This window comes from Amblyraja radiata, chromosome 12 (assembly GCF_010909765.2).
Source record: "Amblyraja radiata isolate CabotCenter1 chromosome 12, sAmbRad1.1.pri, whole genome shotgun sequence".
Lineage (NCBI taxonomy): Eukaryota > Metazoa > Chordata > Chondrichthyes > Rajiformes > Rajidae > Amblyraja > Amblyraja radiata.
In genome coordinates, this window is record NC_045967.1 from 34,071,753 (window position 1) to 34,188,273 (window position 116,521).

At 43.0% G+C, this 116,521-nt stretch overlaps 2 protein-coding genes and 4 non-coding genes across 6 annotated transcripts; 1 reads left to right on the top strand and 5 right to left on the bottom strand.

The window, feature by feature from the left end:
* Window positions 1–4,274: 4,274 nt before the first annotated feature.
* On the top strand, window positions 4,275–67,828 carry mpp1 (membrane palmitoylated protein 1). Its single transcript, XM_033030464.1, has 12 exons — window positions 4,275–4,729; window positions 38,384–38,542; window positions 41,168–41,246; window positions 43,663–43,748; window positions 44,610–44,678; window positions 48,986–49,179; window positions 54,554–54,663; window positions 58,665–58,745; window positions 59,077–59,157; window positions 63,455–63,660; window positions 65,598–65,681; window positions 67,219–67,828. The coding sequence occupies exons 1-12, from the start codon at window positions 4,601–4,603 to the stop codon at window positions 67,393–67,395; spliced, it is 1,455 nt and encodes a 484-aa protein (XP_032886355.1). The 5' UTR covers window positions 4,275–4,600; the 3' UTR covers window positions 67,396–67,828.
* A 9,192-nt stretch (window positions 67,829–77,020) lies between these two features.
* dkc1 (dyskerin pseudouridine synthase 1) lies at window positions 77,021–112,864 on the bottom strand. Its single transcript, XM_033030463.1, has 16 exons — window positions 112,760–112,864; window positions 111,113–111,156; window positions 107,532–107,618; window positions 107,194–107,285; window positions 105,462–105,646; window positions 105,169–105,233; window positions 104,203–104,329; window positions 89,945–90,075; window positions 89,497–89,640; window positions 88,776–88,896; window positions 87,841–87,959; window positions 83,375–83,478; window positions 82,767–82,815; window positions 81,116–81,253; window positions 79,851–79,970; window positions 77,021–78,446 (listed from the first exon to the last, which is right to left on the bottom strand). Exons 1-16 carry the CDS (start codon window positions 112,773–112,775, stop codon window positions 78,381–78,383), a joined length of 1,608 nt encoding a protein of 535 aa, XP_032886354.1. The 5' UTR covers window positions 112,776–112,864; the 3' UTR covers window positions 77,021–78,380.
* Window positions 87,720–87,795, bottom strand: LOC116979447. The gene has a single exon (XR_004413730.1). It is a non-coding gene; the product is annotated as a small nucleolar RNA SNORD83 (small nucleolar RNA).
* LOC116979449 lies at window positions 89,702–89,839 on the bottom strand. Its single transcript, XR_004413732.1, has one exon. It is a non-coding gene; the product is annotated as a small nucleolar RNA SNORA36 family (small nucleolar RNA).
* Window positions 100,888–100,963, bottom strand: LOC116979446. The gene has a single exon (XR_004413729.1). It is a non-coding gene; the product is annotated as a small nucleolar RNA SNORD83 (small nucleolar RNA).
* LOC116979450 lies at window positions 104,599–104,834 on the bottom strand. The gene has a single exon (XR_004413733.1). It is a non-coding gene; the product is annotated as a small nucleolar RNA SNORD17 (small nucleolar RNA).
* Window positions 112,865–116,521: the final 3,657 nt, after the last annotated feature.

Here is a 116,521-nt window from a genome sequence, read left to right on the forward strand (position 1 = left end):
TTTACAAGGTTAATTCCCGGGATGGCGGGATTGTCATATGCTGAGAGAATGGAGCAGCTGGGCTTGTACACTCTGGAGTTTAGAAGGATGAGAGGGTATCTCATTGAAACATATAAGATTGTTAAGGGCTTGGACACACTAGAGGCAGGAAACATGTTCCCGATGTTGGGGGAGTCCAGAACCAGGGCCCACAGTTTAAGAATAAGGAGTAAGCCATTTAGAACGGAGAAGAGGAAACACTTTTTCTCAGTGGTGAGTCTGTGGAATTCTCTGCCCCAGAGGGCAGTGGAGGCAGGTTCTCTGGATGCTTTCAAGAGAGAGCTAGATAGGGCTCTTAAAAATAGCGGAGTCAGGGGATATGGGGAGAAGGCAGGAACGGGGTACTGATTGGGGATGATCAGCCATGATCACATTGAATGGCGGTGCTGGCTCGAAGGGCCAAATGGCCTACTCCTGCCCCTATTGTCTATTGTCTATTGAAATTCAATGTCTGTTGTGGGACAATGTGTGTGGCGATAGATTATCGATCCTTCTTACAATCTGTTGGGTTTTCCATGCCATTTACTTGACAATACTGACTTAGGACATTACAGTTGCCCTCTCTCAGACCTCTCTAGGTTCCTGACTAAAACATTAACGTCTTTTGATTTGAAACTCCAGTTAGTCTCGGCCGGACCTTTGAAATGACATCATGAGCGGTTCAGTTTTGTAAAGAAAAGCAATCGCAGTTCCTCATTCGTGATTATTCCATTTTAAGAATGTTCACTCCTTATTTGGCATTATGGATTCAAGTTTCTGGATCATTGGGACCTCTTTTGGATGGATTCAAGTTTCTGGATCATTGGGACCTCTTTTGGGGAAGGTGTGACCTGTACAGAAAGGACGGGTTGCACTTGAACTCGAGGGGGACCAATATCCTGGCGGGGAGATTTGCAAAGGCTACTGGGGAGACTTTAAACTAGTATGGTTGGGGGGAGGGACTCAAATTGGGAAAGCTAGCAGTCAGTGTGTGAGGCAGAGAATGGTAGCACTCTGACTCAAAATGTAGGGGAGAGAGAAGAAAAAGACAATAAACAGAGAATAAGAGAGGGTGGGTTTCTTAAATGTGTATATTTTAATGCTAGGAGCATTGTAAGAAAGGTGGATGAACTCAGAGCCTGGATTGACACCTGGAAGTATGATGTTGTGGCGATCAGTGAAACATGGTTGAGGAGGGCTGTGATTGGAAACTAAATATTCCAGGATTTCGGTGCTTCAGGTGTGATAGAATTGGAGGGGCAAGAGGTGGAGGTGTTGCATTGCTTATCAGGGAAGATATTACAGCAGTGCTTTGGCAGGATAGATTAGAGGGCTCGTCTAGGGAGGCTATTTGGGTGGAACTGAGAAATGGGAAAGGGGTAGCAACACTTATAGGGGTGTATTATAGACCGCCAAATGGGGAGCGAGAATTGGAAGAGCAAATATGTAAGGAGATTGCAGATATTAGTAGTAAGCACAAGGTAGTGATTGTGGGAGATTTCAATTTTCCACACATAGACTGGGAAACACATTCTGTAAATGGGCTGGATGGGTTGGATTTTGTAAAATGTGTGCAGGATAGTTTTTTGCAGCAATACATAGAAGTACCTACTAGAGAAGGAGCGGTGCTGGACCTCCTGTTAGGAAATGAGACGGGTCAGGTGGCAGAGGTATGCGTTGGGGAACAGTTCGGGACCAGTGATCACAATACCATTAGTTTCAATATAATTATGGAGAGGGGCAGAACCGGACCTAGGGTTGTGATTTTTGATTGGAGAAAGGCTAACTTTGAGGAGATGCGAAAGGATTTAAAAGGAGTAAATTGGGACATTTTGTTTTATGGGAAAGATGTGGAAGAGAAATGGAGTACATTTAAAGGTGAAATTTTAAGAGTACAGAATCTTTATGTCCCTGTTCGGTTGAAAGGAAATAGTAAAAATCGGAAAGAGCCATGGTTTTCAAGGGAAATTGGACACTTGGTTCGGAAAAAGAGGGAGATCTACAATAATTATAGGCAGCATGGAGTAAATGAGGTGCTTGAGGAGTATAAAGAATGTAAAAAGAATCTTAAGAAAGAAATTAGAAAAGCTAAAAGAAGATATGAGGTTGCTTTGGCAAGTAAGGTGAAAGTAAACCCAAAGGGTTTCTACAGCTATATTAATAGCAAAAGGATAACGAGGAATAAAATTGGTCCATTAGAGAGTCAGAGTGGACAGCTATCTGCAGAGCCAAAAGAGATGGGGGAGATATTGAACAATTTCTTTTCTTCGGTATTCACCAAGGAGAAGGATATTGAATTATGCGAGGTAAGGGAAACAAGCAGAGTAGCTATGGAAACTATGAGATTCAAAGAAGAGGAAGTACTGACACTTTTGAGAAATATAAAAGTGGACAAGTCTCCAGGTCCGGACAGGATATTCCCTAGGACATTGAGGGAAGTTAGTGTAGAAATAGCAGGGGCTATGACAGAAATATTTCAAATGTCATTAGAAACGGGAATAGTGCCGGAGGATTGGCGTGCTGCGCATGTTGTTCCATTGTTTAAAAAGGGGTCTAAGAGTAAACCTAGGAATTATAGACCTGTTAGTTTGACGTCAGTGGTGGGCAAATTAATGGAAAGGATACTTAGAGATAATATATATAAGCATCTGGATAAACAGGGTCTGATTAGGAACAGTCAACATGGATTTGTGCCTGGAAGGTCATGTTTGACTAATCTTCTTGAATTTTTTGAAGAGGTTACTCGGGAAATTGATGAGGGTAAAGCAGTGGATGTTGTATATATGGACTTCAGTAAGGCCTTTGACAAGGTTCCTCATGGAAGGTTGGTTAAGAAGGTTCAATGGTTGGGTATTAATGGTGGAGTAGCAAGATGGATTCAACAGTGGCTGAATGGGAGATGCCAGAGAGTAATGGTGGATGGTTGTTTGTCAGGTTGGAGGCCAGTGACTAGTGGGGTGCCACAGGGATCTGTGTTGGGTCCACTGTTGTTTGTCATGTACATCATTGATCTGGATGATGGTGTGGTAAATTGGATTAGTAAGTATGCAGATGATACTAAGATAGGCGGGGTTGTGGATAATGAAGTAGATTTTCAAAGTCTACAGAGAGATTTATGCCAGTTGGAAGAGTGGACTGAAAGATGGCAGATGGAGTTTAATGCTGATAAGTGTGAGGTGCTACATCTTGGCAGGACAAATCAAAATAGGACGTACATGGTAAATGGTAGGGAATTGAAGAATGCAGGTGAACAGAGGGATCTGGGAATAACTGTGCACAGTTCCCTGAAAGTGGAATCTCATGTAGATAGGGTGGTAAAGAAAGCTTTTGGTGTGCTGGCCTTTATAAATCAGAGCATTGAGTATAGAAGTTGGGATGTAATGTTAAAATTGTACAAGGCATTGGTGAGGCCAATTCTGGAGTATGGGGTACAATTTTGGTCGCCTAATTATAGGAAGGATGTCAACAAAATAAAGAGAGTACAGAGGAGATTTACTAGAATGTTGCCTGGGTTTCAGCAACTAAGTTACAGAGAAAGGTTAAACAAGTTAGGGCTTTATTCTTTGGAGCGCAGAAGGTTAAGGGGGGACTTGATAGAGGTCTTTAAAATGATGAGAGGGATAGACAGAGTTGACGTGGATAAGCTTTTCCCACTGAGAGTAGGGAAGATTCAAACAAGGGGACATGACTTGAGAATTAAGGGACAGAAGTTTAGGGGTAACATGAGGGGGAACTTTACTCCGAGAGTGGTGGCTGTGTGGAATGAGCTTCCAGGGAAGGTGGTGGAGGCAGGTTCGATTTTATCATTTAAAAATAAATTGGATAGTTATATGGACGGGAAAGGAATGGAGGGTTATGGTCTGAGCGCAGGTATATGGGACTAGGGGAGAATACGTGTTCGGCACGGACTAGAAGGGTCGAGATGGCCTGTTTCCGTGCTGTAATTGTTATATGGTTATATGGTTAACTCAATCCATTTGGCAACCTTCTTATTTCTGTAGATCTGATAAGACACTTGTGCCAGTACTTGGATTGCTTGCGAGTCTCTTATACCTGTAACTTAATTTGTTCCAGGTGGTCTGTTGCTTTATGAAGGCAGCAGTGTCGCCACGGTGTTAGGCTGCCTGGCGTCTTCCATGATCAGATGCTGACGGAAACCTCCCGGTACTCCATCACAATTCAATTCAAATAAATCCTTAATCTGCTCGTGTTTCGTCAAATCGTTCCCTATTCAGGAGGTTGGTACAATCCGGAGCATGCTAGGAGCGTGCGTACACACACACACACACATACACACAGTCATATCACACTGACCAAGAGGAACCGGCAATAATCACTCACAGATGCTCATGACTAGATCAGGCGTGACTGAGGATTTATTGTGCCTATCGCGTTCCCTCCAGTCTGTCATCTGAGCTGCACTTTAGACTCCTGTGTTTTCAGGAAGGGATTTATCTCCCAGCTCCACACGCCCGGCTCTCTTTCCTCCTGCCAGCCCGGCGCCGCAACAGGGTTCAGCGCTGCTCCAGTCTTAACAGAGGATTCCTTCCAAATACCAACGAAGACTGACAGCTTAATCACCATGACCCTAAAGTCCAACAAGAGCGAGCCCCTTGGACCCTTTGCTGTCTTCGAGAGTATTAACAGTTGCCGGACCCCACTGTCTGATCTGTATCTGGAGCAGCTACTGCAGACCAAAGGCAAGCCGGAGGTGAGTGGAATCGGGCTCGCAGCCCTTGTATTCATCCCCCTCCCCCAACAGCTCCCAGTCCCACTGTCGTGTCCTATTGTTCGCCACGGTGAATAGAGAAGGGTTATAAACCTGCTGCGGTGTGTAGAGTTTAGTGTGCGCACAACTCCTGCCTGCATCTGACCACGGCAGCTGCACCCTGCACATCATTCCCAAAGGCCACGCTCACCTCCTCACGCCTATTAATAGATTTCATCATCAAAATATTGTGGAGGTGTCGCTTACGGCAGGCAGCCTGTGAAGTGATCAACAGAAAGCAGTTTGTATTGTGGGAAAGAGCCCGGCAGGAAATATCAAATCAATTCCTCCTGTGATCGGGACCAACTCGGTCATTCCTGCTTCTACCCATTATGTTTCAGAGGCAGTCAGTATCAGTAGGATTGGCTACACACACGTAGGGCGATAGTTGCTGTTTGTTTCTGTTTGGTGAAGGATATTTATTCACTTCAAAGGAAACTTTCAAGAATGTTCTCTCTTCCCAGATAGCAGTCAGTATTTGTACTGAAAATTGTTGGGAGGGCAGAATTGATGTTGTTGTATTGCCCCCGACTCAACCACCTCCTCACCCCAGCCCTGGTAGATCAGCATATGAGCTGGAAATTTGGCTGTAGTGGCATAGTTTGTATGAATGTGGTACAGTGATGGTTGTGAAGCTGAGAATTGATTGTGAATCGTGAGGGGCTATGGTACTAAAGGGAAACACACGTTGTGAACCTATCATGTTGCACTCCATGCACCCGAACAGAGAACGCGAGGCACACAGAGTGCAAGGTACAGCAATGCTGATGCTGTGTTGGTGAATTGTACGTATATGTACTGAAGAAAATACGTGGGCCTTCAATGGAAAGGCAGGCTGTAAACAGAAGGAAGTAGGTGGACCCAATGACCAGTTAAAGGACTGTTCAGTTCCTACCTGAGCCACCGTTGAGAGGTCCAACACTGGCTCTTAAAGAATATGCAAACTTTGGAGTTCACAAACTCTCCCTGTGACTGCATGGGTTTCTGCCAGTGTCATCCTACATTGATAGACATGTGAGTTGGTTGGTCAATTGGCCAATGTAAGTTGCTGGAGATGGGTGACAGCATTTTGGGGCATGTTGATGGGTATGGGAGCGGAATAAAATAAATTAGGGTCAGAATGGTGTGAATACAGATGCTTGATGGTTGGTGTGGACTTGGTCAGCTGGAATGCCAGTTTCTTTGCCGTCCTCTCCAGGACTCTTATGGATTGTTGACAACTGGTGTTCTGAGAGCTCCCACCACAGTAAGAGATCACACTTCTACATAATCAAGAGAATTTTAGGACTAGAATCCGATTAACATATTTTTAAATTCCTTAAAGCAAAGTTTGGATTTGGGGCAACAAGGTAAATTTTTTTTTTAGTTACAAAATTAAGTGCTTGTTGTATGGAAAATATAGTTGTCCATAGACCTAGCAGAATGTAATGTTTCTTGGGTTGTATCGGTCTTGTTGAAATAAAATGGCCCAGAATTTCCTGATATTGATGAGCCACCGATGTTTGCTGCTGACCTACCCACTGTGTCTGTACTTTTGTAAACCTTTCCGATGTTACAAGCTCGTTGGCAAAGGGTCATCCATTCGTGATTCTCAATCAAGCACTTAAACATGGCAGGAAAGTCTTTGAAAGCCAACAAATATTGGGGAAACAATGAAGAGTGATTACAAATTCAGGGCATTAAAACATTTTTAGTTAAAAAATATATAAAATACCTAAAAACTTGATTGTAAAAACATTAAAAATATACATTTGTCACTTATTGTTGTACTTACTTTAGGTCCTTCCCAGAATTCTGTTAAATTTTGTTATCAAAAAATAAAATTATTCCTCTTATTTCTTAACTGCAATCTGAATTATTTGCAGTATTCTACAACTTTCTTTATCCCTTCCAAAATTGAATATTTGTATGCAGGGCTCTGTACTCCCGGTATAATTAAGTAATTGTTATATATAACCTTGTTGGCTGTATATTGCTTAGAGACAGTAGGGGATAACCTGATGAGGCCAGCAGAGTAAAGTGTGGCTAAGAGTGCTGAATTTTATTGAACCTTCCAAGTTGAAAGTTCCAGATGCGCAAATGATTACTGGCACAATTGGCAGGTTGAGCCTGTTTCCATGCTCTATGACTCCTTGACAATTAACTTGGCAGATTAGTTTATATGATTGTGATGTATTGCCTTTGCAAATTCAAAGACTTGAAAGTAAAGACTACTGCAGTCATTGTATGTGGAGGCCAATTCACTGGATGTTTTCAAGTGAGAGTTAGATTTAGCTCTTAGGGCCAAAGGAATTAAGGGATAAGGGAGAAAAAGCAGGAACGGGGTACTGATTTTAGATGATCAGCCATGATCATATTGAATGGCGGTGCAGGCTCGAAGGGCCGAAAGGCCTACTCCTGCACCTATTTTCTATGTTTCTAACTTTAAACTTCTGGCACAACTTTTGCAGGTATGTGATGTTCTTTTATTTAGCCATGACAAAGGCCCAGGATTTGCAATGATTGGAGCTGATATTCTTACAGGTCATGTGTTTAAGAGAATCTCTCACCTGCACCTCCTCAAGGGACCGGTGTTGATGACCCTTACAGCACCAATTCAGAACATACTTCTATGCAATTTAGAATTTGAAGATCTATGTTTTTAACTATGTATGACATTAGTAAGAATTCAATGCAGCAAGATGTTTTTGGAAGCACTGCGTTGAAATGAAAGAATGGCAATAGCCCACACGCATTGATAGAATGGTCACCTTTGTATCAGGAGGTCACAGAGTTCAGTTCCACTCCAGAGAACTGCACAAAATTGTGTTTGATACTATAATGCATGACAGAAAGTTATCGTTTGCATGGGTCATTAAACTAATGATCATAGGTGATTATAAAAGATCCCCTGACACCACTCAATCTAACGTGATATTCTTTCCAGTGGCCTGGTTGATATATATGAATCAACATCACTGTAAAAAAAAAAAAAAATTAAATGGCTATTTTCCCTTTTACTGTTTGTGGGATCTTGCTGTGTACACATCAGCTGCTGTGGTTAACACCATAACAGTACTGCTTTCCTAAGTGCTTCACTGGCAATGACATTCTTTAGGGTGTTCTGATGTGCAAGTTTTCTCTAACAGTTTCTCCTCCAGGGTAGAGCTGAATATGGTGAAAGGAACCACACTGTAGTATTCTGCTGACTCTAATTGAAATGTTTGCATATAGAGCCTGCAGAACCATCGCTGATAAAGCAGATACAATAAACAGAGAATCCAAATCAACAGTTACCAGAGAGTAAAAAATGGTTGGGGTGTGATTGATCGATATGAACCAATATGAAAAAGCATTGTGCTGGAGTAACTCAGTGGACCAGGCAGCATCCCTGGATGACATGGATGGGTGATATTTCAAGTTGAGGACTCTTCTTCTGTCCGAATGTAGTCGAGGCAAGGTTGCTGGAAAAGAGGTAGGGGTGGGACAAAGCCTGTCAAGTGAAAGTGGATACAAGTGGTGGTGGTGGGGGGTTATTGCCAGATGGGTGGACAAAAGCCAGACATCAAAAGAAGACAAAAGAGGGGTGAAATGTCAAGCCAGTGAAAAGGATATGGGGATTAAGGAATGGGGGATAGTGGGAGAAATAGGGTGCGTATCTGGGAGGGGCACAGGAGAGAGAAGGGGGGGGGGGGGGGGGAGGAGTGGAGCCAGGGTGTGTGTTACCTAAAATTGGGGAATTCAATGTTCAGATCGATGCTCAAATTCTCAACTTGCTCAATACTCAACGATGTTTCAAAGTATTTAAACTTTAAAAAAAGATGAACATATGTAGTCGCTTTTACTGAGGCAATACAGTAAACCTGCATATCCTTTTGCTATTGAATTTGATTATCCTGGGGTTTACATAAGATCTGTGAAATATTATTTTGCAAAAATTGGTGTGTTTAAACATTCAGAAAAGTGCAGTTGAAGCATCTGAGCAGTATATATTCATATATCCATAGGCTTGCACTGCCTCTTCTCTGTGATCTCATTCGGCCCTTTAATTTCACGAGTTATCTGAAGGGATTAGAATTCCAGGAGAAAATTGAAACTGGTAATGTTTACCCACAAACCAGCCATGGATAGCCCACTGTTTATCCCAGTGTCCTCTACTAAGATGTTGAGCTAACGGGTGTCTATGGACTTCTTGCTCTGGAATCATCATTATTCCAGTGGCCCTTTCCTTAGCCTGACAGCCACATGAGTCACCTTTCAGCACAGGTGACTGGGCAGAAATCTGAAGCAAGGATTCTTCCTGTTTTCTGCTCCATTCCCATCCCCAAACATATCTCACTTTAAATACTAAACCTTTGGCTAAACCATTGGTCAGTCGTGCTATTTCACCTGTGCATTGGTGTTGTTTCTTTGTTTATGACTCGTGTGAAGAGTCATGGGACAGTGTTTGTTGTGTTACCATTGTCAGAGTAAAGTCATTATTGTGGAAACACCAATAAAGGTCACATTGTTTTTTTATTTTTTTTTAATAATTTTATTTATTAGAAGTAAAGTGCATTACAATAATACAAGCCAAATATAACATTACAATTCTAGTACTACTTCATTTTTTAAGCTTTAAAAAGAGAAAAAAGTAAAGAAAGTGAGAAAGAGACGTGATTGTGTGAAAAAGTGATCAAGAAAAAAGACCCATTACGCGAAGAGTTAGAGAAAAAAGTTAAGAAATAGGCCGTAGAAAAGAAAAAAGAGAAAAAGAAACAAAAGGTCACATTGTTAAATCAAAATTTGGATTGTTATTGTCAATCTATGTTGCTGAGCAGATTAGTACAGGACCTCCACCATGTATTACAATATATCACTACAGATCTATGTGGTGCCAATGTAGCTGCACTGTACAAGAAGTAGTAGTATTGTTGTGTTTGTTTTCCCTAATGTTTCATGACGTTTCTTTTAATTCTTTGTTGTTGCCTTTTTTTTAAATCAATTACCTCTCCTGGCTGAGGATAAGTACCCACCCACTAATGTGTACGAAAAGGAAACCATTCGTACACAGCTACTAGAGGTTCGCTCTGTCCACAAGATTTCCTCACTGCCATGCAATGCAATGCCTATTGACAGGTATTAATGTTGGAAAATCCATGCCAAGATCCCGTTCATCTGGGGAATGCCCAGAATTATTTAATGTTTCGATTGCCTTGGATCAATATTGCCCTGAAGATACAGATCAATCAAATTGAGTCCTGCTAAAGGTTGAGTGAGCCAGAAGCCTGAGTTCCAGGCATAAGCAGTAGTAGGTAGTGAAATGCTGAGGTTCCAATGTAGCCAGAGATGTTACTGCAGGTGTAAGTGTTGATGTGTGAGGATTTGATGCAGAATCCCGTCTGCACTCATCCATTCATCCATTGTCTCCAGCTGCAAGATATAAATCACTGTCAGTCTTGGCCATTCGCTGGTTTGGGGCTTGGGCCAACTCCAGGAGTTGTGTTGCTATAATCAGCGTCTATCCACTGCCCATTCTGCTGACAACATAGAGGTAAATTTGTAAGCGTATACAGCCAATTAATGCATATCAGTCTTCTCTTTATCGAGTCCAAAGAAACAGCAAACTTAAAAACATTTCAGATCTTGATAGATAGCTGATTTCACTCCCATGTTTATCTACATCAAACCCTTCACCTGTTTATCCTAATGATAACACATCAAGGATGTCAATGAGGTTAAATTCAAAACTGATCCTATTATGTGTAGAGATGTAGATATCCAATATCTATCTGATATTCTAGCTTTATTGAATTAGGTTGTGTATCAGTGCTGATGTAAACTAGACCAGTCGTGAGCTGGCCATGAGCTGGGTTAATTTAGTTTAGCAACACAATAGAGAAACAGTCCCTTCAGTCCACCGGGTCCGTGCCGACCCGCGATCCCCATACACTACCAGCACTATCCCTCACACTAGGGATAATTTACAATTTTTACAGAAGTCAAATTCACCTACAAACCTGCACGTCTTTGGAGTGTGGGAGGAAACCGGAGCTCCTGGAGAAAAACCACGCTGTCATGGGAAGAACATACAAACTCCGTTTCGACAGCACCCGTAGTCAGGATCGAACCCGGGACAACTCTACCGCTGCGCCACTGTGCCGTGCCCTTCTGGTTCAGAAGGAATCGGAGATGCTCTGGTGATTGGGCCATTAACGGCAATTGTGTCTGGACTTAGCTCCGGGGTCAATGAGTTGAGATCGCTTCTGATGAAACCTAAACTCTAAACCTCGGTTCACAGTCCAAAACCCGTCTTTTGCTTTGAGGTTTTAATGGATTTATATGTTCAATACCTATCATGAAAGGCATGGAAGCATGTAATTAACATATTTTTGTGGAGTCATGACATCACAGAATTCTACAGTACTGGAGTCTATTTAGCCCATTGTTTGTTGGTCTTTGAAGTTTAACCCAGTTCGATCCACTCCCATGTTTCTCTTTCATGTTCCTACAAATCTTCCTCCTTCAAGTATTTGAAAGCTAAGACTGCATCTCGATCCATCACCTTATCAGGTGCATTCAGAATCTAACCACTCAATGCATAAAAAATATATTTTTACGATGCTTCTTTCCTTTAACAATCATCGTAAATCAGTATTCTCTGGTATCGACCCTTCAGCCCCACAGGACAATTGCTCTTTATTTATCTATCCAGACTACAACTGATTTTAAACACCTCCATCAAATCTCATCTTGCTTTGCAATCCTCTAAGGGATTCATATCTGTCCAAAATGATTAGATTGAAGAACGCCCATCTAAATTTCAGTTAATTTGCAGTTTCGGCAATGAACGGACGTACTTCCACTATGTTTTGATGGCAGCAGAAAAAGATGGGAATGGCATTTGATTATGACGAATAATCCTACGAGAGGTGGAGAATGTCAAATTCACGACAGACCCTTCTCAAAACATCTTTTTACTCATATGCTGGAGACAGGGAGACTGTGCTGTCTCTGCACAGGCAGTCTGTTATACCAGCAGTTGGTTTAATTATGGATTTAATTAGCCGTTAGACACAAAAGGTCCTCATGTGGTAGGCAAGTGAAGGGAATGACAGTTCACTTTATGCTCTTCTACTTAATCCTTCTCTGCATTGAGAATAATTAGTTTCCACTCTGGTTTTATGGGTTCTCAGGTAGCTGATGAACCTGCTATGGGAACCAGGGATACTTCTAGAGATAGCACAGTGTTGTCCAAAGGGGCAGGTAGTTCCTGAGATGGTGCATCTTTCCTTTTATTTATGCTTATAGTTCTGACACTTAAGTTCCTGACACTTAAGTTTATTTATGCTTATGTTTCTGACACTTAAGTTCCTGACACTTAAATTCAAGGTTTACAGTGCAATCTTGAATGCTCCTTCTCAAATGCCCACAAGAATTATCGCTCTTACTCGCCCAATGGTTCAGTGAACTTATCCAATGTAAAGCTGAGTCACAGATTTCAAACGGTTCAAGTTCTGATTTAGCTTATCAGTGCCGAAGATACAGCAAATAAACCCGGTGTCCATTTTGCTTGTGAGAAGGATTTGGTTTCTGTTTACCTTTTACTGACACCCATTAAATGTCACTCTAGATAGACAGCAGATGGGCATTTCTTTGCACTCTGAGGTTTATGTCACAGCTCACACATAGGGCTGGAGAAACTTCAGCAGAAAAGAAGGACTATGGCTCATTGTTTTCCTTATCACAATTAGGTCTTCTTGAATCTAATATTGTCCTGGCAAATCTAGGTGGGATTTTGACTTTTAGTAACGACTGCCCTGGCTGCAAGGAGTTGATTTGTTGTGACGCATAATTCTCCAAAATGTAAAGAAGAACACTGTGAAACTCTATCCCTGTATTGTTATGAAACTGGTTAAAAACAAATAGGCAGCAGCTTTAGTGCGTTTCCCACCTCAGAAGATGTCTTAAATTGTGAGATTAACAGTCCTGAGGAAAGCTCCCCATCGCCACATCTGTGCAGCACTTGAAACCGATTGTCGCCTTTGAAGGTGCAACCCCAGTGACTGCTAGACACCAGTGGGTACACACAGGCTTCATGGAGGAGAGGACATTAACAGTAGTGCTTTTCTATGCCTCCGCCACCTGGGTTCTTAGATTCACCGTGCCACAGCTTGATCACACAGTTACTCCCCAGCTGTTAACAGGCAAGCGGCACTGTGGCGCTGCGGTAGAGTTGCTGTCTTACAGCGCAAGAGACCCAGGTTCGATCCTGACTACGGCTGCTGTTTTACGAAGTTTCCTGTGACCACATGGATATTCTCTGGGTGTTCCAGTTTCCTCCTACTTTCAAAAGACGTGCAGGTTTGGAGGTTAATTGGCTTGTGTAAATTGATCCTGGTGTGTAGGATAGAACTAGCATAGGGGTGATTGTTGGTTGGCACGGACACTGTGGGTTAAAGGGCCTGTTTCTATGCTGCATCTCCAAACTAACTAAACTAAACTGCATGGTCTTCCTATCAACTAGAGTGCAGAGAAGATTTAAAGGGATGAACTCCAGAATTTGTTCATCCCCGTCTTGCAAAAAAATAAAACTGAGAAGGCGGCTCAACCGTGGCTGACAAGGGAAGTCAAGGTTAGTGTTAAAGCCAAGGAAGAGGCATATAAATTGGCCAGAAGAAGTGGCAAACCAGAGGACTGGGAGAAACTTAGGACGCAACAGAGGAGGACAAAGGGGTTAATTAAGAAGGGGAAAAAAGAGCATGAAAGAAAGCTCGCAGGAATATAAAAAACTGACTGTAAAAGTTTCTATCGGCATGTAAAAAAGAAAAGATTCGTGAAGACCAATGTGGGTCCCTTATAATGGGAAACAAGGAAAAGGCAGAACAATTAAACGAGTACTTTGGTTCTGTCTGCACTAAGGAAGACACAAACAATCTCCCTGAAATACTAGGGGACCGAGGATCTAGTGGAAGGGAGGAACTGAAGGGAATCCACATTAGTCAGAAAATGATGTTAGGAAAACTGTTGGGACTGAAAGCAGATAAATCCCCAGGACCTGATAGTCTGCATCCCAGAGTACTCAAGGAGATGGCCCTAGAAATCGTGGATGCATTGGTGATCATTTTCCAATGTTCTCTTGACTCTGGGTCAGTTCCTGTGGACTGGAGGGTAACCAATGTAACTCCACCTTTTAAGAAAGGAGGCAGAGAGAAAAGGGGGAATTATAGACTAGTTAGCCGTACATCGGTAATGGGGAAGGTGCTGGAGCCGATTGTGAAAGATGTTATAGCAGCGCATTTGGAAAGCAGTGACAGGATCGGTCAGTCAGCATGGATTTATGAAGGGGAAAACATGTTTGACTAATCTTTTGGAATTTTTTGAGGATGTAACAAGTAGAATGGATAAGGGAGAGCCAGTGGATGTGGTGTGTCTGGACTTTCAAAAAGCCTTTGACAAGGTCCCACACAAGAGATTAGTGTGCAAAATTAGAGCACATGATATTGGGGGTATGGTATTGACATGGATAGAGAACTGGTTGGCAGACAGGAAGCAAAGAGTAGGAATTAACAGGTCCTTTCAGAATGGCAGGCAGTGGCTAGTGGGGTACCGTAAGGCTCGGTGCTGGGACCCTAGTTGTTTACAATATAAATTAACGATTTAGACGAGGGAATTAAATATAACATCTCTAAGTTTGCGGATGACACAAAGCTGGGTGGCAGTGTGAGCTGCAAGGAGGATGCTATGAGGCAGCAGGGTGATTTGGATAGTGATTTGGGTGAGTGGGCAGAAGCATGGCAGAGCAGGATAAATGTGGATAAATGTGAGGTTATCCACTTTCGTGGCGAACAGAAAGGCAGGTTATTATCTGAATGGTGTTAAATTAGAAGGGCAGGTGCAACGAGACCTGGGTGTGCTTGTACATCAGTCACTGAAAGTAAGCATGCAGGTACAGCAGGCAGTGAAGAAACAGTGAAGAAGTTGGCCTTCATTGTGAGAGGATTTTGAGTTTAGGAGCAAGGAGGTCCCACTGCAGTTGTACAGATCCCTGGTGAGATCTCTACTTAATTAATGCTATTGAGGGAGTGCAGCGTAGGTTCACCAGGTTAATTCCCGGAATGGCGGGACTGACATATGATGAAAGAATGGGTCGACAGGGCTTGTATTCGTTGGAATTTAGAAGGATGAGAGGGATTTTATAGAAACATTAGAGGATTGCACAGTGTAGATGCAGGAAAAATGTTCCCTATGTTGGGGGAGTCCAGAACCAGGGGTCACAGTTTAAGAATAAGGGGTAGGCTATTTGGGACTGAGATGAAGACAAACTTTCTTCACGCAGAGAGTTGTGAATCTGTGGAATTCTCTGCCACAGAAGGCAGTGGAGGCCAATTCACTGGATGTTTTCAAGAGAGAGTTAGATTTAGCTCTTGGGGCTAAGGGATAAGAGGGAAAAGCCGGAACGAGGTACTGATTTTGGATGATCAGCCATGATCATATTGAATGGCATGAATGGCTCGAAGGCACGAATGGCGCGAAGGCACGAATGGCCTACTCCTGCACCTATTTTCAATGTCTCTATGATCTCCCATCTACCTCATAGGAGACCTTGAACTATCTTTAATCAAACTTTATCAGACTTCAATGTACCAATTGATATAATGTCACTGTATATCTTGTACCGAATGTTGTACCTCTTATCTTTTATCTGTGCTCTGTGGACTGCTTGATTATATTCATGTGGAGTGTTTTCTCCGACTGGTTAGCACGCAAACTAAAGTTTTTCTCTGTTCCTCCGTACACATGACAGTAATTTACTGAACTAAAGTGAACTTTGTTTTATTTATTCAATTTTGGGGATCTGCTCACTGCTGGCAAGATCAGCATTTGTTGAACATCTGTAACTGTCCTTGAGAATTGTGTGGTGCGTACCCTTCATGAACCGCTTCAGTCCTTGTGGTGAGAGTGCTCCAACAGTGCTGTTGCAGGGGGAGCTATAAGATTCAGGCCCACATAGATTCAGGCATATTTCCAAACAGAGTGGAAACCTGGAGGGCAACCCGCAGATGGTGGTGTATCTGTATGCCTGTACCCCTTGTCCTCCTTGGTGACCAAGGTCTTAAGTTGGACTGAAGCAGGTGTGGCAAGTGTCTGCTGTACATGTCAGGAGATGGAGATCGTACACGGCTGGGGTTGGGGAATTAAAGTTTAGCATGGTTGAGGGGCTGCCAGTGAAGTTGGCTGCTTTGGTTTAGTTGGTGTTATGCTTCTTACAGCCCCATTATGGACAGTATTCCACCACACCCCTGACTTGTATGTTTGTGGGTAGTCAGAATGGATTTTCAAGACGTAAGTCTGACCTGGTCTTGTAAGCATGGTGTTTATGTGGCTGGCCCAGTTGAGTTTCTGGTCAATGGTGATTTTGATGGAGGATTCAATGATGGTTATGTCATTGAATGGCAAGGGGAGGTGGTTAGACTCCCTCTTGTTGGAGATGTTTATTACCTGGCACTTTCGTGGTGCAAATGTTAGCTTTCCACTTAACAGTCCATGCCTGAATGTTGTCCTGATCTTACTGGATGCAGGCGTGTACTGCTTAATTTTTTGAGAAGTTATGAATGGATTTGAAAATAGTGTAATCACTGATGAACCTCCTACGTCTGAACAAAGAATAGAAGGAAAGTCATTGATGACAAGGCTGAAGATGGTTTGGACCTAGAACACTGTCCTAAGAAACTACAACATTGATTTTGTAGGGACAGGATGATTGACTTCCAGCAACCTCTTTAGTCAGAGAGTAGTTAATCTGTGGAACTCATTGGCACAGAGTGCTGTGGTGGCCAAGTCTGTGGATATTTTTAAGGCAGAGATAGACAAATTCTTGATTTTACTTCGGAGTCACGTGAGTGACTACGTGAAGAACCCCGCCAGGACGCATGCGTGTCATATCGCTACACGCATTGCAACGAGTCACAGCAAGGGGAACAACGTTCCCCTTAGCGGCAGAATTTGAAAGCCGGGAACAGCAGGTAAGGAGACTCTGCGTTCCTTCCACTTACCTTACAGGTGGAGGCATGGACCAGATCCACGAAGGCTGCAAAATAGCTGGCGGGGGGGAACCACGGAGTTGCGGGCAGCCAGCAGCAGCAGCCAACGGCACGCCAATCTCCCGTAATGGGAACAGCTGTGCCCGACTTCGCTCCCGCACCGGCCACGGCCGGGTGGTAGAGCGAAGCAAAAAACTAACAGAGTCGTTGACTCCGATGAGTCCGACTCTGAATAGCCGCGAGCGGCCAGTGCCCGTGAGCATTGGGGCCGGTTGGAGCGGCTTCAGGAGCAGCCGCGAGCGGCCAGTGCCCGAGAGCATTGGAGCTGGTTGGAGCGGCTGTTGGAGCAAATACTCCAAAGTGACAGGCTCCGGGAGATGGAGACTAGTCACAGTGGGCAGCTAGTAAGTCCTACAGCAGTACCTCTTGTAGGGCTGCACAGTGTTTCTCCCTCATCAAAGGGGAGTACAGGGGGTCAATTCTGGGCTGACCCTGAAGAGGGGTGTGCAGAACATACCCCTAGTGCGCATGGGGTGCAAGAAAACCTATTGGATATGGTGTCCCAGTTTATTCAACCTGACCAAACTGGCCAAAACCTGGAACCTGAAATAGCTGCAAGTATCGACTACTTGTCATTCAACCAGCTATAAGGACAGGCATTATTGGACACCACAGCAAGACACTTACCACCAGGGAACTGCAAATCACTGAATGTTCCCAGTGTCAACCAGTGTATTTGAAAACATGTCGGAGCCTCAATCAGAGCCAGAGACTTGAAACTACAGAAAGTTCTGAAAGTCCTATCAGCAGGAATTACGGTTTTCGCCCGCACAATAAACGAAAAAGACATGACACAAGATCACCAGGATGCACTGGCTTTATTTTGCAACTACCAATACGAGTAAACAGCATTAGGAAGAGCGCCATCCAACCGGCTTTAGACCCTAATTTGCAGGCCTATGCAAACCTGGAACCTCCAAACCACCAATATTACTATTTGGAGGCAACTTATCAAAACAGGTAAAAGAACTTGACAAAGAGGGTAAAACCCTGGGGCTCATTAAAGCAATGTCTAAAAACTACTTCGGCCAGAAACAGCACCCCTACGTACCACCAGTCGGCCAAGACAAACTGGTGAAAGCTCAAAGGCCAGGAACACTCAACATCGGTCTTTTTTAGGCCATGGCCCAGACCGGCCTTCCTGGGGAATGCGCTAACCCTCAACACCGACCCAACTACAGATCCAGACACCGGCGCCTCAACGTCCACGGAGGATGCCGAAAAAGTAACAAACCTACCAATAGTAACCATGGAGGTAGGTGGGTCTGGTTCCTTACGAGGTTGGTGGGAAATTACAATTCTATCTGGATGCATGGAATAAATTAACTACCGACACTTATATTTTCAGAAGTATAGGGTTATACCATAGAATTTATACAAAAACATAACCCTCCAGATCAGCATGTACCGAACCGAATGTTCGTGCTTACAGGCAAAGAAAAATCAAAAGCGCATGCTGAACTACAGTGGCCTTATAAAAAAGGAGTAATGGAGGAAACCTAACACGAATCACAGGAATTCGTGTCCAAAATCTTTATCATAAACAAGATGGCGGTTGCCGCATCATCATAGATTTGACTAATTTGAATACGTTCGTACTATATATTCATTACTAGATGGAAACCTTTGTTACTGCTATGCAATTGATTTCCTAAGGTTACTACATGGCAAGCATCGATTTAAAAGATGCTTACTATACAGTACCCATTAGAGGTGACCACAGATGTTATTTAACACAATGGATCATCTGGGGTACACCCTTAACTCAGTTCACATGTCAGTGACTTTGCCGAAAGAAAAGGTTACAGCCTTAATGGAGGCTTGCAGCAAAATCATTGACATCGCAAAACCATCCATCAGACTGGTAGCAAGAATAATTTGCATAATAGTGGCTGCGTTTCCTGTCACACAAATCGGACCTTTACATTATCAAAAATTACAGAGGGCTAAAATACGAGCACTCAAAAATTATGGTGGTCATTTTGACAGACCAATGAAGCTACCAACAGAGGCCATAATGGAACTAAAATGGTGGAAAGATAACATTAGGCATTGTTCCAATCCAAACATTATCAGCAACCCGTCTACGGTACTACAAACTGATGCCAGTGCACTTGGTTAGGGTGCTACCAATTCCATCTCCAGCTGTGGGGGAGATGGAATGCACAGGAGGCATCATTATTACAAACACTGGGCATAAACCACCTGGGAATGTTAAGTGAATTCCATGGCCTTAAGTCATATTGTTCTGGGTTATATCACCAGCATGTTAGACTACAAATTGACAACACCACCGTGGTAGCATATATCAACCATATGGGTGGAAACAAATCAACATCATGTGACAATCTGGCCAACACAATTTGGCAATAGTGTATCCAGAGAGATATTTGGATATCAGCTACCTACTTACCAGGTAAACTAAATTTAGTGGCAGACAACAGGTCACGCAAACTCAATGAAAACACTGAATGGATGTTGGATAAAAATGTATTTGCTGAAATTACAGCACGGTATGGAACACCAGATATCGACTTATTCGCATCCAGGCTCACACCAGTTATCGAATTATGTTCATGGGAACCAGAACCTGGGGCAGCGGCAACAGATGCATTTTCGCTGCATTGGGGGATATTGTTTATTTATGCATTCCCTCCTTTCTGCCTCATCAGTCGGGTATTAAGGAAAATACAGCAAGACTGGTATTTTGATAGTACCCGATTGGCCTACTCAACCATGGGTCCCGGTGACACTCGACATGGTATTAAAACCATGCATCACCATCCATCATAGACTTAATTTACTGGTTCATCCCGCAACAAGGGGAAGTTACCATGTCATAATTATATAAACCTATTAATTTGTAGAGTTTGAAAGCACCTCTACTACACCTGGGACTGACGGACCGAACAGTGGATATTATTTCAGCGGCCCACAGACGTCCACCAAAAAACAGTACTTGGTGTCATCAAGAAATGGGAAAAGTACTGTCACAACAATAACATCACCCACAGATCTATGAACATCCCGTCTGTTCTGGAATTCCTGGCAAGCCCCCATTACGATGAGAGGCTCAGTCATAGTGCCATCAACTGCGCCAGAAGTGCTCTGTCAACATACCTGTGGCAAGGAACAGAGCGGCATTCTGTTGGGACACACACTGGTAACCAAACTCATGAGGTGCATTTTTAATGTTAATCCCCCAAGAACCAGGTACTCCCAAATATGGGATGTGAGCATTGTACTGACCATGTTAAGAAACTGGTCTCCAGCTACAGCTCTGTCCCTACAGAAACTGACTATGAAAACAGTCATGCTGGTGGCCTTGGTCACGGCACAAAGGGTCCAGTCGCTACAGAAACTAAGGCTGGACAACATGACTATTTCATCTGGAAATTTAACTTTTCACATCAATGAATTAGTCAAACAGAACAGACAGGGGTCAGAAGGCCTAAAAACAGAATTCAGGGCCTACCCGACAGATGATCGTCTCTGTATTGTAACACACTTACTATTATATATGGAGTATACTAAGATCATCAGAGGCAAAGAAATGTCACTTTTAATCAGCTACAAACAGCCACTCAAAAAAGTGACAGTCCAGACCATCTCTAGCTGGCTAAAACAGGTCCTAATAAAGGCTGGAGTAGACACTAGCATTTTAAAATCTCACTCCTCCAGGGCTGCCGCTACATCAGCAGCTATGAAGATGGATGTTCCTATGGACCAAATCCTCAAGACAGCAGGATGGTCAACGGAGAAAACTTTCCAACGATTTTATAACAAACCAGTCATTGAACCTGGAACATTTGCAGAAACAATTTTAAGTTCTGTAATATAATTTTACCCCATAAATAGGGGCTATAATTTGGTGTTAATATATTTATCGTTGGGTTTTCAATATCATATTGATGTCTAATGATGTTAACAGTATTCTCCCCATAATCAAGGCAGATGTGATGCATGGACTCGTTTCCACGGCATGATATCACAGAGTTTTAAAATCTTCACGTAGTCACTCACGTGACTCCGAAGTAAAATAGTAAGATTAAACGAGAACTTACCAGTTTGAAGTTTGATCGTTATTTTATGAGGAGTAACGTTGAGGGATTACGTGCCCTCCGCTCCCACCCTTGATCATATACTCAACTGGTATATCTTCTCTAATCTTACTATGTTTAGTCATTACAGTTATCTGTGATTTCACACCGCTGCTTTGAAGAATGACACGCATGCGTCCTGGCGGGGTTCTTCACGTAATCCCTCAACGTTACTCCTCATAAAATAATGATCAAACTTCAAACTGGTAAGTTCTCGTTTAATCTTACTATTAGAATGGGTGTCAAGGGTTGTGGGGAGAATGTAGGAAAATGGGATTAGGAGGAAGAGATCAGCCATGATTGAATGGCGGAGTAGACTTGATGGGCCGAATGGCCAAGTTCTACTCCTTTAACTTGTGAACGTGAACCACATCTACCTTTTCGCAAAGTATGATTCCAACCATTGGAGTGTTTACCACTTGATTCCCATTGACTTTAGTTTCACTATAGCTCCCTGATCTGTTAAATGCGCTTAATGTGGAGGAGCGGCACTCTCACCGCACCACTGGAATTGTATTGTATTACTGAACTTAAATGAACAACGCAGCTCATTGTGCACTGACTTTTGTGGCCATTCAATTACATCATTTTCTGGCAGCTCAAACACAGGCAAAATTGTAGATTGTGGACAATTCACATGATTGGGCGGATGTCTGGCCTGACATTCACTAACACAGATATCCAACCTAAGTGCTGAGTCCAACTTAGTGATTGGTGCATGTCACGTGGAAATATTAGCTAATATGGTCTACTCCAGATATAATTAATTTTAGTTCATATGGTATTTATAATGGCACCACAGCATACATTGACTATAAGTATCCATATGCAACATTAATTTGATTCAACATTTAATTTACAACTTTCTCCCACCCTAAATTAATTCTTGCTCAAATTTCAAATTGATTCACATATATTCTGCCAAAAAGGTGTGGGTTTGAATAACTCACAGTTGTATTCAGTAACAATAATCTGTTGAACGTGACTTTATCTCTCCCCATGGATCCCAGAAATCACCACAACATTCTTTCATCATCTGCATTGATCTCGGCTGAGAGATACACAACTGGCTTTTAAACTCCTTGTGCATTCTGAATGAATTTATAAAAACGGCTGTGAGTCAAAACGAAACATAAATAATCACTTCATTGTCACAAAGGTATCATTGCATGTGCGAGTGCTAACCAAGTTGAGTTGAAGTTGTGTGAGTGTTAACCAAGTGGAGATGGAGATCTGTATCGATCTCAATTGTGAGGACATTTGCTGAAATGGAACTGCCTGTGAGGGAACAAAGAATAGATCATCCCTCAAAATCAGGAATGGCACCATGGTACCACAAGTAGAACTTGAAAGATCCAGTTATCGTGGTCCATGTGGGTACCAATGATGTAGTAGAACGAGGAAAGAGGTTCTGCTAAGGGAATTTGAATAGTGGAGTGCACATGGGCCCTCACAGAAAACTCCAGCCTTTCTGGAGCACTCCAATCTGTAGATAGACCTCCTTCCGATCTCCACCGAGCATTGTTGGTGCAAGAGGGTGACTGAATGGTAAGATGCCTGCGATTGAGTGAGATCCCAGCCTTTCCCAGGGCCTCAGATCCCTGGTTAGGGAGTGACTTTGGTAAACACTGTCCATGTGCTGTTTGTTTGGAGTTTGCACCTTCCCCCTGTGTTCATGTGGACCTCCTCCAAGTGTTCTTATTTCCTCCCAGATCACATAGGACATAGGTTAAATGACTACTGCATATTGTCTCAAACATGTTGATGAGAATGTGGGAGAATAGGTTAACTCGGGAAAATTAGCATTGGAGTGTGATTACTTCTTGAGCTAGCCTAGTCTCAATGGCCAAAATAATCTGCTGTGTCGTAATGAAATCCAAATATAATTGTTTGTTTGGAAGACTAGCCCCCAAAACAGTAATTTGGCCAAACAATTAAATTAAGGCCTCATTTTGTATCTTTTTCTGCTGTTGCAATCTCTCAGGAGACCCATTGGGCTCTTAAAAATGCAGAGTCAGAGGATATGGGGAGAAGGCAGGAACGGAGTACTGATTGGGGATGATCAGCCATGATCACATTGAATGGCGGTGCTGGCTCGAAGGGCTGAATGGCCTACTCCTGCACCTATTGTCTATTGTCTATTGTCTATTGACTCAACCAAAATTATTTCTGAAATATTGGTCATAAATTTGGTGCAAAAATTTTCCAATATAAGGCTCAGAATACACCAGAGAACATCTAAAACCCCAGAGCTTCCAGACCCCGGCCGCGCGGGACTTCGCGCTCGTGATTTGCGCTGCGCGCACATTATTTCACATGAAATTTTTGTAATCCTGTCATGCCACCCCCCTTTTTGAAAAGCCTGCTTTTTATCTGAATACACTTCTGTGAAGTGTTTTGGGAGGTTTTATTGCAGTTAATGGTGATATAAATGGACATGAGAGAAAAAAAAACAGACTGCTGGAGGAACTCAGCAGATCAGGCAGCATCTGTGGAGGGAAGTGGACAGATGACATTCCAGGTTGGAGCCAAGGCTTTACGCTCTTCACCAGTCCTGAAGAAGGGTCCCGACACAAAATATCATCTGTCCATTTCCCTCCACAAATACTGTTGACCCGCTGAGTTTTAGGAGCAGTTTCTCTTTGCTCAAGATTCCAGCATCTGCAGTCACCTGTGTCTCACATAAACACACGTTGTTATATTAAATAAATTGGAAACAGGCTGTGATACAGCAAATAATATATCGCCTGTTAGTTGAAGTGAGAATGTTGCAAGGAATCCTCTATTGTCCCGTATTCATTTAGTTATGAAGTACCCAGTTGTTCTCTACTTTTATCAATGATGTATATTAATGTGTGGCCTTTGGTTAGTGGACAAATAAGCCTCTGTTTGACCACATGTAAATGAATCGGGGTTTGATTGGTCAATAGGGACTACAGGAATGTGTTGCAAACTACCCAGCTTTCTGAAACTACTATTTATTTCTCTTCCATTGTTAACATTCAGCCTTGGAGAATATCAGTTTTCTTCTCCCGGCCAAGCGACTCAGCAGCTCTGACCCAATTAACAATTCAACTTAAACCATTGTTAACCAAGTGTCACAAGCCTTGATCAATTCGCCCTATGCCCCTCCCAGCAACCTGCTCTCAATCCAGAGATCACATCTGTCCCATCACCCTAAAATCAGCCGGGACTCTACCACAGTTCACTGTCAGCTCCATCTTGGCCCCAACCTTGCTTGTAAATCATCCAGCCCGCCTGTAATCTTCCTAAATCCTCTCTCCTCACTGGGCTCATGGACCCACCTCAATCCCAGGCAGCACATGAAAAAATGGAATGCGCCTTGGCCTCTGGTTCTATAAGATTTGCCAAGGTGATGATGGGAGTGAAATGGGTGCACTGGAATTTTTAGACACTTGAATTGGCCCCGATTTTAGCTCAGTGAGATCACAAATTACTGATCTCCTGCACATTCAGCCTCCTCCGCATTCTACCTATAGTTCATTTACATTTTCACTCTTTAATTTGTTCTTCCCCAGTACTGCAGCACTACTGAACTACTCGCCTGATTAATTGGTTCCTGTAAACTCTTTTAACTTCAAATAATTAATGCATTCACTTTTCCTTGATGTATCTTTCATTAACAGGTCAGAAATAGCATTGCAATCGACTGTTACTCATTCAATTTTAATCTGTGTGCTACCCTCTCCAGGTCAGTGCGGATTTCAGTACTTTTATTTGACTTTCTGATTATTATATTGATCACCAGGAAAGATATTTTCTTCATTAATCACATGGTAGAAATACTTCAAACATGTTCTGTGTGCATGACCCGCATCGCCGAGAGCGAGGAGGGACCCTGTGCCGCTGAGAGTTACTTGGCGGTAGGCCATTGAGAGCGAAGGGGGGCTGCTGAGAAAGATGGAGGACCCGGTGGTGGGGCTGCCTGTGGCCACATGTGGTGACGGGTCTGGTTCACCGCTGCGAGTAGAAGATAAAACTGTTTGATGAACGTTTTGTAACATTGCCGCGCCAGAAACATGGCGACTCGTGTACTGCCTATGTGAGGTCTGATTTTACCGGGTTATATACAAAACAAAGCATTTCACTGTACCAAGGTACATGTGACAATAAAATATCATTGAATCATTGAATGAGTGTTCTGACATGGTTTTTATGTCACTGGGAGCTAGTGGGTTTTTTTTTACTAACAGCAATGTTTCCATGACCACATCCTGACTAATCACACTTGAATGGTTAAACTACATTTTAGTTGCACAACTTTAGCTGTGATCCTTAATGCAGTGTGGTTGTGGCAATGAGAAAGGTTTAACTTCAGCACAGGCAAGATGGAACACTCGATAGAGAGGGCATGGCAGAGTGTGCTGTGGGGGGCAAGGGGAAGAGGAGAAAGCATGGGGAAAGTGAGATGTACAATGAAATATTAGATCTTGAAAGCATTGTAACATGAGTCTGCCCAAGACAGACATTTCTTCCAATATCAAACTCCATAATTCTGCAGAGTCTCTATCAAAACCATTGAAAATGTAAGACAAATATCCACAATGGACAAATATTTATTTATTTATTTATTTATTTATTTATTTGTTCCGAACAAATAATGACATTAAAGACATTAATAGTAACAAAATCGAAATTATCAAACAATTGGACATTACAATCAATATTTACAAAGCAATGAAAAGAACAAAAGCAAAGTTCCAATGTGTCTGTACAAGCTCGAAAAGGAGTGAGAAGAAGAATAACTTATTAAATCTCACCCCTTTTCCCCAACACTTCTACCATGTTTAAAAATCAATTAATTAATAATAATAATACTACCCTAGGCAATTTCCCATAATACCTACAGACATATATATACACATACAACTATTATGCACATACAAACTTCATATCTGAAGTACCCAAACATAAGTAAACAATAGTAAAGCAATAGATAAACATTAACCCCCACTTGTCAATCATCCCCTCCATCCCTGTACCCATTGAAAATTATTTTTTTATATATCATTTTTAAATGATTCATGTTTGTGCATTGCTTTAATTCCCCGTTCAATTTATTCCACACTCCTACTCCACAAACCGAAATACAAAAGGTTTTTCTAGTCGTACGGACTCTTTGTTTCTTAAAGTTAAATATTCCTCTTAAATTGTAACCCCCCACACGCTCGTTAAATAATTTTTGAATGTTTCCAGGTAAATTTTTATTTTTGGCCCTAAACATTATCTGAGCTGTTTTGAATGTAACCAAATCTTCTAATTTTAATAATTTTGACTCTAAAAATAATGGATTCGTATGATCCAGATACTTAGCATTATGGATAATACAAATTGCTCTTTTTTGCATCATGGTTAATGAGTGTATCGAATTTTTATAGTTATTACCCCAGACTTCTGCACAATAATTTAAGTAGGGTAAAATTAATGAACAATAAAGAATACGGAGTGATTTGTAATCCAGAGCTTGCTTGGCTTTGTATAATACAGAGATACTTTTTGACAATTTTAATTTTACATGTTTAATATGTGATTACAAATACATGGCATGATTCAGCTGTACTAATGTGGGACCACAACTTGTACATTCAGGCCACTTAATGATTCCTCAGGCATTACAGGTTTTTGTGCTGTAGTGTGCCTTTGTATTTTACATGACCATTGTTTGTTCATTCATATAAAGCACGAAGATTAATTCAGAAATGACCATTGTTATTTGCTGCCATAAGATGCTTATTTGTGAAGATGTTGTTTTGTTTCCTGACAAAACTTTTTGTGCATTACCAGAAAAGAAACAATGGTTGCCCCTGGGACAACGTGAAATACCATCCCCTGTAATGCTCTAAAGTGTTTAAAGAGGGGCCTTAATGTATGGTTCTTTGTGTTCATTGCTAGAGAAAGACTAGAGTAGAGGGCATAACTATAAGGTGAAAGGGGCAGAGTTTAAAGGAGATGTGGGGGACAGTTATTTACACAGAAGGTGGTGGGTGCCTGGAACATTCTGTCCGGAGTGGTGGTGGAGACCGATATGATGGTGGCATTTAAAAGGCTTTTAGATGGATACTAAGTGGGACCCGTTGGGTCCCAGTCACACGGGAGGCCTGGTCCCCCAATGGAACCCATCCCCCAATGCAATATTCCACCACTCACCCATAGCCCCTAACTGCGCAGGTGCTGCTCATTTCCCCTCATTCCCGTGTGGGCGTGGGGGGAGAGGGGTGTGTAGGCGGGGGTGTAAGCCCGGAGAAAAGACGGGGAAGAGAGGGGGGCCAGAAGGGTAATGGAGGGGGGGGGGGGACCAGAGGGGTAGTGGCTGGAATTGGCAGTGCGATGGGGACTCACATCAGGGGCTGGTCGCTGGTCATTCTCCTCTGCCGGGATCAGAGTCTCCTCTTTCCGTTTGGCGACATCTCTGACTCCGGGCTGGGCTGGGTCTCCGACTCTGGGCTGGGCTGGGTCGGGTCTCCGATGCTGTGCTGCTTGGGGTGGTGCTGCTTGGGGTGGGGCTGCTGCTTGGGGCAGGGCTGCTTGGGTTGGGGCTGCTGCTTGGGGTGGGGCTGCTGCTTGGGGCGGGGCTGCTTCGGGCCCCTCCGAAAGTCCGGTTGAAAACCTCCGCCGGCCATCCTCAGCGCCAGTAAAGATGCGATGGCGCAGGAAGGGGCGGACTGTACCGGGGAGTGACAGGGGAAGAGACTAATCTGGAGAAGGCAGGAGAAGAGATCGATCTGCGCATGCGCGGTTTTCAAGATTTTTACACCTGGCTAACATTTACAACATTCAACCGATCGGAACGAAACTTGGTGCAATCGTAGCGTAGGAGAACGGTGAGTGAACTGGTGAAAAATCATAGCGCTATCGCGAACCGTTTATGTGCAAATAGAATGACTACCAAACTGGAAGAAAACAAGATCAAAGTTTTAGTTATGTATAGATGCAGGGAATGGAGAAATATGGATTATGTGCAGGCAGATCAGATCAGTTTATCTTGGCATCATGTTCGGCATGGATATTGTGGGTCTAAGGGCTTGTTTTTCTGCTGCACTTTTCTATGTTCTAATTCTGGAGAGGGAAAATGTGTGGCAAAGTCTAAGGATGTAACTAAGCTCAGTGGTAAGGCGTGACCACAAATCCTTCACCTCTGTACTTGGTACCCCATCGATATTTGTCCTTTAGAAGCACACTTGAAGAAGAAGACTTGTTCAACACAATACAATACAATACAATACAATTTATTGTCATTTGAGCCTCAGTGAGGCTCAAACGAAATTCTGTTTCCACAGCCATACAAACAAAGACAATTTCCTAGACATACACACAATTTAATTCACACAAACATCCATCACAGTGGACCCACATTTGTCTTTTCCACAAAGTCTTTTCTCTCCCCTGTTCTCCATGTCTCTCCCGATATCCAAACTCCAGGCGGGCGATGATAAGTCCCACGGCCATTTTAGGCCGTGCCGGGCGATTTACGGCCCCGCTCCGGGTCGTTCCAACCCCGCGACACGGGCTGGAGAAGTCGCGTTGCGGGAGCTCCGGGAAGCGGTCTCTCTCTCCCCCCGGACCCGCGAGCTCCCGATGTCCCAGTCCACCGGACCTGCGGCTGCGTTGCTGGAGCCTCCGAGCCCCAGGAGTCGAGTCGCAGCAGCGAGTCACCACCGGTCCCCACGCTCCGAGGCCGGCCAGCCCCACGATGGTGAGTAGTCCGCAGCTCCGCAGTCTCCCGAGCTCCCGGGTCGTTCAGGTTGGAGGCCGCTCCACGGTGCTAGGCCCCAACGACAACGGAGACCCGACAGGGAAAAGGTCGGGTCTCCTGGACAGGGAAGAGATTTTAAACGGTTTCCCCCTCCCCCCCCCCCCCCCCGCCCCCCACATATACACATTTAAAACTAGTATTAAAAAAAAACACCAACACTACATTTAACTAGACAAAAAATAAAAAAAGACAGACAGGCTGTAGGGGCCGCTGCAACGGGTGAGTCGCGCCGCCACATTGAAGAGTTGGCCAGGCCGTGGACACGCATAATTAAATTCCTCAGTGAGGACAAATGTTGAGGCGCGTACATGTGAACAAACTTAAAACAAAGGTCATATAATCATGATGCAAATATACAATGTTTTAGATGGGGATATGGGATGTTCACATATACTGCAAGTTTGGACTTTCTTTATCTGAGTCCTTGTTCAAAAAGACTTGAGTTGCAGTTCATGTAATGTATAGTTCAGATATCATAAGTCTCTTTGTGCTGTGATTGCATCCTGCCTTTTTGTCAGCCTAATTAAAATGTTTATTCATTTTTATCAGGCAACTTAATCGAGTATAATGTGAACTTTGCTATTCAGAGTTAAAATGTGCTGACCCATGAATTCTTACAATAATGTAGCTAGGTCGGGTGCTATGAACTTTGTGCCGCTAAGATTCACCTTCTTAATCATTGGTTAGATTCTCAGAAGTAATTTTGTAGTCAGCAGCTACTAAGGTATTTACAACAGTGAGATAAGGGCCTTGATGTGGAGTCAGCAACTGGATGTGTACTTAACATTGTTCCAGCTCAATAACACTCAAGGCAGGGAGAGGACTTTTGCCGTTCCTAGCCGCTCCAATTGCATGTTTAAGCATAACAATCAATATTGCGTAATTGAAAATGCATTGCGGAATATCTGCTTCACACTTAGAGAGGGGGTAGGTTTCGTCCAGTTTGCGTTACATGGTATTGTGTTGCCGGTGCCTCATTGATTTTGATTGTTATAAGGTTGCTTTTCATTGCTCAACCTAAATGTACAACATCCAATTAAAATAAAAACATAAATAAATGCCCATGGTCAAGGCCACTGCCTCAAGATTAAATCCGTGGACCCATCCATTGTCTCTAAATTATCAGCCTACTTGTCCAAAAGTTCAGTTTGGCTTTGTTTAGTTTAAGTTAGCTTTCTCGGTGTCTTCGTTGATGACGTGCTTTCATATTAAGCTTCTTGTGAAGCACCTTGGTGTTTCTTACAAGGAAACAGGCCCTTCGGCCCCCTGAATACATACTTACCACTGATCACCCGTTCCCATTAGTTTTATGTTATCCCACTTTCACATCTACACCTTAGCGGCAATTTCTATACACTAGGGGTAATTTTATAGAAGCCACTTAACCTACAAACCCATGCTTCAGAATCATTCTTCAGACTGATTGTGCTGGTGGTTGTGAGGGCAGGAAAGTTGGAAGAGGGGCAGGACAAAGCTTGGCAAGTCCTGGGTGGATTAAGGTGAGGGGATTTTTAATAGGCAGATGGTTGGACAAAGGCCAGAGATGAAAAGTCAGAAGGTGTGAAATAAAAGGATTGAAGAGATGCAAATTGTGAAGCTAGAAGAAGAAATGTAGGTGGAAGGGAGGGGGAGGAGAGAAATAGGTGCAAGTCTAGGTGGGGCACAGGGATAGATGATGGGGTGGAAATGAAGTGGGGGGGAGAAGCACTGGTAGTTACCTAAAATTGGAGATTTCAACGTTCATTGTAATCAGGATGTTATGTGTTTTTTCTACTGAAAAGCAGCAACTGCAGTTCCTTATTTCTATTTCTTAATCTTGTCATTATTGAAATGCAAGCTCCAAATCTGTAGAATTCCTATGCTTACCCTCGCTGCCTTTCAATATCCTTCCGAATGTCACAGGAATCTTACCTCTTTGAGCAAGCATTTGATCACCTTTCTCAATGTCTTCTTTGATGACATGCTCTCGTATTAAGCTCTGTAAGATTCTTGTGAAGCACCTTGGAATATTTAGAAACCTAACAAACCCATATAATGTTTGTTGCATCAAATTCCTTTTTAATAAAACATGGTATTTTGGTATTTCAGGATCACATTCCACAATTTAATTTTTCCTATGATATATTGCTTATAATTCACTTCCACCCCAGATTATCTCCTCATCATAATTCAGCACCAGCTAAATTGTATGTGTGAATTTAGATGGTTAATGACATCCAGCTGAATTACAGATGGGAGAAAAACAGCACTGCTTGCAGGATTCAACCGTGTGAAACCGTGTAGGAGCCACAGTAACATAGGAGTAAAAAGGTCAATAGGAGTAAAAAATTCTCCTGATGAACATTAATGGCTGCCACATCAGCATGCACAAAGGGACCTTCTCTGGCCAGTATCCAATTGCTTAATAAATCATATGTGATGCATGGGGTTTATAAATAGAGGCAACCTACTGACATTCTGCTATTCTCCAGTAGCAAAAACACATAACTAGACTCGTCACATAACAACATCATGACCAATTGTACAGGATACACTCTCAACGGTCAGGCAGCACGGTGACATAGCGATAGAATTGCTGCCTTACGGCACCAGCGAACCGTGTTCGATCCTGATTACGGGTGCTGTCTGTACGGAGTTTGTACGTTCTCCCCATGACCTGCGCGGGTTTTCTACGGGAGCTCCGGTTTCCTTCCACACTCCAAAGACGTATAGGTTTGTAGGTTAAATGGCTTGGTAAAATTGTAAATTGTCCCTAGTGGGTGTAGTAGGGTGTTAGTGTGCGGGAATCGCTGTTCGGCACGGTCTCGGTGGGCCAAAGGGCCTGTTTGCACGCTGTATTTCTAAACTAAACTAATCTAAACAGTCAGTTCCCAAAATCTTTCTATTGTTTACGGCACAAATCAGAAGTGTATGAAATGTTCACCAATTTTCTGGAGAGGTGCAGATACAATGACACTCAAGAACACCAACACCAATGAGGGCAGATTTTACCTGATGCTCAACTTCCATGACCATCCCTATCAGCTATCTCTGGCTGTAACATGTCGGACCCAGCAGATTCACTCAAACCACATTTTGGCAGTGGACAACATTAACTTGGTAATTTTGTATCATGTTATACTTAAGTTCAATGGGCAGTACCTTTCTGACCTTGTTTTTCTGCTAGCACAAGGTTATCACTGATGTTATTGATGCTAAAGATAATTTCATGCAGGCGCTTTTGATATTTTAATCTCCACATAGAAAACATTTTGAAAATGAATGCCAAAGTTGAAACTGGTATGGCAAGTGCTAAATAAAGGAAGAACAAATCTATAACATTTCTAAAGCCAGATTATGGAATTTATATTAAATCATCTACAATTTAAAGTAAATGTAGCCTATTTTTCTCATATTTTTATACACACAAAAAAAACCTTTTCTGACCCAGTATAAACACGAAGTACACACAAAGTCATTGTTTGTGGTTCCTGGAAAGCGGAAAGATCTTTGACAGTGTAGATATAATGGATTATACACTCCCATTGAACCTTGGGTAACATGGCTGTCTGGTTAGTGACATGTACAATATATAAAGAAGACAAAGCTAAGAACACAATGGTCTGAAAGAGAATTTGTATCAACAGCTCTGAAATCAATCCATTCCAGATCACTTAAATGTTTCAAATATAACAACACGTGGAGAATTGGTAAAGCCCCTGTCCCACTTCCCCGAGTTACTCAGGAATTCTCCCGAGTTTTCCCCTTGATTCAAACTCGGAGAATTACGGTAATAGCCAACCATAGGTACTCGGGGCTATTTTTTTTACTCATGGACATTTTTCAACATGCTGAAAAAACGTCCCGACTTACCTGATGCCCTACGGCTGACATTACGAGCCGCTACGAAATATCTACAGATTCCTACGTCCTCCCACGGATTCGCTACGGACTCGATACGGACATTCTCCGAGTTTGAATCATGGGGAAAACTCGGGAGAATTCGTGCGTAACTCGGGAAAGTGGGACAGGGGCTTAACTGTGCTAAATATTGTTGAAGTTAGGAGATGGTTATAAAATTTGTCACTCTCACCGATAAAGGCTGTGCAATTTAATGTTGTACCTCAACAAAGTCAATCCTGAAGAATGATCAGTTTCTACTGATGGTACTGAAGTTCAGGCAGATACTTTCACAGGAAAATGGGTGGCTAGAGCAGCTGTCTTTTGCTTGTGGTGTCTGGATTCAGTGCCAGCACAAACTGAGATGACCTGTCCTCTAAGCTTATTCTGCTACTGATGGCTACAGTTGGGCGAGCCTTACATGAGAAACGTATTCATAAAAATATGTATTCAGAGCCTTAAATATGAAATGTATTCAGAATATAAAAAAAGAGAGTTTCCTGAAGTTTGGAGCCATCTTTAGCATTTTTTCCATTTCTTGCCTTCTCTTGGTATCCCTGTGGTCACTGGTAGTCATTTAATTTCTCATTCAAATAAGCATAATGAGAATAGACTGAATATTTAGGACAAGAATCATCTTTGCCTCATTCAATGTCCAAACATGCACACTCACAGGGAGAGGAAAGCCAGGTTGGCAATTTACTTGGGGTTAAGGTTACCATTACTAATATTGAGCATTCTCATCCATTTACCTGTTCAAGGAGCTGGGATAAGCATGAGTAACCGAGGATTATTTGAGATCATGGACCTGGGGTTTATACTTTTAATTATTTCTGGTAAATAGCCTGTGTGTGTCCATTAATATCAATTAGGTGCCCTGTGGACTCTGCATGTTGAAGCAGAGTTTTGCTTCCTGCGTGCTGCAGAATGCTGACGTGTTAGATTACAATTTAATACTGCAGTAAACCTCTAAACCAGGTTTCAACTGAGAGTCCCAGCCCAGTTTATTTTGCAATGCAGTCATATCCAGGTGGAATAACTGCTACAGAGTTGCAATTAATAATATTATATCATAAACTAACCTCCAGCTTCTGTTCCTCAGTTGAAATGACAAAATTGGAACGTTGAAACTGTTTTTGACAATTTAAACCATTGGTATGATTGGGTGATATTTGTTTTATTTAACTGTACTAATACCACCTTTTAAAATTCATCTTTGGAATACTTTATTTCAGTTTTTATCATATATCGCAACACCCACATCAAGGTACCGACAACCTCTTCAAACAGGTGTAATAATAGAGGGTGCTTTCTATTAGCTATTCGTTATTTATTTTATTGGAATCAATGTGCCACAATTTTTCCATATATTTTATTCCTCTCCCAGGAAGATATTTTCCTTTTCTTTTAAAGGCATTGATACATTAAATCACATTCTGCCATACTGTACCTCACTACTGTACCTCAACATTATATCATATCCCTTGATACTTGACCAGATACAAGTTTATAGGGCTACCTTGAAAATTTCAAATGACGTTTGACAGATATGATTCCAGATTCCCACTATCCTATTCGTGTGCGTGCACACGCGTGTGTGTGTGTCTAAATCTTTATACTGCATTTCAAATTAATCTGCTGGAGGAAATTCTGTCCAAAACCAGCAATTAGCTTGGTTCTTTTCAGTTATTTGAGAAGATCGACAATACAATGGCATCAAACATCAACCACTTTCTGACTAATGGAGTGCACAATAAAGAGGTTTTTACATTTCACTGGAGCCTATAGCACAGGTGTTTCACACCCAGAGTGTGGATGGTTTGAGGGTGCCGTTACTGCCTTCCTAATGCAGGCTTTCAGACTGTCATGTAAACCACAGGCAGCAAACCAAATCAAAATCAAAAATATTTTTACACTCTAATGGAACTTGATTCTGATCAGTTTACAAATCATGAGTGGTTTACCTGACAATGCCTGGTGTTCTGTCTGCTCAGCACCATTAGTTTGTAGGTTCACAAGCTCTTTGAAATGAGTTGACCCCAGTAGGTGGGCCATAGAAATTGAATTTGGCACCCGTAAGTTAATGAGAGGCAATTTATCCAAGGGTAGGGGCTAACTTTAATCTAACCCGTCAGCCGGGTGAAAGATCAGCCACACATTTTACCACTTTTCCCATTCTATTTTGATGGATTGTAGAATTGAGTACCATGTAAAATGGGTGAGCAATACAACTTCCAAAATGTCCAATGAAGCAAGTTATGTTTAAATTACTGCCCCGGCTTCCACTCCAATCTCTGTTCAGTGTTTGTTGCTGAAAACTGTCAGAAAAGTTTATGCCAAGTGAGTCAACAATAGAGTCAGCTAAAGACGCTCACCTCAAAAAAAAAACTACCTGCAGGCACATTCTGCCTGGCTTACACTAGGAGAACAGGCATGAAATTGGGAGGCAACCTGAGCCTATACAGTGTCCAAGTGTGAATCGATGCTTTCAGGAAAAGAGGGTGAAGAAACAATCCTCTGTACACCCTGTTCCATATGGTGGTGAATTGATAAATATCAGCTACAATGGGTCATATGGAAAGGATTTATGCTGACCTTACATGGTGACAGAGTGAATGGCTTGACTCCTCAGTTGGAACCATATTTTAAGGTGTTTCTTCACGGAAGCCTAAAGCACAGGTGTTTCACACCCAGAGTGTGGATGGTTTGAGGGTGCCGTTACTGCCTTCCTAATGCAGGCTATCAGACTGTCATGTAAACCACAGGCAGCAAACCAAATCAAAATCAAAAATATTTTTACACTCTAATGGAACTTGATTCTGATCAGTTTACAATATTATTGTTACTTGGACACAAAATTTGGAGAAAAAAATCTGACCTGACTAGACAGTGATGGCTTGATAATCAGACTGTTCAGGAAGCCCAGGGAAAACAAGCTCTTTTGTCTGACAAACAAAACTCACTGAAACATACAGGCTTTCGACTAAATATTTGATCTAATTATTTCCACTCGCAAGTAAAGGTAGAATGTTTCCCAATTGTTCTTAAATACCCACTGGCTTATTGGGAAAATGCACAGCTAAATATGTAATGCAAATGTAAGACTGGGCTGGTCTCTGTTCAGACAAAAGCTGGGGCATTTCAGCTGAAAGAGCAATTGGATACTTCAGTTGGCTTAAGTCTTGCTGGGGTGGTGTTGGGAGTAATTGAATGGTTTGGAGGCAGAGGGTGGATAACGGTGTCATCAGCTAATGAATGAAGGCTGCAACACATTTTTAGTTTAGTTTAGAGATACAAAATGAAAACAGGCCCTTTGGCCAACCGAGTCCACGGCGACCATTGATCACCTGTTCACACCCGTTCTATGTTATGCCACTTACTCATCCACTCATTTACACACCAGGGGCAATTTACACAGGGCAATTAACCTGCAAAACCTTCTTTGGGATGTGGGGGGAAACCGGATTACCTGGAGAAAACCCACACAGTCACAGGGAGAACGTGCAAACTCCACACAGACAGCACCGGAGGTCAGGATCGAACCCGGATCTCTGGTGCTGGTGGCACAGCTGCGTCACTGTGCCACCCTTGTACACTAATGGATCTTGGGATTACCTCCAACCCGACACATCTGCCCAAGTAAATCCCCTAGGTATCAAGAAAAAGAATAGAGAAAAAGAGGCTTTTGTAAAAATGAATAATTTGTGGAAAGAAGCGAAAATCTCTTCATTCAATTTAAACCTGAAAACTCATTGCTGTCATTTAACAATGAAGTGCCTGTGATCAAACTTTACTTTGGTACTGGGGCTTCTCTCATTCAGAGATGGTCAGAGTAACGAGCCACCCTGTCAAGTTAACGTTAACAATTACCTGCATGAAGCTCTGATTTTGATGCCCACACTACTTGTTGACTGACTGTTGGCCTGCGGAGTTTGGGAAGTTGTGACAGTACTCTTGTTGTACTTCTGGAGTGCCTTGGCAGCTCATTCGCTGAATCTTTATTATATGCTGATTTGAAAAAGAATGTCAAACAAAAAACATGTGAATTTTTTACTCTTCGAGTAAAGTTTATGAATATCTACAATGCATCAATGTAAAGTGTAATACTTCCTGAAGATGCAGTGATGCCTGGCATGTGAAGCTACAAAATAACTTTGACTCTAATGGGCAGCACTGCTGCTTTGTTACATGCTATCTGCAGTGTTTTATACAACACGCTGAATATAATATTAGAATATTTTCACATCCTGATATTAAAACCAAAGGCTTGACATGTTATTGATATTCCATTGCCAGTGGAAATACCCAACCATGTAAAATAAATGTGTTAATTCTGCTGTAATGCAGAATACCGATGAATGTCACCTGAATACACACAGTTTTTCTACTGATATCCTCGACATTTATTTCTGAAGCTTGATGATTCTTGAAGTAGTTATTTTATGTAATTTGAGTTAAGCAAACAGTGGCTTCAAAATCGTACCCGACTTTGAGATCAAGGTTACCTCACAGGGAAGATCTACAAGGAAGGGGAAGAAGTTCTTGGTTCTGCCTACTCATTTTATCAGAGTGATTTCCAGATCTAGGAGTGATTCCCCAGAATCACTGCACCTGCTGGTCTGTAGGCTGGTCTCAGTCCATATATAAAATTAAATCAGATTGCACCCTTTTAATCAAGGATACCTGAAAAATGTCCTCAAGGTTATATCAATTGCCAAACCATCCTCGTTTGAGCGAGGCTCAAGTATCCAGTATGTAGTAAAGGGCAAGTAATTTGTGAAAAAGTTTGAAGTTGAAAACTTGTTTATAATTCATTTAGATTCCACAGACAATATTTCTCCCATTACAGTACTTTTAAGATCAATAAGTGCAGTTAAGAAGGAATGGGTTTTCACAACATACTTAAAGAGGACAGACCCACAGAATAAAGATGATGCACAATGTAATTTCAGTGATGTATGGTAAATATGAAGTATTGCACGGATTACAAATTGACCAGAATTAGCTGCATCTAATCTGCTAATAAACTCACCATTCTTTTGCATGTCTTATCTTATAGAAACTTACAAAATCTTATAGAAATTTACAAAATCTTATAGAAACTTACAAAATTCTTATAGAAACTTACAAAATTCTTAAGGGGTTGGACAGGGTAGATGCAGGAAGATTGTTCCCGATGTTGGGGAAAGTCCAGAACAAGGGGTCACAGTTTAAGGATAAGGGGGAAATCATTTAGGACCGAGATGAGGAAAACATTTTTCACACAGAGAGTGGTGAATCTCTGGAATTCTCTGCCACAGAAGGTAGTTGAGGCCAGTTAATTGGCTATATTTAAGAGGGAGTTAGATGTGGCCCTTGTGGCTAAAGGGATCAGGGGGTATGGAGAGAAGGCAGGTACAGGATACTGAGTTGGATGATCAGCCATGATCATATTGAATGGCGGTGCAGGCTCGAAGGGCCGAATGGCCTACTCCTGCACCTATTTTCTATGTTTCTATGTTTCTGCCAACATTCAAATTTACAATAACTGAATACAACGATGCAGTCAAGTTACTTGAACCAAAATAAACTGCCCCAGGCACATTTGGAGAGAGGAAGTGTATGCTAGAGAAAGAAATAACCTGTTGTGTTTCAGTGGATTTTGTTCAGGAAAAATAGGTAATACATTTTAGTCTGGTTGACTTCATCATTTTCCTATTTGGGAGAAAATAAAACACCTTTGCCATGTTGGAGCCTAGTTTTGTTGTTGTTTTTGTCTAACTTATTTATGTCTTATTCCTAGGGTTACATGCTGACCCGTGCTGGTGCTGCCCAGGAAGTCTACAGTAATGGCAGTACCAACTCTTCCCCTTACATGAATGGTAACAGTAAAGAACACGAGGTGCAGAACATGAAGAAAATCCAAATGATTACGTTCCAGAAAAGTACAAATGAACCAATGGTATGTCGACTTTCTGGGGAGAAAACTATTTGTGATCCTCTTGCAAATAAAAGCTTCTAAATCTCACCCAGCCTTTTATACAGAAGGGAAATAAACACTCGTTGTGCTTTCAGATTTTGTCTACGTTTATTGTGGATGCTCCAAACTCCTTGCAATTTGCTTCAGAACCAATCTGTTCAACTCCCAACATCTATTCCTGGTTTAGCAGCAGATCCCAACTGCTTCCTGCTTCACCAGATCACTAACTTCTTCCTGCAATGCGTTTTGACTTGTTTGACCAAGGGCTGAGCTTCCCAATTCACATCCCATCTGCCACTGTGATTATCTACCTATCTTCAGTGCAAAAGCATCATTTTCTACAGCATTTACCTCCTCTCCATAGCTGCTAAAAATAACACCCATTCCTTCTTACACTTCCAGTTCCAACTTACACTTATCTGCTGCGTAGCTGGTTCAACTTTTGCCTTCCTCTGAAAATATTTACTTGCAGATCATGATTGTGGGACTGTGCAAGGTGGTTTATATTAATGAATTATTTCTCGCTGTTAACTCTAACACATTCAGAACAAGACATTTGTATTCTCTTCCACTATCCTCCTCGGTAAATTCCATTGATTACTGCTACCCAGCTCATTATTTTCTAAATCCTGCCTCTTCTCATTATTCCTGCCACACAGTTTGCCTTCATAACCTTTGCCATCTCCTTTAGATTACAATTTAGCCATTCCATCTGTTTTTTCAGCTCTAGTCCGATTCTTTCCACTCTGCAATTTACACAATCTTATGCCGATATTCTGGAATTTCCTCCTTAAATTCCTATAATTTCAAAATGTTCCTAAAATATGCTTCTCTGGCATAGCTTTTAACCCCTTCCCTAATCATTGCAACTGTGGTTCATCTTCACTCAAATGTGCTATGTTAGGGGTTTGATGTAAATAGAATTGTTAAGAATTTCAACAAAATAATTGAGATACAAGGAACTGTGGATAACCATATATAACCATATAACAATTACAGCACGGAAACAGGCCATCTCGGCCCTACAAGTCCGTGCCGAACACTTATTTTCCCCTAGTCCCATCTACCTGCACTCAGACCATAACCCTCCATTCCTTTCCCATCCATATACCTATCCAATTTATTTTTAAATGATAAAATCGAACCTGCCTCCACCACTTCCACTGGAAGCTCATTCCACACAGCTACCACTCACTGAGTAAAGAAGTCCCCCCTCATGTTACCCCTAAACATCTGTCCCTTAATTCTGAAGTCATGTCCTCTTGTTTGAATCTTCCCTACTCTCAATGGGAAAAAGCTTATCCACGTCAACTCTGTCTATCCCTCTCATCATTTTAAAGACCTCTATCAAGTCCCCCCTTAACCTTCTGCGCTCCAAAGAATAAAGACCTAACTTATTCAACCTTTCTCTGTAACTTAGTTACTGAAACCCAGGCAACATTCTAGTAAATCTAGTGGATGCAGGAATCCTGAGCAAAGCACAATGTGTTGAAGTAACTCTGTGAGTTAGGCAGCATCTGGAGAGAAAATGGTGGAAGGTGTTTCAGGTTGGGACCCTTCTTCAGGCTCAAAGTAATTGTGATGGTTTTTGCCCGGGGTTGGTGAAAGCATTAGAGAATGCAGTAGTGTACATAATATTCAAATTGTGACAATATGTAACATGATTTGTCATCAGCATTACCAAAATAGTTCTTCAATCAGAGCCTTCATCAATTCTGAACAACTAATATTTATCAGCAACAATCTCACCCAGAGGATTAATACTGGAGAAGAAGGGAGGAGGCGATTTAGTCTCTTTCCCAGATGTCACTAAATTATTCACTTGTTAACAACAGTAATTCTTGTAACCCAGTCACACAACTCCCCCTCTCGCTGTAACTATTGATTTACTTGGCCACTGAGCAGAAAGAAAATACATCAAAAAAAATCCAGTACAAATTTAGATATGGAAACATGCCAATAGCTCATTATCATCAGTGCTGGTTGCAACTCAGTTGGGTACATTTGGTGTATTTGTATCTCTACCATCCTAATAATGGTAAATAATCCATTGTCAATGCAAATGCGAATAATGGCAGCATGTAGGTTCAAACAAGCAGCCACTTCCCATCCCTTCCAGTTAGCAGCCTCCAGCTGCCCCTGCCAATGCTCCCCGTCACCTTGGCAGCGAGACAGAAGTGGTATGTTCTGCAATCAATTGGCAATGTGGCTTTCGTGGCTGACTGGCTGGAAGTGCATCACAAGTTGTGAGATTTGTGCCCGGCCTCAGGGCAATGCCCAGTCTGAAGAAGGGTTTTGGCCCGAAACGTTGCCTATTTCCTTCGCTCCATAGATGCTGCTGCACCTGCTGAGTTTCTCCAGCATTTTTGTGTATTTTCGATTTTCCAGCATCTGCAGTTCCTTCTTAAACACAGTGCCCAGTGTGTGTTGGTGTGGTGAAACCTGTGAATGTAAGATAGGTAGAGTGTGGTGAATTGCGCTGTGTTTGAGCTAGAACTAAGGGGCATTTGATAGAAAATGGAATTGGAAGTTATATTCTATGTTTGAGATCTACATTTTGATGAGATTTTGCTGATTCATACTTGTGTAATCTCTTTGCATCTACAGGGAATTACTCTGAAACTGAATGACCATGGACGTTGTGTCGTTGGAAGGATACTACATGGAGGGATGATTCATAGACAAGGTGTGAAATCCTTAAAGATTCTGCCATTCTCTCATTCTGGTTATATTCATGCCATGCACACGTGTGCGTGCATGCGTGCGTGTTTAAATTACTTGGATGTAAACGTAGACAGGTTGGTTAGTAAGTTTGCAGATGTCACCACCATTGGTGCAGTCGCGGACTGGGAGGAAGTCTATCAAAGTTTGCAGTGGGGTATAGATCAGCTACCAAAATGGGGAGGTGGGGAGGGAGGGAGGGAGAGGGGGAGGGGGAGGGAGAGAGGGAGAGAGGGAGAGGGGGAGAGGCGGAGAGGGGGAGAGGGGGAGAGGGAGAGAGAGAGAGAACCGTGCGTCACGCGTTGAGAATGTTCTGGAAATGCGTGCGTGTCTCATGCACGAAAGCTGTCGGCAGCTCTATGGAATTCAGGGGAGGAGCCTGAAAAACACACACACACACACACACACACACACACAGGAGGCAGGCTGGTGGGGGGGGGGGGCCAGGAGGCAGCCTGGGGGGCGGGGCCGGGCAGGGCCAGGAGTCAGTTGGGCCAGGCATTGTGAGGTCAGCAGCTGGGCAACCTTAATATTTTTTTTAAATGTCAGTTTGGTGATAAATTTTAGTAAATATCTCGGGAAATAATCGACCAAATTTATAGAGGATTGGATTTTTTAAATCATACGGAAATTTTCTACCAGAAGATGTAAACATTTCACTGTTATTGTAACGTCAGCAGCTGGGCAGCAGTCATATTTTTTAAAAAAAGGTTAGATTGGTCAACAATTTTAATAAAAAAGCCAGGAAAATAATGTACCAAAGGTACAGAGGAGTGGATTTCTAAACTCACAAGGAAAATCTCTACTGAAATATGTAAAAATGTCCATGTTTCGGCATCTGGTTTTCGAGGAGATACGTTTCACATGCTAAATGACACACACACACACACAGAGTTTTAAAATATATAGATTATACCATGTTAAGGTCTTTGCGGTCTCTATAGTTCAATTTACTGACGGAATGTACTTGTAAAGTCACTTAAAGATTATTTCTACCAGTGAAACTATATCAATAACCAACTCTCTGCAAGGTTTATGCGAATAGGCTCGATCCTAACTTCAATTGCTTGAACAGGAAAAATCTGCAAGGTTACATGATAGAGCAGTTAATTGTGATTAATTATATTGTTCTATCAGGTACAATGACCTGAGCAGTCTGTTTGCTGTTGATTAGGATGCTGTAATAAGCAGAATTGCAATGAATGCAATAATGTGAAGGAGGAAAAATGAATGTTACAAAGGTGCAGATCGTAAATGCCAGTTTACAGCAAGTCTTTTAATGAAAATATGCATTTTCCAAAGGTTTGTTGGATGAATAATTAAAGGCTGTAATCGGCATGTTTGTGGCAAGAAGCCAATTGTACATCATTGAAACAATTTTAAATTCAGCTCATCTGCTTCACTCAAATCTGGATACGATCGTCATTCATTGTGGAAAGAGGGATTATTCACCACCAACAGATAGACTTGCTCTGTGTGTGTGCTATTGAATGTAGTCCAGCAGTTTTAAAAGTGACAGGAAACCTAAGCAAACCTGTCTCAGTGAAAACAAGACACAAAGTGCTGGAGTAACTCACTGGGTCAGGCAGCAACTCTGGGGGGGAATGGATGGGTGACGTTTCCGGTCGGGACCCTTCTTCAGACTGATTGTAGTGGAGGGGGAAAGAACTGGAGTGACAGGGCAGAGCCTGACAAGTGATAGGTGTGGGGTTTTTGATAGGCAGATGATTGGACAAGGGCCAGAGATGGAAAGACAAAAGAACTGTGATAAGGATGGAAGAAATACAAATTATGAAGCTAGAGAAAGGAATATAGGTGGAAGGGAAAGAGGAGAAATGGGTGCACGCAGGTGAGGCACAGGAGAGGAGGAGGGGGGGTGGGATGGGGTGGGGGTTCTTTGTAGGCTAAGCAAATTCAATGTTTTTACCACTGGGTGGTAAGCTTCCCAAGTGGAATATGAGGTCCTTTCCCTAGTTTGCCTGTGAGGCAATGGAGGAGGCCCAGGACAGAAAGTATGGGAATGAAAAGGGGGGTTAAAAGAGATCCAGCAGGCATTGGCATACTGAGCTGGTGTTCAGCGAAATGGTCGCTGAGTCTACACTTGGTCTTGCCGATGTAAAGGAGGCCCAGTGAAGTGGGGTTTCAGTACTGTTCCCATCACACTAGTAGGAAAATGCAGATCTTGTTATATCAAAGGCTGCATTAAATCCTGCATCTACTGAAGTGAGGGCTGGTGCCCTCTTCACACCTCGGTGAAAATTAGAATCTGCTTTGTCTCCTGCAGTGACAGGAGAGTTCAAGTGTCGATGGTTTACTCGACTATCAAATCTGTTTCCGTTGCCTGGTGAAGTTGCAAACATGTTTTGCTTCTGGATTTACAGGCACACTCCATGTCGGTGATGAAATTCTAGAAATAAATGGCAAAAGTGCTGCAAATCAAACAGTGGAACAACTGCAGTTGCTGCTGGTAAGTACTGTGCTCTCCAAAGTCTAGTCCGGTTCATAAGAAATTGTTAAACATCACCTCACAAGAAAAACTGGAGTGAAAATCTCCTTTTAATCCTTTTAGCCTAACAGTTATGGCAGAATTGAATTTGAACAATCCTGACTAACCTTCTAGAAAGTCTGGATCTACTGTATATGCTTTTGTAGTAGACATCACAACTAAGCAATCAGCAACCCAGGTGCTGGTTACTTTTTTTCTCTGCGACGCGAAATAATACCATCCTACAGAACTCGGGAGTATCTTTACCAGAAGAACTGCAACAGGTGGGAAAAGGTGACTTGACGCCCAAGAGTAATTACAGATGGATAACAAATGCCAGTGAAGCCCATATCCCCCCCAAAATTAAAAAGAATTAATACTAATTACTGACAATGCAAAAGTTATAGCTCTGACTTGTGGAATCTCCCCAGGCTCAATAGGTCTGCAGATATGGGATTTACAAATAGACAAATGCATGGGTTTGATCCTGACTATGGGCGGGGGTGTTGCTGTCTGTAGGGAGTTTGCACGTTCTCCCTGTGACCATGTGGGTTTTTCTTGGGGTGCTCCAATTTCCTCCCATATTCCAAAAAACATGCAGGTTAGTAGGTTAATTGATTTTTGTAAATTGTCCTTAGTGTGTAGGATAGAACTAGTGTATGTGTGATCATTGGTCGGCGCGGACATGGTGGGCTTATTTTTGCACGCTGTATCTCTAAACGAATTAATTGGTAATACAGATGAAACACAACAGGCAAGCATCTGATTACGAGGAAGGTCGTTTTCTCTGCTCAGTTTAAGAGAGTTATTCATTTCTGTAAATTTCTTCTGTTTATATTACAGAAGGAAATGATGGGAACTGTCACTTTACAGGTTCAGTCCAGCTACCATTGCAACCCTCTGTCCTTTGAGGTGAGTGAGATTATCACATGCGGATCTAAAACCCTAACCTCTAATTCCAGATTTAATCCTTTCAAATTTGAACTAACTGTGTTTTATTATTAGTACTGTTACTATATAAGTCACATACATGGAGACCAGGATGTTTGAGTTTGATTACTCTTTTGGTTATGTTAAGTGGCCTGAAAGGAATGGAAAATGAAATCTAGAATTTGGTTTGTGTCATCATCCTGTGCTGAAATTCCCATTGCTTTATTAGGCAGCCTAACTGTCAAAGAAGACACTAATAATACACATGAGTGTAAGCCATCCAGTAAATCAATGCCTTCAAAAATATCCAACTCTAGATCCTTCTCAAAATAATTAACCCCCTGCTTCTTTTCCCAGCCATAAGGACATACTTATCAAAGAAACTAGAGTCCTTGCTTATCCAATTATTACTGTATGCATCAAGAAAATAGACAGTTGCTTTCCTCAGGCTTTATGAAAGCTGGGATAGGTTTCTAATGGTGCATGACTCCCTTCAATATGTCATCTTCATGTCAGCTAAATAACGATTGCCAGCAAATGGTTTTTCGATGTGGGGCACTGTAACTGAGCCTAATATTTGGTCTGCTCACGCATGCTTTCAAGCCACGTCATCAGGTAAGTGATTCAAAACAAACATGCTCGCTAATTTGTTTCTTGTGAGCAAAGAAAACTGTGTTACTCTCTTTACTTGAGCTCAAGCCACCTAATACTGTACAAACCAGGAAAACGATTGACATCTTCCTGATCTATAAAGTTTCGCTTCGACATCATTGACACAATTATTAACTGACCCCACATAACTATCTAAGAAATGGCAACATGTACGCAAGTGAATTTACTGCTGTATTGAGTGCTTCTCATTGGCTTTTGTTTCACAGGAAATGTATTCAAATCAGCCACCACTAAGAAAGGTGAATATTGTTTCAAATCCTCTTCTCCCACTCACTCCATTTCACTGTTTGTCTCCAAACCACATTGACGATACTCAATACAACATGCTGCTCTTATAATTGCCCCTGGGCTCTATTTAAACATTAACAAAGTCTTGTTAATGTTATTTCTCGATGCTTTAGAATAATTGTTTTACCAGTTAGCAATTATGCTTGCAGCATTTTGTGAATAATGGCTCAGACAGATCTTGCTGCAAGAGTTACCAGCATGGGGTAAATCAGGAGTCAATGTTGATGCGCAATCCAAAGCAGAAAGTGCAGCGAATGCTGTCAGAAGAGATAAAAAGAAGATTACATGGAGATACTCCCACAGCCTCTGCCTGTAAATCACAGTGATTGCATGAATATGGAGCATTAATGCATTCATTCCACATTTCATAAAATGGATAGTAATTGAGAGTTTAGCGATCTAATGGCCAATGATTGCAAATGAAGAACTGGTTTTGAAAAAAAATACTTCCAAATATGTTCTCTCAGAGGAAACTAATGTGGAAATGTAGCATTCCTTCCTTTTATATCTCTCCCGAAAGCCCATCTATTTTTCTCCATCTTAATTTCATTTCTTGCACATGATTTAAGTGTGAATCATGTGCAACCCTTTGAGTTCCTCCAGCAGATTATTTGTTGCTCCAGATTCCAGCATCCACAGTCTCTTGTGTCTCCATTGGTTTGTCTAATCACTAACATGAACAGAATTAAAAGTGGTTCAAACAAGCTTGTAAAACTCAATTTGCAACTCTATGGGAGGTGAATGATAGACATTGGTTCCTTACCGCTAATGGTAAAATTTGGGCTTGAGTGAATGGCATTCAGTGGAAGGTTATTGTACCTGAAGTGAAGGCAGCAGGTTATGATAACATCTCACCAGAGTTCATGAAACACCTGGGCCCCCGAGCTCTAACCTGGCTGACCCAACTCTACACTAGGGCCATACAGACTAACTCCATCCCAAAGATATGGCGGACAGCAAAAGTCATTGCTATGCCAAAACCTGGCAAAGACGAAAAACTACCAGCAAGCTACCGCCCAATCTCTCTACTCTGCGTCCCACTCAAAATCTTAGAACGCCTTATACTACAACGTATATATCCAGGAGTAGAAGAGATTCTCAGTGTGGATCAGGCAGGTTTCCGCAAGGACCGCAGCACCGGAGAACAAGTTCTGGCCCTAACCACCTGCATTGAAAACGGCTTCGAGAACAAACTGAAGACCGGGGCAGTGTTCCTTGATCTCACCGCAGCCTATGACACTATGTGGCACAAAGGCCTCCACCTAAAACTCACCAAAGCACTCCCTGCCTGGGCATCAGAAACCATCAAATCTCTGCTCTCCAACCGCAGGTTCAGAGTTCACCTTGGACAGAACAAGAGTGCATGGAGAATGCAGAAGAATGGGCTCCCGCAAGGGTCAGTTTTAGCCCCAACCTTGTTCAACCTTTACACAAATGACCTACCCACCACCAAATCCCGCAAATTCATCTATGCAGATGACATCTGTTTGGCCTTCCAAGCACCAGATTTTGGTACATTGGAACAGGTGCTCAATGAAGACCTTGCTAAACTGGACGAGTACTGCAAAACCTGGCGCCTAAAACCAAGCCCAGCAAAAACGGTCTCCAGTGTGTTCCACCTCCATAATGCAGAAGCCACAAGAGAACCAAACATCTATCTGAGCAGGACCAAACTGAAGTATGCCCCCACTCCAACCTACCTCGGAGTGACCCTTGACAGGACCCTATCCTTCAAGGAACATCTTAAAAGAATAGCAGCTAAGGTGAAGTCCAGAAACAATCTCCTCAGTAAGCTTGCTGGCTCAAAGTGGGGGGCAGCAGCCCCCACACTGCGCATTTCAGCACTAGCCCTTGCATTTTCTTCAGCCGAATATTGTGCCCCTGTTTGGTCCAGGTCATCCCACACACACCATGTGGATACCCAATTGAACTCAACAATGAGGATCATCACAGGAACAATCCGCTCAACACCACTCCCCTGGCTCCCTGTCCTATCCAACATAGCCCCTCCACACATCCGGCGAGTAGTCCTCACTCAAAGGATGCTCCAAAAGACCAAAAACTCCCCTCATCTGCCAATTCACATGGACATCTTCAACCCACCCACTGCTCGACTTCCATCTAGACGACCAATTTGGAAGAACCCACCACCAGCTGATTTCACCATCCAATCAGCTTGGAAAAGGGAATGGGAGTCCAAGGACGTCCCAAATAAACATCTGGTGTCAGACCCCACCCTACCGGTCCCTGGCACCAATCTCCCAAGGAAGCAGTGGACGACGCTGAATAGATTCAGGACTGGACATGGCCCCTGCTTGGCCAGCCTTCACAAATGGGGCAGCAGTCCAACCCCATGGTGTGCTTGTGGAGAGCAGCAAACAATGCAACACATCATTGAAGCATGCCCTCAACAAAGACTCAAAGGAGGACTTGTCACCCTTCATACAGCAGATCAAGAGGCAACTGCTTGGCTAAAGGACTTTGCATTCGCTAAATAAATAAATGGTAAAATTTGGGCTTGAGTGAATGGCATTCAGTGGAAGGTTATTGTACCTGAAGTGAGTTTTGCCTTTCTTGGTCTCCACATGCTGGCCAGAGAGTTAATCAATACCAATACTTTTATTTAATTTGGTAATAGAAATTCAATAAGAAATATTAATATAATTAATGTTATAATGATGTTATAACATTAATGACGCTTGTGATGAAGTACATTCCTTGTATATTTTGTTACTAACTGGTACTTAACCCCAATGGCTTTTCTTCATGTGTTTGCCAAGATTCATCACTTAACAAATGGGATTATTATGTCATGTAATAGGAGCAGAATTAGGCCATTCAGCCCATCAAGTCTACTCCACCATTCAATCATGGCTGATCAATCTCTCCCTCCTAACCCCATCCTTCTGTCTTCTCCCCATAACCCGTGACACCTGTACTAATCAAAAATCTATCTATCTCTGCTTTAAAAATATCTATTGACTTTGCCTCCACAGCCTTATGGTGGAGCTCCCTATAATACACTCATCTAACATGAAGCACGTTCTAACAGAACACACCAGTCTATAATCCAAGGAATGCTGAACTTATTTGTACTACCTCTCCTGTTGGGGTCAACTAAATCTGCACGGACTGAACCTACTCTTTACTGATCTGTGGGGTTCAGCAGCACAGACAAATACTTCAAGTCATGGAGCTATTTGGATAATACTGAGGATCTTGATTTACATCATTGTAAAAAATAGAGAATATGACCAGCATCAGCACTGTTTTAAGGTACATGGAAGATTCATTGAGAATACAGAATAATTATTTTATCTTTTTTTCAGATGTACATGCGAGCTCAGTTTGATTATGACCCAAAGAAGGACGATCTGATCCCCTGCAAGGAAGCTGGATTAAGTTTTGAGACTGGTGACATTATCAAGATAATCAGTAAGGATGATCCCAACTGGTGGCAAGGCACACTGGAAAATACAGGCAAAACCACTGGACTGATTCCCTCTCCCGAGCTGCAGGAATGGTACACTTTGTTCCTACAAAGCTATATAAGAAAAGGAACGTAGATGGAAAAATATGGTGGTAGACCTGGAAAAAATATCCATAAAGGGGCAGTACCTTCTCTATAGGAAGGAACTTTAGTTACTAGTTACAGCGTGTCAGGCAGCATCAGTGGAGAAAAAGAATAGGTGACGTTTTGGGTCGAGACCCTTCTTCAGACATTGACCCTTCTGAAGAAGGGTCTCGACCCCCAAAATGTCACCTATTTCTTTTTCTTCAGCATTACTCCAGCATTTTGTGTCTATATTCAGTATCTTCTGTACTTCTTTGCCACTGCCTTCGCTACCCTGCCTGTCCTTTGCCTTCTCATCTTTTGTTATATCTCCCACATTCCTATTTTGTACCATCATTGAAATCATTACAGCACAGAAGCCCAAGAGTCTTTGTCAGTTCCCTGCATGTGGGTCTATTGTGCTTGCCTCACTCTTTCTCCATGCCCCTGTAAATTAATGTCATAGTGCCTTTTTCTAAGACCTAACTAAATCTGCTTCCAACATCCCAAAAGGCACAGATGCAAATCACCTCTACTCTGCATTAAAAATATCTCTGATCTCATTCTCTATGTTTTACTCTGGACTTTAAATTTGTGCCTTGAATGTCTTTCCTATACTTACCACAACTAAAGTCATCATGAGCTTGTACATCTCCAACATTCATCCAAACCTTCTCTGCTCCAAGACTAAGCAGTGTCTGAACTTATTTCTGATAACCATCATCCTGGAGCTTTTCTTCATCCACCTTTATATCTTCCCCACAGGGTGATAGCCAGGATTGGGCACAATACCCCAGTGGTGTGCTAATCACTCCTTTATCAAACATTCAATGCAATTCCCTGACACCATTTATGAAATCCTGCACCCTGAAACCTCTGTCAATCAGCTACTCAACATATACGGTTCTTTTAAAGGTTTAAGCACACCTGCAGCCAGGTCTCTCTGTTTTTGTGCAATTTTTAGAGTTTTGCCCTTAAGCTTATGTTGTCTCTCCTCATTCTTTCTGCCAAATTGTATTAGTATCTCATATTCTCCTTCATTGTCACTTCAGACTCCTTGTTTTCACTTCTCTCCCTTGCTCCTCTCCCGTTGAATTGGCTACAACATGTGAATGGGTTTCTTATCATTTTATTGTCTATGCTGAACCAGTCGATAAGTTAACCATAAATTAAGCATTGGAAAGTTGGGACTCCTTGAGGGAGAAATTCACCCTCATTGGCTAAGTGTCTAGTGCATTTTATACTGCTTCTGAAGTCAATAGAATTCAATTTTGAAAGTGCAATGTGCTTTGGCTAATGTGTGGTGTACTTGATTCATGTGTCTGATGATGAGGATCAAACTCATTGATAGGCTTCCATTAATAGTTAAAAGAGCTGACAAAATGCTGATATTTATCTTACAGGACTTAGATATAAAGTAAAGCCAGTTGTGTGATATATCTCTGGCAGAAGATTTTAGGCTCAGAAGTACAGTAGAAACATACCAGATTGAAATAAGGGGGTGAATGCAGAATGTATGTATTTAGCTTGTACATGCTCATGTTGATTATGTCAAGGCCAATCACTTAAAAAGGTGCTACCAAGCATGGTGGTGGCAAAAGTTAGAATTACCAGACAAACAGTCCAGCAATGAAATTCAAATCTTATCATGGGAGCTGTGGAATTAAAATACTGAATAACCTAAGCAGCAATGAGTGCAAAACCACTGGATTATTGCAATGGTAACTGATGCCCTTCAAGGGTAATTATCTTATCTGGTCTGGCCTCTGTGTGACTACAGACCCATGGCATGTAGTTGACTCTGTGCTCCTCCATGTTGAACTGGAAGTCACAAACGCATAGAGTATACTCTTGATGGGGGGCATTAATGCCCATCACCAAGAGTGGCTTTGTAGCATCACCAGAGACCGAGCTGCCCGAATCCTGAAGGACACAGCTAACATGCTGAGTGAGTGTGCGCAGGTGAGCCTACATGAAGGATGTACCGTATTTCCCGGCAATGAAGCCGCACCTGCGTCTAAAACGCACACCCCCATTTTAATGCGCAAAATTTTGAAAAATAAAAAACAGACATTGCCGTGGTGGCGGTCATTTTCTTGCGCCGTGGTGGTGGTCATTTCCATTTGCGGCCATTCCAGTGCAAAACACAGATAATGTATACACTGGTGTGGTAATAAAAAATATAGCGTTCGGAATAAAATAACATTTAATTGTTCACGGAACAAAGATTACAGAGATTACAAAGACGAAAAGCATTCTAATCTTCAAATCCGAAAAATTCACTATTGTCATCCGAATCTTCAAAGCATAATACCGGTAATTCGTCATGGTCATCACTGCTGTTCGAAGCATCACTATCATCAAAGAGACAGTCGTCTTAAACAACTTAACAGAATTTACACATCTCCTTCCCTAGACCAGGTGTTTGAAGTGTTTGAAATGGCGAAAATCCCTGCGCGAATGCATGTCCATCCTTATTGGATTACCGTTTCCTATAGGCCAGGGGGTGTCAAACTTGCGGACCGCATCCAATCCGCGAAGGAGTTCGATCTGGCCAGCGGGGTGATTTCCCTGATGCCAGAGCGGGCATGAAGTCGCCTTTTGCCCGCGACCTAAAATGAGGTAAAATTAGTTTGACACACCTGCTATAGGCCTATGAACAGCCTAGACTTCGGCCTCCAAGACGCAGCTAATTTTTCGGGCCTTATGTTAGGGTAAAAAATAGCGTCTTCATTGCCGGGAAATACGGTACCTACGTCTCCCTATCTTCACCAGTCGATGCATCTATCTATGATAACGTTGGTAGCAGTGACTATTGCTTGGTACATGTGGAGCCAAGATCACATCAAGGACATTCTCTATCATGTATTGTGGCACCATTATTGCTTAATAGAGTAAACTCAGATGTGGACCAAAAGCAGGCAGGTGGGACTAGTGGACATGGGACATGTTGGCTGGTGTAGGCAAGTTGGGCCGAAGTGCCAGTTTCCACACTTTAAGACTATGACTATTATATCTGGCAGCTCCAAACTGACATCCATGAGACAATCAGCAACAGCAGCTGAAATCATGGCCTAGCATATGCTGCAACCATTATAATCAAGCCTGAGGATTAATTCCGATTCAGTCAGGAATGCAGAGGGACATGATGGGAGCAGCATATAAAAATAGAAGAAAGGGACCGTGAGTAATTCAGTGGGTCAGGCAACATCTCTGGAGATTATGGAGAGGTGACGTTTCACGTTAGGATGAAACGGCATCTACCAATGTTCTACGGGGATGCTGCCTGACTCACTAAGTTACTCCAGTATTATGCCCTTTTGTGTAAACCAGAATCTGCAGTTCCTTGTTTCTACATAAAGATAGGATGTCAACCTGGTAAAGCTGCTGGCCAGGGCCAGGACGAAAAGTTTGTTAAACAGCAGAAAAAAGTGCAATAGACAATGCATCTTACAACCAACTGATCAGGTCAAATCTCTGTTGTCTACCACAACTAGCTGTGAATGGTGGGGATGAATTAAACTAGCATGAGGAAAAGGCTCCTTGCCCTCCACAACGGCACAGCTGGGCATGGGAGTTCTAAATGTAAACACAAAGCATTTGATGCAATGCTTAAATCGGAAGTAACTATCTCCCAATTAGTCAATAGCAAAGTGGCTAAAGGCATGAAGGACAGTGCTTTCAAGTAGCGCTTACTGACAATAAACTACTCACAGATTCCTGTGTTCAGTTTTGCCAGGATCGTTGGGCTCCTGGTGAAATTTAAACCATGGATTAACAAGATCAACAAGAAGTGGAGTGAGAATGACTGTCCCTGATTACAACATAGCATTTGAGTGAGTGTGAGATCGAGGAGCCCTATGAAACTGAGGTCAATTGCAATCAAGGGTTAAGACCCCGATGATTGGTGCCATACCTTAAACAAAAGATGGTGATTGTGAATGTTGGGCAACTCTTGGATGTTATTGCAGCATTTTGCAAGGTAGTACCTTAGGTCCAACCATCCTCTGGTGTTTCATCAGTGACTTTCCTTCCATTGTAAGCTTACAAGGGTGGAAATTCGCACATTTCCTCCCAGTTACAACTCCTAAACAAAGTTACACGATATTACACGATATGCAGATGCCTCTAATAAAAAATTATTTTAAAAAAGATATTCAGGCATGGGTTGTTAAGTGGCATGTAACTAACATTCATGTAATGAAAGTGCCAAGCAATGACTTTCTCCAACAGTACAGAGTCTAACCCCACACCTTGACATTCCATGCCACTATCATGGCTATAAAAGCACCACAGAGAGTATCTTGCAATAAATGACTCATACTGCACCCCAAAACCTCCCCACCAGCTACATGGCACAAAGTGATGTAAAACTCTATCTGCCTGGACCATGTGGTCTAAACAATTCTTAAGGAGTTCAGCACTAACTATCTATGTCTAAATCCTTCAACAGAAGTGCCACAGTAATTCAACAAATGTGACACTACCTCCTTAGGGACGAGCAACAAAAGCTGGCCTTGCTAGTGACACACAGAGATTGGAAACAAATTAAAGTAAAAATAAATCAACAAAATTCAATGTGTCAATCCAGAGATGCTTTCCTGGTGTGGGAATTGAAAACTAGCGGCAAGATCTAAAAATTATGGAGTTAGTCTTGTCAGGATTGAAAGAGAGGAACAATTCACTCAGAAAAAACGCGGGGATCCAAAATGTTTTCCCTAGCCAGTTGTAGGTGCTGAATCAATTCACACTTTTCCAGAATGCTTTTAACTTCTGTAAAATTAGGTAATGATATCATGTGACTTCATCAATTACAAATGAATGGAGTTGGGTACAGATCGGAGAGGAAATTAAAGCGCTCTATTAATTTACAACCAAGATATCAAGAGAATAAGAATTGTCAGTGTCACGTATAAATTTAATTGCATTCATGAATATTCCTTTTGTTCAGTCACTCTAAGCTCTTACATTGCATATAAGAACCAGACAAATATTTGCCCAGAGTGAAATCAAAGTCAAAAACCAGCTCCCTGCTCCTATCCTTTCAGCTCACACAAGAACCACATTGTGGGAAATTAATAAGAAATGGCCCATAATTTTCTGTTCATTAAAAATAATTGGAGTAATGTTTGAAAGAGCACATTATTGACTCATGATTGTTTTAACTGCAACTCTTGCAGCATATTATTCATGAAACTAAGCAAAGTGACACCAGGGTAGCACATTGATATCATCATAAGAAAGGCCACAGGGCAATCTCTCAGACGTGTACCCATCTTACAGCAGATTCTATTATAACAAATAAAAGCTTAATGTTATTCTTTGCTAATCTGTGTTGTTACAGGCGTGTGGCTAATAGGAATACAGCAAATCAGGATGTGACATCAGGATGTAGTGTATTTGGGAAGAAGAAAAAGCAGTGCAAAGACAAGTATCTGGCCAAGCACAGCGCAAGTATGACTTCTGCCATTTTTTACGTGGCATTGCTCATTAATGTTTGGGATACATGAGGGCTACCAGATGCTTGCTTACCCTTCTGGTCAGAAGATGGGGATATTAATTGCAAAAAATGTAAACTTATCCTGACAATCTCATTTTACTGTGAGGTCTGGAGCCACATGGTCAGTTCCACATCCTAAGGGAAATGATACTGATGAAAAAGATTAAATTTTACACATTTAGCATTATTGTCAAGGCAGGCCATTGTCTGAGGCTCTGCCAGATCACATTTGAGACGTTCCAATTAACTCTGAATTCAGCTATTCCAAATCATCCCCATCACATACGCTGTTTGTTTTAACTACTGAGGAACTGCACATTCCTTTTTACTTTTTAGGTAATTATTCTAATGTTCCTTGGGAAGACCTTCCCTTTTCCATTAACTCAAGCTCATTCAAGACTCCTGATTCAGCAATCTCTCAATTTTAAAACCCTTCAAGGTCTTGACTATCTTTGTAAACCTCCAAGATATATATGCTCTCTGATCCTGGCCTCCTCTGCATCCCCATTATTAAATCAGCCTTCAGCTGCCTCAACTCCAACAATTTTATGTTTCTAAACTTCAACTTTCTACCTCGCTCTTAAAATGTATTTCTTGATGATTTCGGTTACCCGCTCTAATATCTTTCAGTCATATTTTATATGAAATGTTACATCTTGGTAAATCAAAGACACAATATAGTTGTTAAAGGAAAGCTGTGTACTGTGATATCAGAGCTGCCAACTCTCACTCATTGAGTGTGAATCACGCATTTCGCCCAATTCTTACACTGATCACAGAATTTCTCTCGCTCTGTCGTGAGAAATTCTGCGATCAACGAGAATATCAAAACTCATATCAACTGCATGGGCAGCGGGTGTTGGAGAGCCGGGGCGGAGGGAGGGATGGAAGCAGAAGCAGGGGCTGGCGAGTCACTCCGGCCATGGAGCAGCAAGAGTCCCGGGCCGTCAGAGATGTTGCGCTGCTGCTGTGAGAGTCTCTGCACCGAATTCACCCAGGTGACCGGCATGGACCAGGCTGCGGCTCGGTGCATCCTGGAGGACAACCAGTGGCTGCTGGAAGTAGGTTCCAAGCACTGGGTAGAAGCGGTGGAAGATAGTGGCCTTCAAACGGGGGTGGTTGGAGAAAGCATCCTGCTTGCCTGCTAGATTTTCACTTACTGTAACTGCAGGAAATATGTTCCCGATGTTGGGTAAGTTCAGAACCAGAGGTCACAGTTAAAGAATAAGGGGCAGGCCAGTTAGGACTGAGATGAGGACAAACTTTCTTCACCCTGAGAGTTGTGAATCTGTGGAATTCTCTGCCACAGAAGGCAGTGCAGGCCAATTCATTGGATGTTTTCAAGTGAGATTTACATTTAGCTCTTGAGGCTAGCGAAATCAAGGGATATGGGGAAAAAACAGGAAAGAGGTACTGATTTTAGGTGAACAGCCATGATCATATTGAATGGCAGTGCTGGCTTGAAGGGCCGAATGGCCTATTCCTGCACCTATTTTCTATATTTCTATGCTTGAGTATTTGGCAATAAAACTCGACCACTTGATTTTGAAGCATTCCCAGCGACACTACCTGCTTTTGGTCCATATCCCTCCAAACCTGTCCTATCCATGTATCAGTCTAACTGTTTCTTAAGTGTTGGGATAGTCCCTGCCTCAACTACCTCCTCTGGCAGCTTGTTCCATTCACCCACCACACTTTGTGTGGAAAGTTACCCCTTAAAAATACTTCAAACAAAAAACATTGAAATCATACTTCTACAATGCACTAAAACATGATTTTAATACATCAAATTTCAACCCCCACCCTCCACTCGGCTGCTTCACTTGCTCACCGGGTACCCGCAAGGCCAGTGGTCGCTCAGCCCCTCCCACTTTCAAAGATGCTCCGCGGCTCCTGGTTCAGATGGAGAGCACTGCCAGATGTGAGCGGGAAACTGAGGCCAGTTGTCCGTGATGTCTGGATCCCAATGCTCAGCACTTTGTGTTTCAGAGTTGGCTAATGTTATTGATTTGTAATTAGCCTGATTCGTAATTAGTTGACACAACCTTAATTTATTAATCCGGAATATCCAGGGGGATGGGATAAGTGTAATATTAAAATGACATGCAAGGTGTCAGGCTGTCTGTCACAACATACAGCCCCAATAACCCATTATTTCCTTCAGTTAAATATTGGGAAGGTAGCACTATTGTCATTTGCCACTCAACTATTATGTTTGTTTACCTCACTGACTATTTCTAACCCCCACCTCCCCCCCCAAATTCCTTTGACAGGTTGAATAGAAATGTCCACAATCTTGTTGTTTTATTAATTGAACAGATAGATTAACATCCTCAAGGAATGTAATCAGATGGAAACTGATTCAGATGCAATGTTTTAGAGCTTGTTCAAAGAAGGGGCTTATTTTAAAGGAGTGATAGAGATACTTGCAGGGGAATGTGTGAGGAGGTTATTATTTGTCTTTAGTTTTAGCTTGAACCAGGACATCTGAAGATTCAAACATTAATATAGTAATTGTGCTGATACTGATTCCAACCAACCACGTGATGAATTATTTTTCTGATGCCATTTAAACTTCACTTGGATTTCAATCACTTCAATGAAAAAGTAATTGGGAATGGGGAGCATTGGAACAAAAATTTGCCCTCGGTACATATTAACTGTAATATAATAATGTATGCATGTTGGTAGATGCAATCAAAACAATTGTTTTATCATTGTTGTGTTATGAATACCACAGAAAATATTATGTACTCTCAAGATCACATTAAATAGAATATTATTGCTTAAATATATAGTTATTGTACTTTGCATTTGGGAAAAGTCCCAGCTGAGAGGAAGACAGCAAAATACTGAAAATATGGGGGTGAAAATGACTTCAGGACAGTTTGTTAGGAAAATTAAGGAAATGGTAACAGAATACTTATACAGCCGAGTGAGTATAATTTTATGGATGAGAAATTATGTTCAACCAATTGATGACTTCTTTGACAAAGTAACTAGCATGTTAGATAACAAGGAAGCCAAAGGATGTAGCAAATTTTGCTATACAAAATTTGGTCCGTGAAGTGCCCCATAAAGGATTACTGCAGTAGATAAGCACCTGTGGACTTGAATGTAATAGGTTAAGTCCAGGGGGCCAGATATGGGGCCTTTTGTGTGGGCCAGATATATTGTCAGTGCAGAGGGGCTAGGAGCAAGGCCAAGTGTGCATCCAGAGTCAAGGTCTGGAATAGTACTAGGTGTGCAGTCAGAGCTGGGAAAATGGGAGTGTTCAGCACTGGGAACCTAAGCAGCTATGATCAGGGTAGAATAGGGGGCTAAGTGTAAGGCTGGACTCAGGGTCAGGAATGAGAGAAGGTATGCAACTGGAGTCAGGGTCAGGAGTAGTACCAGGTGTGCAGTGAGACCCAGGTTGGTCAACATGGGCCAAGTGCTTGAGTATAATCAGATTTCCATACATGAATACACTAAGATCGTTGATGTGCTGCACCTGTTGATCAGAGCCTGGCTCTACTGTGGAATGTAATTAGGAAAGTAATTTAGCCTAACCTTATTCATAGCTAATCCAATTTAAAGCATAAATATTGCATTCAAGTGTAAGTTAAAAGACACGCTACAATATGCACCAGATTGCACAATTTCAAGCTGGAAATGCAAAAGCTCCGTACCAATAGGAGGTGGGACACCCCCTCCCACCCCGCTCCCTCAGGCTTCGTCTCTCACAATTTCTCACTCCCGACTCTCACCCAATGTTGGCCGCCCTGGTGATATATTGTTGCCATACAGACGGAGAAATGTCCTGCTGTGTCCACAACGATTGTGTTATTAAATACTTTGAACTGCTGTCACTACCTTCCAGTGCTTTAGCAGTTGTTACTGTATGCATCAAAGTGGCAGCAGTCCACTTTATTTTCGTTTAAACTTATAGCTTTTGGCTGTTGTTTCTCCATAGTTTTTGATCGCCTGGATCTGGTCTCATATGAGGAAGTGGTGCAACTCCCTGCATTCAACAGAAAGACTCTGGTGCTTCTTGGTGAGCATTGCTGATTAACTGCAACCGACTGTTTATAATCACATCCCACTGTTTCACGTCTGTTTTGTTAGATTATCAAACTCTTTTCAAATATTAAATGTAGCTTTATCTGATTGGAAATTTAGATTAGCATAGCAGAATCCTTCCATTTAGTGGATGGATGGAAGACATGTGCATTCCCTATACTGTGTGCATTTCACCCAGCATGTACCATGAATAGGTGCTAGGAAACAGAATCTCAGCCTCAACACTAAATAGAACACCCAGCAATGAAATATCATGTTTACTAATGCTCACAAGTGTACTGAAATTCTTTCCTATTCATTTGCAGGGGCCAATGGTGTCGGGCGAAGTCACATCAAAAATGCTCTGATTACTAAACACTCTGACAAGTTTGCATATCCAATTCCACGTAAGTGCCAGCAGAGGACTGCAGAAAAAACAATCATTGTATCATTGTTGTTGGAGTAAATATAACTTCCTGCCATTGTCTTGAGAAATAATATTATTTTTGTCAGTGTGGGTTCCTCTTCCTAAATGATTTACTTCTTACTTCTTAAGCCCTTTGCTCCTCTAGGGAGCATAGGCCATTGACAAATGTCCTCCACCTCACTCGGTTGTTGGCAGTTCTTTCGAGATCACCCCAGTTGAGCCCACTCTCAGACATTTCTGTCTGGACACCTCTTCTCCAGCTGTTCCTGGAGCGGCCTCTTTTCATTTTTCCTTGGAGGTTCCATTTCAGGGCTTGCTGGGTGATGTTTGTGGCAGGTTTCCCGAGGGTGTGTCCAATCCAACTACATTTTCTCCTTCGAATTTGCAAGTCAATGGGCTCCTGGCTTGTTCTTTTCCACAGGTCCACATTGCTTACTTTGTCTCTCCACCAGATGTTAAGTATTCTCCTAAGGCAGGTGTTAATGAATGTTTGCAGCCTGTTTGTAGTGTTTGTTGTTTTCCATGTCTCTGATCCATACAGCATCACCTGTTTCACATTTGAGTTAATGATGCGTATTTTGGTGTTGATTGAGCTCCAGATCTTCCCGAGCATGTTAAACACCTTATTGATTCTCCTTTTTGTCTGTCTCTGCCCTTCCGGTGATGTCCACAACACTGCCTGGGTATGTGAATGTTTCTATCACCTCTAGAGCAGTGCTGTGCATAAGGATAGGGTTGCTGGTTTTAGAGTGAATCCTCATCACCTGTGTCTTTGCTGTATTGGGTGCAAGACCAAGTTTTGTTGCAGCTTGTGAGTCTGTCCATCTTCTTCTGCATTTGTATCTGTGTGTGTGAAAGGAGAGCTATGTCATCTGCAAAGTCAAGATCATCTCGCTGCTCCCACATTGTCCACTGAATTCCATTTCTTTTCCCATCAGTTGTTTCCATCATGATCCAGTCAATTGCCAGAAGGAACAGGAATGATGACAATAGACATCCCTGCTTGATGCCCGTCCTGACACTAAAGCTCTGAGAGAGCTGGCCTGCATGCATAACTTTGCATGAGGTTCCATCATACGAGTTCTTGATTAAGTTTATGATCTTGGTGGGAATTCCATAGTGGTCCATTAAGTGCCATAGTGTTGTCCTGTCTAAGCTGTCAAACACTTTCTCAAAGTCGATGTACAGGGACGTGTTCCATTCAATAGACTGCTCAATGATGATGCGTAATGTTACTAAGTGGTCTGTGCATGAGCGATCCTTCCTGAATCCTGCTTGCTGGTCCCGTAGCCTCTTGTCTACAGCTTCCTCAGCAAGTTTGAGGATAGACAATAGAGGCAGGAGCATAGGTACAGGAGCAGGCCATTTGGCCCTTCGAGCCAGCATCGCCATTCAATGTGATCATGGCTGATCATCCCCAATCAGTACCCCATTCCTGCCTTCTCCCCATATCCCCTGACTCCGCTATTTTTAAGAGCCCTATCTAGCTCTCTCTTGAGAGCATCCAGAGAACCTGCCTCCACCGCCCTCTGAGGTAGAGAATTCCAGACTCACCACTCTCTGTGAGAAAAAGTGTTTCCTCGTTCCATCGAGAGGATGACCCGGTTGAGAATTTTACTGGGTACAGAAAGTAGGATGATCCCTCGGTAGTTGTCACATTTTCTTAGGTCACCTTTATTTGGCAGTATCACGATGTTCCCCTCTGCCCATTCTGTGGGTGGCTATTCCTCTTCCCAAATTCTCCCAAAAAAGCCATGTCTGTTGAGTCTATATCTACTTTCAGGTGGAATATTGTCACGGCCAGCAGCCTTGCCAGTTTTCTGTTGCTTGATTGCAGGCTTTATTTCTGATTTTGTTGGTCCATCACACTTAATTTGTAGTGGCATCCTGGCTTTGGTAATGTTTGTCTGTACAGCTGGTGGTGGCCTGTTTAGGACTTCTTCAAAACGTTCTACCCATCTATCGAGCTGCGCTTCCTGGGTTGAAAGCAGTTGCCTGTTCTTGTCTGTAATTGGTTTATTACTTCCCAAATGATCATTTCCATTCAAATATATTTTATCTCTGCACTGATTTCTTTGCAATACATTTCAATTCTGGAAGGAGATTCAAAGGATATATTTTAATTGACGATAGCTTAACCCAGGGGCCTCCAAACTTTTCAGCATGAGGGCCACATTATATATTTGGCACATTTTAGAGGGCCATAGGAAAAAATAAAAGAGAGAGAGTGAGCAGAGGTAGAGAGAGCGCAGAGGTAGAGAGAGAGGGGGCAGAGAGAGAGAGAGGGCAGGGTGAGAGGGGGCAGAGAGAGAGGGAGAGTGGGCATAGAAGAGAGGCAGAGTGGGGGAGAGGAGAGGAGAGGGGGAGAGAGGGAGAGAGGGGAGAGGGGGAGGGGGAGAGGCAGAGGCAGAGAGAGACAGGCAGCGGCAGAGAGAGGCAGGGGGAGAGAGAGAGGCAGAGAGGAGAGAGGCAGAGAGGAATGATCGCACTTTATAACACGGCGCCGGGCCATTCTGACCGCCGCCGCCGAACAACACCCTCTCCCCCCATTGCACCCTTCTTCACGGCGGCCCTGTGATGTCTCGGCTTGTACAATTCGAGGGAGCTACCCGGTAACAACACTAAGAACAGCTCCAGACCGCCGTGCTCCCCGACTCTAATCGACTCGACGCCTTATGGACACATGCTCCATCCTGCGCTGAGCTTGCTGCGGGCCAGATAAAATCTTGTGGCGGGCCAGGTGTGGCCCGCGGGCCAGAATTTGGAGATCCCTGGCTTAACCCAAAAATATTTGTACTTAAAGGCCTTGGTTATAGCAATTCAATCTGGGGCACTCTTTTTAGAGATTGTTTTAAGATGTCAGCTGAGAGGTTGTGCCTTGACTTGGTCCCCAAAGAATGGTTTTCTTAAGGGCCTGTCCCACTTACGCAACCTCGTGGTCGCTTGAGGCATACGGGCACTGTAAGGCCAGTCCCACTCAGAAGCGCGGAGTTGTGCGGGGCTGGTCCCGACATCGCGCGGGGCTACGAAATTCTTGCAGTGGCTGAAATCTTCGCGCGCCAACGGCCTGTCGCATGCAGTGGCATTGCGGTCGTACGCAGCGTCTTGACTGCGTACGCCTAGCGCGTGGCGTTGCGCGATGACTCCACCGCCCGGCGTGGCGTTGCGCGATGACGTCACCGCCCGGCGTGGCGTTGCGCGATGACGTCACCGCCCGGCGTGGCGTTGTGTGATGAAGTCACCGCCCGACGCCCAAATTCAGCCGGTCTGCCTCCTGCCCAGCTGATTGGTAAGCATGACGCAAATGACTTCACGCGCGAACTTAGCGCGTTCTTAGCGCAAACTTCGCGTGAACTCCGCTTCCGTTTGGTCGCGCCAAACTCACGCAATCGCATGCAAGTGGGACAGGCCCTTAAGTCTCAGGCTCTTCGCCAGGAGAAATCAACCAGGTCTTGCACTGAGAACATCAACAGTGCTCCACAAAGCAACTGTAGGATCTGCAGTGTGCCCAAGCAGAAAATGTTGATAGTTGCTCTTAAATCTACTTCACCAAGGACACCTAATGCAAAATTAATTAAAGTGTGACGAATCATGTATACACCTTTTGTGTATAAAATCATGAGAGGAATAGAGTGGGTAGATGCTCACAGTCTCTTGCCAGAGTAGGTGAGTCAAGGACCAGAGGACATAGGTTTAAGGTGAAGGGGAAAAGATTCAATAGGAATCTGAGGGTGGTGCGTGTATGGAACAAGCTGCCAGAGGAGGTAGTTGAGGCTGGGACCATCCCACCATTTAAGAAAGTTAGACAAGTACATGGATAGGACAGATTTGGAGGGGTATGGACCAAATGTGGGCAGGTGGGACTAGTGTCGCTGGGACATGTTGGCCAGTGGGCATTGGGCTGAAGGGCCTGCTTCCACACTATATCACTATGCCTCTATCACAAAGATTATAAAAGCTGTTTTTATGTGTCATTTTGTGTTATCGTTAAGCTTTTCAATGTCATCCATGTGAGTGTTTACTGAGGAATCAAATCATCTTCAATTTTAGGGAACTTTCAATTCAAATTCCTTTGCAGGCATAAAGGGCTCCAAAGGAAAAATGCAAAATTGTTGGCAAGTTTCCCATATTCCATTACAATATTTTGCTCTGCGCTAATACGTAGAATTATAATCTGATTCGCAGAAACAACAGAAAATCTTGCTTTTCCACTTCATAATCTGCTCCCGTCTCCCCACCTCACAAATATGAACCTTTTACTTATTTTCCGTTACTAGACACTTCAAGGTCACCAAAGAACAATGAAGAAGATGGAAAGAGCTACTACTTTATTTCCAATGATGACATGGTGAAGAACATTACCTCAAATGAATTCCTGGAATATGGAAGCTTCCAAGGGGCCATGTTTGGAACAAAGCTGGAGACGATCCGTAAGATCAACGAAGGACAGGGGAAAATTGCTGTGGTGGACATTGAGCCCCAGGTATGTCCCAAAATTGAACTAACAACTATTAAGATTAGATTAGAGATACAACGTGGAAACAGGCCCTTCGGCCCACTGAGTCCGTACCGACCAGTGATCCCCGCATATTAACACACACTAGGGACAATATACATTTTAGGCCAAGCCAATTAACCTACAAACCTACACTTCTTTGGAGTGTGTGAGGAAACCGAAGATCTCGGAGAAAACCCACGCGGTCATGGGGAAAACGTAAACTCCGTACAGACAGCACCCAGAGTCAGGATCGAACCCTGGTATCTTGCGTTGTAAGACAACAACTCTACTGCTGCACCACCGTGCTGCCCTATTCCAGAGGATTATATTCTAATGTTTTATTATAAAACATAAAGCCTCCCACTGAATACACAGTGTGGGACATGGTTTGTTGGACACCATAGATTAAACTTTTAGTGTATGGGAAAAGATGACTAGAGCATAATAGGGCCATCTCATTCCTTTGGCTACTCTCCCAACAGCTTTTGATCCTGTTGCACTTTCCTTCCTCGCAATCTACTATATGGCCAATTTTGCTGTCTGCAAATCTACTAACAATGTTAACTATATCTATCTATCTATATTTAAAACTCTGTGTGTGTCTGGTTGTGTGGGTTTCTGACTTGTGGCTGCCAGCCTTTGATTCGTTGCTATGCCAACACCCGACCCAGAAATGCCGAGTTTTTTTCCATTTCGGTAGAGATTTCACTTTTCATTCCAAGTAATCCACTCCTCATTAAATTTCGTCGTGTTTATGTACACATTTTTAATAAATTCCTTCTCCCCCCCCCCCCCACTCAAATATTTTGTCGCCTCTTGCTGGCCAGCAACCATAACGGCTGCTGGCTCCCGCATCTCGCCTCAAAGACGCCATTTAAAAACAGCCGCACTGCTGATTCCTGAGCCGCTTGAGTTGGAGGACCACGTCTCCCGTGGGGGCTACGGGTAGGGAACGGCTGCGTTTGGGGAGCAGACACAACGGGTCTGCACTTGGTCTAGTTGTCATCTAAATTGTTCAGATTTAACTAAGAGGCAACAGTGGACCGAGCACCATCCCCTGCAGCGTCTGAAGCCAGGGCTCTAAACAGCTGTGAAGTTGGTGCGAGCTGGGGATGGGTCAGCAAATCATTCCATTCATATTCAGTTTACATTTTATATTTATTCTATTTAAGTTTCAGGCACTCCATGGTGCTTTAGAGATACAGGAGGAGTGCCATCAGCGGGCCAGGGGTGTTTTGTCAATTTATTATCATGTGACCTCTGTTGGCCCAGAAAACTGGATAATCCAGAAAGGCTCTGGAACCAAGAGTGCTGGAAACCTGCAACATAAAATAAACTACTGCCTAAAATTATACCAGATTTTATAGTGATCTTGAGCAATAAGCTATGGCAGAAGACTGTATACATTATTTTGAATAGTAATTCTGGATCTTGTACTTCTACCAGTCACTAATCAAGCCCTCTTCAATATTTCTTCTCAAATAAATCAAATTAATACTCCCTTCGTGTTGCATTGAATCACCGGCCTAAATTTGATTCCCAAAGCTATAGATTAGGGCTTGAACCCATAATCTTCCGATTCCCAGGCAGGTTCAACACCTCTGCTACTTGAGGGTAGAAATTTGTTCATCACAAGTGGGAAGCATGCATTATAGTAGAAACCACATTAGAGCTGAATTTTGGAAGCCAAATATAACACTCAGCTACCTAACGTATTTAGCCTTGACTCAAGGCTGAATTTCAACCCTGTGATCTTCCTGTAAAATGATGTTTACACGATTTTGTTTTGTAATGCTGTAGGTTAAATGCTTTCTAAGCTTTGACATTCTAGGACAAAAATGTTATCTCCGCTCAAAACCAGGCATATTCAGCCATACAGCAATGTACTATCCTTACCCTGCATGTATTCCCTCTATTACCAGGCCCTGAAAGTTCTCAGAACGGCTGAGTTCGCACCATTGGTGGTTTTCATCGCTGCTCCCTCCGCAACTCTGCCAGGCACTCAGGTATAGAGTTTTTTTTTACTGAAGTTAAGTTGAAATCAAATTGTTTCAAGTTCAGAAAAAATGAGTACAAACACATCTGCGGAATGGAGAAAAATAATTTGGATTTACAAGACCTAAATCAGGAAATATGGAAAATAAAATAGTGATCATGGCAGTTTCTACAAATGAAAATACGTGTTGTATCCCCAGTTAAGAAATATCTTGCATTCACACTACCCTCAGTTACAATTAGTCTGTGCAGCTCTAACTGAGAAAAGGGGGGGAAACGCTGTTTGAGAATTAGAGGTTTGTATCAACTCACCCATGAGACGATCTGTAGAAAGGCCGCAGGATAGAATTTTTTTAATAGGCTTTTTTACTCCCCTCCATTGTGTATTGGAACTCAATAGTTAACTGCATCAATTAGATGAAACAGAGCAAGAAGGCTATTTTTAAATAACATTCTGGATTTTAAAATATAGTCATGAGAACAAAGGTTTCAAAATGTGATTAATCTTGGTGCTGTGATTAATAGTCATAACACCTAGAATTATTATCTCATTATAAAGCAATATTAAATAAATGGTAAGATAGGGGATAACTTGCATGCTTCATTCTATTGAAATGTTGACATTTTCAGTAATGGATTGGTATCGATGTCAATCATTATTAATATTCAAGGCGAACAGTTTAGGAAAGTCCCCAAAACCATTCTTCCATAATTTTAGCGTTTGTCTGGATCAGAGCCGCGATCGTACACCGTGCCTGAATTTTCATGTATTTTCATCTTTTGTGAGGAAATATGTTTTTAATATATCAAAAGAGCATACGTAACCGTAACAAAGTGAATTGATGCCAATAAATGGTGGAAAAGGTTCAAAGTGAAACAGCCACCTCAAGTAACACTGGTCATTGACAGAGGCAGGGAACTTGGGTTAATTGAGCAGTGTGAAGCAAAGAAGTAAAATCAAACCCAGGAAAGCAAGGGGCAAAAGCAGAGGAATGTTCATTCAGGGTATTAATTTCTATTGCTTGCATTTAAATCAGCTCAATTTAAATAACATGTTAAGAGGTACAAGGGGACCAATGGCTATATGGGCTGGAAAGTCATTTACAGTAACAGTGAGCAAAAGGGGGTGGGAAGAAGCAAGTCTGATGGAACACACCAGGTCAGCCAATAATTAAGCAGAAACAAAATATGGAGCCCAAACTCAGAAGAGGTGTGAAATCAGCTCTCAAATGCGATGTAAGCGTTATTCATTACAGGTAGAAATAATAATATGGATAATAAAAATAATCCCAATATACATTAACAAAACCCGTAGAGGCAATAACACTTAAACATTAAAATTGACCATCTTGCACATCTATCTATAGCTCCGAATTCCTGGCTGTGGCTTTTACAGGCAAGGCCAGCATTTAATGGATCCATCAACAGTAAAAGATACTCCCTTGGTTTAGAAAACTGGTGATAATTACTGCCACATCCAATTAAGTAACAGACAAGGGATTTTTTTTTTCTGGTCAAAGGCTAATCTAGGTTCTTTTTTCTCCCCAGGCTGAATCTCTCAAGAGGATCCAAAAGGAGTCTGAAATCCTACAGCAAACCTATGGACATTGGTTTGACCTGACACTGGTTAACAATGAACTAGAAGATACAGTGCAAAATCTGGTGGAGGCAATTGAAAGTGCATGCACTACAGCACAATGGGTACCCGTTTCATGGGTCTATTAGTGGACCTTTGGAGAGTGGGTACAGGAAATAAAATGTACTTTTTAGAATTCATTTAATCCCAAATCAGAGTGCAGTTTGGAGCGGTCATTTATACCGAAAAACACCTCCACTAGCTTTTTAAGAGTTCATCCAATTGATTCATCTTTCTCCAGAGCCATCAAATTTTATATACTTTAAAAAAAGTGACTGTTAACTAATGGGATATTTACAATCGTATTACTCAAAATGTCAGCTGTCTTGCCTAGTGCATAACTTGCGTTTGCTTTAAGTAGCTTTCCTACAGCTATTGTATGTGGCCCTTTAATGTACCTGGCCTGCTATTTAACTCCTCCCCATCATTGTAGTGAATGACTCTTTTAGACTATCTTCTATGTTTAATATTGCAGCATTTGCACAAAATAGAGAACAATAAAGCATCACTATTTCACCAGCAGCTTCAAGAATGGGACATACAGGTCATTAAGCTCAATACAGTGCCCTCCAAAGTGTTTGGGACAAAGACCCATCATTATTTTATTTGCTTCTGTACTCCACAATTTGAGATTTGCAGTAGAAAAAAATCACATGTGGTTAAAGTGCACATTGTCAGATTTTAATAAAGGCCATTTTTATACAATTTGGTTTCACCATGTAGAAATTACAGCTGTATTTATACATAGTACTCCTCTCCTTTCAGGGCACCATAATGTTTGGGACACATGGCTTCACAGGTGTCTGTAATTGCTCAGGTGTATTTAATTGCCTTCTTAATGCAGGTATAAGAGAGCTCTCAGCAGAGCGTCTTTCCTCCAGTCTTTCCATCACCTTTGGAAACTTTTATTGCTGTTTATCAACATGAGGACCAAAGTTGCGCCAATGAAAGTCAAAGAAGCCATTATAAGACTGAGTAGCAAGAATAAAATTGTTAGAGACATCAGCCAACCCTGAGGCTTACCAAAATCATCTGTGTGGAACATCATTAAGAAGAAAGGGAGCACTGGTTCACTTACTAATCACAAAGGGACTGACAGGCCAAGGAAGATCTCCACAACTGATGACTGAAGAATTCGTTCTATAATAAAGAAAAAACCCAAACAATTGTCCGACAGATCAGAAACATTCTTCAGGAGTCAGGTGTGGATTTGTCAATGACCACTGTCCACAGAAGACTTCATGAACAGAAATACAGAGGCTACACTGCAAGATGCAAACCATTGGTCAGCTGCAAAAATAGGATGGCCAGGTTACAATTTGCCAAGAAGTACTTAAAAGAGCAACCACAGTTCTGGAAAAAGGTCTTGTGGACAGATGAGATGAAGATTAACATATCAGAATGATGGGAGCAAAGTATGGAGGAGAGTAGGAACTGCCCAAGATCCAAAACACCACCTCATCTGTGAAACACATGTGGTGGGGGTGTTATGGCCTGGGCATGTATGGCTGCTGAAGGTACTGGCTCACTTATCTTCATTGATGAAACAACTGCTGATGGTAGTTGCATAATGAATTCTGGAGTGTATAGACACATCCTATCTGCTCAAGTTCAAACAAATGCCTCAAAACTCATTGGCTGGCGGTTCATTCCACAGCAAGACAATGATCCCAAACATAGCAGCAAAGGAGTTTTGCAAAGCTAAATAAATAGTCAAATCTTGAGTGGCTGTCAATCACCCGATCTGAACCCAATTGAGCATGCCTTTTATATGCTGAAAAGAAAACTGAAGGGGACTAGCCCCCAAAACAAGCATAAGTCTAAAGATGGCTGCAATACATGCCTGGCAGCGCATCAGAGAAGACAACTGGTGATGTCCATGAATCACAGACTTCAAGCAGTCATTGCATGCAAAGGATATGCAACAAAATACCAAACATGACTACTTTCATTTACATGACATGCTGCGTCCCAAACATTTGGTGCTCTGAAATGGGGGGGGGGGGGGGGGGGGGGGGGGGGGGACACTGCTGTAATTTCTACATGGTGAAATCAAAATGCATAAAAATGGCCTTTATTAAAATCTGACGATGTGCACTTTAACCACAAGTGATTTTTTTCTATTACAAATCTCAAATTGTGGAGTAGAGGCAAATAAATAAATGTTTGTCCCAAACATTATGGAGGGCACTATACATACCCTCGAAATGCAAAATGATCTTACAAGTCCACATTTGAACTGCAGTGGGGAATGGTGCAAGATATAGTCAGACATGTCATGTCTTTTCACCACAGTACTGCCAATGTACACACCCAAGGATAAAGTACATGTTCTAAATCCTCTAGTCAACTTGAAATTATGCAAAATATTAGGTGCTAAACATTAACTGCAAGGGTACACCATTTAAATGCTAAATTATGTAATTTTCTCATCCAAATGAAATGCTTATTGAATAAAGGCATTTACCTCTAAATTGCTGGAATAATTAGGTTTTTTGACTGACAACTGAAGCACAGCTCACATCACTGCAATATTTAAATACGTTCAGGATCACATAATTTTGGATTAATGTGTGAAACAGTCAATCAACGAGCAATCATCTTGATTAATCCAATCTTCTTGCAATTAGCCTAAAGCCTTCTACATAGAAACATAGAAAATAGGTGCAGGAGTAGGCCATTCGGCCCTTCGAGCCTGCACCGCCATTCAATATGATCATGGCTGATCATCCAACTCAGTATCCTGTACCTGCCTTCTCTCCATACCCCCTGATCCCTTTAGCCACAAGGGCCACATCTAACTCCCTCTTAAATATAGCCAATTAACTGGCCTCAACAACCTTCTGTGGCAGAGAATTCCACAGATTCACCACTCTGTGTAAAAAAAGCTTTTCTCATTTCGGTCCTAAAAGACTTCCCTCTTATCCTTAAACTGTGACCCCTTGTTCTGGACTTCCCCAACATTGGGAACAATCTTCCTGCATCTAGCCTGTTCTACCCTCTTTGTAAGTTTCTATAAGATCCCCCCTCAATCTTCTAAATTCTAGCGTGTACAAGCCGAGTCTATCCAGTCTTTCTTCAAATGAAAGTCCTGCCATCCCAGGAATCAGTCTGTTGAGCCTTCTCTGTACTCCCTCTAATGGCAAGAATGTCCTTCCTCAGATTAGGAGACCAAAACTGTACGCAATACTCCAGGTGTGGTCCCACCAAGACCCTGTACAACTGCAGTAGAACCTCCCTGCTCTTATACTCAAATCCTTTTGCTATGAATGCTAACATACCATTCGCTTTCTTCACTGCCTGCTGCACCTGCATGCCTACTTTCAATGACTGGTGTACCATGGCACCCAGGTCTCGTTGCATCTCCCCTTTTCCTAATCGGCCACCATTCAGATAATAGTCTACTTTCCTGTTTTTGCCACCAAAGTGGATAACTTCACATTTATCCACATTATACTGCATCTGCCATACATTTGCCCACTCACCCAACCTATCCAAGTCACCTAGCATCCTCCTCACAGCTAACACTGCCCTCCACCTTTGTGTCATCCGCAAACCTGGAGATGTTGCATTCAATTCCCTCATCCAGATCATTAATATATATTGTAAATAGCTGGGGTCCCAGCACTGAGCCTTGCGGTACCCCACTAGTCACTGCCTGCCATTCTAAAAAGGACCCGTTTACTCCTACTCTTTGCTTCCTGTCTGCCAGCCAGTTCTCTATCCACATCAATACTGAACCCCCAATACCATGTGCTTTAAGTTTGTATACTAATCTCTTATGTGCGACCTTGTCGAAAGCCTTCTGAAAGTCCAGATATAACACATCCACTGGTTCTCCCTTATCCACTCTTACTAGTTACATCCTCGAAAAATTCTATAAGATTCGTCAGACGTGATTTACCTTTCATAAATCCATGCTGACTTTGTCCAATGAATTCACCACTTTCATGGCTTGGCAATGTGGATAAATGTGAGGTTATCCACCGGAGGCAATAACGGGAAGAGACGACGTTACATAAAATACATTGCATATAAAAACACCATAAAATACATATAAAAGCTTAGTATATCTATATTTTTTATAAAACTCTGATCTTGGATGTTTATGTACTTGTTTGCTCCCTTGTGTGTTTGATTCTCTTTTTCTGAGATTCACATCTCCTCGAAAACCCGACGCGTTAACGGCGAATTTTTACATATTCCGGTAGAGATTTACCTCATGATCTCAGAAATCGCCTCATCTGAAAATTTGATTCATTATTTCCCGAGTTATTTCTTCAAATTCTTCACCAATCTGATATATTTTTTGAAGTTAACAAGCTGAAGCGAGCTGATGACGTCACGATGGCTCGGCTCCACGCGGCCAGCTGCGCAGAGTTGTCAACGCGCAGCCTGCTGGCCAGTTTTCTATGATCTGCGAGCTATGATGGGCGCAACTAGCACTCGGCTGGCCGCAGCGCCCCGCCCTCGCCCCCCGGGCTCTGGATTGAAGCCGCTGAACACGCAGCAATTTGGTTGGGCTTCCGAGGTCCCGAGAGCTGCCGAGGCCCGCTGAGTTTAAGTCTGCCCACTCCCTCTCTCTTCCCCCCCCCCCCCCCCCCCCCCCACTCCTCTCCCCCTTACCCCCCACTCCTCTCCCCCTACCCCTCCCTCCACCTCCCCTTACTCTAAATCTGGCAGGTTTTAGCTAAATCTAAAATGGGAATGTTTCCTGAAATCTATCCCATTTATAACCCTGGAATCTATACACCTCATTCACATCCCTTCTTTAACCTCGTCTTCCCCAGGGAAAACAGGCCTAGCTACTCCAGTGTTTCCACACAGAAATATTTTACCCCAAATAGCCCAGCAATCCTCCACTGCATCATCTCTTGCTGTGTCATTTTATTTTAGTATGGTGACCAAATCTCAACATAGGCCTGACCAATGCCGTATAATTTTGGAGCAAAACATTCCTGCTCTGGTACTCAATGCCCTGAAGAATGGAAGTCAGTATTCTATATGCCTCCTCAACAACCTGCGCTGACATCTTTACTTATCTTCGGACGAGACACTAATTCAATGGATCCGCAAGCTTTTTCAGATTCAATGACATGCTAACATTTATCTTTCACAGAGCAGATGCAAATTCAGCATGAGAAATATTGCTCAGAATATTTTTTGCAATTACATCAGGTTTCTAGAAGTTGCAGTATTTGCTTTGGGTATTTTGCATGTTGACATCATGCAAATCTCTCCAAAACACGCACTTCAGTTCACCTTTGTACACAAGGCAGTTGATTTTTTTCAGAATTGCAAGCTGCAATTCCCGCAACGTTATTTTATTGACTGCCGCATACGTTTAGAACGGAAAAAATGCAAGTACAGGTGCACAACCTTTTATCCGAAATTCCAAATAACGAAAAGCTCCGAATAGCGGATATTTTTTCGGTCCTTGAAGAAAGGTCCTTGAAGACGTTCACCGAGGGCGGCCCGCAGAGGTGACAGCGGAACCTCCGGTCGGTCCTCGAAGAAAGGGGAACTAAATCCCCATTCATAAAAGAGGTGAGGGTATATTGCGCGGGAGGGTTAATAATTGACAATCTGCTGCTGCCTGCCCGCTGAGTTTAAAAGTTCCCACGGTAGACTCACGATACACAGTGTATCGTGAGTCTTGCGTGGGAACTTTTTAACAGCGGGCAGGCAGCAGCAGATTGTTGCTCCCTTCAGTTTCACCCCACCTACACCCCTCTGCTTCCCGGCCATGTGTGTGACCCCTTCCCTCCCCTCTCCAGCTCCCCGCCCATTGCACCGGCGCGGGGGCTTTGCACTGTCTTCACGTCGGCGATGCCAGCAGGTCAGTGCCAGTCACCGGAGACGTCAGGGCCAACGGGACACCGACCCCCAGGCCCACTGCAAGCACGGAGATCCCAGAGACCCACAGCCAGCAGCAGCCCAGCCCCGTTCCAACTCCAGAGGAAAATGGCAAACTGGCCGGAGACGTCAGGACCACCAGAAGCCGCTCCCCGATGGGCCGCGACGGCGACAAGTGGCAGTTCGCCCACAGCCCGAGCTGCGCCCCCTCATCGGGACACCGACCCCCCAGCAAGCACGGAGATCCCAGATCAGCAACTCCAGCCCAGCCCCGCTCCAACTCCAGAGGAAGACGCAGAAGCTGATGGTGTGCAAGGTACGTCTTGTTCTTGGGGTGGCGCAGCTCGGGCTGTGGGCGAACTGCCACTTGTCGCCGTAGCGGCCCATCGGGGAGCGGATTCCTCTGGAGTTGGAGGGGGAGGGGGGTATTGTGCTGTTTGATCGCCCCCTGCTATCCCAGGGACAGGGAGACACAGCGGGTTTTGAGAATGGTGGGCAATCACTTCCAAAGTTCTGCCCACAGTCAGTACACCTCTCCTACACTTGTCTCCCGCACTAAGATCATCTCGCAGAGAATGATCCCAGCCTAACCCTCCCTATTCTCTCCTATTCTGCAAGAAAAAACTACATTGAAGACTCAAACTCGCGATCGAGTAACTGCCGGGATCGAGGCGCAAACTCGCGACCTTGCGGATATGAGCCGAGCACTCTACCACTGAGCCAGCTATTAAAATCTACGCTAAAAATCTTCCATTCCGAAAGCCGAAAAATTCCGAATTACGAAAAGTGTCTGGTCCCAAGGCTTTCGGATAAAACGTTGTGCACCTGTAGTTCAAACCATCCCATTATATTAATGAAATAAGAATAAGTTAATTTCCGTATCTTCTTATAGCATGGTAATTTCAGCCCATCAAGTTATGACAGATCTCAAAGAATACAATTCCCCACCAAATTTCCTTACAAGCCTATTCGTTCTACTTTCCCCATCAATTTATCCAGGTGGCACCAGTCACCCACTAACCAGGGCCAGTTTAGCAGCCTCTCAACCCACACCATTTGCGATATGGGAAGAAATTGGAGCACCCATGTTAAACCTAAACAGTCAGACCCCACCAGCAGCAGGAATATCACCCTAGAGAATGAAATGTATTCCTTCTGGCCACCTAGATGTCTATTCACTTGCATACTTACGGTATATGGAATTAATTGGTTTAATTAACTTTTAGAGATACAGCGTGGAAACAGGCCCTTCGGCCCACCGAGAGCGTGGAAACAGGCCCTTCGGCCCGAGTCTGCACCGAGCAGCGATCCACGCACATTAACGCTATCCTACAGACACGAGGGACAATTAACACTCATACCAAGTTAAATAAGTGTGGAAGGAAACCAAAGATCTTGGAGAAAACCCACACGCTCAAACTCCATAGACAGCCCGTAGTCGGGATGGAAACCGGGTCACCGGTACTGCAATCACTGTAAAGCTTCAACTTTAGAATCACTAGAATTTAGAAGATTGAGGGGGGATCTTATAGAAACGTACAAAATTCTTAAGGGGTTGGACAGGCTAGATGCAGGAAGATTGTTCCCGATGTTGGGGAAGTCCAGGTCAAGGGGTCACAGTTTAAGGATAAAGGGGAAATCCTTTAGGACCAGATGAGAAAAAAGTTTTTCACACAGAGTGGTGAATCTCTGGAACTCTCTGCCACAGAGGGTACTCGAGGCCAGTTCATTGGCTATATTTAAGAGGGAGTTAGATGTGGCCCTTGTGGCTAAAGGGATCAGGGGGTATGGAGAGAAGGCAGGTACAGGATACTGAGTTGGATGATCAGCCTTGATCATATTGAATGGCGGTACAGGCTCGAAGGGCCGAATGGCCTACTCCTGCACCTATTTTCTATGTTTACAGCTGCGCCACCGTGCTGTCCTGCACTGGTCTGTTACAAAAATATGTGGAGAAAAATATCCTGAGTTTTTTCTCCAAAAGATTGAGGTTGACACAGCTGGTAGAGCTGCTGCCTTATAACAGCAGAGACCCAGGTTCAATCCTGACCTTGAGTGCTGTGTGGAGTTAGCACGTTCTCCCTGTGACTCCATGGGTTTCCTTTGGCGTCTCCAGTTTCCTCTCACCCCAAAGGCATGCGGGTTATGTTAATTTGGCCCCTGCAAATTGCCCCTAGTGTGCAGGGAGTAAACTGGACAATTTAGCACTAGTAAGCGTAGGTAACCGATGGTTGGCGTAACCTTGCGGCCCAAAGGACCAGTTTTTAAGCTGTTTCATTCAATCAAAAACATGCATTTATCGCAAATACCAAATGTAAAGTCATCAGTCCACTTTTCTCCGAAACATTCGTCACCAACAGGATCCCAACACTAGTCACATCTTCCCATCCCTTTCTACCTTCCACAGACCTTTCCCTCTAACACCCTGGTTAACTCATCCCTTTCCACCCAAACCACCCCCTCCCCTGCAACCACATAAGAAGCAACACCTGTCCCGATACCTACTCCCTCGACTCTATTCAGGGACCCCGACAGTCCTTTCAGGTTAGGCAGATGTTCACTTGCACCTCCTCCACTGTATCCGTTGTTCAAGATGAGGACATACATCGGCAAGACCAAACGTAGACTGGGCGATCGTTTCGCTGAACACCTTTGCTCAGTCTGCTTGAATCTACCTGATCTCTTGGTTGCTAAACACTTTAATTCTCCTTCTCATTCCCACAGATGTTTCTGTGGTAGGTCTCCTCCATTGTCAGTGAGGCTAAACACAAATTGGAGGAACAGCATCTCATATTTCGCTTGGGCAGCTTACAGCCCAGTGGTATGAATATTGATTTCTCGAACTTCAGGTAGCCCAGGCATTTCCTCCCTATCCCTCCCCCACCCAAGTCACACTAGGTTCTAGCTTCCACCCAACAAAAAGCTAACAATGGCCTGTGTAAGAAGGAACTGCAGATGCTGGTTTAAACCGTAGACATAAAATGCTGGAGTAACTCAGCATGACAACCAGCATAGGTGAGGGTCTCGACCCAAAACATCACCCATTCCTTCTCTCCAGGGATGCTGCCTGTCCCGCGGAGTTACTCCAGCTTTTTGTGTCTATCTTCAGCTAACAATGGCCTGTTTCCTTTATCATCGTTACGTTTTTGCATATCTTTAATTCATTGTTACATCCATCTCCCACCGGATCACCTACAAAATCCTGGTCCTCACCTACAAAGCCCTCCACCATCTGGCCCCCCCATATCTCACTGACCTCCTCTCCCCCTACCAACCCTCACGGTCCCTCAGATCCACATATGCCGGTCTCCTCTCCATCCACAAGTCCAACCTCCGCAGTTTTGGGGACAGAGCTTTCTCCAGGGCAGCTCCCAGGCTCTGGAACTCCCTCCCCCAACTGATCCGCAATTCCGTGTCCCTCACCATCTTCCAGTCCCGCCTCAAGACCCATCTCTTCACCTCTGCCTATCCTTAGCCCCACGTCCCCCTCCCTTTTCATCTGTGCTTGAATTGCCTCATATTGTGTTTTGAATTGAATTCTGTCTTCATTTGTGTACTAGTCATGTCTCTACTATTTATTTCATTCCGCTTACATGTTTTTCCTCTACTTGCTAAATTTTTGTAAGGTGTCCTTGAGACTCTTGAAAGTCGCCCATAAATAAAATGTATTATTATTGTTCATCTCTCTCATTTCCCTTATCCCTAACCAGTCTGAAGGGTCACGACCCAAAACATCACCATTCCTATCCCTCCAGAGATGCTGCCTGTCCCGCTGAGTTACTACAGCTTTTTGTGTCTAACTTGAGTGGACAAGTTGCATTGGAAGACAAGCTGGCAAACAAAAACATAGACAGTAAGTAGAAAGAAGCCATTTATTTAAAAATGACCAGGCTTGTTACAATAATCAGACTGTACAGTTAAATGTACCATGGGCTCAAAACCAACACAGCACATCTTGAAGGACAAGTTAATTGAATCCCCCAAAATGTTGCATTTAAATTCAGTTTTATTACAATGTTCATAATACAGTAACCTAGATCCCCAATAGAAAAATAGTTAAAATATTTACATTGGTAGCACTTTGCAAATTCATCCCATTATAGGCAACTCATTCCCGAAGTCTCCATGGTGCCGTTTCTAACTTATTTGGTGAACTGAGCCCTGTGAACTAATGTAGGAGGTAGTAGCCTGTTACATTCTCCAATGGATTTAGACCTCACGTAAGCCAAATGCCAATAAAAGAACATAAATAAGCATCACTGGCCCATATTTTTCCAAATTCTTGAACAAAAACAAGCTGATTGGTTCCAGCTCTCTGCAGAAAACAGGTTCCATGCTCTGACTATATTCAATTCACATTGCTGCTTTAGACGAGGAGGATGGGTGTGTGAACAATCTTGATGTATTCAAGAGTTAGATATAGCTCTTAGGGCTAACGGAATCAAGGGATATGGGAAGCAGGGATGGGGTACTGATTTTGGATGATCATATTGAATGTTGGTGCTGGCTTGAAGGGCCGAATGGTCTACTCCTGAACCTACTTTCTATGAAAGAAAGGAGCACCCGGCGAGGGCGAGCAACCAGGATGGAGGAAGAGAGGAAAACAAAGGAGGAGCTGATGTGGGGGAACCACCATGTGTGGGAGGAGGGGTAGAGAGAACAAAGGAGAACCCGGTGCTGCGGGATACGGTATAACTTTGCCAGTGCCCTTGATGTGGCGACCGTTTGCATACCATGGGTATGCAAGAAAAGAATTTCATTGCAGCTCATCACATGCGACAATAAGGTATTACTTCATTCATAAACAAAAAGCTCCTCTTTTGCAAAGGGAATGGAACGATAGAAAATACTCCTGACCAAGAGGGGATGTTGGCTATTCCTGTCACTAGGGGAAAAAATCAGTTATTCTCTCCTGTCCTCAAATATTCTTTCCACAACGTAAAGCACCATTATAACTGAAGTAACCATGAACACACTGCACACAAGTGCATCCACAAATCTTCGACTGTTATCCTTAAAACAGGATATTAAACCAAATGAGGCAAGTCTAGTTACATACAAAATTGCAAAGTTTGAGTATGAAAGCCATTCAAACAGCAAAACTTTAACATTTCTAATTGTCGTGATAGCAATTAGCACAGTACTTGTTCATCGGATTCAGCCCTGCAGAAGCTGCCTTCTCTCCACCGATTCAGAAACCCAGATGCAAGGCACCTCATTACTCGCACGTTTCAGCTTTTTCCTTTTCCTTTTTCTTTTTCTTCTTTTTTGAGCTTTCAGTCTCCTGTAGGCAATCATTCCCATTTAACAAATTAACAGTTACAGGGCAAAAGCCTATTTGGCTTCAGATTTCACATTAAATTACAAGAACCTCAAGTCAGCAGTATAAATATCCTCAAGCATATAAATATCCACAACTTACACTGAGGACAACATTTATTATGTTCAATTACAAAACTATATTCACTGATTTCCATAAAAACAGTAAATGGCCACAAAGAATTACTTCACAGAAGGCAGCCATTGGTCTAAACAAATTCTATTTCCCCCACACATTCCTATAAAAACCCAACAATTTTCAAAACATACCAATTTTCACTTTCAAACCAAAGTGACTACTACCCACTTTTTAAAACTTTCCCTCCTCAAACATCCCCATCTGGTACTTTAACTCTCAACTAACAGGAAGAAATTCTCTCTGGTCATCTCAGCAGTCACTATTTTAAACATCAAATCTCAAACTGCTCTTTCACCCCCAAGAATCACCCCAGCGTCTTGTCTATCTTTAGCACCAGCTGTCGTCCTCCAAAATACATCACAATATCCCACCCCTGAAACATCCTTGGAATACAAACTATGGCATTTTAACTACTGTAGTTTGTTCTTCAGAAATGATTAAGTATCTTGTTACCTGACAGCAAGAAAAGGCTGCCATTCTGCATTAATATAATCAGAGCTGCCAAGTTTTGTCAGAGCATTTCAGTATTCTAGTTCCTGAAAATCAGTATTTTACTGAGGAAATCAGTATTTGTCCATGTTGCTGATTTTTTTTAAATGTGCGTTACATACCCATGTAAGAGTACAAGAATGCATAACTTTGCTTCCAATTGACATGTCTTCGACACACCTTACTCGACAGTGCATTAATTGCCATCTCTTTGTATACTTCTGTTTGAACGGCTGCTTCCTGCTTTTACTACCAGATGATGATGTAGAAGCCATTTTGGAAACATCCCTCCCTCCTTTTTCTCCCTCTTATTCCCTCCCTCCCACTCCCTGAACAGTCTGTGACCCTTAGCGTTATGTGTAAAGGCAAAAGCGCTCCAGCGCTATAATTAGAACCCATAGCACTGTTCGTTTAAATTCCCACGCGCTAAACTGACAGCGCTGTAGTGGGACAGGCAGATCAAAACTTACAAAAATAATCCAGATCTTGAAATTTAAAATACCAATAGATTTAATCTGCTATAATTTTGAGTTACAGTATGTACAGTACAGTATATCCTTGCATTTTTTAAGCAGCAAGATGAAACAGGAAGTCGGGCCAATTTTTAAAAAATCCGTATTTTACAAGGCAAATCCGTACATCCGTATTCTTATCGCATTTCCGTACAAAATACGGGAAATCCGTACTACTTGGCAGCTCTGTATAATACTTCTATGATTAGTGACTTTTAATGGCACTTACTCCAGTTCCAGACTTTCCCATTTCCATCGCTTTTTTCTTTTTCTTTTCTTTCTTGCTGACTTCTGGACTGGATTCCTGTGCGACTGGTGTAGACATTGGTTTAGGACTTTCAATTGTCACCTATGCAAAGGAAAGATCCACTGACAATCTTAAAACATACAAGATGTCATCTTAGCAATGTCTTTATAGAGTGGCTTCTTGAGCATTCCTCACCATTTAATGAGATCAGAGCTATTCTACAACCTACCACCGCTGCCCCCCCCCCCCCCCCCCCCCCCTCCCTCCTCTCATCCATCTCTACACTGTGGTGAAACATCTACAATCTCAGATTGAAAATGGATTGATTTGCACAAGTTACTTATCTAAATTGATCCATCTTTATTTCCTTCAATAAACAGTTCCTTAAATCACAAACAATCCAAATCCCAGGAAACACAAATTTACAAGATGTTATACAAACAGCACATGGGTTGACAGTGAAACCTCTCACCATTTAGTGCTTGCTCTTGGCAAAATCACTTCCAAAGCAAATAACCCGGCACAGAAAACAAAAATGCTTCTCATTGAAGGCCAATGCATTTTCAGCAACATTAACTTGATTTGATACCCCCCCTTCTAAATTTCATACTATAAAACCGTTTACTTTCCGCATATCAGCAGCAGTCCTTTCTGCACATCGACATTCCAACATGCCCAACCTTGTGTTTCTCCCACCATATGCCCATCTGTCAGTTTCCTGCCACATTTACCCAGATCACATTTCTCCACTTTATATCCTCACTGCTCACTTCCTCCTAGCTTTGTATCGCTAAATTTAGATACATCTTTCAGTTATTCATGTAAAATGTGGAGGAATCAATACAAATTTATGGAGTGTTAGGTTGAAATATACCGTTTCCAAAAATATATTCCAAAATACATCCACATGTTCACCACTTGACTTCACGCAGACCACAATGTGTCAAATCCTTTCCAACACTCACCTCCACAGATACAGAATACAGATTAAGCCCTAGACTGGTACATTAACTCGAAAGAAACAAGAGGACAAATTGAGACGAAGTCAGCGTAGTTTATTTTATCTAAAGACCACTAAAGATTTTCTAGCTTTATTTAGCAATCAAACCAATCTTCAATCGGGTCATGACACAAAAAGCTGGAGTAACTCAGCAGGATAGGCAGCATCTCTGGTGAGAAGGAATGGGTGACTTTTCGGGTCCCTTCTGGTTAGGGATCAATTTCCATTTTGCAACATAGACACTCACCGGTGTTTCCTGTAATAACTTTTGCTTCTTTTCTTTCTTCTTTTTCTTTTTCTCTTTCTTAGTTAACTCTGGCTGGGATGTTACCGTTGCAGGGGTGGATGGTACCACAGACTCATCACTCTCGCTTTCTCTCTTTCTCTGAAGAATACAGTGTAGAGTTAGCATTAAAACACCACAATACCTTACACCAAACCCCAATGCACAAATTTTACACACTAGTGTTCAGAACAGCACAGCATAAAAACAGCAATACATCCGTTTCCTCAGTTCCTGCGATTAGTTTTCCCTGTGAATGCATTGGTTTCCCCCCAAATCCTATGGTTATGTTTCTGGGGGGAGTTGATGGGAATAAAATAGAATTGGTGTAAATGAGTGATTGAATGGACCTAAAGCCCTGTATCCACTTTACTTGACCAGAGTAAACCAGAAGCCCCAAATTTAGGAGCACTGCTTTCAAAAGATAGATTAATTCCAATGAGTTTACAAGTACAAATCCTCTATCACTGGAGAGCAACCAAGTGTCCACCACCCCCACCGGTGAATCACCCAATGAGAATGTTCAGGAACACATTACATAATGCATCCAGCATTGGTAGAAGCAGCCATACAAGAACCGACCAGATTAGACCACATCAATATATATATAAAACTCTGATCTTGGATATGGGTGTATTTGTGTGTGCATTTGTGTTTTTCTGTGATTCATATCTCATCGAAAACACGACGCGCCAATGGTGAAATCTTTACATATTTCGAGAGATTTACCTCATGATCTCGAAAAACTTCTCATCTGAAAATTTGATTCATTATTTCTTGAGTTTTTAATTAAAATTGTTCACAAATCTGAGATCTTTTTTGAAGCTAACGAGCTGATGACGTCACAATGGCTCTGCTCGTCGCAGCCAGCTGCGCAGTTTTCAACAAGCAGCCCGCTGGGCATTGTTTTTGCACGAGCTGCGAGTTACGTTAACCCCCGCAACCACACGTTGAGGGGACGGGACACAACGGGTCCCCCTTGGTCTAGTTTCTTATAAATTCCTTTATTACCTACCACCCACACCAGTCAAATAATCAATGATATGTCAGAAGAAAGGTCTCGACCCGAAACTTCGCTCATTTCCTTCGCTCCATAGATGCTGCCTCATCCGCTGAGTTTCTCCAGCTTTTTTTGTCTACCAATGATATGTCAACATCTTTTGCCTTTCTAGATCTACTTTGCATCTATCTTGCCTGGATTGTTGAATGAGTGATCACAATTTGTCTCAAAATGGGGTCTAGCTATAATTTCCGGACACGGTGACGCAGCAGTTGAGCCGCTGCCTTAGAGCGCCGGAGACCCGAGTTGATCCAGACTACGGGTGCTGTCTGTACAGTTTGTACGTTCTCCCCGTGACTGCATGGATTTTTTTCCGGGTGCTCCGGTTTCCTCCAACACTCCAAAGACGTACATGTTTGTAGGTTGACTGGCTTTGGTAAAATTGTAAATGGTCCCTAGTGTGTAGGAGTGCAGGGATTGCTGGTCGGCACGGACTCGGTGGTGTATCTCTAAACTACACTTGCCGTGCTATATCTCTAAATTAAACAATTAAATTGGAATTAGTGACTGAAATAATGCAATACGCTAAAGTTAACTCTAACCCCTCATATTTACCTTCACTGCCTGGATTTGTGCTGTATTGCGAGGTCCTACATTTCCAGGACTAGAAAGAAAGGAAATTGAAAAAAAATAATCAGTGCAGATATGAAAGGTGTTTGAAAGAAAATGGTTGCCGTACCAAACACATTCCAAATGGGCAGCTTTCCGATGCTCAGTGGCAGCCAAAAGTGAAATAAGTACTACTACCACAAGACTTAATATGTTAGGAAATGCTGAAGCCGACAGCCCCACAATGGACTGCAGAAATCTTGCAATTCCAATTCCTTTTGCAGACTGACTCCCTCTGAAGCCACTCCAGGCTGGGAGGGATAACTGTCTGCTGGTCCTCAGCTTTAAAAGATCATTCTTGCACAAGCTGAAGCAAGATATCAATCACATTACACTGGAGTAATTTCAGCAGGGCACTTCATCAAATGGGGCCAGGTGTACATTAGGAGGTGTTAACATAAACATTGCACACAGCAGCTTCAAGAACAAAATCTGTAACTGCACATGATTACAGTGCACCACACAGTGGTTCAACTGCAATATTGCTCATAATGCAGTGGTGATACAAGTGCACCACCAAGTGGCAAAAATCACAACTGTGAGGAAATTCTTACGTGTAATCCACATAGTCCTTCTTCCATGATTCGGGAGTACTTCCATTTGGTCTGCCATGTTTATCTAGCAAGCCCTTCTGGATCATCATTTTCTTTTGACTTGCCTTTCAAGATAATGAAAAAACATTGGTTACTGATCTGAATCTCCAGATGATCAGCAGCGTTTCTCACCTTTTACCCTTGCGGAACCCTTGAAATAATGTTCATGCCTCAGGGAACCCCTGAGTTGGGGGTTGCCGGGCCCGCCACCATTTTGAGACCGTTGGGAGAGGATTGCCATTTTAACATCCAGCAATAGGTAGCAATGTTACAAAATTTTGAGATTTTAAAAATCAAGTCTGCAATTTATCCCATCAGATAAAGCATAAAAATAAGTTTAATTTGACACCTAATTCACTTTCATATCTCAAGTATTTAAAAAGTTATGGCCATTTTCATACTGGGAAATGAGCATCTTGTTCCCTATTGATTTTCTATGGACATAACAAAAAAGCTGTGATCGTGAACAGTCAAAAGCCCATAACTTTCTTAAAAATTAAGAGAACTGAATGAAATTTTCAGTTATCATAGATTGAAGCATTCTGAAACAAATATAAAATAATCTTACTTGGATGACCTGAAATTAAAGCATATAATTAGTTAGTTACCTAATTGTAGCTAATTTCAGACTTCAATTACTAGATCTAAACATCTATCCATTTCTTAATAAATGATTAACATTTTTAAATAGCCTAAATGTCCAAATAATATTCACAAATAATTCACAATAAAATATGATTTTTAAATCTCATTTACATTAATTTATAGGCCAAATGGAAGGAATTTAGTGTTTAATTGCTGTAAATAAATGCCCATTTAAATCAGCTTTCCAGTGGGTCCCTGTGGAACGCGCTGGTTTAGAACGTTCACATTGCGGTAGATTTGTGCCCCAAATGCCGAGAAAAATACTGCGCGATATAATGGGCCCAAAATGAGCTACTCGCAATATTAAACTTTGTATAAAGGGATCTTTAGAAGCCCTTTTTAATGTAAAAATATACAACCTACCTTCTGCTATTTGCTTTATGAGACCCTGCGGTTGCTGGTGTTCGCGGGTTTAGAGGTTGATTTTTAAACTACTATAACTATTTTACGAGGCCTTTAAAACTAATAATAGCTTTTGCGACGGGGTCTTCCAGCGATTTTTCGTTAATAATTAACTAGGCTGAACATTTTCGATTGGAACAGCTTAGAGAAAATCGCGTTTTAAACCCGCCCCCTCTAAACGGCGCCAAAATCGCTCACACCCGCAGCGGCAGATTTTCCACGACGCTTCAGGTACGCTTTGCAACATACCTAGTATAGGTGAGTGCTACTGGGGGAATATTGCATTGGGGAGGGGGACCCAACAGGTCCACACTCAGTCTAGTTCAGATGTGACTTCATGCGGGCCGGATCAGTTGTGCACGTGCACATACTCCCACAGCTTTCGTGGCCTGCGTTTTTTTCAACCTGCTTGCATGCGTCTCACTCTGCTATAACTACAAAGTGTTTCACTTTACGAATTTTTTCTTAAGATTGCCTAGCAAGCATTACTTTTATGATCTTTTATTACTTTTATTACCTTACAGTCATAGACTACAAGAAAGTTGTGATGAGAGAGAGAAAAAATGATGCTATTTTGGCAGATTGTTTTGGGAGCTGCACCCTTTCATAGAAAATAGGTGCTGGAGTAGGCCATTCGGCCCTTCGAGCTTGCACTGCCATTCAATATGATCATGGCTGATCATCCAACACAGTATCCTGTACCTGCCTTCTCTCCATACCCCCTGATCCCTTTAGCCACAAGGGCCACATCTAACTCCCTCTTAAATATAGCCAATGAACTGGCCTCAACTACCTTCTGTGGCAGAGAATTCCAGATTCACCACTCTCTGTGTGAAAAATGTTTTTCTCATCTTGGTCCTAAGATTTCCCCCTTATCCTTAAACTGTGACCCCTTGTTCTGGACTTCCCCAACATCGGGAACAATCTTCCTGCATCTAGCCCACGTTCCCAACGTGGGGCGTACGCCCCACAGGGGGGCAATTTGATTTTTCTTTTTTTTTTTTTACAATTTTTTAGTAATTTCTTGCTCAGAACTTTAACTGTCTTTTGTTTATTTCATTTTTCTTTTTCATGGATGCCATGTTCTTTTGAAGCTTGTTTAAACCAAGGTATTGGCGTTTTAAGCTTCTTCAGCTGAAACGGAGTTCACTTTTTAAATGATAAGAATTATATATCACCACATGGGGGGGGGCATCAGGATTTTAGAGGTGATTAGGTGGGGCATGGCCAAAAAAAGGTTGGGAACCACTAATCTAGCCTGTCCAACCCCTTAAGAATTTTGTACGTTTCTATAAGATCCCCCCTCAATCGTCTAAATTCTAGCGAGTACAAGCCGAGTCTATCGAGTCTTTCTTCATATGAAAGTCCTGAGATTCCAGGAATCAGTCTGGTGAACCTTCTCTGTACTCCCTCTATGGCAAGAACGTCTTTCCTCAGATTAGGAGACCAAAACTGTACGCAATACTCCAGGTGTGGTCTCACCAAGACCCTGTACAACTGCAGTAGAACCTCCCTGCTCCTATACTCAAATCCTTTTGCTATGAATGCTAACATACCATTTGCTTTCTTCACTGCCTGCTGCACCTGCATGCCTACTTTCAATGACTGGTGTACCATGACACCCAGGTCTCGTTGCATCTCCCCTTTTCCTAATCGGCCACCATTCAGATAAAAGTATACTTTTCTGTTTTTGCCACCAAAGTGGATAACCTCACATTTATCCACATTATACTGCATCTGCCATGCTTTTGCCAACTCACCTAGCCTATCCAAGTAACCTTGTAGCCTCCTCACAGCTAACACTGCCCCCTAGCTTCGTGTCATCCGCAAACTTGGAGATGTTGCATTCAATTCCCTCGTCCAAATCATGAATATATATTGTAAATAGCTGGGGTCCCAGCACTGAGTCTTGCGGTACCCCACTAGTCACTGCCTGCCATTGTGAAAAGGACCAGTTTACTCCTACTCTTTGCTTCCTGTCTGCCAGCCAGTTCTCTATCCACATCAATACTGAACCCCCAATACCGTGTGCTTTAAGTTTGTATACTAATCTCTTATGTGGGACCTTGTCGAAAGCCTTCTGAAAGTCCAGATGCAACACATCCACTGGTTCTCCCTTACCCACTCTACTAGTTACATCCTCGAAAAATTCTATAAGATTCGTCAGACATGATTTACCTTTCATAAATCCATGCTGACTTTGCCCAATGATTTCACCACTTTCCAAATGTGCTGCTATCCCATCTTTAATAACTGACTCTAGCAGTTTCCCCACTAACTGGTCTGTGATTCCCCGTTTTCTCTCTCCCTCCCTTTTTAAAAAGTGGGGTTTCCATTAATAAACCATTTGAGAGCGAACATTAACAGACGCAAATGTAGACCTAACGAAACAAATTGTTGTTTTGTTAGGTCTACCATTTTAGCGCTGGCATCCAAGAGACTCCGGGTTGCGGCCTCTCCCGTTCAGTGCGGGTTTCCAGGACGATCGGGAGACTGGGAAGGGCCTAGCACAGCTCAGCCGACCGCAAAGCGTCTCTCTCTCCTCCTCCATGCTGCTCCACACAGCATAAAGAGAAAAGTATCCACCGCGCAGCCCGCACCACAATATTTTTTTCCCTAATGCCCCTGTCCCACGCCATATACGGAGTGCGCGGCTGACTAGGGAGGTGGGTCACGCACACGAGCAGCGGCTCAGGGGGAGCCCGGATGCCCAGCACCAAGGACAGTTGCAGCCCGCTCTGGCATTGGGGAAATCATCCCGTGGGCTGGATTGGCTACAACCGGCCCGCTGGCCGGTAGTTTAGCGACACCCCTGGTCTAGTTTATCACTATCTCTCTCGGAACCCCTAGCGACCTCTTGCGTTTCTCTCGGAACCCCCAGCGAACCCTAGCGTTCCGGAAAACCCCAGTTGAGAAACACTGATCTACAGAGAACACCATTTTTTGCCTTCTAAATCACCTAGGTTTCAAGTAAATTACATGCAGCAAAACTACAATAATCAGCTCTGGAACTATTCTGAAATCCTGACAGTGCAGCACCTAGATTGCCAAGTAGTCGGTTTTTTTCTAGTTTCTAGCGCCCATTTCGATCTTTTTTTGCCATTTTGCATCTTTCAGGTTTAAAGGCAAATAGTAAATCTTGGACTGCTGCAGTGCAGAGAACTGATCCTATCACCTTCTGATGTGCAATTCTGGTTAGACATTAGCCAGCAAAATCACAAAAATAAATGTCTGACATAAAATGCATTATCCAAGTACTAGCCATCAGTTAAGGGTGATAGGTAAAAGTCATCTTTGCACAATGTGCTAATGTTCATTGCAGTTCATCATGTGGCTAGATCACCTGGTTCCCATTCACTGTCCAAACAAACGTGGCTTACCTTCGGCCCCAGGCCCCACTTACGTGGGTAAGTGTCCCGTTCCATGATAACACGTTTGATCTTTGCCACCACACCATGGTCACATGTCGATATTACTGCCGTCGTCATTAATGCAACACCTAATACCAGAGGAAAACCAAAACATTAACATACTTGAGCCTGAAGAATCTCTTTAACCAAAACTAAAAAATGTCAGCCTGTGAGTTACTCGTGCAGACAAACGCTGAAGCATTTGAGCAACAGTTAAGGGACTGACCCACTACGACGACCTAATTGGCGAGTTACGAAGAGTTTGCTCTAGACTCATACTCGCAGTATGGTCAATACGAGGTTCTAGGAGGTCTTTGTAACTCTCCTTCATGCTCGAGAGCAGTCCCCGCGTACTTGAGGCCTCGCGGCGGTTTTTTCAACATGCTGAAAAATACCCGCCAGGTCGTCATGGGGGAAAAAAACAATATTTTTTTACTCGTAGGTCGGCGTTATTCGTAGGTAATCGAGGGTAGTCGAAGATTGGCTTCAACATAGTTGAAGGTGGTCGTCTTCACTTTCCACTATTCGGTGTCCAATTTTCCCGAAGCTATTCTTCAACATAGTCGAAGGAGGTAGAAGGAGGTCTTCTACATAGTCAAAGGAGGTCTTCAACATGACACTTTTTCCAAACTCTCCAATTAGGTCACCGCAATGGGACAGTCTCTTTAATAATGAAAGTCTAAAACAACGAGGAAAGTGATTTCCTAAATACATTAAACGACAATTTTGTAATGATATCCATAGAAAATAGGTGCAGGAGGCCATTCGAGCCATCATTCATTGTGATCATGGCTGATCGTCCGCTATCAATAACCCATGCCTGCCTTCTCCCCATATCCCTTGACTCCACTAGCTCTATTTAACTCACTTAATCCAATGAAATCAATCAATTCAAGTTCTATTACCGATGCAAATTGCTTCTCCCTTTGTTGTAATGACAACGATTTCCTGGTTCACCTCAATCCCATCTTCATAACGGAGCAGGCCAGGGAGCATAATTTTAGCACCATAGCAGATAGCATTTACCTGACGGGGGGAAAGAAATGACACCAATAAGATCACTCAAGATTAGAAACAAGCTTCTGACTTCTTCAAAACATGGTGCTTTCAACTAACAAAATGGTATAAGATAGAGAAATAAGAGTCATGCCATTCATTGTAAATTTCCCCCTCAAATTTGTCCTCCCAAGTGCCATGACCTGCCGTGTACACTGTTCCTAATTAACCCATTCTCTTCCAGATAGTAGTAAATCCTGTCTCAAATACTCCAATAACTTGCCTACTACTGATATGAAGCTCAGTCCTATAATTTCCTGGATTATCTCTGCCTCCCTTCCTAAAAAAAGGGACATTAGCTACTCTTCAGTCCTTGTGGGACCTCCTCTGCGGTTGGAGTAGACGCAAAGATCTTTGTCAAGGCTTCCGCAATCTCATCTCTTGCCATTCTGAATAACATGGAATAGATCCTGAAGCCCTCATGGAAATATCAGCCTTAATGCTCTCAAGAGCCCCACACCACACCTCAATCCAAACTGCCTTTGCTATTAGTATTCTCCACAATGATCTCACTGTCCTCCATATCAGTCTCCTTGGTGAAAATAAACAGGCAGATTCGCCTTTACTTACTGCACTGTCCTTCATAACGATCCGTTTATGGGTTGCCATCAACTTTTCAAGGGGTAAGATGACACGCCGTAGATATGTTTCATCTTTGTTGTGGTCATATTGCCATTGAGCATCCAACACATCATGCATTGTTACCATATTGTCCTGAAGTTATAGAGCAAGAACTTAAGATTACCAACACAAAAATAAACCATTGACCATACACAACTGTTAGCCTGGGGTCTCCTGGTGGGAGCAGACACATACACAGCCACCATGTACAAAAACCCCTGGCCTTTCACTTTCCCAAAGTATAATTACCAGAACAGGAGTAGGACCCTGCACTGAACTCAACACTTTGGGGGTAAAAAAATATTAAAATTAGACACAAGCAAGCTGTAAATCATTTGGGTATCACCTGGCTCATAATTATATCCAAAATCACAGGATTTTAGAGGGATATTCCTACCTTTTCCCCATTCACTCCCGACCGCACCCGCCTCAGCTCCTGCATCTGACCACCTACTCCAAGCAGCAAGCCAATATGTACACATAGTGTTCGGATGTACGTCCCTGCTTCACAGCTCACCCAGAAGACTCCTAAATCAGAAACATTTGTTAATTAGTACAGAAAACATTACAGCATTAAAATGAAATGCTGTAGGAAGGAATCAGGTAAGGAGCCATGTTATGGAGTTTATGTTATGGAGAAAATATTAATCAAAGGGCAGAAAAGCATGACAGTAACTGCCATTTTCAGGCTAGTCTATATATATATATTTTTTTTTTAAACTAGATTGGATATTTAATTAATTACATTTGTAACTGTCCTTTCATTAGAGTACATTACATCTAAGTTCACAAAATATGCAAAAAAATTATACTGGGTAAATATAGAAAAAAATGAAATGAATTATTTTATTTGGGAGAACAAAGACTTTTTAAATGCTATAAAAAGGCCAAATGGTTTTGTACAGTGGGACACTATAATATTTGTATATTAAACAAATGTGCAGGTGCAGCATGAAAGGCATATTAACCTGTTTTGTAAGGGTGGATGAAGCACATGGGTAAAGAGGTTTTGCTGCAACAGCACAAAACGTTAGCAAGACTGATGAAGCTGAATTTTAGTTAAAATATAAGAAGATATTAAATAGGTTTCTGGGCTAGCTTATAGCTTATATTTAGTGTCAAATTAGGCTTGCCTCAGGTTGCAGTGTGTGGGATAATAAACACCATAGCATTGTCTCCCAAGGGACAAGCAGAGAGAAAGAGCTAGTCACATCTTTGAAGTAAGATGCCATAAACCAAATGGCCAATGTTTATGAGGGACCAAATGACAGAGCTAGGGTGATCTCTGTGAAGATAAAATGGCCTTATCCAAATAGCCAATGTTTCAGGGAAGTAGAAAGTAGAAAGCAGGGAAGTAGAAAGATAAAATGTCGTAAACCAAATGGCCAATGTTATCTTGTAACATGTAAACAAAAGGCCTTTGATGTGATGCATTCTGTGGAAACCTTTCTCTGAACCTCTGACCATGACTAATGTCTGAAATGTGCTAAGGGGACAAAAAAACCCTATTTAAGGCAATGTAATTCTGTTGTTCAGAGAGGTGAATGGAGGACGGTCAAGTGTCTGTAATGGTCTGTAATGTTCTCCCTCCCTCCTTCCATCGGCCGATGTTAAGTAAAGTTTTGATCTGGTCTACCAAACAGTTTGTGTGGTGTCTGTTTATTAAGAAGCGAACCTGGTTTAGTAGTTAAGTAAGTAGCTTTTTCATTGGCGTAGTTATGCAGGCCTCGCTGGGACCACATCAACAGCTGACTGTGCAAGAGGTTGCAGAGGTTGCCGGGATTGGAAGGGAGATAACTGAGCTCTATCGGCCCCCTTGTCAGACCGACTCCCTAGAAACTCCCGGGAACATCTGTGATCCTTCATCAGACATTGAATTGGTTCCCTGCCGAGGTTCTTAGAAACAGACAAAGGTAAGACCAGTTGGGCTTTATATGTTTTTTTTAAGAAGGGATTGTGTATGTATTTTTAAGACAGAATGTGCATGTATTTTTAAGAAGGGCTTGGGTATTTTTAAGAAGGACTTGAGCGGTTTCTCTTTCTATCTCTCTTTGTTTTCTGTTTTTTATCTCTATCTCTACTAAGGGCTCATCGGCCTCGTTGAGACATCCGTGATTTGTCGGGTTGAATGGGGGTTGAGGTGTGCGTCTGGTTTATTGAGACATCCGAAGAGATGTCGGATTCAGAAATAAGTGGCGTTGTATATTAAAGAGTTAAGGAGTCTGCCAGGTTGAGAAACGGGGGTCACGGATAGCGGGTCTGCTTCGTTGAGACACTTGGGGCTTATTTTAAGAGTTAAGGAGTCTGCCAGGTTGAGAAACGGGGGTCTTGGTTAGTGGGTCTGCTTCGTTGAGACACTTGGGTCGTATATTAAAGAGTTAAAAAGTCAGCCAAATTGAGAAACTGGGGTCTCGAGTAGTGAGTCGGCCTGGTTGATATATTTGGAACGATTCGGAATTAAGAAGTCTGTTTTCTCTTTCTTTCTATCTATCTATGGGGAATGCTCTGGATAACAGTCCAACATATGTGTTATTTGAATCCTAAGTATAATAAGAAATTTAGAATGTTAAGTTACAAGTTGACCAAACGGTTAGGGGATGAAGCCTGGCCAGTAGGGGGAACATGGAATGTAGAGACATTTATATGGGAAAGGAAGGCGGGAAAGAAATGGAAGAAAGGAATTAAAACATGGGAAGCAGAAGCAGTGGAGAAGCATGAGGAAAGTAGAGTTCGAAGTTAGATGGATACTGTATGTAAGAAGGGTATAGAGTTAAGAAACAAGGAAAGCACTAGGAAAGGATGGAACGTATTGCAACTAGAATGCCAGTGGGCAGAGGAACAAGAGGAAATAATTAAAAGACAGACAGGAGGTGAGAAACAGGTGATGGTTAGTAAAAAAATAAACCCAGTACTGGTAAATCCTCTGGAGGAGACTTCATGTCTGGCACGACGACCCTATTTGGTAATGAAGATGAGGAGTTAGGTAATCTTGGGAGATGTCCACCTCCCTATGCCCTACCAGTAGCAATGGCATCTTTACCTGGGACGGTTCCGTCAGTAACATCCCTATACCTTGAAGTTCTGACCTTACAAAGCTCCCCAGGATTGGGAGCACGGGAATGCCTTTCTGTGCGTAATTTGTTTAACGCATTGATGCTACCATAACAGCTGGTCATTGTTAAATGTACTGCACACACTGGTGCTGGGGACCCTATAGCAAAGGACAATGAATTTGCTGATAGTGTATCCAAACAGGCAGCCTGTACATCCAAATGCGTAGTGCCAGCAGCTACAGATGCTAGCAAATAGAACGGTCCTGCCAAACATGAAGGAGGTGTGTACATTACAGAGGGACGCCTCTCATATATAATAATAACTATGGAAACAAGAGGGCGGTGCCATTGATACAGCACACCCCGCTTGGGCAAGTTTGTGTATCTGATGCATTTTTACCTGTTTTACTAACATATATTCACTCACTTACCCATGCTGGTAAGGAAGGAATGATAGGATAACAAAGGAAACGTGGTGGCAGGCCTCTGAATGTAAAATTTGCCAACAAAGTAATCCAGGCAAACAATTAAGATACCCTCAGCAGGGACGCCAATGCCATTACGATCGTTTGAATGCATACAGATTGATTTTATTGAAATGCTAAGGGCCCAGTGTTATAAATATTGCTTAGTGATTTTAGATTTATTTAGCAGGTGGAGTGAAGCTCTACCAACCACTAATAATACTGCTGAAACTATGGTAACATTGTTGTTAAGAGAAGTTATTCCCAGGTTTGGCCTACCTAATGTCATAAGCTCAGACAATGGTCTTCATTTTATTGCCACTATTAATAAGGAAAAATGTGCACATTTTAATATTCGACAGCAATTTCACTGTGTACACCACCCACAGGCATCTGGGATGGTGGAAAGAGTCAATGGGGATTGCAAAACAAAATTACCCCGGAGGTAAATCCTTTTTCTGACAGGCAACTATGTTATAAAAAAATTGGGGATGAAGGGAAATTTGATGGAGAAATGAGGAAAGAGCTAGGGAGACTGAAAAGTCAAGGGGAGTCTGACTAATCATGATCTGGATCAATGTCCAATTAGGGTTAGGTAACCAGGATTTTGGTAAACAGAAGTCTTGTCAGAAAAAGGGAAAGTAAATTACAAAGAGATGTCTTTGAAGATGAAATATTATATACTGCTGGTAAAACAATGTTTTTGTATATATACTGCTGGTAAAACAATGTTTTTGTATATGTACTGCTTGTAAAACAATGTTTTTTATGTGGAATGTGTGAAATTCGAAGCAATGAGCAAAGTTGTGTGTCGCTTTAAGAAGTTTGTCCTTTAAAATGCAAATGGGACAGACAGTTTATGGTGTGCTCCGTTAAGAAACAGGCATGAATGGGGGGCGGAGCTATACTCGAATGATAAAATGTGTTGGTTGATTATAAATCTTTTGAACCAAGTTTTAAAAAAAGACTCTTCCCGATTAAAGTGTTAAATGAGATTGGAAATGTCAAAATTACAGAGAAAAAGAAAATGTATTATTGATTACTGATTCTGAGTGAGTTCTTTTAGGAAAGATTGTTTTGATATGATAACAGAGGTTGTCTTTTAAAATGCAAATGAAGCAAGATTACTGTTTGCAAGCAAACAAAAAGATTTTGAAGCATGGGCTGTTTGAGGAAAATGAAGGTAGATGAAAAATTGTCTTATGACTTACAAAAGGGGGTTTGAGGGAAGTAGATTGGGGAAGAGAACATATTTGGAGAATTGAATGTTTAGGTGGGGAGAGCCTCTTCGGATATAATTGGATTAAAGAATAAGTTCACAGGGAAGTGTTAAGAAGGAACTGAGATCCGAGGATCAAAGGAAGACAAAAGTGCTGGAGAAACTCAGCTGGGAACAAGATTGATACAGGAGGGGCTGCTGTGTCCACCCCCTGGAGAGTGGGGGGGAAGCCACCTACAGGCCCTGGGCAATTAACTAATTATGTATGGTCGGCAATTAACCCATGTCATGCCAGATCTACATTCTCAGGATGGAGGAGCTTTGCTGGAAGCCATAGGGGCTGTACGATGATGGTGCTGGGACAAGAAGAAATTGAGATGGTGTTGAAAAGAGCGGCCAAGTGTTGCTAACAACATGAACTGCTGTAAAGATTGAGGATCGTCGTCGCTGGATACATTTGATTGACTGTGAACAGTTTGTGGAAACATGGATGATGGGCTATGGATGCTCCCTTTATTCTGGGGTGGCCCAGCCCACATGGACTGAACTTTCTTCAGGCTGGCAAGCTTGTGGACTAACCCACATCTAAAGGATGGTACACACCTCCTTTTAAACAAGATTGAAGTCAAACATGACAAGCGCAGCAAAGATACCTGACTACAGACAGTAAGAGGTCTGCAAAGGCCAGTTAAATCTACCTGTTTTTGCCACAACCAAGGCACTGGTGTATTTTTAGGAAACAGTATATTTGTGACAGGCATTGTTATGTTGCAAATGCAGTGCCACACAAGAGAAGCATGAACCAGTTACACCAGCACACGGGGAATTCCAAGCGAAGCCGAATAAAGGCTGAGCAATTTTAATGATCCTTTTCCTGTCCTATGGTAGTATCTTAGTGTCACGTTCGGGGGAGGTTGGTGGCCATTTAAAATGTTTGGAGGGACGTGGAACGATTGTCCACTATGAAATGATTGTGTTACTAGTGTACTATTAATTTGTCTGATGAGATGCTTATTGTCTTTCGTATGTACTCAGCAAGGACTGTAGTTGTTATCAAAAATTTGATAAAAGGATGGAATGATGAAGCTGAATTTTAGTTAAAATATAAGAAGATATTAAATAGGTTTCTGGGCTAGCTTATAGCTTATATTTAGTGTCAAATTAGGCTTGCCTCAGGTTGCAGTGTGTGGGATAATAAACACCATAGCATTGTCTCCCAAGGGACAAGCAGAGAGAAAGAGCTAGTCACATCTTTGAAGTAAGATGCCATAAACCAAATGGCCAATGTTTATGAGGGACCAAATGACAGAGCTAGGGTGATCTCTGTGAAGATAAAATGGCCTTATCCAAATAGCCAATGTTTCAGGGAAGTAGAAAGTAGAAAGCAGGGAAGTAGAAAGATAAAATGTCGTAAACCAAATGGCCAATGTTATCTTGTAACATGTAAACAAAAGGCCTTTGATGTGATGCATTCTGTGGAAACCTTTCTCTGTACCTCTGACCATGACTAATGTCTGAAATGTGCTAAGGGGACAAAAAAACCCTATTTAAGGCAATGTAATTCTGTTGTTCAGAGAGGTGAACGGAGGACGGTCAAGTGTCTGTAATGGTCACTTGACTTGGAGTTCTCCCTCCCTCCTTCCATCGGCCGATGTTAAGTAAAGTTTTGATCTGGTCTACCAAACAGTTTGTGTGGTGTCTGTTTATTAAGAAGCGAACCTGGTTTAGTAGTTAAGTAAGTAGCTTTTTCAAGACCACACTACCAGTTCGAAGTTTGATCATTATTTTATGAGGAGTACGTTGAGGGAATACGTGAAGAACCCCGCTAGGACGCATGCGTGTCATTCTTCAAAGCAGCGGTGTGAAATCACAGATAACTGTAATGACTTAAACATAGTAAGATTAGAGAAAGAAATACCAGTTGAGTATATGATCATGGGTGGGAGCGGAGGGCACGTATTCCCTCAACGTACTCCTCATAAAATAATGATCAAACTTCGAACTGGTAAGTTCTCGTTTAATCTTACTATTTTACTTCGGAGTCACGTGAGTGACTACGTGAAGATTTCAAAGCTCTGTGATTTCATGCCGTGGAAACGAGTCCATGCATCACATCTGCCTTAACTACTGTAGGAGGAATTGTGTCAACATAATTTAGACATGAATCCGACATTAAAATCCATGAAATTTATTAACACAAATTATAACCCCTATTTATGGGGTAAATTAAATTACAGAACTTAAAATTGTTTCTGCAAACGTTCCAGGTTTCATGACTGGTTTATTATAAAATAGTTGGAATGTTTTTTCCCCTGACCATCCTGCTGCCTTGAGGATTTGGTCCATTGGTACATCCAACTGCATAGCTGCCGATGTAGCTGCAGCCCTGGTGGAATGAGATTTTAAAATAGTAGTATCCACCCCAGCCTGTGTTAGAACCTGTTTCAGCCATCTTGAGATGGTCTGGACCGTCACTCTTTTGTGTGGTTGCTTATGGCTGACTAAAAGTGCCTTCTCATTGCCTCTGATGATTTTTGTTTTCTCCATGTATAACGACAAATGTCTTACTATATAGAGACAATCATCTGTTGGGTAAGACCTAAATTCTATATTGAGGCCCGCTGATCCCCGTCTGTTCTGCTTTACTAATTCATAAATATGAAACGTAATATTTTCAGATGAAGAAGTCATGTTGTCCAGTCTTAATTTATGTAATGACTGTACCCTTTGTGCCGTGACCAATGCCATTAGCATGACTGTTTTTAATGTCAGTCTATGTAGGGACAGAGCTGTTGCTGGAGACCAATTCCTGAGCATCTTCAGGACAATACTCACATCCCATATTTGGGAGTACCTGGTTCTTGGGGGATTTGTATTAAAAATTCCCCTCATAAACTTTGTTACCAGTGGGTGAGTTCCAACAGAGTGACGCTCTGTTCCTTGCCATAGATAAGTTGATAAGGCACTTCTGGCGCAGTTGATGGCACTATAACTGAGCCCCTCATCATAATGGAGGCCTGCCAGGTATTCCAGAACAGACGGGATGTTCATATCTCTGTAGGTGATGCTGTTTTTGTTACAATACATCTCCCACTTCCTGATATAGACCAGATACTGTTTTTTGGTGGACTGTCTTTGGGCCGCCAAAATCATGTTCACTGTTCGGTCCGTCAGTCCCAGCTGTAGTAGAGGTATTTTTAAACTCTACAAATTAATAAATTCAAATAGTTATGGCATGGGTGGCTATCCCTTGTTACGGGATGAACCAACAAGTCTGGTCTATTCGGGATGGTGATACATGATTCTAATACCATGCTCAGTATCACTGGGAACCATGGTTGAGTAGGCCAATCGGGTACTACCAAAATACCAGACGCAGAGTCCTGCTGTATTTTCCTTAATACCCGACTGATGAGGCAGAAAGGAGGGAAAGCATCAACAATTTCCCCCAATGCAGCGAAAATGCATGTCGCCGCTGCCCCAGGGTCTGGTTCCCATGAAACATAATTTGATAACTGGTGATTAAGCCTGGATGCGAATAGATCGATATCTGGTGTTCCATATCGTGCTGTAATATCAGCAAATACTTTTTTATTCAACATCCATTCGGTGTTTTCATTAAATTTGCGTGACCTGGTGTCTGCCACTAAATTTAGTTTACCTGGTAGGTAAGTAGCTGATATCCAAATATCTCTCTGGGTACACCACTGCCAAATTATATTAGCCAGATTGTCACATGATGTCGATTTGTTTCCACCCATGTGGTTGATATATGCTACCACGGTGGTATTGTCAATCTGTAGTCTAACATGCTGGTGATATGACCCAGTACAATATGACTTTAGGCCATAGAATGCACCCAACATTTCCAGGCAGTTTATGCCCAGTGTGAGTGCTTGTATTTTTGCTCTCTGTAAATTTTGGTAATGTAAAGGTCCAAATTGTGTGGCTGGAAAGGCAGCCACCATTTTGCCAATTACTTTTGCTACCAATCTGATGAATGGTTTACTGATGTCAATGAGGTTATTGCAAGCCTCTATTAAGTCTATAGCCTTTCCCTTTGGCAAAGTCACCGACATGTAAACTGAGTCAATGGTGAACCCCAAATAGTCCATTGTAGTAGAAGGTGTTAATTTAGATTTAACTGGATGGATAATAAACCCCAGTTTTTCAAATAACTGTTTTGTGGCTGTTACAGTTTGTTTGGCCAATTCCAAAGTTTTGCCCACAATAAGTATGTCATCTAGATATGCCATGACCATGTGTTTTCGTTTCCGTAGAAACGCTAGAGCTGGTTTCAAAATTTTTTGTGAACAGTCTGGGGGCTGATGTTAAACCATTTGGCAGCGCTCTATACTGCCACAGCTGTCCCATCCAGTTGAATTTTAAGAAACATCTGTGGTCACCTCTTATAGGCACTGAATAGTAAGCATCTTTTAAATCGATGCTAGCCATGAAGTAACCTTTGGAAATCAATTGTTTAGCAGTAACAGAGGTTTCCATTTAAAAATGAATATATTGTACAAATGTATTCAATTTGGTCAGATCTATGATGATGCGCCAACCACCATCTTTTTTGTTTTTGGTAAATATATTGGACACGAATTCCAGCGGTTCATGTTGGGATTTTTCAATTACACCTTTTGCGTAAAGCCTCTCCAGTTCAGCATGCGCTTCTGATTTCTCTTTACCAGAAAGTACGAACATTCGGTTCGGTATATGTTGAACTGGAGGGCTGTACTTGTGCATAAATTCTATTGTATATCCCTGGATACTGCTTAAAATATAAGTATCGGTAGTTAACATGCTCCATGCATCCAGAAAGGAGTGTAATCTCCCCCCAACCTCCATGCTCCCTGTATTTTGTAGGGAACCAGGCCCACCTACCTCCATAGTTACCAGTGGCAGGTCTACTTCTTTTTGTAAATCCTTCGTTGATGTTGAGGCGGTGGTGTCTGGGTTTGTGGTTTGGTTGATGTTGGAGGTTCGCGTATCTTCCAAGAAGGCCGGCCTGGGCCATGGCCTAAAAGACTCATGTTTGGTGTACCAGGCCTTCGAGCTTTCACCAGTCGGTCTTGTTCTGCTGGTGGGTGCGTAGGGATGCTGTCTGTGGCTGTAGTGGGTTTTTGATGAAGTCCCTTTTATGAGTCCCAGGGTTTTTGCTTCCTCATCGAGCTCCTTGACTTGCTTCGATAGATTACCTCCAAATAGTAGTATTGGTGGTTTTATGTTCCCAGGTTTGCACAGACCCGCGAATTTCGGATTTAAAGTGGGTCGGATGGCATTCTTCCTGATGCTATTTATCTCGTATTGAGTGTTGCAAAGCAATGCCAGTGCATCCTGTTGGTCCTGGGACATGTCCTTCTCATCCACTGTGCGGGCGAATGCTGTTATCCCTGCTGTTAGGAGTTTTAATACCTTTTGGAGTTTGACATCCATGCCTCTAACTCCTATTCCAATATGTTTCCATATACAAGTATTGACTACTGGAACATTCAGGGATATACAGTTGCCCGGTGCCAGGTGTCTTGACGTGGTGTCCAATACAGCCTGTTCTTGTAGCTGGTTAAAAGACATATCGTCTATACTGGCAGCAAGCTTTTGCTCCAGGTTTTGGCCAGTCTGGTCTGGCTGTATGAAGTTGGACACCATGTCCAGCAGATTTTCTCGTTCCTGCATCCCCTGCACACTTGATTTTTCTTCTGCGAACCCCTCTTCAGGATCAGCCCAGTACTGACCCCCAATGCTCCCTTCTGATGAGGGAGAAGCACTGTGCAGCCCTACAAGAGGTGCTGCTGTGGGTTTCCCATAGAGCCCACAGTGGCTCGACTCCATCTCCCGGAGCCTGTCACGTTGGAGCAAATGCTCCACACACCGCTCCATCCGGCTCCAGCGCTCACGATCGCTGGCCGCCCGCGGTTGCTCAAAGTCGGACTCCTCTGAGTCCACGACTTTGTTAGTTTTTTGTCTTGCCTTACCGCCCGGCCGCGGAGTGGATCTGGCCGGTGCGGAGGCGACATCGGGTACAGCTGATCCCATTATCGGTGATTCAAGTGCCGCTGCTGGCTGCCCGCTACTCCGCGGTCCTCCCCCACCAGCTTTGTCGCAGCCCTTGTTGCTTTCTTAGACTTGTCCATGCTTCCCACCTGTAAGTTGGTATAGGAAACACACAAAAAGACCGCAGAGTAACTCTTACCTGCTGGTTCTGGCTTATTAAAACTGCCGCTGCGGGGGAACGTCGTTCCACCCCGCCTGACGTTTCGCAATGCGTGTAGCGATATGACACGCATGCGTCCTGGCGGGGTTCTTCACATAGTCACTCACGTGACTCCGAAGTAAAATAGAATACAGCTTGAGTCTCTGCACCAGAAATAGGTATTCTTGCCCTGGAAACAGTAGAGCCCTGATCAGAACAGGTCCTTGAATGAGAACATTGTGTACGCTAGGCCCAAGCTTACTGGTTTTTCCACTTTACCCAATGCAGCCAGTGGAACAAAATTGTACTATGTAGTACTTGAAACTATATAATTATATTTGCATTAACCAAACCAGATACTTCTGAGTTGCTTAAAATCTCCATGTTTAAATATTCACATGGTGCATTGGCCATCAGTCAAGGGTGATAGATACGAGTCATCTTGGCACAGCGTGCTCAATTCATCAACTTAGCATCATGTGGCCAGAAAGCAGCTCAAATCTTTTACATCATTTTTATCAATTGACCTTTGTGACATCAGTCACAAAATAATTCTTATTACTTTCAGATGCAACTATATCTATGCTTTGCTAATCCACCAGTCATGATACAATTGTATGCTCATTCTAAACTAAATCACTTGTGTCTTGGCTCCTACTACCCATTTATCAGTTGTTTCAACTTCCTATCCAGTAAACTAATGGCATTCTATCTAATGGAAGGATCCACGCCTTTATGGAATGGATGGATTAAAGGCCGATAAATCCCCAGGGCCAGATAGGCTGCATCCCAGAGTACTTAAGGAAGTAGCTCCAGAAATAGTGGATGCATTAGTAATAATCTTTCAAAACTCTTTAGATTCTGGAGTAGTTCCTGAGGATTGGCGGGTAGCAAACGTAACCCCACTTTTTAAGAAGGGAGGGAGAGAGAAAACGGGGAATTACAGACCAGTTAGTCTAACATCGGTAGTGGGGAAACTACTAGAGTCAGTTAATAAAGATGGGATAGCAGCACATTTGGAAAGTGGTGAAATCATTGGACAAAGTCAGCATGGATTTACAAAAGGTAAATCATGTCTGACGAATCTTATAGAATTTTTCGAGGATGTAACTAGTAGCGTGGATAGGGGAGAACCAGTGGATGTGGTGTATCTGGACTTCCAGAAGGCTTTCGACAAGGTCCCACATAAGAGAATAGTAAGAGAATAAGTAAGGTCCCACATAAGAATAGTAATAGTAAGAGAAAACTTAAAGCACACGGCATTGGGGGTTCAGTATTGATGTGGATAGAGAACTGGCTGGCAAACAGGAAGCAAAGAGTAGGAGTAAACGGGTCCTTTTCACAATGGCAGGCAGTGACTAGTGGGGTACCGCAAGGCTCAGTGCTGGGACCCCAGCTATTTACAATATATATTAATGATCTGGATGAGGGAATTGAAGGCAATATCTCCAAGTTTGCGGATGACACTAAGCTGGGGGGCAGTGTTAGCTGTGAGGAAGATGCTAGGAGACTGCAAGGTGACTTGGATAGGCTGGGTGAGTGGGCAAATGCAGTATGATGTGGATAAATGTGAGGTTATCCATTTTGGTGGCAAAAACAGGAAAGCAGACTATTATCTAAATGGTGGCCGACTAGGAAAAGGGGAGATGCAGCGAGACCTGGGTGTCATGGTACACCAGTCATTGAAAGTAGGCATGCAGGTGCAGCAGGCAGTGAAGAAAGCGAATGGTATGTTAGCTTTCATAGCAAAAGGATTTGAGTACAGGAGCAGGGAGGTTCTACTGCAGTTGTACAGGGTCTTGGTGAGACCACACCTTGAGTATTGCGTACAGTTTTGGTCTCCAAATCTGAGGAAGGACATTATTGCCCTTGAGGGAGTGCAGAGAAGGTTCACCAGACTGATTCCTGGGATGTCAGGAATGTCTTATGAAGAAAGACTGGATAGACTTGGTTTATACTCTCTAGAATTTAGGATTTTGAGAGGGGATCTGATAGAAACATAAAATTCTTAAGGGGTTGGACAGGCTAGATGCAGGAAGATTGCTCCCGATGTTGGGGAAGTCCAGGACAAGGGGTCACAGCTTAAGGATAAGGGGGAAATCCTTTAAAAACCGAGATGAGAAGAACTTTTTTCACACAGAGAGTGGTGAATCTCTGGAACTCTCTGCCACAGAGGGTAGTCGAGGCCAGTTCATTGGCTATATTTAAGAGGGAGTTAGATGTGGCCCTTGTGGCTAAGGGGATCAGAGGGTATGGAGAGAAGGCAGGTACGGGATACTGAGTTGGATGATCAGCCATGATCATATTGAATGGCGGTGCAGGCTCGAAGGGCCGAATGGCCTACTCCTGCACCTAATTTCTATGTTTAGTGGTCGGATACAAAAAGTGCCCGAGTCATACCATAATTTAAAATGCTTTAAACCACCATATCCACGTCTCTTTGATTTTTTCAAAGTGACAGTGCAGCAGCTAGAATTGCAGCAGAATCTGACCTGGTTGATGGAAATATGAGCAGAATCTACAGGATTTGAATAAATGGGTGTTTTGATGGTTTGCATGTGTTTGGGTTAAAGGCTTTCCCCCCCCCCCCCATGTTGCACAAGTCAGAGAAAAAGTCCTTTCAGCCCACAATGCCCATGCCAACCTTTTTGCCCATTGACACCAAATTGATTTGCCTATATTAGGACAGGATTCAATTTTGCCTTTAAGGATCTATGATTGCTTCATTGCAAGACTTAGGACAGCATGGCAGAAATATTGTGCCTAGAATACAAGGCTTGCAACAATCTCCCTGAACCATGTCCAATTCTAAGACATATCCTAAAATCCGATAGTGCTGAAGGTCAACAGGTGGTTCCACAAAGAAATATATTTATAATTGTATTTGCAAGTGACCAGTAGCCATTCATAACAAATGGCAAGAACAGTCAGAAATTTTCATGACAGCTTGGGAGCAAGGCTAGATTCCTTTGTGTGGTCATTCAGACTGGTTCACTTCATGGGATATCTGCAGCGGTGCTGCCCTCAGGACTACATAGACATTAAAGGTCAGACCATTTCAGTATTCTAGTACCTGAAAAGCAGTCATTTTACACATTGCCATTTTTTTTTAAATGTGCGGTCATGCTCATGTAAGAGTACAAGAATGCATAACTTTGCTACCAATTGACATGTCTTCTTACCACCTAACTTGACAGTGCATTCATTGCCATCTCTTTGTATACTGCCATTTCAAGGGCTGCTTTTAGCACCAGATGATGATGTAGAAGCCATTTTGGAAGCCTCCCTCGCTCTCTCCTTCCTTCCTCTTTCCCTCCCACCCTCCCTCTCTCCTTCCTTTTTTCCTCCCTCCCTCCATCCGCCCCCCAACAGTCTGTGACCTATAGCGCTATGTGTAAAGGCAATAGCACTCCAGTTAAACTGACAGCGCTGTTTAAACCTGGTGGGACAGGCAGATCAAAGCTTACAAAAATAATCTTGAAATTTAAAATATTAATAGTTTTGCTATAATTTACAGTATATCCTTGCATTTTTTAGGCAGCAAGATGAAACAGGAAGTCGGGCCGATTTAAAAAAAAATCCGTATTTTATAACGCAAATCCGTACATCCGTATTCTTATCGCATTTCCGTACAAAATACGGAAAATGCGTACTACTTGGCAGCTGTTAAATGTTTTAAAGACTACTTATCTCCAAATTGGCAATAAAAAAAAATCAACTTACCCAACCTCCTCTCTGGATCATACTCAATTAGTTTGCTTTCATAGATGGTCCGCACTCTTAATTGCCTTTTAACAGCAGCAATCAAGGGAGGTCGTTGGAATAAGGCTCCAGTCAGCATCTCCAAACCCTTTAGCACATAACACAATTCATTTAGTATTGAGCAGAATTAACAATAATTGTACTGTTAACATTTTCATTTTTAACTATTACTGAAGTGGAAATTTTCATGCAAAATTAAAGAACTCGTCTCTGCCCCAAATGTCACAGTATGGGTGGACTTAGAATCAACTACATTGGTTTACGAATAAAGCTACAGCATTAAACATGCATTGTGGAAAAATCAATCAGAAACCTCCTAGTTAACTCAGTTAAACTCATTTAGAAATACTTATGGACGTGATCAGATATATCACTCATCTTTAAGAGTGGGAGCATAAAATGCTGCCAATCCTGACAAACCATCTCGCATTCACATACACCTAATCAGGCACCAGTAACTTCTCAGCAGAACGCCAAGATGATATGGCACAAGATAGATGCAATTCACACTGACCCTAAAACAGGAATCAGCATGCAGTGAAGCAAGTGGTTTGCATTTCTCAGCGAATGGATAAACTTATTCATCATTTCACGTACACAATATCAAAGCCCAATCAATTATTGATATAACATGACAATCATATACAAGATATCAACGATATGGGAAAACTTGAATACTGAGATGTAGGCAAATTGGGAATTTCAATCGTGCTACTGAAGCACATTTACGATACGATAAAACTTTATTCATCCCCGGAGGCCCAATTACTCCCCAACATTATGTTAGAGTAATTTGCTGAAATCAGTTCACAGTAAGCCACACAAAACCTATATATACCCATGTATTATATCGCCAGACAACTTCAGAATCTCAAACAAGCTAGGCTTTTGATCTGCAATTATTTTTTTAAGATTCAAAATACTCACCCGACTAAGCTGAAGTTCACTTTCAATAGCATTGTGCAGCCGAACAATTCCCACATACTCTTTGCCTACAATTAACAGCAAAAGAGTTGTCAGGAGAGGCCACGTCAGTTACTGTATCTCAAATTAAGAGATTGAGAAGGTCATTTATAAGACCCCTTCCCTTTTGTATTAGGTTGAAACTTCAATCAGTATTAGTTGTTCGCAGTATAGAAGCAAATATGAGAAATTAGTAATCCGTAAAACAAACATTAACACAAAGTTTTGCAAACAGACCAGCAAAGAAATCCACTCACCGGCACTCTGTTGGGATTTAACTAGTCGTGTTGCTCGTTCTACGCACACAATTAAACAGCCTGTAACTTTGGGATCCAGTGTTCCACTGTGACCAGTCTTTTCCACTCGCAGAATCCTGCGTATCCATGCTACCACTTCATGCGAAGACGGGTTTGCTGGCTTATCAAGGTTAATGAATCCAGACCTGCCAAGATATCACCGGTATCTACCTGTTTTTTTCAATAGTTAATTAATGACAGCACCATTTAAATAGTGCCTTTGATATACAAGGTTTGAAAGTCAGAAGGGCACTGGTAACAAATAATGTGGCTCAGTTAAGTGTGTTTCGTTTAGAGAGAAATAATTGTTTTGCCAATACGGAGGACAAGAAAATTCAAGTTACATATGGCAGCAACCCAAGGAATGACAGTCAAAAAATGTGGGACATCGAGATAATGCTGTCAATGAGCAATGCATGGATGAGGAACAGTAGTGGCCTCAGATCCCATAAGGGATAGGTAGCATTGCTTGTGGTTCCATGGCAATGACTAGCTTGATAACAACATAACTAAATCCAATGGATTCAACAGTGTCAAGAGTATGCAGTCACATCAAGAGGATGAGAAAAGATCACCATATTTCCCGGCAATGAAGACGCTATTTTTTACCCAAAAACAAGGCACAGAAATTTACCTGTCATGGAGGCCGAAGGTTAGGTTTAGCCAAGAAAGATAGACTTGGGGTAAAGTTGCGGAGAGGGCAGGAGCTTTCAGAAGGAGGGGGGTCGGGAATCATGCCAGCAACTCACTCACGCTTCCGCGGCGCTCCAGGCGAGGAGCCACAGCATGGTGGTCGGGGAGGGAAGTAGCTCGGGTGGCTGCACGCGGCCTCCAGGACCGGACAGCCGAACCGCCCGCCACCTCAGTGCCTTCTGCCGCCCCACCCGCCACGGTGTCCTTCGTCACACAGGTGGAGGTGGGCGGAAGGCTGGCTGCTCCGCCCGGGCTCTCTCTCTCTCTACTAGTCCCGGGGAAGGCGACCTGGGCACAACAGCCAGACCTGGGGCGAGCCGACCTGGGCACTACAGCCAATCTCGTGGCACGCAGGCGACCTGGGAACTGCAGCCAGACCTGGAGCAAGCGAGCCAGACCTGGAAACTGCAGCCATTTGCGGGGCACGCAGCCGACCTGAGGCAAGTGAGCCGAGCTGGGCGCTACAGCCAGTCCCGGAGCTCGCAGGCGACCTGGGAACTGAAGCCAGTCCCGGGATCGCGAGGGATCTGGGAACTGCAGCCAGTCCCGGGGCAGGCAGACGATGTTGCCGACCCCTGGACTAAAACAAACCCATGATCCTGTCCCGCCATCCTTTTTTCAAAATTTGGCGACTTAAATTGGGGGTGCTTCTTCCACGCAGGTGCGTTTTCATTGCCGGGAAATACGGTTCTTTTGCTGCAGTTAATCAGATTATTTGTTATTTGGATCATAGATCTGAGGTACAATTACAGAATATAATCAAAGACATCAAATGCCGATTTTAAGACAATGCAAATTTGAAACATGTGAAGTTGGGGGTGGATGAAGTGAGAAAACACGAAAAACAGCTAAAATTATCCAGCTTCATTGGTTGCAATATCCCTGCAAAACACATTCCAGGCGTTGTACAACTAACATCAAAATCGTTTTGTCATCAAGCATCTCACAAACTGGATGGATGGCTCAGATGTGCAAATGTTTTGTTCCGTGTAGAACTTACCTTACGTAGTCAGCAATTTCCCTCTTGAGAGGCGAGCAGCCATTCGGAATGGGGGTGTAATGGGCCGTTCGTACATTAAGTTTGTCAAAATTCTGTAATACAATGATTATATTGAAGATAACTTGTATCCAGTAATGAGCTCAAGTATTCCTAAATCCCTCCAGAAGCAATAAACAAAATTAATGTACAGGTGAATGCTGCAGCCAAATTACATTCAGGAGAGCTCCACAAGTTTGCAACATTAGTTCAAGGGCTATGGCATCATAGTTTCATAAAAGTTAGTTTTTAAAACTAACAATCCAACTTTACATTACATTCACACATGTGGGTGAGCTTACCTTTAGCAACAATGGCCAATGAGATGTGTCTAACTTTACTGTCTTTGATTCTGGCGCAATTAGAAAATCCGTCGCTTGCTGGATGTCCTGGAAATGGAAGACATTTTGAAACGCCATTAATTTTGCACCAGCCGCAAATGATGCCATAATATATACCGGGACAGTACAAAAAATGCATCCAAAACAGCAGCAGAACATCATTGGGTGGGAGAAATGTCCTAAACCAGGAACTGAAGATGCTGGTTTACAATCAGCCACAAAGCGCTGGAGTAACATAGAAAATAGGTGCAGGAGTAGGCCATTCGGCCCTTCGAGCCTGCACCGCCATTCGATATGATCATGGCTGATCATCCAACTCAGTATCCCATCCCTGCCTTCTCTCCATACCCCCTGATCCCTTTAGCCACATCTAACTCCCTCTTAAATATAGCCAATGAACTGGCCTCAACTACCTTCTGTGGCAGAGAATTCCAGATTCATCAATCTCTGTGTAAAAAATGATTTTCTCATCTCGGTCCTAAAAGACTTCCCTCTTATCCTTAAAGTGTGATCCCTCGTTCTGGACTTCCTCAACATCTGGAATAATCTTCCTGCATCTAGCCTGTCCAACCGCTTAAGAATTTTGTAAGTTTCTATAAGATCCCCACTCAATCTTCTGAATTCCAGCGTGTACAAGCCGAGTCTATCCAGTCTTTCTTCATATGAAAGTCCTGCCATCCCAGGAATCAGTCTGGTGAACCTTCTTTGCGTTCCCTCTATGGGAAGAATGTCTTTCCTCAGATTAGGAGACCAAAACTGTACGCAATACTCTGTACAACTGCAGTAAAACTTCCCTGCTCTTATACTCAAGTAACTCAGCAGGTCAGGCAACATCTCTGTAGAATACAATTAGGTGACACTGTGTCATCTGCATAATTACTGACAATGTTAGCTACATTGTCTTCAATGTACATAAGAGCAGTGGACTGATCCCTGCAGCACTTGTACCTGTACACTGACAGTTGTAAAGATGGGCCAAAGAATGGCAAATGGAATCTAACTCTGACAAGTGTGAGGTGTAGCACTTTCGTATGTCAAACAAGGACAGGACTTGCATGGTAAGTGGTAGAGCCCTGGAGTTCATTACAGCACAGATCTGGGAATACAGGTGCATGGCTCCTTAATTGGCAAGTCAAGAGTGTTTTATTGTCATACGTCTCAAACAGAACAATATTCTAACTTGCAACAGCACAAGAGAATATGCAAGCATAGTACTCTGTAAATAAACGGAAAGCACTTTAGTGTGTGTACGTACACATAATGAACTACATCAGTCTGAAGAAGGGTTTCGGCCCGAAACGTTGCCTATTTCCTTCGCTCCATAGATGCTGCTGCACCCACTGAGTTTCTCCAGCATTTTTGTTTACCTTAGATTTTCCAGCTTCTGCAGTTCCTTCTTAAACATTTTGTCTACCCCCAAATCTATGTAGTATTGAGCTTAATTTGGATGATGGAGTGTTTAATAGTCTCGATACAATTTTCAGGCTATTTCAGTATATCAGTGCAGCGAAGGCTGCATTTGGCATTGGGAAGGGCAGAGTACAAAAGTTGGAACACACTGCACAGCTATAGGAAGAATTACGTTGGAATGGGCACAGAAGAGATTCATTAGGCCCAGTGGACGGTAACATCGGGAGCTCGCAGGTCCCTGGTGGGAGACCGCTTTTTGGACCTCCTGCAACAGCAACTTCTCCCGTCCGAGTTGCGGGGTTGAAAATGACCTGGAGCGGGGCCTAACATCGTCCGGCGCAGCTTTAATGGCTGCAAGACTTGCTAGTGCCTGCTGGGGGCTCCAACATCAAGACCCGGAGCGCGGCCTTGCATCGCCTGGCGGGACTTACTTAATGGCCGTGGGACTTACTTACCATCGCCTGCCTGGTGCTTTGACTTTGACATCGGGAGGAGAAAGGGGAGTGCAGGGGAGAGATAAGACTTTGCCTTCCATCACAGTGAGGAAGAGATTCACTGATGTTTGTGTAAATTGTGTTGTGTCTTGGTTCTTTTTCTTGTTGTATGACTGCAGAAACCAAATTTCGTTTGAACTTCAATGATGTTCAAATGACAACAAATACATTGTATTGTATTGTATTAGGACATTATCAGGGCTTGAGTTACAAGGCAAGGTTAGACAGGCTGGAACTTTATTCTTTGTAGCACGGAGACAGAGGGATGACAAGATTATGAGGCTCATGGATAAAGTGAATGTTCCCCCCAACGTAAAATTCTAACATTCCTCTGTGACAAGATCTCTTTGAAGAAATGTACTATCCTCAGACTCAAAGCAATCTGTGGTCCAAATAATGGAGCAGCTTTCAGGATGGTGTGGAGCGCCATTGGAAACAGTGAGAAGCTAAGCTATAGGGAATGTACACCCCCTGAAAAACCACCCACCATGCACTCCAGGCTCCAACTTTGGCCATCTGCGCAAGGTGCTGAACACCCACCACAAAACTAATGAAACCAGGTCATTGCCAATCCTTAGTGCCTGGGCATACGATTGACTGAACCTATGCAGAATTTTCAGGGCAAAAACTTAATCAAAGAAGTTAGGTGTCATGGAATAGGCGAGGCTTGGGAATTTTTTAAAATTAGATATTGATAATCAAGTGCAGTTTTGGTTGGAGTGATATCAGGCAACCAATGCAACAGGACAGAAGCAGCAAGAGCTGTTGATCACCCCGTGTCTTCGTGTCTCTCTCGCAGCTCTGAGCCTTAATCAACCAGACCCAAAACAACTTTATTTTATCCTATAGACAGTAGGCCATTTGGCCCTTCGAGCCAGCACCGCCATTCAACATGATCATGGCTGATCATACACAATCAGTATCCCATTTCTGCCTTCTCCCCATATCCCTTGACTCCGCAGATCTCTGCCAGATCCATGGAGCCTGAAGAGCCCAGACCTGAAACGTCACCTGACCATGTTCTCCAGGGATGCTGCCCGACCCACTGAGTTATTCCAGCCCTTTGTGTCATTTTTGTAAAACATCATCAGCAGTTCCTGGTTTCTAGCCTTTTGTTTACAAGCAGATACTAGACAGACACAAAAATGCCAACCATGGAACAGAGTTTGAGTTGGGCACAGCACCTTCAGTAACCAATATTTGATGGAGGAAACTCCTGCGCACCACATATGAACACTACAAAGATGAAGGTTGTGAATGGGTCAAGGGATGATGTAAAGGCTCAGAAACATACAAATGTTCTCAGATAAAGAGGATTTGTGAAACAAAAAACAATTGCCTATCAATATTAGATAGAAATATTGGCAGGGACCAGTCCAAACACACAGACATTAAATCACTGCATTGCAGAATCCCCAGTCAACATGTCTGGATTAGAGCCACTCAGCATACAACAAAGGCTACACATTGCAGCTTTTCCAAGCAAAATAGTTTAAGAACAAAATTGAAGTAGAATGCTAAGTTCACATCATTTCAGTTGTACATTAAAGCTTTAAAACAAAATGATAACAAAATAATAGTCTTTCCTCTAAAGCACTTGTGTAGATAGACACCCGAGAGCCAAAGTTTAATACATACCCCAATAGTTTCCATAGATTTCTTTCTATGCTTCTTAGCAGATGCTGCAAGACGTAAATACAACAATTTAAGAAACAAGTTAAATATGCTTTACTACATACATATCTACTTTGGTATATTTTAGTGCAATCTTTTAAATGCCAACTCAGGGCAATGTTTTTGAAATTAAGACACTAAATGGTGTAACTATAACAGATCAGATACCACCTGCAGAGACAAACATAGTCACTTACAGGCCGATGAAACATGAAACAAGTTTTAAACTGCACAAATATATGGTGGTTGTTCGGTCAAATAAAAGTAAAACGTGTCACAGCGGAGACCACAGGACACAAATGGTGGCAATACCCAATGGCAACAGTTAGAAAATTATAAAAGGTACGTCCAGGGAGGTGCAAATTGGAGATGAACAAAAATCTGACGATAATAGTAGCAAAAAGGGCCAGAAATTCTGCAGTGCATGACTGGAAAGGCTGATTACCTGAAAATTTCAATTTCAGTACCATATCCATCCCATAAGTGAACTGAACTGATATGTTCTGAAAAGCAGTCTCCTAATTCTTGTTTGCTTTATCTAGAGCAGAAAATTTTTGGGCACTGATTGGAGAATATTAAACTAGAAGTAACACAAATAAATCACGATTTCACTTGGTAAAAATTGAGGCACAGGAAGGCAGAAAATGGCCCTATAGGGAAGATGATATGAGCACATAGTAAATCAGAGCATGCTGATCCCTTTGGAAAATCTATCTGATGTTGCCAAAATGGACAATCTGTGGAGATCAAAGGTGGAAACTGAAGACAAGGAGGGGAAACTGAAGAAAATAATCCACAAAAGATTCACAATAGGCACCATTTAGTGGTGAATTGAATTATTACCTAAAAGCAAAAGATAACAAATGCCACAATCTGAAACAAAAGTCACCATTTCCTCCGCACTCTTTACAAAATCAATGCTGAATGGCAACAATTTGGCGATTTAGATTTTCTGTACCTAAATCTAGTTGTACATTGCGCACATATTTAAACAACCTGGAGGCCTTTGGGGGGTATGAGGGGAAATATGAGCGGTTAAGGGAACAGCACGCCAGTAACACAGTATGTCAGGGCTGCTGGAGCTGAGGCAGCAATTGCACAGCTGTACCACTGTGCCGCCAAAGCATTGCCCGTTATCAAACAGTACTCTATGTAATTGAGAAAATGCCAATGCAAGCATCTTCCCAAACTGAGATTGCAGATTTAAAGGTAGGTCGCATCGTGTGGGCGAGGGGGCGCGGAAGCAGAGTGAGCCAACAAGCCTGATGTCCCGGGCCGCGCCATGCGGTGCCCGCCACGTGGTCCGGACCTCAGCCCGGCTCCCGGGTCACTGGCTGCCCAGGGACGCGCCGAAACCCCCGGTAACTCCCGCCAGGACCCGATGTGCAATGAAAGCGCGGGGTGCACGGTCACCGTGACGGTAGCTGCAAGACCACGGCGGCCCCCGGGCTGCAACCGCCGGCCTGGCTGTGCGTGCCCGCATTTCCAGGCTGCAACCTCCCAGAGGACCATGTTACACAGCGGCTCCCTGCATCCTACGCCCACAGTTCCTGCCTTGCCGAGACTCTTGACAGGCTCGTTTGTGCTCAGCCGGCGCTCCCGAGCACTTACCGTCGCCATCCGCCATCTTCCCGCTCTTCCGGCCAAATGAACGAGCAGCGGCTCCGTCTGCGCAGGTCCCTGCCCGCCCGGCCCACAATGCCCCGGCCCGGCGGCCCAGAGCGGGGGGCGGGGCTTGGCGCGCATGTCAATCACCGGCGGCCCAGAGCGGGGGGCGGGGCTTGGCGCGCATGGCAATCAGCGGCGGCCCAGAGCGGGGGGCGGGGCTTGGCGCGCATGTCAATCACCGGCGGCCCAGAGCGGGGAGTGGGGCCTGGCGCGCATGTCAATCACCGGCGGCCCAGAGCGGGGGGCGGGGCTTGGCGCGCATGTCAATCAGCGGCGGCCCAGAGCGGGGCCTGCCGCGCATGTCAATCAGCGGCGGCCCAGAGCGGGGGGCGGGGCTTGGCGCGCATGTCAATCATCGGTGGCCCAGAGTAAGGGAGCGGGGCTTGTCGCGCATGTCAATCACCGGCGGCCCAGAGCGGGGGGCGGTTCTTGTCGTGCATGTCAATCAGCGGCTGCCCAGAGCGGGGGGCGGGGCTTGCCGCGCATGTCAATCACCGGCGGCCCAGAACAAGGGGGCGGGGCTTGTCGCGCATGTCAATCATCGGCGGCCCAGAACAAGGGGGCGGGGCTTGTCGCGCATGTCAATCACCGGCGGCCCAGAGCGGGGGGCGGAGCATGGCCGCGCATGTCAACTATTCTCGACAGACACAAAATGGTGGAGTGACTCAGCGGGACAAGCAGCATCTCTGGAGAGAAGGAACCCTTCTTCAGACTGAGAGTCAGGGAGACACAGAGATAAGGAAGGGTAAGGTGTGAAAACGACACACCAAAATGGATCAAGGAAAATGTAGAATAGATCATTGTTAGCTAGGGGAAGCTGACAACGAAGCACACAGAGATAAAATTTAATCAGGGGGACAGTCAGTCTGGTCGGTGAACCAGGAAGGGGGAGGGATGGAGAGAGAGAGAGAGAGAGAGAGAGAGCAAGGAGTTCTTGAAATTCGAGGTCAATATTCAGACCGCTGGGGTGTAAGCTGCCCAAGCGAAATATGAGGTGCTGTTCCTCCAATTTGCACTGGGCCTCACTCTGACAGTGGAGGAGACCCAGGACAGAAAGGTCAGTGTGGGAATGGGAGGGGGATTTTAAATGTTTAGCAACTGCGAGATCAGGCAGGTTTAGGCAGACTGAGCGGAGGTGTTCAGCGAAACGATCACTGAGCCTGCGCTTTCTCTGTGGGGTCTATGGACGCAGTTGAGGGAGGTGGTATAGGATCAGGTGTTTATCTCCTGCAGTTGGAGGGTAACGTAGCTGGGTGGGTGGGAAGGGATGAGTTAACCATGCAGTTGCGGAGGGAAAGGTCTCATGCAGAAAGCGGAGGAGATGGGAAGATGTGGGATCCCGTTGGAGATGGCGAAAATATCGGAGGATTATGCGACGGCTGATGGGGTGAAAGGTGAGGACTAGGGGGACTCTGTCCCTGTAGCGACTGGGAGTAGGGAGAGCAAGAGCGGAGCTGTGGGATATTGAGGAGACCCTTGTGAGGGCCTCATCTATGATGGAAGAGGGGATCAGGAATCACTCTAGTGCAGGAGGCAGGCCCACATCTGTACATCACTGGCCGTCCCGAGCGGGGAGTGGACCCACACGCCTGTTAATCAGTCTCAATGCAGCCATAAATTCATTTTCTTGGAGCAGAATAAGGCCATTCGGCCCATCAAGTCGACTCTGCCATTCAATCATGTCTGGTCTACCTTTTCCTCTCAACCCCATTCTCCTGCTTTGTCCCATAACACCTGACACAGATGCTGGGTGACTTACTGAGTTCTTCCAGTAGTTTATTCTTTTTGCCCCAGATTCCATCATTCTTACCCATACGCACAAATTAGGATAGACACAAAATGCTGGAGTAACTCAGCGGGACAGGCAGCATCGCTGAAGAGGAAGGAATGGGTGACGTTTCGTGTAGAGACCCTTCTTCAGACATGGAGATTAGGATGCAGGATCAATTAGGATGCAGGCACATGTCTTGCTCCATCGACAACCCTCGTGCATGTCAATTATAAGATAGGGGTGATACACATTCATACAGCTAGAGGGACAATAAACCATTTATTCCCATGGGTGTTAACAGTTGGTCAGGATAGTAAGAAAAGAACATGGAAATGAATCCATCTACTATCAGTAAAGATGCTGATAATGAAATGCAATCAGATTTGTTTTGAGCAATAAACAAAGTGCTGGAGGAAACTCAGTGGGTCAGGCAGCATCTGTGGACAAACAACGTTTCAGGTCTGGAACAGCATGGAATGAGGCCCTTCAGCCCACCGAGTCGAACCTCCGTTCACACTAGTTCTCCGTTATTCCACTTTCGGATCCACTCCCCACACTCTAGGGGCAATTTGTGGAGGCAAATTAACTCACAAATTTGCATGTCTTTTGGATGTGGGAGGAAGTACAACGGGATACAATGGAGTATTGTGTGCAGTTTTGGTCCCCTAATTTGAGGAAGGACATTCTTGCTTTTGAGGGAATGCAGCGTAGGTTTACAAGGTTAACTCCTGGGATGGCGGGACTTTCATATGCTGAGAGAATGGAGCAGCTGAGCTTGTACACTCTGGAGTTTAGAAGGATGAGAGGCTATCTCATTGAAACATACAAGATTGTTAAGGGCTTGGACACGCTAGAGGCAGGAAACATGTTCCCGATGTTGGAGGAGTCCGGAACCAGGGGCCACAGTTTAAGAATAAGGAGTAAGCCATTTAGAACAGAGACGAGGAAACACTTTTTCTCACAGAGAGTGGTGAGTCTGTGGAATTCTCTGCCTCAGGGCAGTGGAGGCAGGTTCTCTGGATGGAGAGCTAGATAGGGCTCTTAAAAATAGCGGAGTCGGGATATGGGGAGAAAGCAGGAACGGGGTACTGATTGGGGATGATCAACCATGATCACATTGAATGGCGGTGCTGGCTCGAAGGGCCGAATGGCCTACTCCTGCACCTATTGTCTATTGTCTATTGAAACCTGAGCCAGCGGGGTAAACACTCGCGATCACAGAGAGAACTTTGTTTTCCCAAAATTAAACCTTATTTGGAATAATAAAAAATATACAAAACAAGAACAGTGCAAAAACTCTAATGACATTTTCAGTGTTCATTACATGCATTGGTGTTATATTTGGTAGTGTTCACAAACTATCCTTATACCAAGCATCTTTGCCAGTCATGTAGCCCCGTGATGATATCCCTTCCCGTCTCCACCAGACCCAGCCCACAATGTACTGCCACAGAAGGACCCTAGACTGTGGTCCTAGACTGGAAGGACCCTAGATTGTGGTCCTCTCCCTCCCACAGCCTTGGCATTGGCTGCACCAAACTTCAGCGAGTCCCTCAGCGTATATTCCTGCAGTCTGGAAAGGGCCAGTTGGCAATATTCCAGGACCGACATCTCACTCTGCAAGGAGACCCAACAAGGTTTGGGCAGTGAGGAGCAAATAACACATAGTCAAAGTAACGATCCAACAGGTTTATTGACACACGATAAAGTTACACAGCCTGTTGGCATCACTGCGTCTGGGTCACTACTGGCAGCTTGTGCCAGGAACCGTTAATATGAGTGGTCCCGGTATGATGAAAACCTGAAGAAGGATCAGTCTGAAGAAGGGTTTCGGCCCGAAACGTCGCCTATTTCCTTCGCTCCATAGATGCTGCTGCACCCGCTGAGTTTCTCCAGCATTTTTGTGTACCTTCGATTTTCCAGCATCTGCAGTT

Excerpts from the sequence above, each read along its gene's own strand:
- mpp1 (XM_033030464.1), top strand. The coding sequence starts at position 4,601 with ATGACCCTAAAGTCCAACAAGAGCGAGCCCCTTGGACCCTTTGCTGTC. Across the intron at positions 4,730-38,383 it reads AGACCAAAGGCAAGCCGGAG|GGTTACATGCTGACCCGTGC; the intron begins GTGAGTGGAATC and ends TCTTATTCCTAG. Across the intron at positions 59,158-63,454 it reads GTTTGCATATCCAATTCCAC|ACACTTCAAGGTCACCAAAG; the intron begins GTAAGTGCCAGC and ends TTCCGTTACTAG.
- dkc1 (XM_033030463.1), bottom strand. Across the intron at positions 82,816-83,374 it reads AAGGACTATGTGGATTACAC|TCCTGGAAATGTAGGACCTC; the intron begins GTAAGAATTTCC and ends CTTTCTTTCTAG. Across the intron at positions 78,447-79,850 it reads TGGGAAAGTCTGGAACTGGA|GAGACTGAAAGCTCAAAAAA; the intron begins GTAAGTGCCATT and ends GATTGCCTACAG.